We start from the raw sequence: 121,736 nt of genomic DNA, 5'->3' as shown, positions 1-121,736 counted from the left end.
TCCTGTCAAACAGACAACAAATGGTCAAAATCGGGAGCGTACTATCAAATCCAGTACCTGTCAATAGTGGTGTTCCCCAAGGCAGTGTTCTAGGACCAACTCTCTTCATACTCTACATAAACGACCTCTGTGATCATATTAAGAGCAATTGCGTTCTCTTCGCTGATGATGTAAAGCTGTTCAATACCACAGACAATACTGCTACCCTACAAAAAGATCTTGACTATGTATCAGAGTGGTCAAACAAATGGCAACTTCAAATCTCAACAAATAAATGCTCTGTCTTACATATTGGCAAAAAAATCAGAAAATAAAATACAAGCTGAATAGTCAAGATCTTGTTGATGACTCAAGCTCTGTAAAGGACCTTGGAATACTCACCTCTAATGATCTAAGTGCTAGAGCCCACTGCAACTACATAGCCAAAAAGGCATTAAGAGTTGTTAACCTAATCCTACGTAGCTTTTTCTCTGGTAATATCACACTACTAACCAGAGCATACAAAACATTTGCTAGACCAATACTCGAATACAGTTCATCAGTCTGGAACCCACACTACGTATCTGATATTAGCACAATTGAGAAAGTCCAGAAATATTTCACAAGAAGAGTTCTCCACTCCTCTACTCGTTGTAGAATACCTTATGCCACCAGACTTGAAATTCTAGAACTTGAAAACCTTGAATTACGCCGTCTTCGGTCTGACTTAAGCATGGTATATAAAATCATACATTGCAATGTCCTACCTGTCAATGAATACTTCAGCTTCAACCATAACACAAGAGCACACAATAGATACAAACTCAAAGTAAACCGCACCAAACTTGATTGCAGGAAATACGACTTCAGCAATAGAGTGGTCAATGTCTGGAATACTCTACCCGACTCTGTAGTTTCTTCCCAAACCCCAAAAACTTTAACCTTAGACTGTCTACTATTGACCTCACCCCTTTCCTAAGAGGTCTGTAGGGGCGTGCATAAAGCGCACCAACGTGCCTACCGTCCCTGTCCTATTGTTTCTCTTATTCTTTTATTTTTCTTATATGTACCCATTTCATGTATTCACAACTATGTATACACTTATACTTATTATCTTGTAAACAATTGGCAAATCAAATAAATAAATAAATAAAATAAAATAAACATAATACCAATATACAATGGATAAATCCCTAACAGGGATTCTTCCTATTTTTTTGAATACTTAAATGAAAGACCTGTGTTAAAGCAATTTCTGTCTGTAGAATATTCCTCTATGAGATAAGAAAAATATGGACTTATGAAAACGTTAGAACTACTAGCATTTCAGAGTCATTATGATATGCTCCAACTATTCAGTGGTTTGCAGGATTGATTAATACAGATCAGCTATGTATAATCAAATCGCTTCAGTTTACTGATGTCTGTATGTCTGTAAATATATGTCCAGTATGTTATTGTTTCCTTTTGTTTCTGTTTTTTTTCCTGCTTTTACCATTTTTTTATATTTAGTTTTTTTTTAAAAAAAACAAACCTAAATATAAAATTCACTTATTCCTACTAATTTCAAGGAATATTTTCAAGCAAGTTGTTGGGGGTTATAATAAGGATTGTAATAAGTAATAAGGCTTATTTTACATAATAACAAGAACGTTTTTACACAACTTGTCATTTGCATTGCATTTATGTGTTCTGTCTTTATGGATTTTCCAATAAAATGTAAAATGTATCAGCATTCTAGTATTGTTTTCTCACAGAAGCAAATGCCTTTTATTTTATTTTCAAAGCTTTGAGTAAATGTGAAGCCTTGGAATACTGCTGTATTCCTTAAAGTAGTTTCACACAGAAAAGGAGCATGATGTTTCCTTACAATACCAAACTGGATCAAAGAAATGGAACTTCACCATTTAAGTACAATGCACCACCACAATAGGAACATTAAAATTCCCTAGAATATGATTTTAGGCCTTATCATCACCATGTGGTAATTTAATAGTGTAATTAAGAATATATTATCAGAGACAAACCGTCTTCCTTATGTACTTATTTAAACCTAAAGATTTTCAGGGGTCACTACAAAGTATGCCCGAGCTTGGCAGCCATTATAAGGGTCCTTTTTTATGCTTATCCCTGAGGTAAAAGAATCATGCAGATTTTACTCTGCTAGTCATTGCCAACTATAGAGGGTTGCCGTTCTACTGTTGAGACTTCCTCTGGTTTCTGGCTGTGATTATATGCCCTGTTAGGCTCAAGAAAATGTCTGATTTGCATTGGTTACCAATTTCATTTGCAGCCACTTTTACAATCACATGCCAGGATGATCTAAAACAATTACTTTAAAAATTCAAAGTTTGTACAAAAGCAATACCAAGCAATTTGTCATAGATTCTTTTGTTTATATTGTCCAATACTTAAGAGTATTTTCAACAGTAGAAAAATACCCAAAATTTAGTAAAGAGGGACTTAAATGAAAGTTTCTCCTGGGTGAATTTTTAATGAGTTTCAAGAGTTTAATTATATCACCTCATCATTGCTTGCTTCAACGCTTCGATTGAAGCAAGCAATGGTTTTTTATTTTAAAAAAACCAAAATTAACTTCTATGATTAATGACAAGACATTATCGAAATTTATTGCTAACTGAAAATCTCTTATGGGCTTTTTGAATTAAAAAAATGAACTTGTGACTTCTGGTTTTGATTATTAGACAGGACAGATTATAGAAATGAATGAATAAATTCTTTATTGGCCTAGTGTGATTAGACACACAAGGAATTTGTCTTGGTGCATATGCTCTCAGTGTACATAAAAAGAAAAGATACATTCATCAAGAATCATAAGGTACAACACTTAATGATAGTCATAGGGTACAAATAATCAAATCATATTAGGAAACAGTAAATATAAATTGTAAGGATACAAGCAACAAAGTTACAGTCATACAGTCATAAGTGAGAGGAGATGGGTGATAGGAACGATGAGAAGATAGGAAAGATGAAAAGATAGTAATAGTAATAGTAATGCAGACTTAGTAAATAGTTGGACAGTGTTGAGGGAATTATTTGTTTAGCAGAGTGATGGCATTTGAGAAAAAACTGTTCTTGTGTCTAGTTGTTTTGGTGTGCAGTGCTCTATAGTTGTTGGGTTTTTTTGAAAATTTTATTTGGGTTTTCACAAAAAAAACATAATACAAATAAAACATCTTTTTTTGAAAATAGCATGGTCCCGGGTTACACTTCTTCATACAGACACAAACTCAATTTCATGCCCATTTTTGTGTTCTATTCCATATCTTATTACTGTTTTACATTTTCTATGTAGTTTTTCCCCTCTTTTAATTTTCTCAACTTTATTTTGACTATCTCATCCCAATTCAAATCATTATATTTATACTTTTGTCTGTCCTGTTTCAATTTCATATTATCTTTTCTCATTAAACAAATTTTCTCCTGTAGTTACTAATTGGAGTATGACACCTTTATATCTTTTAATTTTATCCATTCAACTCTTATTTAAGCTTCAGTGTATACCTTTAAGATTATAACATTCAATATAATGCATAACTTCCAATCGAATTCTGCTTGGTACATTCTTAAAATACACACTATATTCTTTTAAAAAGATTTTATATATATGTAAATAAAACACTCATTCCATTCCAATTCAATTCTATCATTAATATTCATTAAAATCTTAACATCTTTAACATTTCTTTTCAATTAAATATCATACTTCCTTGGGAACACTTATAAACTTTCCATAATTAATTCTTTTTTTTCCATATTTGTCTTCACTTATATTTTATAAATCATTAATAATAATTAAAATGTTCCCATCCTTTCCTAATTTAATTCTCTCATTCACTTTATTTCATTTATTTATTAGCAAACATTCTACTAGATTACGATAAATATTTTATCCATCATTTTAATCATTTTTTCTAAAATTATTTCTATTTGTAATATAACAATACTATCTTATGTACCTTTGCAGAATCCCTTTTACAATTAAGTTTTCACTCATTATCTCTAAACAGGCTTATACTTTCAATTCTTATACCTTTTCCCTGTTTCTCTATATCTTGTTTCTTTTCCTTTCCTTCTTCCCTCTCTTCTTCTCCTTCTCCTTTTTACCCCCTTGTCTCTCTATTTCTAATTCTCTCTTCTGTAATCCCCTCTTCTGTTGCTTTCTAATATTATACTTATTTTTCAAATTATTCTCTTTTTTTGGTTGTTTTTTCAAATCTTAAACTTTTCATTCTCTTTCCCCCCTTTCCTCCCCCCCCACATAAAATTACTTGTTCATTAAAGATGGCTTCTTCTTTGTCCCAATCTTCTTGTTCTGCGAGCATTTCTTGTTGTTTCTCATAGTTCCAGATCTCCATTTCTAAGAGTTGAAATATGAAGCCAAAAGAACATCTTCCTTCTTGTGCATCTTCTTTGTACTTTTTAAGTTCCATTTTCAGTTCTTCTAAAAGTGGTGCCATTTTAAACACTTTTAAACAACCACCTGATTGATTTTAGTCATTTAAATGCAATAGCCAAAAATCCAAAGATCACCAAGTAATCCAAATAATCCAAAGCTGTTTCTTCTTGCTTCTTTTTTCCACTTTCTCTTCCTGGGGTTCTACTATTTTGTTGCCAAGTTTCAGTTAAAATGTATCTTTTAGAAATCTTGTTGAGGTTTCACTGTAAATTCCTTTTAGTTCCAGGCAGTCTCTTCCATTTTTCCATCCTGTCCTTTTATTTTTTTCTCCTTTCCTGCTTTTAAAAGCTTTTAAGTATCCAGAAATCTTTATTATCCCTTTGACATTTTATTTTCAGCTTAAATGCCTGTTGATGTCAAAGTGGATTTTTTTTTTCATTTTCTTGCTTAAGTCTCTTAGCTGTCAGTATAGGGAAGGGAAGATAAAAAAAAAACCAAATCCTTTCCCTTCCCTCTCTCCTTCACTGCTTCAAAATCTTCTTTGGGAACAATGTTATTTTTTTATAGTTTAAATTCCAGGGTACCTTACGTTGTTGCTTTTGCAGTTTAACCCAGTCAACCAAGACTTTCTCTTCTTATCTTTCTCCTGCACATTCTTTTCCAGTCAAGTTCTTCTTTGAGGTGGCCATTTCTGATCACTGCTGCAACCACCTTTGGGAAAGGGAGTAATGGCCAGCTGAGGAGGAGAGATGCAGCTCTCCTCAACCCTGCTGACAGTCTCCCCCCTCTTCACCACCTCTACGGGGTGGCTTAGCACAATTGGTCAGCACAGACTTTTAAGCAAGAAGGAATTATCTTGCCTGGGACTAGTGCTTTTCTTGGCTTTTGTCTGTGAAACAGATCTTGCACTTCTTTTTCTGTGATCACCAGGGCTTGTGAACTCAATAGGTTGGGGTCAGTTGTGGGAGGTTTGGCTGTTGTTGGTGTGTCTGAGATGGCAATTGTGGAGATAGGTGACTGTTGTTTCCTTTCAAACCTGCAGTAAAACACATTCAGGTCATATGCCAGTTGTTGATTTCCTTGAGCCTGGAACAGAGGTTACCATAGTCGGTGATATTTTTAAGAATTTTCCACATGTTTGCTGGTTCATTTGTTGAGATCTGATTCCTAAACTTTTCAGAATAGCTTCTTTTTGCTGCTCTGATCTCCCTTGTTAGTACCTTTCTGGCCTGATTGTACAGCATTCTAACACCTTTTCTGTAGGCTTCCTCTTTGGAACGGTGTAGCTGCTTAAGTTTAGCTGTGAACCAGGATTTATTGTTCGCAAGTTCCTGGTTGGTACACATAGATCTTCACAGAAGCTGACTTATGATGTTACAGTATTTGTGAGTACATCTAAGTCTGCTGCTTAAGTAACTGCTTAAGTTGAGCTGTGAACCAAGGTTTATTGTTACTGTATATTCGCAAGTTTCTGGTCGGTACACATAGGTCTTCACAGAAGCTGACACATGAGGTTACAGTATTTATGAGTTCATCTAAGTCTGCAGAGGTATTTTCAAAAACATTCCAATCAGTGCAATCAAGGCAAGCCTGTAGCTTTAGCTTTGCCTCTTCAGTCCAAGTCCTCACTGATTTAATTGTTGGTTTCATGGTTTTAAGTCTTTGTAAGCAGGTATAAGGTGAATCATGCAGTGATCAGAGCGTCCCAAAGCTGCTTGTGATAAAGACTGATAAGCATCTTTTAGTGTTGTGTAGCAATGGTCTAACATATTCTTGCCTCTAGTGCAGGGGTGGGCAAACTTTTTGGCTCAGGGGCCTCATTGACTTTTAAAATTTGACAGACGGGCCGGGTCAGCATAAGATACGATACATATAAAAAAACTGCAAAATCTCCGCAAAATCAAGTCACTGTGCCTAATGTGTCACCTGGTGTCGAAATGCCTGTCATTACAAGTCAAAATCAAATGAATGCAATCATTCAATCATTCACATCAAACCTTAATTCTGTACCAATCTTCAGCGGGCCGGATTAAAAAGACCAACGGGCCGGATGTGGCCCGCGGGCCGTAGTTTGCCCACCCCTGCTCTAGTGGGACAATTGACATGCTGAAAATATTTTGGAAGCTCTTTCCTTAAGTTGCCTTTGTTGAAATATCCTTAAATGATGGGAAGGGAATCTGGGTATTTGGCTTCAGCCTCCATAATCTGGTCAGCTAGAATTCATAATGCCTGTTTACACAAGTTTGTGGAGGAACATACACAGCTATTAGGAGAAATGAGAAATTCTTGTGGAGAATAAAATGGTTTACAGTTGATAAGTAAAGACTTTAAGTTTTCATCACAGAATTTATATATTAAAGTTATATCCTGAGACCAGCTGTTGTTGATATATAAACATAAGCCTCCTCTCTGCTTTTTACCTGATGATTCTGCAATCCTATCTGCTCTTTGTATCTGAAACCTGGGATATGCATTCTGTTGTCATCATTTTCCTCATTTAGCCAGGTTTCAGTGAAGCAGATAGCTGCTGAGTTGTAAACATGAATTGCATCTATTTAAAAAGAGTATTCTGTCTGTTTTGAAGGCAGTCTTGATGTGATGCCTGTGTAGTATCTTACTGATTTTGTCTGTAATATCTCTTATGTCAGGCAAGACAGCTGTTCCATAGGTCTGTTCATCTTCTAGATCTCCATTATGTCTCAGTGTGTTTTTGTGGATCAGGCCTGTGATTTTGCTTTTGTGGAAGCCATTGGCTGTCAGTACTTTAGTCAGGGTGCATAGTTCAGTCTTCATGTGTGTCTTGTCTGCAAGGCGTTTGGTTCTGGCAATTAGTGCTTTGGCCACAGAGTTTATCTGTGCTGGGTGGTGGTGGGATTGGGCATTGAGGTAGCAGTTGGTGTGTGTTTCTTCTGGTATATGGTGTATCCTAGTGTGCCATCTGATTTTTTGTAGATTAGTACATCTAGGAATGGTAGTTGTTTGTTTCCATTTCCATGGTGAATTTGATTTTGGGGTGTGTGCTGTTTAGGTGTGTTAGGAAATTGTTTAGGATTTCTTTTCCATGGGGCCAAATCACAAATGTGTCATCGATGTATCTTAACCATAGTTTGGGTTTGTGGGTGGCATTGGCTAGGGCTCTGGATTCAAATTCTTCCATGAATTCTTCCAGGTTTGCAATGACAGGTGACAGTGTTGATCCCATAGGGGCTCCTTCAATTTGCTTGTATCTTTGTCCAAAAGGTTGGTGACCCCTGCTTTAAATGCTGCATTTTCTGGATTTATCCTGCAGTAAGGCATCTCAGACTACGCTTTCAGTGAAAGCTCTAATAAATACTCTTTATGGCATCTATAAGTTGGTCTAGTAGCCTGCTTTTTGCCTAAACTCTAGCAAATGTTAACTCTCCGTGGCCATGGCAAGTCATAACTGTGTATGGGTTATAATAGGACAGTCCTTTTTTTGATGTGACTAAATGCTATTAATTTGCCTAAATGACAGACTGCTGAAAAAAGGGTCACCAGATGGCTCAACCCAAACTTTGAAAGTTTTCCAAGACATGCTGAATCAGAGACCAATACAGTTGACCAAACCGTTCCACTATGTCTAAATTCTGTGCAACATTTTGCCAAACCAAAAGGAAAATGTTGCTATGCGGGAAGTAGATGTGTGGTTCTACTATGACGTATAGCATTTAGAAATCCAAGTAAGCAGAAACATATTTGGTATGCAAGAATGACCTCAAGAGACGGGGGAAGAATGTAGCAGCAGGAACGTGTATGTGGCAAATATTCAGTAATAGCCTTTCTTAGTTTATTGGACAATAATGGTGATGGAAAGAAATATACTTTCAGACTTGCAAGGGTTCTGTTAATGCAACCTTACAATAAAGTACTGCTAGTTCTTCTGGGTATGCTTCTTGTCTGGACTACCTTGCTAGGCTAACAGTAGTACATAAATATTAGTGATCCAGATTTTTTTTTTATGGTTTCTCTTCTTTCCCACACCTTTTCATTATGTCCATGTCAAATCCATTCATAGTTCCACATAACATATGCGATTTAAATGATTTTGGATATAATTTAGCAAAAGTAATGAAAAGGCATGACTTTTTGTATGGGTTTTTTAATGCTGAAAATGCAGTAGCAACATTGGATCAAGCATTTTGATATTTGAGTCTGTTTCCATCTTAGCCTAAAACATTAACAAAACATTATTTAATGTTCACACACCACAATGCAGTCCATAACTTCCCATGGCAATTATTTTACCATATCAAGTATGAGATCAAATGATGAACTATAAAAGAGCAACTGTTATCATTTCCAAAATCAACATTTGAGAACTTCTTAGGTATACTTTCATAACTTTATTGACTTCAAAACCATTGATTAGGAACTCGTGCATTATTTCTAGGTTACACATAAGGAAAGGTTATGCATGAAAGCAGCCATGAGACAGCATTGAACATGATGGTGCCCTTCCAGCTTTGTCTTTAAATTAGAAACAAGTCTAATTGCTCTGTTGGTTTCAAAAGCCTATAATTAGGCACCAACAGAGCCTGCCAAATAAAAAGACCATTTGACAAGATATATTCTCCTGGATTTTATACAGAAAATGTCTATCCAAAGCTCCTTTCTGCCATTTCTTCAGGATCTTTTTGTACTTAATTATCTCCGGTGTGCTTCTATTGCTGAGTTGTGTTGCAGGAACAAACACGATCAGTTTTAAAGATCTATTTGTGACACATCTAATATTAAATTGCAAATCCAAACTTTTAATTTAAAACAGTGTAGAAGTTACTGTACATTTTTACAATCATTGCAATATTACCAATGTCAATTTATTTCACCTGACATATTATCATGTTATACTTGTGTTTCCTATTGAGTTTCATATGCAATTACAAGTGCTGTACATTGCTTGGCACCAAGAAAATCACCAGGACTCCGTACTATGTTTCAACCCAACTGATGTGGATCTTCTAGGACCGTGATGGTGAACCTATGGCACGCGTGCCACAGGTGGCACGCAGAGCCATTTCTGTGGGCACGTGAGCCTCAGGCAAACTTACCTCACTTTGCATGTGCACACCTCCCAGCTGATTTTTCAGGCCATTTGAGGCCTTTTTCGGCCTCCCAGGGGCTTGAGGGAAGCCTCTGCAGCCTTTGGAGGCTGAAAAAAAGACCCATTTCATCACTTCCTGTATTTCCAGAAATACCGGAAGTGATGAAACAGGCCCATTTTTTTGGCCTACAAAGGCTGCAGAGGCTTCCCTCAAACCTCTAGGAGGCCAAAAAAGACCTCAAAACAGCCCAAAAAATCAGCTGGGAGGCACAGTGCAGGTAAGAGGGTGGTGGGGGAAGGGGGATCATGCGCGCATACGCAAGGAGCATGAGGGCCCCGCGCGCATTGCTTTCTAGGAACTGGCATGCAAGTGTGCCCACGAGCGCAGGCAAGCGCACAATTTTTGGCACAGGAGCCCAAAAAGGTTAGCCACCACTGTTCTAGGAAAATCTATTCATGGCATAGAAGCAGTGAGTTGGTCACAGAGGAAAATACTTTGGGAAAAATGTTTATGAAAATACTTACCATCAGTCTGAAATGAGAGGAAAGGAAGTGTATCCAGAAATATGGGATAGATTTCTTCCTGCCTCTCCCTTAACCTTCTTATTGTATGTGGTTGCATTTCAAGAGGTTACTATACACTATTGACTGAATTACTGAGTTGCTACTTCCCCAGCTGAATAATTGTCTGACTCTTTACTGTTTCCTGATCATGTTGTTCTTCTCAGCTCTTGTCTGGCACAGATAGACATAAACAAAAACTGAAATCCAGAATTGTTGAGGATTCTTGAGGATTAACAGAGCAGAAGCCTGAGCTGCACCAGGAAGAACCATCACAATCCTGAAAATTGAAATGTTTATGAAATAAAAATTTTCACGCTGGCAGTTCAGTGTTATGACAACTATAAATATTTAGATGTACTGTATTTGTGTTAATGATGGATTATTTCTACTATTAGATGAGTCACAGGAAACTTGGAGAGCAACATTCCTTCTGATTTTTGTTAGATTGTATATACAAGAGTTTTCTTTTCTCCTCAACTGGATTTCCAATGTCCATCTTGAGACAGTGATATTCAAGTGCATATCATATAATTAAACAGACTTTTAAACACTTTCCTTAATTTTGGTGAAAATAATTATACAATTTAGTAATAAACATGACAAACTGCAATAAAGCTTTCAAGCTGCATAACCATGAAAAGCTTCTTGTGAAGGATATTTTTTTTCAATTTCTGAATTTTTGTACACCAATTATATGAGATTTACTCAACAAATTATTCTTCGAGAACTCAAATTTCCATATACCTTCCTATGTTTTTATTATAATTTCTTGTGGCATCTAGGGTCAAGCTAATGAAATTTGGCAGATACTGAAAAAAATATTTTTCCAAAAATTACTTTTCATGTACTAAGACAATTGCATGGATTCAATAAAAGATAGCTCTTTTGGTCCCGCCCACCCATGGGACCAAGTCTGATCTGTCTCTTCCCAGTTTGACCAGAAACATTGCAAGCCATTTAGCTTCTGCTGATATTCCCATTCTACCAGCCAGTCCCACTGAAGGTGCCAGGAGGCTCACAGACTGTTGGCAGGAATGCAAGGACAGGAAGAGAACACTGAGATAAAGGGGTAGGGGAACCAGAGGGAAGTTCTCATGTAACGCAAGCAAGGTTCCTGGGAGTGTGAACTATTCAGTTGCTTAATTTATTTCTCAATAAGGATGAAACAATTAACATTTCTTAGCAATACTGGTTTGTGTGGGCCTATTACGGTTTACGTGTGCACAGGGTTCATTCCCTATGCACATAAGTCTACAGCTCAGAAGTAATATTGTTGAGATTGAAGAAATATTGCTGAGTCCTCCTATTGTTTGGATGGTCATTTCACATCTGCTGAGAAGTTTCTGTTTCCCCCACTTCCTACTTTGGGAAAGACTTGTAGATTTTGTAACAAACCAACCATACAAAGTCATCGCATCCTGCGATACCACGCTTCTCCTTAGACAGCCATAGTTTCTGTATTTTTGCTGTTTCTAATCTTAACCCTATCCATTCAGCTTTCAAAGTGAAGGATTTGTGCAGTTGAGAGCCATTTGTGGTTACTCAGATAACAGACTCCTCCCCTTCTATGACAGTTGCCTCCCTCCCTTACTAATTGTAAATCCAATGAATTATTTGGGATAGGGTTTTCAGATAAATGTTCAAAGTTAAGGCATTGCAATATTCCAGCTTCCCTACTTTGGGATTCAATGACTTGTAGATTTTGTAACAATAAAATATATCACAGAGGAATGCACCATAAAAGTCATTCAGTAATTATTTATCTGACGTATTTATATGCCACTGTTACTATTTCTTTTGAATTCTGTTGAAACTAAACTTGCTGGAACCATAGTTTTATAGTTTGTAATATTATCCAGCTTTGCAAACGTTCATGAATGAATTATGTGTTTTTGATTGCTGCTCACATGTTCCCTCTTGAAATTTTTGCTTTGTGGATTTATTTGAAGAAATGATTAACAAACAATACATCATTGGTTGTTAAACCTTCTCTAACATTTCACACAATTCTTCCTCAAAATTATCAATTGGGAAATTGTTTTCCTTATCAGTACCTTTTTTCACTGGTACCTTCAGGTCAAGATGGGGGGTGAAGGGAATTGTAATCTAATAGATCAAGAAGTCATTTAATGGAGGAAGGTTATCTCTGGTTTATTTTGTTACAATAAATGGAAATATTTACAGCAGAAATTTGCCAACTGGTTATACTTAACAATTTCTTTGAAATAATATTAAAAAACATTTTAAAAAGTGATTGAGATGTTTTTAGCATTTGGTGAGTGTCAACAATATAACCCCTAAGACTTGTTTTGGTATTAAATTAGGTTTCTTATCACTTCATCTCTTCTTAAGCATTATGGTGCTGGAGGAAATATAACTTTTTCCTCTGATTTGTATTGCAATTTAGTCAATATGGCCCCAAGATTAAACACTACTAATTTTGAGCAGAAGGACTGTCTTATTTGGAGATTAGAGGGCTGTTCCCCTTCATGGATTGTTATCTTATAGTGTACATTCCCTGAAGGACTATACATGATGAACAGCTCATAGCTGAGATCAGAATGCAATTCATTGGAGAAGGAATTGGCAACCCATTGCAACATTCTTTCAAGAAAACCAAATGAACATTCATAAGTAAAACATAACTATCAACATGATATTGGAAAATGAGTTTCTGAGATTGAAAGTGTCCATTGAAGTAATGGGGAAGAGCCTGGGGCAAATGGGAACAAGTGCTTGATGTGGCTAGATTAAAGCAAAGAGGATGTTTTGCTCCTGCATACTGACTGCAGGCAAAAGGAAAGTTGGATGCTGCAAAAATATGTATTTCATTGGTATAAGGAAAGTCAGAATCATAAATCAGGGCACACTAGAAGTTGTCAGAGCAGAAGCATCAAGACTGAGCTTTCACATTCTGGGAATCAGTGAACTAAAATGTACTGGAACATGTCACTTCAGATCAGAGGAGCATCAGATCTACTGTTGTCAGGAGAAATCAGAGCAGAAATGGAGGAGTCATTATTATTAAATAGCATCGTAATCAGGGCACAGATACAATCTGAAAAAGATAGAACAATTTCAATTCAAATCCAAGGCAAACTATTCTATAATTATAGTGATTCAAATCTATGCTCCTAGCTCAGGTGCAAAAGAAGCATAAGTTGGACAATTCTATGATGATCTGCAATAACTGGATGACAACCTCACTCCCCCCTGGAAGACGCCATACTAATTTTGAACACTGGTATGCTAAAGATAGAAACAAAGTAACATCTGGAATAACAGGAAAATTTGGCCCCTATGGGCAAAATAAAGCAGGAAACAGACTCATGTAATATTGCCAAGAAAACCCAATATTTGTGGCAAATACTTGGACAACGTTGGTTGGGCAATATCCAAATCAAGTTAGCCATCATACACCCTGCAAACAAACTGAAAAGCTCCTCAAAGAAAGACAGAACAGGTTCTGCATCTAGCTGCAGCTCAGATCATAAGCTGTTTGCAAAACTGATGATTTCAAAGACATCGTTTCAAATAAATAGCTACTGATGGACAATCCTGATACCCACTGGGCCACAAAAATATGAAAAGCCACGGAATGATTGAATCAAAAACAAAAAGGCTGCTGGCAGAAATAAGGCCCTTGAACCAATTTTACTAAAAAAAAGAGAGAGAGAGAAAAGTTTGGGGTGGTAAACTGAACTCTCAAGGAGATGTCAAATAACCTGCTGTTGTTTCTCCTGTAGTAAAATGTAAGAACAAAGTGAGGAGTGCCCATTGTTTATTTTGGCTTTCTTGAAGTTAATTCTTCCAAGGACACGACAGAGTTCCTTGGCTGGCACTATTACAGAAAAAACAAACCTTGCAAAAGAAGCTAGTCATAAGTTGGTTGAGAAGAACAATTTGTCTACAAACAGCACAGTGAACTGTCTTTGCCAATCTCCTTGCATAGGTGTGGGGAAGTCATAATGCCAATATGTTATGTAATGTCACACAAAAAGTTAATTTATTACTCAAATGTACTTGGAATTGTCCTGATGGTTCTCATCTAAGTACTTATCTTTTGTTGTGTTGTGGGGATTTTGCCTTTGTTTTACTGGAATATATACAATGGAGAAAAGATTTCTGATACGTCTAGAAATATATTTTTACTTTTTTAAAAAAAATTAAATTAATTAACAAATACTTTTAATATCTTCTTTATCTAAAAAAAGGCTCTGGGCACCACAAACATGTTCTTAGACAATACAAATGTTTGGTTGTAATTCAGTGTGTAGTCAGGAAATGTGATTATCTCCATTGAAAAAAAGAGATAGATGATAGATAGACAGATGATAGATAGATAGATAGACAGATGATAGATAGATAGGTATGATGATAGATAGATAGATAGATAGATAGATAGATAGATAGATAGATAGATAGATAGATAGATAGATAGATAAGAGAGAGAGGAGAGAGAAGGGGGAGAGAGGAAGAGAAAAGTGATAGAACAGTGTAACCACTTTCCTCCTCTTTATTTAATTGTTGGATTATGTTCAGTTTAGTTAATTATTATTTCTTCTTCCAAAGCATTATTTGTTAGTTCACCTGAATTCTCTTGAGCACTTTTTAATAAGTGTCCAGTAATATTGATACCGTGTTTCTCATAAAATAAGGCCGGGTCTTATTTTTTTTGAGCCCTGAAAAAATGGCTAGGACGTCTTTTCGGGGGTGACTTAATTTCTTCCGCCACGCACACCTCCACCTAGAGTGCCCCATGCGCACTCACCTCTCTATGAGGCTGCCACTGGAAGTTCCCCAAAGGTAGAGTCACCAGCCGCTTCTATCGGCCGGTAGAAGTGGCCTTGGGGCAAGCACCCACGCGCACTCACCTCACCACGAAGCTGTTTCTATCAGCTGATGGAAGCTCCCCAAAGGCAGAGTCACCAGCCGCTTTGGGGTGAGGCGTGGCTGCCCACAGGGTACTCCTGAGAGGAGTGCCCCACACACACTCTCCTCAAGGCCGTTTCTATCAGCCGATGGAAGCTCCCAAAAGGCAGAGTAACCAGCCGCTTCCATTGGCCGATAGAAACATCTTCGTGGCAAGGGGAGTGTGCATGGGAGAGTGGCTGCAAACTTTTCTTAGCAGAAGGGAAGCAAGCTGAGTTTCTCTCTCTCTCTCTCTCTCTCTCTCTCACACACACACACACACACACACACACACACACCACCCCTGCTAGCCCTTGTCCCTGCACCAGGTCAGCCAAGCCCTTCTGGCGAGGGAAGGTCTCAGCATCTGCAGGGGTTCCCACTGCCGCCCTCCCCCCCAGGCCAGACCTTTTCCGGGCACCTTGCCAAAGTCCCAGGGCAACCGACCTCTATTTACCTGCTGCCACCGCTGGTTGGTGGAGCAGGGCGCTAGGGAGGGAAGAGGAGAAAGCAGAGCTGCCACGTTGGGGAGCGGGCGCCAGGGAGGAAGAGGAGAAAGCAGGCTCGGCTACCCTTAGAAGGGAGATCGGGTGGGCTCCTCAAAGGAGGCGGGAGTGGTCCTTGTAGGAATGCAGCAGGGAAGCGGGGTGAGTGTGAAGGGTCACCACCACGGCACAGGAGGGCGGGAGGGAGCTGGAGTGAAGAAGGGCAGGAGAGAAGCTAAACCGTCCTGTCTATTGCTCTAGTGAGGGCCGAATATTGGATAGGCCTAATTTTAGTATGAACCTTGAGTCGTGGGGGGGAGCTGATCGGGGAAGGCACTCTGCACATGATCCGAGGCAATCCTGCCATGCTCACGGGTGGCATTGCTGACAGTTGGGGGGAGTCTGATAACTTCAGCGATGCCTTCTTTTCTCTCTCTCTCTCTCTCTCTCTGAGCGCCTGAAAGAGCGCCTGTCATTAACCAATTAACCAACGCCAGCCTCAGAATCCCTTATTTCGTCATAATTCGGGACGAGAGAGGAGCCGTAAAACCAGGGACTTGGCGACGAGGTGCAGGTTCTTTTTTTTTTTTTTTGATTGAGTTCAGTCACGAGACATTTCTTGATTTCATCGGACGTCGGAGGCATTCAGAAGAACTTTTGAAAAACTTGTGGGTCTAACTTTGAGAAGCAATAAGTTTGGTCCTCTCAAATGGCAGAGGTTAGGCATGGTCTTTGGAACCTCCCCTCTCTTTTAGCTGAGGGAGACCTGGGCGATTTTAGGCTAAAAGCTGCCCCAGAGAGATTGATCAGAGAATGGGTAAGAAAGCAAAACAAGAATACATTTGGGCTAAGGCGTTTTCTCCCATTCCCTCTGTCACAATCTCACAATTTTCATCCAGACACAGATACGCGTGTGCTTTATCTCCTGCCCTGCTGGTAGATTCAAAGACAACTAATGCAAGCTCCCCTCACAAGGCCGTTTCTATCGCCCGATGGAAGCTCCCCAAAGGCAGAGTCGGCAGCCGCTTCTACTGGCTGATAGAAGCAGCTGGTCACTCTGCCTTTGGGGAGCTTCTAACGGCCGATGTTCTATCGGTAGTAGATCAGGGTATTCTAGCCTAGGCTACCTGCATGGCGCTCCTAAAGGCAAGTTTTCTCCCCCCCTTCCCTTCCCATTTCTCTTCACCTCGTGTAGTTCTAACGAACGATGTGAGAAATGGTGGGGAAACGCATGGTTTAAATAGGCCTAAATTTTGGGGGCGGGGCTTAATTTCACCCCATGCCTAGAAATCATGCTGGGCCTTCCTATTGGTGGAGGCCGTATTGTTGGAGAAACACGGTATTAATAACCAGATAAATACACTGGTTGAATTCTGTTTTACTAAAAGAAGCTGAGGCACAGCTCCTTATACTCTTTATGCTCAACACAGATGGGTTATTTTAGAGAAAGACCAAAAAGTCAAAATGGCATCTACAAGGATGTGATTGAAGTCTCACAAATAAGTAATACTTTAATGGTATGAAAACTTATGACTAGGGTGAGTTCCCCACCAAACAGGAACTTGATAAGAGCTGGAAACACTCACCAGTCATGAAATATGGATGGACTACTGTGGGAGGAAAAGCTGAGTGCTTGGAATCCCAAACTAGAAGCCCTTCACACTGTAGTATTTTGAAACAATCCCAATTGTAACATCTATTTCTCATCATTTTGTTTGCAGAGGACAATGGACTTCAAGATTCCAGTTCTGGCCTTTGTGCATCAAGAATGAAAGGAAACTTGCAGAACTCCTGTTTTAAGATTTCTGAAGAATGGATGGAGAGCCCTTTACTTCCAATTTCTTTTCCTCTGGAAACTTCCCTTCTGAAATTGGCATTACCTTGGAACAAAAAACTACCTTTGCCTTTGTGCTTTTATTGCTTATTTTCCTTGGTGTTCTCATTGTCCGATGTTTTCGAATCCTCTTAGACCCTTACAGGACTACGCCAACTGCCATCTGGACAGATGGGCTGGAGGGGCTAGAAAAAGGACAATTTGATTATGTTTTAGCTTAGAGCCAGAAATGTACGCTACTTAGAAACATTTATTTTCTCATACAGGCAAAATAAGCTAAAATTGGATGAATAGATGGGAAACATGGTAAGCATTTGATGAAAAAAAATGCCTGAGTTTATCATGGCTAGATATTGCCCAGCTGGAAAAGATTGACGGACATAATTTCTGGTTTGTTTTTGAGTCAAACTATTTGATTTATAAGAACTTCAATTCATATCAGTGCCATGTAAGACTTCAATCCTGTTCACAAAATAAGCAACTTATCTGGTGGCATGATTTACTTTGAAATGAATGCTGATCAGTGGTGGGATTCAAAAATGTTTCCTACCATTTCTGTGGGCATGGCTTGGTGGGCATGGCATGGCTTGCTAGGCATGGCTTGATGAGCGTGGCAGGAGAAGGATGCTGTAAAATCTCCATTCCCTCCCTACTCCTGGGGGAAGATTACTGCAAAATCCCATTTTTTACCCACCCCACTAACCTGCTTTCCAGCTCTGTTCTCCTGTGCAAAGCAACAAAAGAAGACCCAGCCAATCAGCTGGGACTCAGGAGGCAGAGAATAGATGGGGGCAGGGCCAGTCAGAGGTGGTATTTGCCAGTTCTCCAAACTACTCAAAATTTCCACTACCGGTTCTACAGAACTGGTCAGAACCTGCTGAATACCACCTCTGATGCTGATCTGATCTGCAATCTATCTTTTGGCAGATTTCAGAATCTAGTCAACCTTGGCCGATCATACAAATGAAGGAGGGTTAGCTTCCAGAACCCCATGAAAGTCAAAGCTCCATTGCTAGACTGGATAATTGGGGGAAAAAATATCCCAGAAGAAACCAAGGTTAACTATAGGTAGCCCTCAAGTTACAGCCACAATTGAGCCCAAAATTTATGTTGCTAAGTGAAAGGTTTATTAAATGAGTTTTCACAATTTTTCTTGCCACAGTTGTTAGGTGAAGCATTGCATTTGTTAAGTTAGTAACATGGTTGTTAAGTGAATCTGACTTTCCCATTGACTTTGCTTGTCAGAAGGTTGAAAAAGATGAGGACGTGACCCTGGTGTCAGGTTTCCGGTGACACCGGGGACACTGCAACTGTCATAAATATGAACCCAGTTGCCAAGCATCTGAATTTTGATCACGTGATCAATGGGAATGCTGCAATGGTAGGAAGTGTGAAAAACGGTCATAAATCACTTTTTTCAGTGCCGTTGTAACTTTGAATGGTCACTAAATTAACTGCTGTAAGTCAAGGACTACCTGTACTTTTGCAATGGTGCCAAGAGAACTTAGAGACCCAGCAGAAGTCAGCATGAGGGGCTCAGGGTCTACGAAGGCTTTGCTCCAACCTCCTCACCTTCAGAACTGCTTCCTTACTTCTTCAGGAAGGATAAAACACCAGCAGCAGAAAAGAGCAATAGAAGTACTATGAGGCTCCAAGGGATAGCAGGAAGCCCTAGCAGGAAGTAGGCCCGGGCTGAGCATGCGCCTGTTTCTGGCAAGCTTTGATGCCAGCCTTGGCAACCCTATCAGCTTGATGGGACAACAATGCATCACCTGTTTTGCAACAAAAGGCTCACTTTGAAAGCTGCAGGTAAACAGATGCAAATATGGCATAAGCTTACAGTAAGCTGAAATTTATCTACCCACACTTGGAAACTGCAGATAATCAGATGCAAATACAACATAATCTACACTTGACAGGAAGCCAAGTTTTATTTTATTTTGGTTACCAAAAGGAATTGGGTCTCAGCTCCTTTTTATATAAACTTTTTGTACAGCTGCTCTTAAATAAATGCTCACATCGCCTGCGTCTGTTCCAACTCCTTGCGCTGTACTAACAGAAGACGTTGCTTGCACTGACATAGTAATGTGTGTAAATAATTATTGTTTTATGACCTATTTACATTAATGGTCATGTCAAGCCATCATGCGAAGTTAAACATTTTCTCTCCTTTCCCTGTTCTTTTCTTGTTATATAAAGATTTTTGTGTGTAAAAGAAACCAACAATGGAACCTGCTTTGATTTCTACTACAAACATGTTAGTCGTTAAAAGTCTGGACTCCTACTTTGCTGAGGCATTCAGAAATTTTGGGAGGTGGGAGGGAGATAGAGTCTGATTCTAAAGCAAGGAAATGATAACATTCAGAGTTCCAGCTATTGGGGTTTAGGATACAAAATGGAAAATAATTCACATCTAGTGTTTCCCAGCCTGAACATGTACACTACTACAATACTATTTTGGGAGCCTCAAAACTAGCAGCAGACAGTTGCAAATGAAACCGTCGTTCTTTGGGGAAAACCTGATAGAATTCAGCACTGATATTTGTATTGGCCTCTCCATCATACTGTCAATCTTTCAGAACAAGAATAATACTCATTTCATATGCTATAACAACCTTGGTTTGTTTTCAGAAAAGGGTGCATAAGTGTTGATTGGGAGCTGCCCAGAGTTCTATACAAGGGGAGTGGCTGTATAAATGATTTCAATAATTATATAAATAAATAAATATGTAACCATTCAGGGCTACTTCGAAAAGGGCCTGACACAATAGCCTCAGGTGAACTCTATGATGGGGATAGGCAAGTGTGCCTGGAAATTCACTGAGCCTATGAGAGTTACTCATGATGGCAGTGGTGGGATTCATTTTTTTTTACTATCGGTTCTGTGGGCATGGCTTCATGGACATGGCTTCCTGGGCATGGCAGGGGAAGGATACTGTAAAACCTCCATTCTCTCCTCACTCCTGGGGCAAGGTTACTGCAAAATCCCATTCCCTCCCCACCCCACTGACCTGTGCAGGGCAACAAAAGACTATCCAGCCAATCAGCTGGAACTTGGGAGGCAGAGAATAGATGGGGTGGGGCCAGTCAGAGGTGGTATTTGCTGGTTCTCCAAACTACTCAAAATTTCTGCTACTGGTTCTCCAGAACTGGTCAGAACCTGCTGAATACCACCTCTGCTTGATGGTGTTCTTGACTCACCAGAATGTGTAATGGTATATAGAAAAAAAGAGGAGCTAGCATCTATAAAGCAAGCGCAGTCTCTTTGTCTGCAAGAATACCCTGTATGTTTTTTATTTCTCTTAGAAGATATAAATGGTGGGTATCTACAGACCAATGCTTTCTTTGGACATACTGTATGCCTCACTTGTTCAAAAAAGAAAGACATTCTGTGAGCTTAAAGGGAACATCCTTGCTGCTTCAGTTTCTGGTAAACAAGTGCTTTACACGTGGCTATCTCCAAATAAGACTACATGCCACACCCATTCTGGTAATCATGAGGGTGTCCGGTACAACCTTCAAAAGTCTAGATATATTCCTTGACTCAAAAAATGCTGCCTATGTCTGCCCTTCCATACCAACTGCATAGCCAATGTACACAATATACTTTTGATAGATGGCACTTTTGGCTGGATGAGACATATCAGCTGAGGACACTGCCAATCTTTTTGGAGTCACATGTCCCTTGGGGATTTTTTGTAGTCAGAAATGTTTAATGATTCAGATGAGTTACAAGTTCCACAGTGCAGTGATGCCAGCCTTGTCATCTCATGTCCTGGATTATTTATCCTTCTGAGAGATAAGTAATAGGAGTCCCAGCCTTCCATCTGAATCTATTTGTTATTAGAAAATTTTAACAGCTCATTATGTTGGCTTTATATCCTTCTTCTAACTACTTTGATCCACCATCAAGAATAAACACCGTAGAGAATGCCAAGCAGCCGAACTTAATAAAAAATTAAGTAAGGGTAGAAATAACTGGAGTAAAGTTTGTTGTCTACATCCCTGTTCTTTGCAGCACAGATAGAATTATTAAAAGCTGACAATGTCAACAGCAGATCAGAGTTATTTACAACTGGACATAACACAACTGCAAAAGGCATGTTTTTTTGGCTTTCAGAAATAAGGCAAACAGAAAGATTATCTTGTATTGCTTTATTTTCAAATCAGGTCTCATCCAATTTGATCTATGATAATTCATTTTAGTTTTTTATAATTTTTTTTTTCCAAAAGAAGAGAATTTCAGATAAATTCTTTGGGTGAAGTTGGATATTCTCCAACTTAGTTAAGAGACAGTCTGGAGATATGGGTGAAAATTCTCTCTTTTGCTGCACAATTATCTCTGAAGCCTCATGACTTCTATATGTTACAATTAAAACCCAAGAGAAGATAGTATAGGGCAAATCTTCCTATTAATTTTCATCAGCAGTAGTGTTACCACTAATATTAATATTAATGTAAAATTGTGCCCTTGGGAAATGATTCAAGAATATATCTCCCTTCCTTTGAGAAATTTGCACAAATTATCTACCTAATATTTCTCTTATAAATTGTTTTCAGTGATGCTTAGTACCAAATAAATTTATTGTTGATGACAATATACTCATGGTAATACAGGTAGTCCTCAACGTACAACCATAATGGAACCTGTCCATCATGGCTGAAAGTCGCCATAGCAATTAAATGAGGTGCCAACACAATCATTTTGCTTAATGACTCCAATCTCTGCTTTCCCCATTGTAGTCACTAAGCTTCCAAGATAGTTGCCACATGGCCTCCACTATGTAAGGAGGTCAAGGGGCAGATTGGCTAGACTTCCTTCTCAAATGTAATCTCCAGAGATTGCACTGAAGGAGAGCTGTCTGTTTCATCCTTTTACCTCCCTAGAGGCCACATGACACCATCACCGAAGTAGGTGCCATTTTGGAGCCACTGCAATTCATTGCAACTGCTCCCAAAGTGGCACATGCTTTTGAGATGGCACCATGTGGCCTCTGCTGCATAGAAAGATTGCATGGTACTTTGCTTCCCAAAGATCTAACAAAAATGGTAAGTGACCAATCGGTGATGGCAGATGAAGAGGAGGATGTAGGACCCAGAGGATTGGGAAGCCAGCGCAAGACCTGCAAGAACCTAGCATGGGGGTAATAGGTAGTGGTGAGGACAGTGTTGCATCTCTGCAGTTGGTTGTAAAGGTGGATGGATTGCTAAGCACACATATTTTATTCACATGACTACGGGGGCCTTGCACTGACTATAACTTCAGGCAGGCTCATAAGTTCCTACATTTAACACCATTGTAATTTTAATTGCTGAAGTCAAGGACTACATGTAATTGTGCAAATGCAAATAACATACACATTTTGGGGTTATGTAAATAACCACTGAGAACCAGTTTGGTGCAACAGTTAAAGGTATTAAGCTAGAAATCAGGAGATTATGATTTCAGTGTCCCCCCCCCCCCCCGCGCTTAGGCACAAAGCCAGCTGGGTGGTCTTGGGCCAGTCACTCACTCTCTGCCCTAGAAAATGGGGAATGGAAAACCACTTCTGAAATCTTGCCAAGAAAAGTGCAGGGACTTGCCTTTTTTTTGTTTTTTGTTTTGTTTTTTAAAATTTTTATTGATTTTTAAGACAAACATAGACAAACAAAACATAAAAACATCAAGCCATCTTCCACATATATACATGCAGTGTGTCGGTTGGTTTACAAATTGTTTTGTGCTTCCATTTCCTAGTCTTCAATTACAATTACATTGTATATATTCTCATATTTTCAATCAAATATTAAATACATTAATATCATTGTTAATCAATCATTTGGCTATACTTTTATTCATTCATGTTTTACAAAATAATCCATATTTTACTTAATTTGTTTTATGACAGTTCATATTATCATCTCAAATCTATCCTACAATCAAAACTGCAGGGACTTGTCCAGGTGTCTATACTGACTCAATGCCATACACACAGAGACACTCCCCCCCCCCCCACCGGCCATGCCCAATCACTGTTATCTTTAACAGTTTCAGGATTCTGGAAGACACAGGAACAAAAGGGTAACTGATGCCGTACAGACTTGCCTCTCAAAAGTTATGTACCAGTGGATTTTTATAACCGGATTTTAAACAAGGCAGCCAATAAACAATGACTATCTGCGCAGAAGATTGTTACTATGAGCAACTGTACAAATTGAAAAGACAAATTGATACTTCTCTTTTCTGTATGTTGCAGTGCTTCACATTCAATGCTTTAAATGTGCTTCAAGCACAAAGGTGGAATAGTAGCCTCTGCCTGCAACTCTTTAAAGCTATTGTATCTGAACGGGCTGTACCTTATGGCATATAAACCTTTCAAATATATGATTCTATGTACTACTTTCTATGTAATAATCCTGTGTAGCAATCTTGTAGAGTACAGGATTGGAAATTGCCTACAACTGAATAATTATGAATAGAACAGTGTTCATTGATCTGTATATTACAATCATTCATGGATAGCTACTATACCATCAGTATTAAAACAGTAAACAGGGCTATAAAATCATGATATCCTCCCACTTATGTGATAGCTAATTACTGAATGTATGCTTATTCTGACATTATGGAAATACAATGCAATTAAATGTTCTTCTCTAGCTTCCTGTTCCCTTGTGGCATATGCTGATGCCACCTTTCACAGATGAGTCAGTATCACACATTTCAAAGAAAAGGAAGACCTTTGCCAAGACCCAAAGCCTAATTTGGGCTCCTAGCATTTTCCTTTCGAGAAGACACATGAACCGTAGGTGGCCAGGCTGTTTCTCACAGTACAACTAAAGGTTTGCAGATTGATATCACAGCTGAAATTTCTCTTACAATGTTCTTCAAGGAAACCCCCCCCATCCCCTGCCCCCCCCCCCATAATTTTTGTATCAGGTTGCAAAGCTTCCAACCAGGGAACAACAGGAAAACAAAGAACCTTTCTGGCATGATAAAGATCAGCCAGCGTCATGGGAGGATTCAGGTAATCTGCTTGTTGAGTGATACTGTTGCAATAGGTTTGGCATGATGGAAATGTTTGGCAGTTATTATTTTCTGTATGGTAATCCTCAGAGGTGGGAGTAAGCTTCTTTTGATCTCTCCTACTTGATTTATTAAATAGCAAATCCGTTGTCTGATTGCATCTTTAAAAAATATATATTTGTAGCTCGGGGTTGAAATGAGGGGTCCTTGATGCTCTCTGAGCTTGTTGTTTTCTTGCAGATGTTTCATTACCCTAACTAGGTAATATCATCAGTGCTAGGTTTTGAGGCCTTTCTGTCAAATGCTGTGTTCTGCAGTGGATAGTGGATGGTTGGACATATTGAAGCTCAGGTGCTCTTTGATTCTGGGGCTGAGGTTGAGGAGTTTGGTTTACGTTTGGTTTTCCTTTTTCCAGCTTGTTTCTAGGAAGTACTCATGATGGTGGTTGCCAGCCTCTCCATATACTCAAGAATTTCTTCTCAAAATTATTTTCTTTTCGGTGGGATTACTAAGGAATTTTTTCTTTCTTAAAATGAATAATTGACAGGAATACATGCAGTAGATTTTCTCTATGTGCCACTTTAGAAAAGACCTTTTAAAGAGATGGAAATCTTAATTAATATTTATAAACTCTGGCTCATATCAATTTGAAAAACAAATATCCAAAGGCATCTCATTTTCAGTTCCAAATAGTTGTAAAATTTGAGTCAACTCTCTTAATAAATCCTTAACATTTTAAAAATAGCAGCCAGGATCTTTTTCCCCCTCTCTTTCAAAATGCAGTAAAAATGAACATTCCAGGTATGCCATTGTGACAGCTTGCTGGTTAAGCCTGTAGAATTATATGCTATTAATTCTTATTGTTTTAAGCTGTTGAAATTTAAGCTTATTTTCTTCATTTTCTTCTGTTTTCTTTGAATTATACTTGGACTAAGAATGCAGGATGAAATGCAGTTTTAACTGTGGAACTCACTGGGTGATTGTCAGTCAATTACAATCTCTCAGTCATCTGACTGATTGACTGACTGACTAATAGACAAGTAAATATTCTTGCTGTTTTGTTGTTATGAGGTGTTACAACAAATAAAATTTTCTTACTCTGTTAGACTTATTTTGTTTTGTTGTCCTGCTATGACTGAATCTAAAATATTTTTTAAAGGATTTCTGGATCTCATAACCTCACAAAATTTAAATTTTGATTTGAAAGATTTCTATATATAGAGAGAGAGAGGGGAGGGAGGGAGGGAGGGAGAGAGGGAGGGAGGGAGAGAGAGAGAGAGAGAGAGAGAGAGAGAGAGAGAGAGAGAAAGCAGAGCTGATGAGTATGTCAAAAAACAAGGAATTGGTGTAGAGTTGTTCATTGGGACCTCTCCTGATAAGGAGAAGAAAGGAGATTGCCCACATATGATTTGGACAGCTGCTCCTCACAAGGAAATAACATGGCTAGGAATTTTCTGTGGGTTTCAGCATTGGGGTTCAATGGGGTTAGTCACCTTGCTCCAACTGCAATGGAGACTTTTAAAGGATACTAATTTCCCAAATCACACTTTTTAATCCTTTTGAAAATTGTTCAGTAACTACTTTTAAGTTATGGGAAACGTGAACAACTTAAACAAGTTTGAAAGCATCAGATAATAGTCTTCAATCCTGAATGAAAGAAATATTTAATTATAAATTTAAAAAATTAAAGAATCTGAAAAAACCAGCAACAATTAAATAAGATTTTGATCTTAGAAAGTTATAAATGGACTAAGGCTCCACATAAAATTGGAATATTGAAACTTTTACAATAATATTTTGCAATTACCGGTAATTATAAAGTAGAAAGAGCTTCTCATGAGAAAGAAATATTATTTTGTTTTTTACAAAGCACAACATAGATAAGCAATTTCATAATTTCTAAAACTAGACACTAAGAAGACTAAATATTTTAGGTAGAGAAAAGATATACAGGCATATAAGATGATGATTATGACAATAAAAACACTGAAGGAAATTTTTGAAGAATGGAATCAGAAAGTGGTAGTCACAATGTCAACAATGTCAGTAATGATGTCTACTCCTATGGATAGATTATGCCCATTGTAGAAATGAGAGCTGTGAAACAAAATTTATCTGTCAAGATAGAGATGAAAGTAGATTTACAATTGACAGCCCAAGAGAATGACTTAGAAAAGGACAAACCAAGAAAATAACCTGGATATTTTTTTCCCCATAGAATATACAAAAAAATCTTGGGACCCCCCCCAATTAAAAGAAATAAAATAGTACAATATTTGGATGTATTAAAAATTAAGACTTTTAAAAGTAAAAGGAAAGAATATAAAGTTGGTTTATTTGATAAAGGTTAAAACAAGATTTGTTACTTCTGGCAACTCTTTATGGACTTTCTGCTGACATCATGACTGAAAATATGTTTCACAGAGTTGTTTATAACACTTAAACAAGATGAGATATGGTATGAAGAAATAAATTTAATTTTATAGAGGGTGAGGAGTTACTAAATTTGTTTATACTTGTTGGAATGGGGGTTGAAAATAACTAAATCTTTTTTTTTTATTATAATCTCTCTTTTTTCTTTTCTATAATCTCTCTTTTTCTTTCCTTGTACTTTGGCTCCTTCTCTGTATTCTCTTTTCTTTATGTAAATTTAGTTTGTAGTGGATTTTACAATCATAATCAATATTCTTAATGAAGTTTAGGTTGACAATTGATCTCCTGAAATTCTTTTCATTAACTGCATGAGTGCATTCAAATAAAAACACACTGGGGAAAATTAAAATATACACCGAAATAAACTAATCTAGAGAAAAAACAATAATGGTTTTCTTTTTTAAAAAAAATCGCACATGAATCTAGTCTGGCATTTCATTTTCTCTAGGACATAAAATAACTATGTTTTAATAGGTCCATGATCGATTTCTGGTAAATATGTGTCTTTCTCTCTCTTCCTATTTTCATTTAAAAAGTGTAAAAGCATGTTTTCGTCCTGAGTTATGGTATCTGAGCCAACTGTGGCATTCAAATTTTGGAGGCAGCCCAGAGGTGGAACGTCTCTGGACCAATCAGTGCCTTATGCCCTTGTACTCCCACTGGCAGCCAAACTGCAAAGACAGATGAGTCCACTCATAGGTAGCCAAAACATTAAAATGATGCTTTACCAAGAGAGTTATAATTGCAATCCTTGTACATAACCTCAGTGTCCCTGACCTCTGATGCCTTATGCGAATAGTTTATATTTTATTTGAGAATATCTTTTTTTAAATATGAAAGAAACATCACTCTTTAACTTTTCAGAGCTGCTGTTTCCTAAAATTGTTAATTCATTGCAAAGTACATCTTATTCCTTCAAATGCCAGAATATGATCAGCATGAAATCAAGCTTCTCTTTGATTGGTAGAGCGTCTTCCATTAATGGAAATGAGAGAATTTACTTCCCTCCTTCCCCTCACATCCCCCTATGACTTCCAAATGTGATCTCAAGAGATCAGTAACTATTACACAAGAGTGGTTTTTCTATAAAGAATGTCAACAAAACCATTTATAATTGGAATTACATTACATCTATCATTGAAATTCTAAAAGCTATAAATTGAATCTTGGGATTAAGTGGCAATTTGAAATTTTTAGTAGTCTCTTGACATTCAGCTAATTCTTCAGCAGTAAATAGACTCTAGAATGTTTAGGTCATGACCACAAAGATGTGTACAAAATAGGTTGATTACTAGAATAATCTAGGATTAATAGCAATAGGGATCTATTGTGTTTGTTTGCCTAACAAAGATTCCTCAGTCACTTCAAAGCTTTTTTTTTTTTCTACAGCTGGCAGCAAGCAGCAAAAGTGCAAATATGTTTTTTCAAAATTTGCTTTGTGAATAATCAACATCCACATTATGATTAGGACACATTACTCCATAGGCTGACAAAGGCATGGTGGAGATTAGGAAACTATGTAAAATAACACCATTCTTTAATAAGAAAGCTATTTCCACTGGATCCTATTTCCAGCAACACAGATTGTCATATGATTGCATTAAAAAAAAAATAGCATTCTGGATCCCTTTAAGAATGCCTGCATTAATATAGTTTTGTTGCAGAAACATATTGACTTGATGATAGAATTCAACATAATTTGGCTCTCAGTATTTAGCCTCAGGTTTAATTTAGCCAACTTTAAAAAAAGCTAAGCAGGTTTTGATTTGGCTAGTACTTGGACAGGATACCATCAGTTGTTTAGACCAGCAGCCCCCAACCTTTTGAGCTTCAGAGATCAGTTCCGTGGAGAAAGGTTTTTCCATGGACCAAAGGGGATGTGGTTTCGCATGCTGTCTGCATCATGGGAATGTGGCTTTGCTTGCTTGGACAGCCTGGTTTCTGGCATGTGCCAGTCCCTGGACTGGGGAGTTGGGGACCCCTGATTTAGACCAATGGAAAGGTTTTTAAAAACATGCTGGAAAAAGCAACCACACCATTTTATTACCAATATAATTGCCTGGAAGTCACCAGAAATCAAGTTCAATGTGAAAGAGATTTGACTGTAGTTTATCCAAGCTAGCAGAATTACTTCATCTGGTTTAATCTTTTCAGCAATGCCCAGGAAACTTTTTCTTTATTAATGTTTTTCAAGTTGGTTTATTAGAAACCATTTCCAATTTAGTAGAGGACATTTTAAAAACAGCCGTAGCTATTTAAAAAGAACTGCAAAGATTCAGGTCTGCATTTGTGATTTTTTAAAAATCGGAATATGAATAGGCAATCTATGCAAAGCAGTCTTTATTCTGAACTAGGAAAGATATATTGGAAAAAATGGTTAAGAATATGCTTGCACAATAGCTAATCAAGAGTGAATTAAATCAGCACATACTGAATTAATGAAACTGCCTACAATATAGTGATAATAGAATCACTGACTACAAAGATAGACCAGTCAGTCGCTGTTCAGTTGCCAGTGGTTTTCTTAGCTTCAGTTTTCTTTCTTCACTTTGCCACTGAAGATTGTCAAAAGATTCATGAACTGGCAGAGACATGGGTAACAAGGTCAGCCAATGGGAGCTGAATTGGGGGCTGAGATTGGGAAGAAATCTGGGCGTGGCTTAGCTCCATGTTCAGCTTTGAAGAAACAAAACTTATCTGTGCTGTTTAAAGTGAAACTTCTCTCTGCTCTGAGCTCTGAAGCTGCTGTTTGTGTTTTGCTTGTGTTATGTTGGAAGAACCTACTTTGGTATTGTTCATTTACTTTTATGTTGTTATGTATATAGAGAAGTTAATAAATCCTGCTGAATCAGTCATCTGTGTATGCTTTCTGGATTTAAACTTCTGCTACAAAATCTAACAAAAATGCTAGCCACAGTTGACAATAAAACATGAAGAAATCTGTTCTCTACACAATGATTACTAAGCCGTAAGCCCAACACTACCAAGCAATTGCCTAGATCTACACTAAATCCACCTTGGCTGGGTGGGTAGTCCACATTGAGCCATAAACTGGCACACCATATTTAAGCTTATGAGCCATGGTGGCACAGTGGTTAACATGCAGTACTGCAGGCTATTTCTTTTGACTGCTGGCTTCCAGCAGTTCAGCAGTTTGATTCTTCCAGGATCATTAAAGTGAGGACCCAGATTGTTGGGGGCAATATGCTGATTCTGTAAACTGCTTAGAGAGGGCTGTAAAGCACTGTGAAGCAGTATATAAGTCTAAGTGCTATTGCTAAGTGCTAAGCTTAACACATTTTGTGAATTTAATCAATGAGGTTAGTCTAAAGTTTAGAATTCTTAGCTCTATTGGGCAAAGTAGTATTTATAGATGTATCTCCTCTTCCCACATTTTAACACACAAACCAGAAAAAAAAGTACATTTAGTTTTCTTATAATACATTATTTAGTCTTTAGAGGGTACAACTATATGTACCCTCTACCCATCATTTATGATAACCAGCACTGGTGGGATTCAAAATTCTTTACTACAGGTTCTATGGGCGTGGCTTGGTGGGTGTGGCGTGGCTTGGTGGGTGTGGCAGGGGAGGGTTATTGCAAAATCCCATTCCCTCCCGAGCCCACTAACTTGCTTTCCAGCTCTGTTCTCCTGTGCAAGGCACCAAAAGAAGACCCAGCTGATCAGCTGGGACTTGGGAAGCAGAGAATAGATGGGGGCAGGGCTAGTCAGAGGTGGTATTTTCCGGTTCTCCAAACTACTCAAACTTTCCGCTACTGGTTCTCCAGAACTGGTCAGAACCTGCTGAATACCAGGTCAGAGGATTCTTTTGGTAGCCTAACTCTTTATAATGGCCTAGTATATACTTCCTCCCATCTTAAAACAAGCACATGGTGTCTGCTTCCAGTTCTGGTTTAACTTGAAAGAATTTTCTCCAGTAGCAGCTGGGGCAACTGATCCAAATGCAATGGAGATGCTGCAGCAAAAACTATTCTAGTTTGAGGTGCTTCTGTGTATCCCTCTGCTGTTTGGAATGGATAACAGCTATTTCATTCCTTAGTCAACATTTGGAGCTCTGGGTGAGACATTTCTGTAAGTCCTGATTCTGTATACTAACACTTTTACCAGTTTTAACATGTTGATCAATTGTTATTGATCAAGATAATAATTCTGGGAGTACAGAGTTACCAGATCTGGGCTAGAAAAATCTGTATGGTTATTTCATGGCAACAAAGAATTAGTTCTTTTGTGCTTAATATATCTGGAAACTTTTTTTGAAAATGCTGTTTCTGGAGCAAATGTCTGTCATTCCTGAATATACTGAAACTACTTCATTTAGAATACCTAGCCAAGCTGGGAATTCTGCAACCCTGGGCAGAAACTCAATTGAATACAGAATAGAATAACAGGGTGAGAAGGGATCTTGGAAGTCTTCTAATCCAATCCCCTGTTCAAGGAGAGTCCCTATACCATTCTGTACAAATGGTACGACGCCTGGTTGTGCAAGAAGGGTCTATGCTGTATTGTCTATTTTAGATGTGATTTACTACTACTGTAGTAAAATATAGCTCCCAATTTAAATATTACTCTTATTATTGTATGCACTTTGACAAAATGGGCCCCCTAAAGTGCTCTTACAGGAACAAAGAAATCTGCCCGTTCTCTCAAAATAAGCTCTTATGAATCTCAGGTTTTTCCAATCCCACTGAATGAATTTCTCATCTATCACTTGCTAAATAGTAAGAAGAGACAATTATATTGCCAGCCACGAGGTTGTTAAAGAATACTTTAACAACCTCGCCGTGAGCTCCCGGGGACTGGAGAGAGAAGGAAGAAAACCCAAGAAGCGCCGGCCGGGAGGATCGCTGGGTGAGAGCGCTCCAACTTTCTCTCCCAATTCGGTCTCCTGTTGTGGGTCGCTCCGGAGGTTTCCTTCTGGTTCTAAGTCCCCGTGTGAATCTAGAGAAAGGCGATTCGGTAACCACGTTCTCCATCCCTTGAAGAAATTGAAGAGCTCCGAGGACAGTAATCCCTTCCTCACGATCTAAAAAGCCCTTAAATAAGAGTGGAGGGCACGCCATTTTAACTAGGACGAGCCCCTCAGACAAAGAAGACTCCTAATACTACCTCATCACCTCAAAACTTACAACTTTCTACCTCATCACATATACCAACGATTAGATAATCAATTTCTATAAAATATTTTATTAATGGTTTAATTGATTTATTGTTTTTTAACTGATTAGTGTGATTAGAGTGTTTAGTACAAATAGTATGATTACTGACTAGTTTAAAAGACCAAAATCCATGCAATTTAATTGAATAGTAAAATCTTTGATTTAGTGGATTTAAATGAACAGTGTGAGTAATGATCAGTGTAAATAATTGACTAGTGATTAGAGTAATTAATTGACCAGGCTGATTGTTGCTTAGAAATACTATCTGACTTGAAAGATTACTACAATAGATTGTTTGATATTGTTTGATGTAATATTGACTATATAGATTACCCTAAATTGTTCATTTAATTAATTCAATCAACGTACTATTTTACCAATATTACCATGCCAAAAAGAAAATCCTACCTCAAACCACAACTCAAAGAGAAGACAATCCCCACCAATGAACTACAAGACTCCTGCACCAATGAACTTCAAGACTCCTGCACATGCCTTAAATGCTGCAAAAATCTAATAGATAATAAATACTCCATCAAATGTTCTCTGTGTAAAAATACACCCACCATGACTGCTTGGGATTACCTGAGCAAATGATTCGATACCTAGAATCATCCAATGAGTTTCCATATTTCTGCAAATTATGCATATCCAAACTAGATCTGTCTAAAAGAGATGATACCGCCGAAACCATCAAAACATCCCCAAACATTGAAACCATTGAAACATCCTCAACCATTGAAACCATTAAAACATCCCTCAACACCATATTAGCATCCCTGGACGCCGTAAAGAAAGAATAACCAACCTTGAAAAAAAAGACACAACACAAAAACCTGAACATCAAATAGCCACAAACCACATCTCCACCCAACAACCACAATCCAATCCAAAACCCAATCCACAAATAAACGCAACCCAGACAAATATTGATATCCCAATCCTCATCAGAGAAGCTGTTGAGCGTGAACGGAAACGCCAAACGCCATCTTATTTGGACTAGAAGACAGCATTGTCAATGATGACATCACAACTGTCCGAAACATCATCAGAGATTACCAAGCATCAACCATCTCCGGCGATGAAATACTTGACATTTCCGCATTGACCGAGAGCTCAAAAATAGAGACGGCTCTGTGGCCCCACGCTTGTGCAGGATCATTTGCAAAAATGAATCAAGCAAACGTAAACTCATTACACTATAAACTCACTCGCCAAAACCAACACCAACCACAAAAACCTCGCGTTGCCGCCTGACTTAACCATACAGCAACGTGCCCGCTCCCGTGCACTCCGCATCGAACTCAAAACCCGTCTAGACAATGGAGAGAAGGACCTGTACATTGACTACCATGCTGACTGCATCAAAAGTAAGACACGCAACCCAATACCCAACTTTTACCCTCAACCACTACCCTACCTCAACCACCTACCACCACCCACCATCACCCAAAACTACCCACCATCACCCAAGACTAGGCACGCACGCCCCAACTACCTCAATCCCAACTGCTGCCGGACTTAAATGCAAACTACTCAATGCAAGAAGCCTCGTGAATAAAATACCTGAATTTCTCATCCTCTTAAATATGGCTAACTTCGACATTATATTTGTCTGTGAAACATGGCTCAATGCATCTCTCCCCGACTCCATTACCACAGTAAGAGACTATCATGTTTACCGATCAGATCGTGAAAATCGTCGAGGAGGTGGTGTTGCTATATTCTATAAAAATCCTTACATCTAAAAATATCCAAGTTACCCAGGAGCTTGCCCTTCCTGAAACCATCATCTGTGAACTATCCTTAAATATCACAATTCGATTCTTACTATGTTACAGAGCACCTGATTATGACATCGAACATGTAAACAAGCTAAATACACTACTAACATGGGCTACATCCTGCCCATACCCTTTTATCTTTCTTGGAGATTTCAATCTACCTCATATTGACTGGACCTAAATAATTGTACAACTGAAATCATACACACAACCTTCTTCAATGCTATTACAAATCTAGGTCTTGAACAACTAGTAACCAACAACACTAGACTGAACAACTGCCTCGATCTCATCTTCTGCAATAGTTTGAATTTAATTTACCGAATACAAACCAAAGAACCCTTTTCCAGTAGTGATCACAATATGATTGACTTTTGCCTCAACATACGTCCACACAAAAATCACCACAACGATGTCATCCCTAGTTGTAACTTCAAAAAAGGCAACTATGATCTTATAGATAACGATCTCTCATCCCTCGATTGGCAATCTCTATTCACTGGATGCAATACTGTTGAAGACCATTACAACATATTTTTACTTGAAGTCAAAAGAGTCATCAAACTATATGTTCCAACAACAACTCCAAAAACAAAACAAAAAAGCAGATTACCCATATCAATAAGGAAACTTCAATCCAAAAAGAGATCACTCTGGCGGAAAAACAAATCTGGTCACGTTGCTAATTTCAAAACCGATACAAAAATTTATGCCACCAGATAAAGACCGAATGCACCAATTACCACATTAAACAAGAGGAAAACCTTCTAAGCACCAATTCCACCCATGCTTTTTACAATTTTGTAAACAACAAACTAAAAGACTCAAGGTCCATCCCTCCCTTGATAGGACCTGATGGTAAAGACTGCAGCGACGACACCATTAAAGCCAACATCTTTAACACATTCTTCGGCTCAGTGTTTGTAAACAGTAATGGATCATGCCCAATGTTTCCTAGCCGTACCACAGACAACAATAATGATCTAATACATATCGATTTTACAGTAGACAACGTTGAAAAAGCACTACGCAACCTAAAACCATCTCTATCTATTGGACCGGATGGAATATGTGCCTACTTCTTAAGAAAACTATCCGCTGCCATAGCCAAACCTCTAAGCATAATCTTTGAAAAATCTTTCAGAACCAGCTCCTTGCCCAACCTATGGTTACAAGCCACAGTCATTCCCATCTTCAAAAGGGAGACCCAAGCCTAGTTGAAAATTACAGACCAATCTCCTTATGCTGCGTCACCTGTAAAGTCATGGAATCAATTATTAACCAATCCATCATCCTCCATTTAGAGACAAACAACCTACTCTCCAATAAACAATTTGGTTTCAGAAAAAACTATCCTGTAATCTGCAACTCTTACACTGCAAAAACATATGGACTACACAACTCGACCAGGGCAAAGCAATGAGACGCAATCTACATAGACTTCTGCAAAGCCTTTGATTCAGTGGTACACGACAAACTACTCCTAAAAATAAAATCTTATGGTATCTCTGGACAACTGAATAACTGGATAGAAGCATTCTGTCAAACAGACAACAAATGGTCAAAATTGGGAACGCCCTATCAAATCCAGTACCTGTCAATAGTGGTGTTCCCCAAGGCAGTGTTCTAGGACCAACTCTCTTCATAATCTACATAAACGACCTTTGTGACCATATCAAGAGCAATTGCGTTCTCTTCGCTGATGATGTAAAGCTGTTCAATACCACAGACAATACTACTACCCTTCAAAAAGATCTAGACTATGTATCTGAATGGTCTAACATATGGCAACTCCAAATCTCAACAAATAAATGCTCTGTCTTTCATATTGGTAAAAAAATCAGAAAATAAAATACAAGCTGAATAGTCAAGATCTTGTTGATGACCCAAGCTCTGTAAAGGACCTGGGAATACTCACCTCTAATGATCTAAGTGCTAGGGCTCACTGCAACTACATAGCCAAAAGGCATTAAGAGTTGTTAACCTAATCCTACGTTGCTTTTTCTCTGGTAATATCTCACTACTAACCAGAGCATACAAAACATTTGCTAGACCAATACTAGAATACAGTTCATCAGTCTGGAATCCTTATCACGTATGTGATATTAACACAATTGAGAAAGTCCAGAAGTATTTCACAAGAAGAGTTCTCCACTCTTCTACCCGTTATAGAATACCTTACGCCACCAGACTCGAAATTCTAAAACTAGAAAACCTCGAATTACGCCGTCTTCGGTCCGACTTAAGCATGGTATATAAAATCATACATTGCAATGTCCTACCTGTCAATGAATACTTCAGCTTTAACCATAACAACACAAGAGCACACAACAGATACAAACTCAAAGTAAACCGCACCAAACTTGATTGCAGGAAATACGACTTCAGCAATAGAGTGGTCAATGTCTGGAATACTCTACCCGACTCTGTAGTCTCTTCCCCAAACCCCAAAAACTTTAACCTTAGACTGTCTACTATTGACCTCACCCCTTTCCTAAGAGGTCTGTAGGGCGTGCATAAGCGCACCAACGTGCCTACCGTCCCTGTCCTATTGTTTCTTTTATTCTTTTATTTTTCTTATATGTACCCATTTCATATATTCACAACTATGTATACACTTGTACTTATTATCTTGTAAACAATTGACAAATCAAATAAATAAATAAATAAATAAATAAATACTAGTCGAAGGCCAATCACACCCTCCCCGCCTTCCATTCAACCCTAGTATACCATCACAAATATAGGTTTAATATTCAAGGATTCAAATGCAGACTTTTAAAATCTGAGTTCTTTTGTATGTATGGATGAATCTAGTCATTTGGAAAATAATCATATTTGCTAAGATTGTGAACTTAAAAAAAACCCAAAACCTGTTCCTGTGTTTTGAATAATCATCTGATATGCTACAAGTTAACACATGAAAACTTTTTTTTGCGGAAAGACTAGCATGGCAATAAATACTGTGAAAAGCATCCTTTTCCTAAGTATTTGTGCCTCAAAATGTTTGTGTTTAAAGCAGAGAGGCATTTGCGGTTTCCAAATGTGTATAATCTAATTACGAACAATGTTCAGTGCCTCCAATTGTCCAAGCACTTCCTACGTGAATGGAAGGCTTATTTCCACCCCCCTGTGACTTCATGCTGTGAGAGAAGCACAAATGGTAATGGATTTACTGTTAAAAACAGCATGTAAAATAAATAAATAAATAAATAAATAAAAGGGGACAGAAAGGCGTTTTCATAGAAGTCAAAAGGGGGAAACTATAAAACTAAGAGGAAAAATTCAATTATGGTTAAGCGATGAAAAAAAAAACCCATTAAAATGATCCCCTTTTATCTAAAAGATGAAGGATGTGATGCATTTCACTCATAACTGCCTGACATCACATAATAAATACTATCAGTACTTCTGGCACACAAATGCTAAGAACCCATTAATTGCTTTTTCATTAATTTAATGAAATACATACTCTCTCCTTTCTGCTCCCCCAATATAAAACCAAGCATACACATCATCTAGTCTCCCTGGACAGTTAAATCTAATTTGCAAACTTATGTTGAAACAGAGGGAGAATTTAGATCAAATCCATGTGAATTCAGATTGCAGAAATTTGGTAAAAACTATATTTAGGGGTAGCCTTATTAAATGTTTTCAGCAGAATCATAAGCAATTTCCTGAGCAGCAAAAGCAATAAAACATTGCAAAGGGATTTTGTCTCCCCTCTTCGATGTAATAAACTTTTATAGTATGATGTTTAAATTTTATTTCCTCTTTCAGCAAGATACATTGCATCTTGGTTCCTCATCTACAGTAGTGCTTTGTTTTCAGGCATTTGTCAGACATGGTGAGCTTTGAGTTATGAACAATTGAGCCCAAAAATTCCATGTCTAAGCAAAATAGGCATTAAATGAATTTTGCTCCATTTTATCACCCTTCTTGCCACAGCTGTTAAGTGAATCACTGCCGTTGTTAAATTAGTAACACAATTGTTAAGTGAATCTGGTTTCCCCATTGATTTTGCTGGTCAGAAGTTCACAAAAAGTGATCACATGACCCCAGGACCCTGCAACCATCATACTTACATGCCAGTTGTCTGAGTTTTGATCAGGTGACCATAGGGATGCTGCAACAGTTGTTAAGTGAGAAAAATAGTCATAAGTCACTTATTGCAGAGATATTTTAACTTTGAATGTTCACTAAAAGAATGGTTGTAAGTGGAGACTACCTGTATAGCAAAGCCATGCTCTGGCAGCTCCTTTTTGTAAGCTATGTCCTCACCACATTACTCCCACTTGATCCATAGCCCATGGATCTGCCTTAAAGGCTGAGGCTGCCTTAAATTGTTCTTAACGGTACCCATGTTATACTTTCCTTCTTATTCCAGCACAGATTTCGCCATGGGTATGGTTTGATACATTTCACCAACCCTCCTCCTAATGACAGGTGATCCCTATGGAATTTGGTCATTTTGGTATCTGTTAGCCACTTTAGAATGGGTATCCTAAATTCTTGGGTATTGTCTCATAGAACTATTTTGCTGTGGACATCAGCAATCCTTCATACAGGGACTCCTCGATTTGCAACTGTAATGGAGCTAAGTGACCAGTCATAAGTCAAGGATTACCTGTAATAGGCTGTCACCTTGCATCTTCTAAGTATCCTGAATAATCCCCAGCTAAGAGACATGGCTCAACCTAAACAACAGTGACAGGGGATCTGCATAGTAAAGCAGGGGAAATAAAGTCTGCCTCTCTTGTGCTGTTTAACTCTTCCTGTCCCTTTTAGTTGTTGTTTGGGCTGCTCTGGACTTTGTGTTAAGTGCTCTTCTGGAATAGTGCTAAACCTGTATTCAAAAAAAGCCCACCTGTCAGCTGATTTCTGAATGCATTCATACATTTGTGCCAAACAGAGCAGATTTTGACAGGTGTATAGATCTAGCATTTACCATCACTTTATCTCCACCCCAGAGCAACAGCATTTTTTTTCCTTATATGTATCCATGTATTCATAACTATGTTTTTACTTATACCTATTATCTTGTAAGCAATTGACAAAAAATAAATAAATAAAAATAAAATAAAAGACAAATAAAATAAATAAATAGAACTCTTCTTGGGCTTTACAGAACTCTCTAAGTGGTTTGCAGAGTCAGCATATTGCTTCCAATGATCTGGGTCCTCTTTTTACCTTGTTAACAAGAATGGGTGGTATATATTGGAGGCAGATTAAAGGCAAGGAAGAAAAGAATTCTCAGTCTTGTTTGAATGTTTCTCAGAGATCACCTACAAGACTCCTATCATTTGGATAACATTCCCTTACTGGATCTGAGAATATGTGCAGAGACCTTGGCTGAATTACTTATGAACTCAGCCTTTGCTTTCACTGCTAATTGAAGCTGGGATTTCATCCTGGGCCAGGAAGCTGTAAATACATTGTCCAGAAAAGGAGTGGTTCTGGCCAATTTAAGAGAAACTTAACCACTTGTAAAGATAGCTAGTGAGGATGTGGGCATTAATAACAATGAGCCAAATTGCTAACATGCTGTTCTTGGTAATTGGGAAAGTAATGCTAAGTTAACTCTAATCCCTACTCGATTAAATAAATAAACTAGATTTATTTCAACCAAGTTTGGATATTGCCAAATGGCAGATTGTAGTACTGATGTCTTGTCCTTGAAATTAATTTTTGAACCCAAAACTCATAAACCTCTCTCAATAGTACTGATATCTTATAGATATGTTTCCTGAATAAAATAATATTTGTCTCCTTTGCATTTCTGCTTTGGAAATCATGGCATTCTTTTAAATCTTGCAGCTGTTTAATATTTTCAATACCTGAGAGAGGTCATCTGGAGATTTGACCTCAGCCTGGCGTAGAGATGACAACAGAGGAGATGAGGTGGTGACTATCCCCACCCATTGCTTTGGTTTGGCAATGGACAGATATGGATGATTAATTGAGGCTTAATCCAGATAAAAGACAGGTAAGGCTAGTCAGTTAGTCATGTATTTATTTCTATGGAATCTCACTCCCTTAAAGGGTTGGATTTGTAATCTAAGGGCACTTATTGATTCAACACTGTCATTAAAGGCTTTAATAAGCTTGAGGTTTAACTGCAATCTTATCTGGATAAAGTTGGCTTAGCTGATGACATCATTACCCTATACTTGGATCCTTCCATTTAGACAATAGAACACACTGACTTTATAGATAATACAGACTTTCCCAATAGGCCAGAATAAGTCCATTCATTTATTGTGTGTGTTTGCGTAATGTTATCTGCTAGTTCCAAAGGAAGTTTGCAAAACACTTCTTCCCATATCCTTCAGATCCTATTCAGAGGTCTCAACTCAAGAACTCATGTCAATCAATGTGCTCCCAATCACAACATAGCACCATTAATGGTTCAGCTATTCGACGGGTAGGTAGTAACAGATAATAGGCACTGCTGATGTATGATGGCACTTTCTAATATCATATTGTCCGTAGATCATAGAGTTATGTAAAATTGGGCCTCTTTGCTCATAGAGCAAAGTGCTGATCATGGGACAGATCTTCAAGGCAGGGAGGAGAAGTGAGGAGTGATGCTGCCACATCTCCAGTCAAAAGCCATAGCATGCTCCATGGGTGCCTAAGTTTCCATTAAAATCTTTTCTGGAAGAGCACAAAAGAAAGTGAAGGCCACCTCCAACACAGTACTTAGAAGCAGCATATGCCTTTTTCTTCTGAAGCCCCCAGGAGGGCATTCATTGAAATCTTGATCAGAGCAAAGTTCCCCTTTGAGGCTTTGTGCAGGAATAATCTCTAGGGCACATAAAAAGTAGGGTAAAACTTTGGAATGGAAACAAATAAAGCAGTCTGCCCAAAATAGGTAGAACTGATGAACCATTTATTTTCTTTCTGCCTAGGAACCCAGCAGTTCTCTTGCTACAAATACACGCCAGAATTTCCATTCCTTGATGGAAGGGAAGGATTTTTTGTAAGCAGATATGAGAATGTCTAACAGCATAAGTCTGGTCTGAGTAACGATTAGTGAAGCAAGTTTTACAGCTCTGTAAAAAAATGAGATTTATTTAAAGAAATAAATGAGAGATAAAGCTTGACCCCTAATAACCATACCCTACCAGGAGGAAAGCCGAAGAACAAATATTCCATTCATAAGTCCCTAGAAAGAAGACAGAAGGAATTACCTGACACCAGCAATCTCTCTGAGTAGTAGCAGATAGAATCACAGACGAAGAGGGGCACTGTCCCTTATGAATGTAGGCTGGGTGATGCTAAGGAATGAGTTCCATCTGAATCACACTTCCACTCAATCCAATTCAGGGTGTCTCCACACTGAATGGAGACATTCGCTTTCACACAGAGGTCAGTTCTCTGTGGGTAAAAAACAGATGATCCACGCAACCCATTGCTGTGTTGGTCACTCCATTTTTACCCCACAAGGAGCATAGTCTGGAAAATATGCATCCAGAGATGGGATGCACTTTCGTTGACAAGACGTTCGCTGGTGGTGAGCGTGCATGTGCCACTTTGGGGCTGCAATGCAGCTTCAAAGAGGCAGCTAATCAACTCAGGCAGCTTCAGTGAATACAGCAGAACAACGTGGAACCAGGGCAGCTTGGGCGGGGGAAAGGTTAGTTATTCAGGGAAAGCATAACACAAGGGCAGGTGGGTGTGCCCAGCCATAGATCACAGCAAGGGGTTCGCCCGAACCTCGCCGACCGTCCAGCAGCCCACCACGGCATGCATCCAACTTAGCCATCCCAACCCAATAGGCATGTCAAATTTTTCAATTTTCAATTTCCAAACATTTAGGGATGCTCAAAAGTTGTGACATGCCTTGGGGTTTGTAAAGATATTTTGGTTACTTTAATATAATTTAGATGCGCTTGGTCAGTAACTACATAAATATAACTTTTTAAACATTTTGTTTGTTTCCATACAAAGTTCCATTATAATCCCCAAAGGGGGATAAAGTCACCACCACAATCTTTCCCTCCTACCTCACAGATATGAATGGAGAGGAGGGAGATCAGATGGCATCACTTCCTGTTCTCACTTACCCATTTATGAGCTCCTGCTGTGTAATATCCTGGAAAACTGGGTAACAGTGAATGTAGCATTGTTGTATTTCTTTCTATTTAAGCTACAGGTGTGGTGGAAAATAAAGATGGAAAACAAATCACCGGCCTACAAACAACCCCCCACCAACACACACACACACACACACACACACAAATTAGGTAATGTATCCAGCGGAAAGGATATCAGGGCCACTTACTACCTTTGATTTTTCAGGAACTTTGGGTGCAGGGAAGAGTCTTTTCCTATTTGAGAATAACGTTCAAAAATAATATCTTCCCTACTGTCAAAGAAATATACACTTAGAAGAATTCTTCCACTATGTGAATAATAATTTTTAAAAACCCCCCAATATAATTAACAGTTCAGTCTGTAAATTTAGGAAAGTCTGGCAGAAGAAGGTGACTATTGCAAATGCTTTAAGCAGGTTTGTTAAAACCACCAGCTACCCTAGATGTTCCTTCATTGATAGCAGCGGAAGGCTTCTTGGAAAAGGGAAATGACAAAATTGTAATGCAAACTCTGCCATTTTGAATTTACATTGTGATGTTACTCATAAGGAGTAACGTAAGAGGCTCAGCTGCATTGTAAAATCATGAAGCATGTTTCAGCTTATTGCAAACATCCCTAAGCATAGATTGTGTGTTTCTAATGGAATTATATGCTCAAGATTAACAGATTAACAGAATTGGAAGGGACCTTGTAGGTCATCTAGTCCACACACACCCCCCCGCTCAAGCAGGAGACCCTACACCATTTCTGATAGATGGCAGTCCAGTCTCTTCTTGAAAGCTTCCAGTGATGAAGCTCCCACAACTTCTGATGATGGGGTAGTAGTAGAATTTGTCCAGAGAAGAGGCAGGCCCAGTTACAACTGACTTTTTCATGTAGCTTGGCCATAGGGCAATGATTATATTTTAATCCAACTGTTCTTTACATTAAACCATGACTCTTTAATTATAAGGAAAGTTCAAGAAACAAGGCAGAGAATGATACCTCCACCTACCCAAAAAAAGTTTCTCAATTAAATATTGCTGTAATTTGGCAGCAAAATAGCTAAAGTGTGGTGGCATCAATTTGCACATTTTTGGAAACAGAGAAATGATGAAAGATGAAAATGGGGTCACTTTGCTTCTCGGGCCTATTGTTCTCATTTCTATCCTGGCCTTTTGGAATTGTGCAGCTGGAAATGGGATGTTGTGGGTTGCCATGATTTCTTTTCAGGTACAAGAAATCAAATAATGATACAGAACAGTACACAATGGTACACAGCATTGGCTTTTTAAAAATATTTCATTTAAATGTTCTATACTATTTTAATGTAGCTGTTTTAAGGCATCAGTTAAATATTATGAAAAAAGGAATGTTTTAAATTCTTGGTATAACTGTATTTTCTTTACTGAATGATATTGACTTCATTGAGAATAAGACACACGTTATAGTCATAAATGTCTCTGGCCACTGGGTGCCACTGTTCTTCCTTGCCAATCATTCTCTTACACTAGTAAAAGACCATCAGGAACATGGAAGGATCCCACTCCAAGAATCATTCAGAAGCTGGTTCATGTGGAACTGTCCTTTTGATTTATGTCTAAAGTTGTTAGCACAATGGTACATTTAGTGTTTTTCTCCTGTGTTTGTTCAGTATTTATCCAGTATCACTGTGTGATGCAAATACAACATCAGAGTAACATCTGAATTCTTCAGCATACAAAGCAGTGAAGTCTGATATGATTTTTCCTAAACGCAGGGCAGCTGCCTTACTACAACAATTCCTTCTGAAAGAAAGTTAGCACCCACTTAGAAGAATGAAGTATTCTAGGAAATATTAAAAAGGCAGAATATTACACTTCCCTGGATGAGAAAAGGAGAAACATGCTCTTGGAAAGCAGCCCCCATCTTTGTTAATAGACAAAAGGCTGGGCCAGCTTATCTACAAAACAAAAGACCTTCACCCTCAGGACATAATAGGATTAACTCTCTACCTATCTCACCCCATGGCACCTGGGAAGATTGCATCACTCAGCAAGATTCAACCAAGCCTGGGACTCAAGACAGCCTACAAAGTTACTTCTGCATGGCCCCAATGGGAGTCTGACAACCAATCAGAATACACGCCCTTGCCACGGGAACGAAGTCCAAGAGAGGGTATAAATCTCTCTCTCAAAAAAGAAATCAGGTATAAAAGACTTGCAAGTACAAATAATTATAATAAGCTTACTGAAATGTATTCAACAAAACTTTCACCAGTGATATTGTGAAACTAACTTTTAAAAGCTAATGCTGAATCTTAATTTCTACTTCAACTTTATGATAGAGAGCTTGTGTCTCTCTGCAGACCAAGTATAAGTCTTTCAGTTGTGTAATGCTCTCCTTCTCTCTCTCTCTCTCTCTCTCTCTGTGTGTGTCCCTCTCTCCCTCCTCCCCCCACTTAGAACTGAACTCAGATGGACATTTCTTCCATCATTTCCAAACAATAATGCTTATAGTTAGTGGTTTAGCTTTGCTTTTATCTTCTAGCATCCCTGCCTCCCAATTTGGTTCATCCATTTCAGGTCTAACTTGAAGTTGCAATCCCTCTGATACTCCCTAGCATTGATCTAAATGCCTGATACATAATGCTAAGCATGGCCTGTTTTACACATAATGCTAAGTGACATACCATGGTAAATAAACTTTTGCTTTGTTTTGTTTGCACATCCCACAAAACCAAAAATAAACCACATTATGGTTTAGTACAATAAGTAAGCCAAATATATCTGACTGGACTTGTGCTCAATTGTGCAGAAATGTAACATATTTTTTACCCCACAATTTTATTAAACCTAAATCCTATCTAATACTTGTTTCCCTTAGGAATGTTTTTCTCTATGTGTTTCATAACTCTCAAATTCCATTCCAGTGCCAGTGATGGGATTCTACTGGTTCGGCCCAGTTCAAACGAACCGGTAGTAAAAAAAACACAACCAGCTATTTCTTTCTTTTTCCTCCTGACTATCAGCTGTTCCGATGATCAGCTGTGCTGGGATCCCCCTCACTGTCTTACTGCTTCACCCAGGAGGCTTCCCTGAGGTTCAGGAGGCAAAAAAAGGGAGTGTGTGTGGGGGTTGCTGCACAGCCCCCGCACTCCGTTTTTTGCCTTCCTGGGCCTCAGCAGCTCCTAAACAAAACACCCCCAGGAGGCTTCCCTGAGGCCCAGGAGGTCAAAAATGGAGCGCAAGTGGGCAGGGAAGCCACGCCCACCCAGTCACATGGCCACGCCTACCTAGCCACTCCCACCTAGCCACGCCCACAGAACCGGTAGTAAAAATATTTGCATCCCATCCCTGTCCAGTGCCATTGTGAATCGCTCTGTAACTGAGATGGTCTCTAAATACTGCATCTAAAACATGGTTTTACAAACATGAGACATGCTACAGTACCAGGGCAATACATTTGCAGGCAAGCTTTGTAGCTCTGCATGGAATTTTTCCAGAGTACCATTTGTGACAGTATTTCATATTGTAAGCTTTTCATGCTGAGGAGTGGTTCCTGTAATAAGGTGTGATGAGCCTCCCACTAATCACATGATGCTGTAACGAGGGCTTGCAATGATGAGCAATTTGATGAGTATATTCCAAGGCCATATTCAGAAATGGCAACATATCACTGCTCTGTGACTGAAGGGACAATCTGTCCTCTTGTTCCGCTTCCCAGTCCCTCACTTCCCCTCCTAGCAGCATGCCTGAATGATTAGGAAAAGAATTTATTGTGCAGCGTTAGATATTTGGATGCCCATGTAAGTTTGCCAACAGGGACTGCTGGATGTATTTTAATGTATTCGTTGATATTTTTAACTGGTTTATGTCCTCCTTTTAAAATACTATTCCATTTTTAATACAAAACCTAGTAAACATAGTAAAATATTCGCAAATGTATGTGCAGAAAGAGTACAAAACAGGCAGAATGCTCAGGATTTCTATGGAGAACGTAAGCAGGTGTTTCTTTTCTTTTCCTCCTTCCCTCCCTCCCCCCTCTCTTTTTCTCTCTTTAAGACATAAACATGATAAAAACTAAGAAGTGGGATGAAACGCTCTTTCGTTGACTGGTTTGATAGGATAGCAAATAAGCACCGATTGACTGACAATTCTCTGTGCCCTGCCTTAGTAGAGAAATGAAGCAACGATTGGCTGATGCTTTTCTGCAAGATCAAGACTTGCAGATAACATGGATTCAAGGCATCTTAATGCTTGAAGAGATCTACAGTTATGCACAACGATTCAGATCAGTCAGTGCATTTTAAGCTAGTTTTAAATGGATCATGAAATAAACAAAAAAAACCCTAATAATCGGAAATAATCTTTACTTCTCATTCAGTATCCAGTTCCCAACCAAGAAATGCAGAAATATCCTTATTGTAGTGTAAAAAGGCAATGCCTTTATTAAACTCTTGAAGAAAACATCCTAGCTTTCAAGATGAGAAAGTAACAATATTAAAAACATTTATTGTAATTAATTATTTTATGTTTTCATATTTGTTCCTAAAGGGTTAAATTAATGGCAAGATGGCAGACAATGTTTCTAGAATCTACACTAATAAAACAGATGGTGGCACTTATCATTGATGATGTCACAGAGAATCTCACGTACATGTCACAGACACGGTCACCTCATCGATCATGTTCCATAAAACAAACACAAGAATATGATCATGCCTTACACCACAGTAAGAACTGTGTATTCATTATATGACAAGAATAATCCTTCAAAGGTATAGAGAATGGGGTAATGGTTTTCCATAAATTATTTTTTTTAAAAAAACAGTTTGGTGTAGTAGTGAAGGCACCAGTCTAGAAACTGGGAGACTGTGAGTTCCAGTCCCACTTTAGGCATGAAAATTGGCAGTATAAATTTGGGCCAGTTATTTTTTCTTGGTCCAACCTATTTCACAGGGTTGTTGTAAGGAAACTAGGAAGACATATTAGGTATATTTGCCACCTTATTTATAAAAAATAATATAGGCAGGATAAAAATAAATAAATATAAATAAATACACAGTCATCTATCTAGCAATCAACAATATGTCTAACAATTTTCAAGCCATAAGGAATGACTCTTGCACAAGTTTTCAGCATTCAGAAATTCAGATAATCTGATTAGGCACTTCACTGCCTTTTGTGCCACGTGAGATGTTGCTCCCACAACTTCATACATTAATCATTCTTTTTGGGCAGCTTGTGAGAGAAAAACATGTTTGTGCTGGCTTTATTGTTTGGTGCTTCCCTGTAACCGAAAACTTTAAAAATGTACGTGGGTGACTGGCTCTGAAAAGAGACATTTGTCAGGCATGCAGAGTGTTAATGAATTATAACATTTCAAGCTGGAGCCACAGGGCCACTTGGCTTTGCCTCACAAGCATTTTGGTGTCACTCAAATTGCTCATGTGACAGCATTCGACATGAAAGGAGACAATAGGCATTGTGGAATGCACATATTATAAAATAAAAGAGACACAGTGTGGGCAAACAAAGGCTGCTTCCTGGAACACTGTGTCACAAGATTCCCAGGGCTATAGCCTTCTTGTCTCGGTCACATGGCAGGTGCACAGGACTCAGTGTACGGCTCTCTGTAGGGGATGTACCATATCAGACTAATTCCTTGGTTCAACCTGGATGGGTTCTTGCCAGGCTGGGACTGATAGACATCAGAGCTCAGCTGAAAAGTTCCATTGTGTAGTTTTTCCCTGTTTATAAACCGGTAGGGAATGGGCTCCCTAGAAGAGCTCATCCCAAGGTAATGTATGCAAAACACCAAAATATATAGACACACCAGGATGTTTTCTCATGCCTAGTGAGCACCCTACAAAGGTAAAAGGACTGCCAGAAGAGATATACTTGGGAGGCAGAATCAGCACATAGCATGGAAGGAAGGAAGGAGCTGAATGTTTATGCACATATGTATATAAGAAGGGAATGGTGTTTTCTCTTTAGTTTTGCTGATATGAAGCTCAGGAAAAAGGCGACATGATGCATGTATAAAAGGAAGACAGCCTGCATATGGATAGTTAGACACACCTTATTTAAAAGAGTACATAGTAGAATTCCCTCTTCTTTGTACCAATTAAAGGGATGATGGAGCTCTATCCTCTTTTGCGTACAGCCCTGTCTCTCTTGTCTTTTTTAGGTCTTCTCTGTTTGTGGATGCAGAAAAAAGTGTTTGGATGGTGGGTTTCTCTTTTCACATTTGAGCTTTTAAGTACTACATTTTTATATTAGAGCTATTTCTTTAAAGTTGGCTAAATACGAAGAAAAAAAATCAAGTTATTGTTTTCTTTCAAACATTGTGACATTATTAACCTTTAAATATATTCCTTTTCATCCCCTTCACAGAAAGAAAGAGAGCATAATTTTTACTTTACTTTCTGCCAGATCTCCAATGAGTTGAGCACAGAAAGACAAGGTGTATTTAACCTTTCTTTTCAGCCACTTGAATCTATGACTGTGCTTTGCTACATAGTGGGAGTAATCAATGCAATTTAAGATTTTGGAATATCAAGAATAACATTGTTTTTAAAGGATTTGAATACATCCAGTGTTACAGTATTATTGTTTACATGTTGTTTTTGATTGGAGCTACCCAGAGTTGGTTATAGGATGACTATATAAATATTTTAAATACATAAAATAAATAAAAACTATACATAATTTTTGATCTATATGCCACATTTCTGTCCCACAACCAGTTACATAAGATTATGGGACAGCACAGTTAGCAATGTGTACAACTTGAAGCAATGGGAAAACTTTAGATTTTTTTTTAGCTAAAATAAGAAATGCATATCTAAAATATTTCTGGCATTAGGTTGTTTTGGCTATTCCAACATAAATTGTTGTTCAGTTTATAAAAGGTCCTTAAGACACCCATTTCTAAGACTATTAAATCACCAGTTGTAATTTTAATCTTTTCTTACTTTTTATTCCTTTTAAAACCTTTACATTTGCTTTTCTGTTTTATTGTAAACCACTCTGACATCTCAGAGTCTGCAAATGAATACATGGATGAATGAGTCTCTCTAATTGGCAGATTTTCCTGTGCATAAATCTTCTCAGCTGCACTGGGCCAGTCTCAGCTGAAAGACGACTGCAATCTTGCTCAGCTGAGATGTGACTGACTGTCACTGGTTTGGTGAGCTTTCATTTACACAGCCCTTGAATTTGAACAGGCCACCCTGTTTATAGAATGAGACAAGGAACCATTCAGACCAGGGGTGGGATTCTACTGGTTCTGACCGATTCGGGTGAACTGGATGTTAAATTTGCATCTGGTTTGCCAAACCAATATTTGAACCGACTAGCTGGCCCAGTCCATCCCTCCACTTCCAGGAGTCTCCTCGTAGCCCATTTTCGATACAGGTAAGTGCAGGGTCTGTGCAGAGAGGGAAAAATGGCCTTCTGGAACTCTGGAAATGGGCCTGTTTCCAGCTTCTGGAGGGCCTCCAGAGCCTGGGGGAGGCCATTTTAGCCCTCCCAGACGCCTAAGGGAAGCCTCTGAACCCTTGGGAAGGAGAAAAACGATCCTCCCGGAAGTTCCGATAGGCCACACCCACCATGGCCACGCCCACCCAGCAACTGGGCAGAGAACTGGTTGCTGAGATTTTTGATTCCCACCCCTGATTCAGACTTAAGTCTTGTATTTTAATGTTACTAAAATCTAAGACATTGCTCCTAATTAGATCACTTTCTTTTTTTTAAAAAAAAAAACAAGTTTTATTTTTCAAGACAAACAATACATAAATACACATAAACACAAAACATAAAAATATAAAAAATCTCTTTTCTGAAAGTTGCTTAATCCCGGGTTAAAACTCTTGGTACAGACACAAATTCAATTTCATATTCATTTTACATACCATTTCATATCTTCTTAACATTTTCAATTTTCTATATAACTTCTCCTCTCCTTTAAATTTTCTCAATTTTATTTTTTATTTTTTTTATCTCCTCTCAATTCATATCGTAATATTTATTATTCTTTGTCTGTTCTATTCCAGCCAATCATTTATTTTTCTTCTTTAAAAAAAAGAAGAAATACTTCTCCTGTACACTATATGGAGATGATGCCTTTATCTTTTTCCCTTATATTTATAGTACCTAATATAAAATACATAACATACATTGGGATTCTGTCTGGTACATTCTAAAATTATACTATATTATCAAAAATAATACAAATCTATTCATTAATATTGATATTCATTCATATCTTAGATGTTTAACTCATTACTTTTCAATTAAATCACATGCTTTTATGAGAGCCCTATTTTTCAAAATTATTTCCCCCCCCCCACATCACATATTATAGCTCAATATTTCATTGAAATGTTCCTCCTTCTTCTACTTCAAATCTCATTTCACAAAGGGTTTGCTAATATACCATCTTCTAATTATTAATATTAACAATCATTTATATCTTAAACATTTTATCCATTTCAATTGAATATCATGCCTTTGTGGGAACACTTATGCTTTCCACGATTATTACCCCCTTCCCCCACATCACAATCTTGAATCATATTTCATTACAGTACTCCCTTTTTCTTAACAAAAATTTCACTTGTTTATGTTAAATATTTTATCACATTTTAAACTACATATTATTTCTAATTTTCTATAATTACTTCTAAATATAGATATAAAAATGCAATCTTATGTACCTTTCTAGAATCCCATTAACAATAAGACTTATCCATTATCTCTGAAAAAACTTTTGCTTCTTAATATCTTGCTCCCCACCGTTAAGGCTTCTCATCCCTTCCTTTCTCCCTTGCTTCTTCTTCTCCTTGTCCTCTTTAACCCCTTGTCTCCCACCTCCCTTTTATTCTGCTTTCCCCCTTTCTGTTGTTTCTTAACATAATGTCCCTTTTTCACCTTATCTTCTCTTTTTGGGCTGTTTTTCCAGATCTTAAAGACCTCCGCTTTTTCCTTCTCCAATCAAAGTCCTTTTCTCATCAAAGATGGCTTCTTCTTCTTCTTTGTCCCCATTATCCTCATTCTGCTTCACATAAATATAAACTGCCATTTCTAAGTATTGGAAAATAGTGCCAAGTCCATCTTCCCCTCCTTGTTTTTCTCTTTCAAATTTTTTGATATATAAGTTCCAATTCATCCATAGATGATGCCATTGTGTAGAGAAAAAGCTTTTCCAAACAACCACCCAGATGATTTAATCAGAAGTAATTTCCAAAGGTTCCAAAATCACCAAACAATCCAAACAGACTGTTTCTTTTATATACCTTCTTCTTCTTGACTTTCTCTTTCTGGGGTTAAAGTAATCACAAATCCTTTTCAAATATATTTTTTGGAAGTTTTTAAACTCTTTGCAATTCTAAGCAATCTTCTCCTTATTTTCAAATTTTGCTCAGATTTTTTTTTCACTCTCTCTTCCCACTCACAGCCAAAAAGATTTTTTTTTCCCCGCTGTCACTTTAGGAAGGAGAGTCGAACAAAGAAAAAAAAACTTTTCCCTTTAAGGTATTCGCAGCTTGTAACTCTCGCAAGGAACAATAGATACTTAACAGCTTTCAAGGTTCCAAGTCACTTTCTCCCGTCTTGTCCCAGTTAGAAGCAACTTTCACTTTTCTTTCAGCTTTCTCCCTCCTGCACTTGCTTACCCGGCTGCAGCTTTCTTCGTGGCGGCCATTGCTGACCGCCGTTCCTCCGCCTCGGGAAAAGGGAGTTTAGCCGGCTGGGGAGGGGGTTTGCGGCACCCCCAAACCCCTTGCCGGATCCCCCCTATCTTCCGCTGCCTCTACAGGGCAGCTGTATCCCCCAGATCCAAATGGATCCTGGGAACCTTGACGGTGAACGCAGCAGGGATCGCACAGTGGCAAATCCCTGCCGCCGCCACAGGCTAGCAAACCGGAAGTCCTCATAATTAGATCACTTTCTACCATGATTTGGTCTGTTTTGGGTGGTTCTTAATAGAAAAAAGGAAAAGGAAAGTGGGTAGCTCAGAGAAAGAAACAAAAAGCAGAATAACAGAGTCGGAAGGGGCTTTGGATATCTTCACCCACCCCTCTGCTCAAGCAGGAGACCCTATCCCATTTCAAACAAACGGTGGTGCAGTTTCTTTTTAAAAGCCTCTAGCAATGAAGCACCCATAACTTCTGAAGGCAAACCTTTCCACTGGTTAATTATTTTCACTGTTAGGAATTTTCTCCTTAGTTCTAGGTTACTTCTATTCTTGATTAGTTTCCATCCATTGCTTCTTGCCCTGCCTTGCCCTGACTTCAGCCTCTCAAATATTGGAACACGACTATCATGTTGCCCAGAGTCCTCCTTTTCACTAGATTAGATATACTCAATTCCTGCAACCGTTCTTCATGTTTTAGCCTCCAGCTCCCTAATCATCTTTGTTGCTCCACTGTGCACTCTTTCCAGAGTCTCAGCATCTTTTTATATTGTGGTGACCAAAACAGTATTCCAAGTATGGTTTTACCAAGGCCTTAAAAAGTGTACTAACACTTCATGTGATCTTGATTCTATCCCTATGTTAATGCAATCTAGGACTGCTTTGTCGTTTTTGGTGGCTGCAGCACAGCGCTGGCACATATGTAAGTAAGTGACTGTCCATTTACAATTTAAAGATCCCTCTTCCTGTTGCTGCTATCGAGCTAAGTTTCAAAATTGTCAACTAGGTTAGTTAGAAACCTGTTCAATATCCCACTTGTGCAGAGTTTTTCTCCCAGTTGATGTCAGGGTAGTTAAAGTCCCTCATTACTACTGTGGTGTGTTTTCTACATATATGAAGTAATTAACAAAAATCCATTACTTGGTTGGATGGTCTGTAGTATACACATATGGCAATGTCATTCTTTTTTCCTTTTATATTACCTATATGTGTTGTAAGAGGCTTTTGTCCTTAGTTTTATGCATTTCTTAATAAAGGTGTAGTGATCTCTTTCATATAATACAACTCCACCTTCTGTTTTGTTCGGTCTGTTACTTTTGAACAGTTTGAATTTTTCCATCAGTACATTCCAAATATTAGGTACATTCCAAATATTACAAGATTTTAAATTGCTCACATTCTGCATCCATTGTCAAGCAAATGTGATAACCACTACAGGGCTAAAATATTCATGGAGCAGTATTTGTAGCATAAACTATTGGGTCAAAACTGGGGAAATGCAAGAGGGAGTTTTTTAAAAAAATATTTTAAATCTGTTTGTTGTACCTACATATATATGCTTTTTGATATTTTAAATACACACATGCATACTTTGTATACATCTTTGTGTACCTATAAACAATTGGCAATTCTTTCCTCATTCAGAGAGTTATGCAGGTATGTTATCAGGGGAATTGTCTGTCAGGGCACCAACAATGCAGCCCAGGGGTGAAATTCAAAATTTTCCCCTACCGGCTCTGTGGATGTGGATGTGGACATAGCTTGGTATACTTGGTATAATAGTAATAGCAACCGGGGCTATTTTTTACCAATTCAAATTGTCCCTACCACCTCTCCCGAGTTGGGCTAAGGTGGTTGAATTTCACCCCTGATTTGCAGCCTATCAGTTTTACAACTTAGACCAGGCAAGGAACTTGACTAGACGAGCTAATTCTACTTTATTGCATTAACAGAAACTTGCAAGTCTGAATGTACTTCTCCCCACCCACCTCTTTAGAGAGAGGATTTTTTCCCCCTGAGCCTCTTGCTCCAGCCACATTCTTGCTTTGTGCTAAGCTGCCTTTTATCTCACCATTCCCTCATTGCCCTGTCTTTCAAGGTCATTCCTCTACATTTGACAGGTTCTTGCTAAAAAATTCAAATCCAGACAGATTTTTCTTAAACCGGCTTAGAGTTTTACCACCATCAGCATGGGACAGGAGAATCTTAAGAATGCAGGGTGGAATGGGCCCTGTGTCTATCCATCTTTCTATTTCTGCAAGAAAAATTAGCTGTAATACATTTTTCATATTCTGGAAGATCAAGCCTATCATAGACACTTTCTCATATCTCTTTCAATGACTTCATTTTATTGGCAGCAGTATGGAAATGGTTCACTGTTGCTTTTTTAATGGGATGGTTTTTGATTTATTATTTTAGCCTACAGGCCTGATACTCCCTGAAGGTTTCTCACGCAAAGACTAACCAGGTCTGACCATGCTTAGTTTCTGAGCGTGGACAAGGTGAACTGGTTGCTTCTACCTCTGACTGAAAGGTAGGGGGGCTTTTTTAAAAAATCTGAGGAAAACAAATTGCTTTGAAATTAGGCTTCCAGGTTCAAATATTAGTATGAAAAAGAAGAGAACCAGTACGTCATAGCCATCATTTTATCTTTAAACAAAAAAAAACAAAAAATAGGCCTTGCCTAGAGATAAGAATTTTGGAACATGCTGTATTTACAGCCTTATTCTCTGGACCTCTTTAAAAGGCTGCTAACATATTCCTTTTTATGTCAAATATATGATGGAGCTCCTTTGAATAAAGAGTGCAATTGAAGCAAAAAAGCAGATTGGACTTTTCTTTAAGAAAATGGGAATGTAGAAATTTGATAAGTACAGAGAAATAATGTGATTGTAGTTACCTTTTCCTTCTTAACATGGGATGAAAATCACCTAATACCTAAAGAGATAAAAAGAATGTTATATTCTTCATCTATAGGTAAAGTTTAATTGCTGATATACACTTTTTCGTATCTACTATTATAATCACCATCATCATTATTATTTTTCTGTCAGTTGGAAATCTTAACCCGACAACACTGAATTTTACCCTGCACAATTTCAGTGACAATTGCTGGCGCTATTTATAGATATATAAATAGTATATTTATATGTAAGTATACTGTTTGTGTGACAAATCAGTACTAAATGAACTGGATTAAAGAAGCCTGGGCTTTTTGTAACAGGCAGGAAAGTGAGTGTGCTCATGGCACAAACCTATTCATATAAGCTACCTATTTAGCATCTTGGCATAATTCTAAGATCCTATGATCTGCATAGGAGTAGCCAAGAATGCTGGCAAATGCCATCAGAGTGGGGAGATGTTAATGATAATGAAGACAAGGCAGGAAAGAAGGCAACAACAGCTTTGCTTAAAGCACTCAAAATAGGTTTCCCAGAGAGACAGAACAGTGGGAGGAGGTTACTATTGCTTATTGCCCTTCTGGCACAATGTGAGCATATCAAAATAGAACCAGATTTCTGGAACGTGGATTTTCTTCATCAAACATGGCCCTTTGTTCAACTTGCTGTTTCATTTAATGTCTTGAAACAAAATCTACTATCATTTTAATTAGGTAGATTTTTTTTTAAAATCTGACAAACATAAAGCTGAAAAGAATGGTCAGGAGAGGGGGAAGAATGCTCTTGGAAAGGTTAGATGTAGAACCTTTGGCTACCATGTTAAAGTAAAACTTTTCACTGTCATCTCTGAAAATTTATGTTTTCCCATTAAGGATGTAGCCCCTTCCATCAATGAGGAATTGTATGGAGATTCTGTATATGATTTTGACAAACAGAGAGGGTTTCAAGACTACCCTTACAATTAAATAGAATGAGACAGTCACCGCTGGTAGATTTGAATTATCGTGAGAATTGTTAAGCCATTTCTTTGTTATCATTTTTCAGGGAGAATAATAATGGCTTATTATTAGGTAATTGAGCAACAGTTCAGTTATTTCAGGTAGCAAAATGTCTTTATTCATGGATACAGAATTTCCATTACCTTAAGGACAAAAACAAACTTTGTGTACAATATCAAGGCCACAATCGGAAAGTATCTGGGGCTAGACCCATTTCTATTTGATTGGTTGATTATGTGCCAGCAAGTTGTTGTCAACTTGTAGGGACACATAGATAGCCTTTTGTCCATGATAATCTCTCCCTAACCTGTTCTATCAGGTCTTCCAATGCCACTGAACTGAGTCTTGCTGCTCATCTTCCTCTTCTCTTTCCTTCCACCTTTCCCAGAATTAGAGTCTTCTCCATAAAGCTAGGTCATTGCATAATGTAACTGGTTTGAATAGGTATAAGTTCTATACCATATTTCCTACCAGATCACAGTCAATATGTGATATAATTCCATCTGATATAATTCCTGTATTCATAAGATAAAATTTTGCCTCTTTATATTCAGAGAAACTCTGATAGAAGGTCAGAAATTTTAAGAGGTGAAATGAAGGCTTCAACCTTCTGCAAGACTTCATTTTGTCTCTTGTACACCCTATCAGAATTAAAATGCAATCTAGAAAAAGAAGAAGAAATCAAATGCAGCCCCATGCAGCCCCATTTTGGGACCCAAAGATTCTAGGGATCTTGGATGTACAGAGGCAAATTGAAGTCTTTCTGGACAGGTTAGATAAATTATTTTTTGTTTTAACATTTAAAATTGGGCTAGGTAAAATATTTCTGAGCTATAAGCAGTATTACAGAGGTAATGAGTTGCCCATCGTCTAGATCAGCAGGTTTGGGAAACTAGTTTGAATACATTTTAAAGAAACTATAAGGCTTGGGAACATTTCCAGAAAGTCATTTTTTTCCTTGTAATCTTGATAAAAATTTGCCCTTTACCTTTGACTTTCTTCCAAGAACAATGCAGGCAATGCCTGGACCTCACACACGAAAACAACAAACATTTGCTATAGTAAGATACAACCAAAATGTTAAGTTAAACCTAAGAGACCGACAAAGGACTGGTTCCTACATGAGTTGTACAAACACCAAAAAGAGTCTCGGCAATTTATGAACTAATGGAGACTTCTTTCACCTCATGCTCTCCAGATATTGCATCACGGGTATGATAAACGAGAACATAGCAGGGCATGATTGTGTATCAATCTAAGATTTGGTCTGCTGTTTCGTATTGATACATATATCACCATTAACTGGGTTCAGTAGTGGGATTCAAAAAAAATTACTACCAGTTCTGTAGTAACTGGTGAGCGTGGCTTGGTGGGCGTGGCGGGGGAAGGATACTGTAAAATCTCCATTCCGTCCCCTCCCCACTCCTGGGGGAAGATTACTGCAAAATCCTATTCCCTCCCCTCCCCACTAACCTCCTTCCCAGCTCCATTCTCCTGTGCAGGGCAAAAAAATAAGACCCAGCCAATCAGCTGGGACTTGGGAGGCAGAGAATAGATGGGGCGGGGCCAGTCAGAGGTGGTATTTGCCTGTTCTCCGAACTACTCAAAATTTCCGCTACCAATTGTACAGAACTGGTCAGAACCTGATGAATACCACCTCTGACTGGGTTCCCATCTAATGTTAGGCCACTCACAAGCTTAAATAACCATAACACCTGCTTATAAAAGCACAAGTTGAAACTCACAGAGACTGCCGTCATACAGCATGCTGATTGAAAAACAAATAAGCCTTGTATTTGAGTGCAATCTTCTATGAATGTATCATTACCATCACATCCACATGCAATGCCTGGCTGCTCTAAAGAGAAGGATCAGTTGCTTGAATCAGAAAGGAGAGCAGGGAATTTCGAATCAGAGAACTAGCATAGCCTGGAAGTTCCTCCGTAGCCATGGCTATCCCATGACAGATGGAAAATTGCTCATAAAATTGAGCCTGCTACCTGTTCCTGAGGCCTTTATACTGCCAGTTGGTTTCCACTAACAGGAAAACTTTCCTAAAATTTAGACAAAGATTTCTAAGCTAAAGCTGTTCTTTCAAAAACTCTTTGAAATTGTTTTGTTTTCTGTGAAATTGAGTGTAGGGTTCTTTTGGTTTGTTTTTTTGCTGGGGTTTAGTTTTTTTTAGGGACAGTTTTTCAAATATAACTCCTTAATATTGTTTCCTCCAGAAGTAAAATACTGAATTCCTTCTTCTACATTATCCTAGATTTTTTTTGTGATAATGGGCTGTGATCATATCTGTATTGGAGGTTTCTGACCTGCAATAGATTAAGTAACCCGATCGCAGGGGATTTTTATTTTTTTTTTTGCTGTGAGGGGGTTAATAAAATATTTATTTTAGTGACCTGCAGTTTGGAATGAAAACCTGTAGGCAACATCCCACCAGAAAATATTTATTTACCCCCAAAAGTGTATAAGGTAGCTCCCTGCCACAAGAAGCTTAAAATAACATTTAAAAAAAACTTCTATTACATTTTGCAGGCTAAGTTTATTTTAAGCTTGAGGTATTCTAAGCAAATGTATTTTTTCTAAGCAATTTGTCACCATAAATAACAGAGGTGCAAAAAAAAATGTACAGTAGCTTAACTATGGCGTGTGAATTTGCTTACTGTTCCTGGCCCTTATGAAACAGGGCACTTCTCTGTTTCTCAGCTCACTGTTGCAAAATTGAGGGTGCTTTTCACACTCTTATGATTAAGTTTCACAACTTACCTTACATGTATATTATTTGTAGAAATAGAAACAGCCATGCAGACAAACATTTTTCTCTTGCAACTGTTGTTAACCTGGATGATCAATGCAATCTTAAAAAGTAAGTAGCGGTGCTCTGGTTTAGTCACAAATATTCCCTTTCTTTTTATTTAAAGAATTCAAGGTCTACTTTCCCCATATGGTCTTCCTGTAGATTTCTGGACTGCCATAAGTTGATGGTGGCTGGAATTTCTGAGAAAAGCAGTCTTGAGACATAGGAAGCTGCCTACTTACTGTATTTTTGGAAAACTGTTGTTGAGTTCTAAAATGACTCCAGAAATATATTATTTCAGGATGTGTAAATATAAGATTCCACTTCAGTGTAGGTTTTCAAAATTTCAATCAAGAGTTGATCTATAAATTTAGTCTGAATAGCTGAATCCCCTTTGAATTATAGCATTAAATTGTCCTAGAAAGCACCAGAATCTCATCAAATTTCTGAACTGCTTTTGAATCTCTATGAAGGCATATGATGAGATACAATTTATTCAGTGCCCTGAATCAATTCACAGAATTAATTTATGGAGCTGATTCAACTGAATCTCCTTCAAATTGAATTATCTCTTCAAAGTTTTGAGCATCCCAATTCCATATTCTGAAATTCTAGTCCAGCCTCATCTGTTATATGCTGAGTATAAGAACATTATTTTTCATGCAAGAACATTCAATTGCATGTATTCCAAATTGTACCATAATCTGCAGAAAAAGAAGACAATTCCACGGGTAAAACGTGTTTAGCATTGGAGTGGGTAGTAATGAGAAATTCACATCACACTTTAAGTAAGTGCTAGATGGCACCACTCAAATCATCTTGTTAATCTTAAGAACCTTATAAAACACATTAAAATGTGATTGCAGCACAGTGGATTTTTTTTTATAACAACATGGTCTTCCCAGACACTCTCATAATTTATTCTAAATGCCTTTGCTAAAATGGAGTGCTTCATCTATTAACATTCCTAGGTTGAGACAAAGATGGCCCTAATGTCTGTTTTTTAAAAGATATCCAATAAAGAGAAAGTTTTGCACAGAATTTCCCCTTTGTGTGTTGTCATTTCTCAACTGGACACAAATTATGCTGCTTTCATTCTCTATGCTAAGATTTCATTCCTTAGCATCTGGCAGGCACATGGAATTTGGTAGCTTTTTAGGTTTAAATATTGCATTATAAAATCATCTACTTTAGCTTTAGATTATTTCCATGAAATAGTAATGAAATTCTTTTTTTCTCCAGTTTCTAATTATTGGAAAATTAAAATGTATTTATTAATATACTGGTAAATATATCACGTTATATTGCATTGTGCATCTGACAGAACTCACAGTGCACATTTAGAGCATAGTAATGCATTGCCTGTTTGCTGTATTTATTTAAAACTATTTTACATATTCAATTTCTATAGCTGCCCATCTCAATCAATGACTTTTCACTGTTAGCAAGTTTTTGTTACTTGCTTTTAAGAATGTTATATGAAATGTGAACATTCAGACCTTACTATGTACAGGAAAGGTTTCAATGATGAACGGATACTGAGTTCCTTATTTATTCTTTTTATCAAGGGCATAGAGTCTCTTTTCATGTAACAATTTCCAGAGGGGAAACCTGTTATTCGTTAGAGCAGAAATAGCCATTGTGAAGTAAGTGAAAGAGTGTCTTGTGGGGCTGAAGTAACCTGTTAGTAATTTGGGGAGAGTGCCATATTTTTTCACAGATATGTGCCCAGGTATTTTTGGACAAAGAACTTGTGGTTTCTTCTTTTTCCTGTAACCATAATGAATCTCTTGGCAGAATTTCAAGGGCAGGACAACAGAGAGAAACTGATTCTTTTGGGGGGAAAACTAAAACAAAAGATTAGAGTTTGTCATTGTTAAGGATAAGGTTCTTTGGGGTAAAAAAAAAACAACAGTTTCCTTAGGAAATCCATTTTCAAGGCATTTCAATCCTGTTCTGAATAATGAAAGTAACTTCCATCATCTTAATGGAATTTCTCTGCCTATTAATCAATAGTTCTCTGCCCACCTTTTGTTGGATTTAAACTAAATCAATCTTCAATCAAAACCAGAGCATTTATTCCCTCCCCACACTTCTCCTTTACATTTTTGTCCCTATTATTAACCCTGTGAGGTAGTCCAGACAAGAAACACAACCAGAAGCCCTAGCTGTAACTTTATTATAAGATTGCATTTACAGATTCTTGCAAGATTGAAAAGATCTCCCCCCTCCTCTCTTTTTACTCTATAGGAAACTAGAGTCCCTTCTGAAATGTTTCCCACATCAACTTCTTTCTAACCACTCAGTGAGCTAAGATACTTTTTGCACACTGGTTTTCCTGACTATGGTTCTCCCTCCTGTCTCCCAAGGTGATTCCCATTATTTCACCTGGATCAGTGTTTTTTTTTTTTTCACATTCTTACAGTTCAGTTGTTGTTGTTTTTGTCAGATATCCATTTATGTGGCATACCTTTTAGAACATTTTGTATGATTATAACTTCTGAATTTTGTATGATGTTAGGATTGAAATTTGGAACTAACTGTTTTAGTTGAATATTAAAAATTGAATAAATGAGCGGCATGGTGGCCTTGTGGTGAAGATCCTCACCTCCCACTCAAAAGGCTGAGAATTCAATCCTAGACAGTGGCAGATGTTACTCTCCTAGGGCACAGAGAAAAAATATTACTGTGCACTCCACATGGAATCAAGGACGGCATCCGGCCAGTAAGCGCTTAGTCACTACAACTCTTGCCTGTATTAAGAGATCATAGAATCATATAAAAGTTATTAAAAATTAAATAAATGTCATAATTCTCTCAAATAAGCAAAAGCAAGCCCCGCTTTCCCCTTATATCTTATTTTCACAGAATCTAGAATGATTTGGATTACCAGTTACTAGAGTAGAAAGATTTGCTATATTTTGTACATCCAAAAAAATCCATGCAAAGAGCTTCTTGATAGAAACTCCATACACTTCTCTCTACCTATATGGTCACATTAATATAAAGCACTGTAGCAATACAATCTCCACATATTCAGAGTTTAATATCCACTGTTGCTTCTAATGCAGCCTCCAAACAAAATAGGCCCTTCAGGGTGGGTTTAATGTTTTGGAGTGAATGTACATGCTAAGCTGGGAGGTGTTTAAAAGTAACATGCATCATGCTTCATATTTCAAAATGTGATTCATCAACTCTGCTTGCTCATGTTGCTGAATGATACTCAGGTTGTATGCCCCCAAATTCTACCCTCACAACTTCATTGGATTCAGAAGAGTCCAAGCTGGGAAATATTGCTTTTGATACACCTGACAAATGCCAGGAATTGCTGGGAGGCAGTGCTGCCAAGAGGAAAGTTAGTCTCAAGAAAAACCTAGCAGATATCTGAGGCTGATGAAGCTGGTGAATGTGCAAAGCAGCTGGCAGCATCAGGCAATGAAAAGATAGCTCCAGGACCTTCTTCCAGCCTTAGAGCACATTACAGAACACCAAGCAGTGCAAAGCATTCCCACCCTTGATTGCCTAATCCTGCAATAGGTACTGTTACTATTCAAGAGCAACCCTCCATTGGAAACAACCATTCTGCTTGCCAGATCTCTGTGCATTTGTCTCCTGAACTCATTGCCTAAGAAAACTCTATCCTTTGGAACCCAAATTGGCTGACAACCTACATTTGGGCTCTTTGAATTGCGATCCAATTATCTTTGTGAGTTCCCAACTTGGATTCTTACTTTTGGGACCTTTGAGGCATGTTCCCTAGGAAATGGTGGGACTTGAACACACAGCTTGTTTGTTTTTGCTTGTAATTGCACTGATCTGAAGTAAAGTCTTGCAAATAAATTCTTTTATGTGCGAACAGGGTAACTGATGTGTCTCTTCAATTCCCTTTGATATATCCATACCGTCCAATGGGAAAGGTTCACAATCACAGTGGGATGGAAACCACATCACTCATGTGGCTGGGGTTACTTTTGTTTTTTAATCTTGGTACTGTATCCCTATTTAAGATTATTCCACTACAGCTTTCATCTGCTTCCCATCATTCTTTTTTTTTTAATCAAACTTGTAATCTTTCTTATTTTTCCATCATCACAGGGTAATCACACAGAGAGGAAATATAATATTAAATTATTCACAGTTTCATTTGACTCTCCTTTCCCCCCTTAGACATGGAAGTGACTGCCCATTCATTGATGGAAGACTGTTTCAGGGGAATCAAAAAGGGGGTTTCAAGGAATATAAAAAGGGGGCATGAGGTCCACATGTGGTTTTGGGCACAAGTTACCTGTTCATAACCTTAGAGTATAGACATCTGAAACATATGTTGTGTGAGTTGGTTTTCCATTAAGAACAATGCAAAAGAGCAATACAAACCCCTCCTCTGTATCACTGAGATCCTGAGTGATCCTCATATTTGGTTCTGCCTCCCGCTCTTCTCCCCATATTTATGGAATGGACAAATCACGTATAAAGCTAATCTTAAACTGTTAACCAAGACTTATTATGGTTTTTGTGCTTCTTGTGAATTCTTCTGCACCTTGTAAATGCCAAGTTGGCCACTGTTCTTCATTAGTCCATCAACTTGTGACAGCCATTTCCAAGCAAACTTTATAATAAATGGAATGACTATCTGCTAGATAAATTAAATTCTTTGTTTGAACTTGCTGTAATATTTGCATTCAATGTATTTATCTAGAAATGATTGAGGAGTGGTGTTTTTTTTTGGCATCAGATTGGATCCTATTGGCATCAATTTCCTTAAAATTACATTACTGTTTACAAAGCATTACTTTATACCTTTCATTTCATTCTGATATTTGTTTATCTCTTGCGTGAACCTCCTATTTTTTATGTATTGAAAAACTGTTTTTCTGGTTCTTCCCAGGCACTGTTTATTTTGTAAGGACAAAGGGGCATTGAACAAACGCTGGCACATAGGAGTGAATAATGTTGAACTACAGTTTATGAAACTCCTGGTCTCAGACTTACAACACAAAAATTAGACAATTTTCTTTGATTCTACCTTTCCCAACTCTTGCATTGGTAATATGCCCCCTCATGAAATCTTCTGAAGAACTTGAAAACTTACAATTTCTCGTCATTTTGTTTGAGTTCAATAAAGATATTATCCAGGTTGGGGGTTTTCTGCTGACAGATCAGCATGGCTACTATTTTTTTAAACATCTTCAATTGTTATATATAATGGGAAAAACTATGTTTTTCTGATCTCACAATCAAGTGTATATTTTGACTGTTAAAAATATGGAGAATTCCTAGGAACTTCTTGAGTTTCGCTTGTAACTATTAGATACAGTTAATACAGCACTTATCTTATATCTGCTTTGAAGAGCACACTTATAAAATGTAATAGCAAAACAATATTGTTGATAGTGCCTTGCTGAGTTTTCTTTCTCTATTTTGACACCATAAAAATATTTTGGATTTCAGTTCCAACAATCCAGGATCAAAAATATTTCACGTCTCTGACCAATCTTCTTATACATTTCATTAAAGGTGTGAATAATTTCTGTAATATTTGTGTCTTGGATATTTGATTTAATGTACTGACATTTATCATTTGACAGTATTTATAAATTTTGCAATGGAAGCACATAAACAAAGTGTAATCAAACATGTGCATGAAATTAAGGCTGCTCAGGATAACAGGTTGGATGACTTTGGACCAGTCATTCTCTCTCTCTCTCTCAGCCCAATCCACCTCAGAGGGTTGTTGTGGGAAAAATAGTAAGAGAAGATGTGTGGGGCATGTTTGCCACCTTGGGTTCATATTTCTAGATAATTCCATTGATTTCCCCATGTTTCTCATATTTATTTATATCCCACTTTTATTATTTTTTTATAAACTTGTCAAGGCAGCAAACATATTTTTTCTTCACAAATAGGAAGATTTCACTAAATCTTACCTGAAATTCAGCAAGTTTATAGAATCTGCTAGAGCAGGAGTGTCAAATTTGTGGCCCATGGGCCGGATTCATCACATGCTGGCCACACCCATGTCCAGTTTAATGAAGGGAGAAAAAGTCACGATACATCATGTGATGATGCTGTGATGACGCGAGTTTGATACCCCTGTGCTAGTGGTATCAAGAATTTTTGGGAGATTAGTTTGCTAGAGGACGTAGAGATCCCAGGTACTTTTTGGTACTCATTTGAAAGGAAGACAGTGTCTATAATTCTATAAAGTGCAAATGAGGAACCTATAGTCTTTCAGTTATGTATCATTTTAACTGTAATTTCAGTTAATTTGGCTAATGCTGGGGGATAGTAGAGCCCTCCAATATAGAATTTAGCAATATTTAAAAGACTAGAGATTCCATACTCCTATGCTGTATACATTTAGGATTCAACAGGACATATTTCTTAGAATAAGAAATTCTAAGTGGACTTCTGAAGCCACAAAGCCAGAGGTGGTATTCAGTAGGTTCTGACCAGTTCTGGAGACCCGATAGTGGAAATTTTGAGTAGTTTGGAGAACCAGCAAATACCACCTCTGACTGGAGATTTTACAGTATCTTTCCCCTGCCACGCCCACCAAACCACACCCACAGAACCAGTAGTAAAAACCCCCCCCCCCCCCCCCCCCCCCCCCCCCCCCCCCCCCCCCCCCCCCCCCCCCCCCCCCCCCCCCCAAAATTAAAAAAAAAATTAAATCCTACCACTGCACAAAGCCCATATTAATTGATATATTGCATAATAGGAAAGGGAAATAACTAAAATCAACAATTTGCTTAGCACACTAAGAAAACTGACACTTCAAACAATCATCAGTCTTGCTTTGAAAAAGGATTGTCAATTTTTCTGTCTTTAAACAGGCATTGCTAACAGATGCTCCTTGTTCTGACCCAGGCTTTGTCAAACTTAATACAACAAAAACTGAATTTTAAAGTAAAACCTTTTTTAATGCAATGCTGGGAATTACTTGCATTCCCAATCAAAACTCATTATACACAATTCCTTCAAATAAGAGCATGCTTTTCAGTGCTGTAGAATGCTGCCAGGAAATAGAAGTCCAATAAAGACTAGCAATAACCAACCCCAAAACCTAGAAAAAAAACCGACCAGGGTACAGAGCTTCATGAAGGACTCAGAGATTACTGAACTGCTTTGCTTCCTGCAAAGCTCTTCATCATTGAGGACTGATTTTTATCCCTTATGGAAGGGGCAATCACCTCCCAGCCTTACTCCCGAGTCACCCCTTCTGCTTCAGCTGCTCTCGCCTTCTAGCAGCTCTGCGTACACATGCACTGGGAACAGGCTCCCCAGGGTCCTCTGCTTCACTGCTGCCAGACTCCAAAAGCTCCAAAGGCAGCACTCCACTCTCAGATGGTCCTGGCCCCATCCCTGCATTGGATGCAGGACCCTCATCCAAGTCCTCGCCAGATTCCCTGACTGGTTCCCTTTCGTCTTCACTGTCCGATACCTCTGCCATCCACACCAGCTGCTGGTGAACCACCACACTTCTGTCACACATTATTTGACTCTGGATAATACAGTCAGAATCTTGGCCTCTCTCATAAATCTGTTTTGAAAAATATCAAGCCACCCATGCAGCTTGTATTTATCTAATCAAACACCATTCAAGCCTATGATCCTGCTGAGATTTAACAGGGAGACTGTAATCTCTGTGTACCTCATCTCAGATGAAAACTACCAAATTCAGTTGGCCTTTTTCCAGGTAACTCTGTTTCACACTGCAGCCTTAGGCATGTGAGAGCAATCTGAAAAGCTTTTGATAAATTTCTGGGTATGCTATTCAGCTCTTCTATTCTTCAGGCAGTCTCTATGCTCAGAGCACCGGGACAATCTAATTTACAGCTATAGTTCACCTGAGAGTAGAGTATTGAGGTATTGATGTAGTTATATTTGATTATGTGCCACAAAGTGCATGTCAACATCCACCCATCATGCTATAGGTCATCCTTCTTCCCCTCTTTACTTCCATTCTTCTCAGCATTGCCATAATAATGTGTCCTAAATATGATAATGTGAACCCAATAATTTGTGCCTTAACGGAAATCTTTGGACTGATTTATTATGTTTATTTGTTTGTTTTCTTGTTAGAAATAGGGAGTTGCCATTGCTAAACCAGGCAGACAAACAATCAGGATTAAGTGTCTGCAAATCAGGGGTGAAATTGGGAGAGGTGATAGGGATGATTTCAATCAGTAAAAAATCACCCCTGGTTGCTATTACTATTATACCAAGTATCCCAAGCCACGCCCACAGAGCCGGTAGGGGAAAAAATTGAATTTCACCCCTGCTGCAAACGCCAAATCACCACAACCATATGCCATGTACATTAGCAGCCACTGTACTCCAACAGAAATGTTTTGAGAAAAGTGCATCCTTTAGTTTTACTAATACTGGGATTGCATTATTGCTTATGAAAATGTATGGGATTTTTTTTTTCTCCCCAAAGTGTTTTATCATTATGGCTATCTGCTTAAATTAATTGGTTCTAGCATTTATTGTTCAATAAGAGTAAAAAAATATTTTAACTCAAAATCAAGCATGTGTATTTTTGAATCAACTCTTTTACTAATAATACATGGATTTTAAAAAATCAATTTTAGCCAAGGCAACACAAGAAATTTTAAAAATTTGGTGGTTGCAAAATTTAATTCTTATGAGTTTATTTTATCCACAGTCTCTCTAAATAAAGGTAAACATCCCTGCATTTTCAGGTCTCAAACTTGTTTCTCTATTTTGAGTAAATTACCTCAAAGAAAACAAAATGTCCTTTGTGGATTAATAAAAGATGGTTCTGTGTTAAAAGTTGGATTATTACTTGAGTGATCTCCAAACCCAACATTTAAGGGATTTCCACCAGTTTCTTTAAAGCATAATCAAAAAGTAATTTCTTGAACAGACTTGCCTTTGCTCTGCACTTTATCGTGTAGGACTTGAAATTGTGCAGTTCTGTATAATTTAAGATTCATCACAGATACTATTCTTATTCATGCAAGGTCCAAAGCACGTTTTCTGGATCATTTTTGGAGTGTACACAGCCTTAATAATTTTGTGATGATACTTTGGCATGAACAGAGACAAAGCATGAAAAAAAATAATCATCATGTTGGTTTCTTGCAGGCAAAAGTAAATGAAGCTTGCTAAATATGTGCCTTGCCAAGAAATAAGGCACAACACTAATGTTCTTGCCAATAAATAAGGCACAACACTAAAGTGCAAAGGAACAGCACAATCTAACAGAACAGTCTGAAATTGCACATAATTCTTTCCTTCACCTCCCAAAGAATAATAAACGCTTTTGGAAGAAGACTGAAAATTCCAGGAAAGCAGGAAATCAAACAGACAGTTGGTATCATATATTTATTTTTTTATTATTTGTTAAATAATGAATGCTTTTAAAGAAAAATTTAACTGTTCTAAAATTTAGGGGGGGAAAGTGTTTTCTCCCAATAGGGTTAAACAAATTTGAAATAATATAGGAAATCCTTTTAATATAAATTATGACAGTTTATAGAGATTAGGGAAAAACAGAAGCATGACAACTGCAGAGAACACACAAGTTAGAGTGCAAATGGACAATAAGATTATTATAACAGTAAAGGAATTCACTTTCCTAGGCTTTAGGAACATGAAGTCCTTTACTCCATTGACCAAAGTGGTGACTACAGCCCAGAGGTGGTATTCAGCAGGTTCTGACCAGTTCTGGAGAACCGGTAGTGGACATTTTGAGTAGTTCGGAGAACCGGCAAATACCACCTCTGGCTGGATATTTTACAATATCCTTCCTCTGCCACATCCACCAAGCCACGCCCACAGAACCAGTAATAAAAAATTTTTGAATCCCACTACTGATACAGCCCTGAGAACAGAAAGTGTATAGCACTTGGAACAATTGCAGTGTCTGGCATAAATAACATCTGGAAGAGTAAAGACATCAGTCTCATAACCAAATGCAACTTAGTTAATGCAGCAATTTTTTCCAATTGCTACTTATGGATGCAAAACTTGGACTCTGAAAAAGGCAAATAGCAGAAAGATGGATGCAAACTGGGGTGCTGGAGGTGACTATTATGCATTCCATGGACTGCAAAAATAACAAACAAATATATTCTAGACCGAAACTCACCAAACACATCACCTGAAGCCAAGATCACCAACAGAGACTGTCATACTTTGGTCATGTTTTGAGAGCTGACTCACTCAAAAAATCAATCATGCTGGGAGTGATTAGAGGACAAAGGAGAAGGGCCACTCCACTGGCTGGACACTATAAAATATGACATTGAGATGACCATGGCAAATCTGAAGGAGACAGTGTAAGACAGAGGGGCATGGAGAGTGCTGTTCCATAGAGTGGCCGAGGGTCAAATAGGACTGAATGGCTGATGACGGTTACCAAATAGTAGTTGATGTACAGCAAACTCTCACTGACCTAGCAAAAGTGTGAACTATGCTTTGAAACATCCTTAAATACTTCAGTGAAAACTGAAACTGATTATCCAAGGGCACAATGGAATTCAGCTCTGAGGAAGATTTGATATGAAAAATGCATCCATGAGAAAACATTGAGTGAACAAAACTGAGCAGGACTGTGTACTACAGTCCACTGCATGGCTCCCAACCTATGAGGGGGATTGGAATGTGACCCTCTCCCAGTCTTGGGCTACCTTACAAGGCTGTAATAATAACATAAGCAAATCTTTGTGCCATCTTAAGTTCCTCACATGGAAGACAGATACAACTGTAATAAGCTGAGAGAGTAGAATGTACACATTTTTATTCTAAATGTTTTCCTTTTCCAGCTCTCTTTTCCACTACTTTTTACAAATAGGTGAGGAAGATACAGAGATTTTACTCCAGACAAGCAAGAGGGAAATTCTAGACAGTAACACTGGTTTTTGTTTGTTTGATATGTCAGTCAGTCAGCCAAGCAGCCAGCCTGTCACCAGCCAAGCCAACAGTCCAGGGCATTTGTTTTATTTATTGCTTAGTAAGACAGGGTGCCAGGCTGATACCAGTGGCTGACTGAGTCAGCAACTGCCACAAATTACAGAATAGCTATGAGAGGGAACAAAGAAAAGTTCAGGATTTTGGCAACAGGAAAGCTGTCTCTCTATTTCCAATTTGGAAGGTGAAGCTAAACAGATGCAAAATTGTTCCTTTCTCTGCCTTTTCTTTTCAAGAGAGTATTCATATGGCACGAGCAAAATGCATTCAAGGCTCCTAAGGAAAGTAGTTAGTTATTCTGGTTACTTTATTTAGAACCTCCTCACATTACTATGGAAATAGAGGAATTACTAGAAAGTGAAGAACTGAGCTTTTTGCTGGGTTAATCTATTTAACATGACCAAATGATGTGGACTGATAGATTGGCTGAAGTTTTGCGAAATGAAGAGATCAAAATTTTCGGAGATTCTAAAATTCAAATTGATAAGTCCTTGAAACCTACTAGATCAGACTACTTCTAAAGGTATAGGGCAGTGATCCCCAACCTTTTTTATGCCGCGGCCTGGTACCGGCATCAGCTGGGCGCCCGTGACCCGGTGCCGGCATCAACTGGGTGCCGCCATCTTTTTTGCGAAAAAAGTGCTTCCGGTGACCTCACCGGAAGCACTTTCATCAAAAAGATGGCAGCGCCAGTGCTTCGGTGAGCTTTTGGTGAAATGGCTTTCTACCCGGAAAAGCTCACTGGAAGCTTCAGCGCCGCCATCTTTTGATGAAAAGTGCTTCGGTGAGCTTTCTACCGGAAAAGCTCACCAGCAGCACTTTTTATCAAAAAGATGGTGGCGCCAGCAACCACGGCCCGGTAAGACTTGTTCCGCGGACCGGTACCGGTCCACGGACCGGCGGTTGGGGACCCCTGGTATAGGGGGAAAAGGAAGTCTGTTCATTGATGTGGCAATACCTGAAGTTAGTCAGATTAATGAAATGTTTTTCAAGAGAGAAAATAACAAAATATTGAGATTTACAAATTATGGGGGGAAATCAGTACTAATACCTACTGAAATTTGAATTTTGGTGTACTGTCATATTTTAAACTATGTATCAAACTCCCTTAATTTTGGGGGAAAAATCCTATTTAGAACAGCTTACATTATATGGCATTACCATCATAACTCTTAGGTCCTTGACTGTGACCTGAATCATGTAGACAACAGTGTAGTCAACACTAATGGACCCAGCCCATTAGATTGTGATATTCATTTAGGCAATTATAAGATGCATTTATACTCCCTTTTAATGCATTACATACATATCAATTAGCAGTTACATATTCTGTAAAAATGGTTCAGATATTTTATAGGAGAATGTTTTGGACATGGATGTAACTAAGTGAAAGATGTGGAAGTGTAAAACCTCCAATTTATTCCTAGACACCATTCTTGTCTCTGTTTATTCTTTCTTAGCCCTCTCAATGCATTTCAGTCATCATCGTGATTTCCATCCTTTTTCTACTCAGCAATTATATTCGTTCCATTGTAGAATCATATCACAATGGCCAGCTGAGCATCTTAATGTAACATTTGCTCTCTGTGTTCATCCACAATTCACTCGTGCAATGGAAAATATATGCTGAAATTCATTCTGATGATCTACCCTTACATTATGCTAAAATGCCTCTTAGTCCCATTGCAATTGCATGACAATGTGCCTGAGTCTTGTCTGTTCCCCCTAGTAATTTTATGACTAACATTGAAAGAGGTAATGACAAGGGTTTAAATAAGCAGGTGGAATTTTTTACTCAAAGGAGTCCTACAGGATGGTAAGCATAGGAAGCCAACCTGAATCCAAGGCAAGCATTGGGAGCCAGCATGAATCCAAGAAAGTTATCTATTCTTTCCCGGCACAAGACACAACTGATACAACTAAACAGTGCTTTCTTTGAGGAAAGCAAGAATTAGACAGCATCTAAAGCACAAAACCTCAATGTTCTTATTCAAAGGTTTTTCACATGGAGAAGTCATTGTCCTCCTTTGATTCCCAAACAATGTGAAAAAGAAGGAAGGAAGGAAGGAAGGAAGGAAGGAAGGAAGGAAGGAAGGAAGGAAGGAAGGAAAGAAAGAAAGAAAGAAAGAAAGAAAGAAAGAAAGAAAGAAAGAAAGAAAGAAAGAAAGAAAGAAAGAAAGAAAGAAAGAAAGAAAGAAAGAAAGAAAGAAAGAAAGATTCTTCATTTTTGGACAACCTATTCAGACTTATGCTGCAGTACTATTTATGCTTATGTAAGTAAGACACTTACTTCCCAAAGGGCACGTCTATGGTTTCATAGTTTAGGAGTTTCAGATCTGAGCTGCAATCCAGATAATCAGTAGACAGTAGCAAAGAGAGGCAGAAAAAGTATATCACTGCTATTTAATGATTGTCTGGACTTTATGGTTCAGATCTGATAGCATTATTGCAGTTAGTGGAATTTCTTCTTCCTGCTATCAGAGAAGTGAATGCATTAAATTAAATGGTAATTCAATTGCATCAGTAGTTTAACAAGGACTGATGAAAACAATCCATTCTCTCACACAGAAATCTGGCAGAAAGCAAACATTTCTTCTAAAGAATTTATGAGACATACAAAATGATGTAAAATCATTTGAAAACAGGTGGGGAGGGACAAAGCCTGAGGCTTTTAAGTTGATGAATGACAAGCACTTATCTAGAAAGATTTATGAAATTAGTAAACTCGTCATAAAACAGGGCTTACAATGGATTTTATTTTTATTTTTTGCCCTGGAATATAGAGTTTTCTCAGTGAAGTTGACTATTGCTTAAAGATCCATTGTAGTTGATTTATATCTCATTACATAAGACAATTTCTTTCTTTCTCACTTTTCTGATTTTTCTCCATTCCCACATGCAACAGAGATCGTGAGAGGATTCCACGCAAAAGAGACTAACCATTTGGCTGTGGGGAAATGTAGGAGTATCTCTTGAAGACATAGGTGCCCTAAGTCCAGTTCAAGGGCAGTTAGTGCTTCATAGTCAAGGAGGACCTCCCAAACAATCCCAAAAGCTTTAACATCTGTACCAGTGGGGTGCGAAAGGGAGGGCAGCATTTCAACTTTTTCTGAAACAAGTGAAAGATTATGGATATAACACTGCCAAACACACTTTTGATCTTCACAAGAACTCTATGCAGTGGATTTGACTGAGCATCAGTTAACTCATAAAATGTCACCATATGATGAATGAGGATTTGCATTGGGTCCCTCTGATTAAAGTGACTGCAACTAACAAATAAGCAACAAAAGCCCACTTTGCTAACTTTTGCTATTTTCTGGATATTGCAATATAAAATAGGCCTGTTAACTCTGGTGGGTTTTTTTAAAAAAAACCCAGTAAATAAGCAAGTAAATATTAAATTTACTTAATATTTCTCTAATGTTATTAATATTTATTTAAATCTATCTACTGGGATCTTTGGATTAAAACAAACAGTGACCTTTCTTCTTTCACACATTGGAGGCCTGCTCTATTTTCCTTTCCCTTAAAAGAAATTTGGAGCGAAATTGGACTCAAAAATAGGAAAAAATTGGGAAACCAAGTTAAACGCTGAGAGAGGAATGGCTGCTGCAGCAGAGAAGTGGCCGGTGATCAGAGAAGTGTGAATATGTTTACAGCTCCCAACACTGAAACAGAGCTGGCCACACCCAGCAGGTCATCTACAGTAACTGTCTCTAAAGTGTTAGATGAGAATTGTTGCAAATTTTATACATCCTGAACCAAGGATAGGATAGAATTGACTCAAAGACAGAAAGACTACTTTTATGTCAGAACATTTAAGGCCTTTCCTTAACTTAGCTCCAGGACTTTCACATTTAAGTTGGCAACTAATGGCAATATTTTCATAGTGAGTCAAGATGTTGTGCTTCGTCAACAATTTGGTCAACATTCTTGTCAGGTGATTCCAGTGGTGGGATTCAAATAATTTAACAACCGGTTCTCTGCCCTAATGATTTCTTCCAACAACCAGTTCACCACACTGCTCAGAAAGTTAACAACTGGTTCTCCTGAAGTGGTGCAAACTGGCTGAATCCCACCACTGGGTGATTCCTAGGGCTGGATTCAACCTGGCACATTTTAAACATTTTAGACTAGCATAGTCCTTGATCTCAAATCCCAGAGCATTGTCTCTAAGGGTAATTCTGTTTTGGGGTAGTAGAGTCTAGTTTTCAAACCAGTTCTCCCATTGTCTCTATGAACTAAACCTTCACTTGGGGATCTGACTCACTCTGAATTGCAACTGACCTGTGCAGAAGGGAGGAGAGTTCATGGTAAAGTGGGAGAAAGAACTCTTTCATAGCGCAACTCTGCTACTATCCACCTATCTTTTTGGTTGTACTTCAATTGATGTGGTAAAGGAGATATCCCTCTTCTAAAATACTATACTATTAAATCTCTGTCCAAGAGGAGGCTGATCACGAGCTGATGTCAGCTGATCATTCTGAACATGCCAACTCAAAATATTTGATAAATGAAAGTGAATATATATGTCTCAGGATAATGTTGCAGGATCCAATCTGGGTCAGTCATCGGAACCAGAAGTTTAGTCTTCTGAGCTTTCGGACTAGTGCTGGAGCCCATCCTCAGGGAACTTCTCTCTAGCAGAGTGTGTGCTTTGGGCTATTCTGGATTTATATGCAGTCTATTATATATTTATATGTTCTGATTTATATGCAGTCTGTTGTAGCTTTTTAGATGTTGATTGGGGTGTTGATGGCTGCTGATTAAGTCATTTGCTGTTGTTTCCCTATTCAAAATATTTGCACCAAACTACAGTGAATTTTGAAAGATGGCTAAACCCTCTGGGGTAGACATCTACTAAAACTTGCCTTCTTCCTCAACCCCAGCCCTAGAGCACATTAAGGAGAATTATTGATAGTTCTTGTCAGTTAGTGATGTTTGATGGGAAGGAAGAGAAACAGGAGAAATTCAACAATCCTGGTAATCATCATGCACATTCTTTTGGCAGAATTGAGTTTTCCACTGGATATCTACTTATATCAGTAGAGTTTTCTGTCCGTTCAAGAATTCATGGATAGCTATGTTGAGAAGAGCTTTTAATGATGACTTTGTTTTATTCATGTATTAGGAATTGAAATGAAGCTATTGTCAGGAACCAAATAGATAGTTTATCATTGTTAGGGCACAATTCATGGTATCAGCCCTTTGAGATAAACCAAGTGGGGACTAATGGAACTCTACTATTGCCGGATATATTAGCAGAATCTTGGAAGTAAAGATTCTCTCACCACTATTTTTTATACATCAAAGAGTATCAAGGAGCGTAATCTTGGGGTTCTTTCTCACTCCCTCATATCTTTCAGGGCTAAGCTGGTGTTTCCACAACAGCTGTTGAATACATTCTTCAAAGCCATACCACTCTTCAAAGCCATACCACTTGTACATTTCAAGTAATCTCTTTTGATTCTCTTCAAATGCCACAGTTACTACATTAATCACATTGTTGGCACTGAAGATGCCAACTGACCGAGTATCTCACTGGCATGGAAACTAAACCCTCCATAGCAAGCCCAGTTATATATTCTCAGACTTTTGGGGTCTAATTAGTTGAAATTAAAATATAGAAACACAATAGAATTGATTTTTAAAAAATCCATTTGTGTTGGGAAATTCTTGCCCAGTATCAAGTTTGTTCTATTTTAAAGATGACCATTACATTTTATAGTTTCTTTGATGGTGTGCTTGTCAGGCAAAAGGAAATAAGTTGGATATAATAAAAAGAGATTAAGCTACTATGGAAAAGATTGCCCTCCACTTGATTTGTTTGTTTTGGCTACAATTGCACAGAATATTTCAACAGCTAAGACAAAGGTTAAGCACAAGTAGCAGTAATTGATAATGGTAAACCACTTCTAACCATAGGAATAAAAGTATTTTATTGTCTGCTTGCGACAGCTGATCACAGGGAAGTGGAGTGTTTTATGATAACATTTATCACGTTATTTTGTAAAGATAATCAGATCTGAGAAGCAGCTTTAAATGTTTAGAAATCCTGTTCAATTAATGTTTAAAGCAGCTAAGGAAACTAAACAGAGAATATCCCACAATTGAAACATTTTTTTCTACAATATATTCTCTAAAGTGCAATTGTGCCTATGTGAGGCAGCTTAAATTCATCACGGGGAAGACCTTTTCATTGGGAAAATGATGTAGTTCTTTTTATCAAGGCAAAGAGATGTGATTTGCCTTAATGAAACATTGCACTGCCTTCTAGGCACGCCATCATCTTCTACCAAATGTCCTCTGGGCTCTTTCCTTCATTTGCAAATGTTGGACAAGGAAAGCTTTCCAAGGAAAGCTCCAAAACACGGCACGATGGAAGCTTTTTTAAGTGCTTGCAGTCATCTATAGCATCTTCAATACTTGGAAAGTGGAAAGGATTTCCAGAGAATTCTAAAATGAGTGTTGCTCTCCTCCAAGCATCCTACAGCATTGGCAAAAGCCAAAATGGTGACTTTTTTCACCCTTAGAATTGCCAAAGGAAAATGAGCAGGATTTGGGGAAGCAGAGCAAAGAGAAGCACTGTAAAGCATCAAGACTATTTCTCTTTATTCTTAAAGGTCAGCAAGCTGTGTTGCTTCCTGAAGAAGCTTTGAGGGATGATTCACACAAACTTTGCGACCTCCTTCAGGTGTTATTATTATTTCAGGCCTAATGAAACCACAGTCTATGCTATTTTGAACAAAATAAAGAGAAAAGAAGAAGAATTAAAGAAATATGCAGAGAAGGTAAGTATTTCTCAACAAATTAAGCTTTTATAACAACCTTTAAAAGTAAGAGAAATGGAAATGATGAATTTTGTGAAACAAAAAAAAAAATGAGTTTGAAAGAAGCGGCTAGCATATGCATTTCAGAAAGAGAAAGAAAAGAATATTGAAATTTATATTGGAAATGTGAACAACAAGAAGGGACATTTTTATCATGCTTGAGGGTCATGGAAAAAAATCTAGATTATTGTCTCAAACACACACAATAATTCAGAGGATTTTTAAGATTAATATAAAATTGAGACTAATTAATATAATTTTTTTCTTTTAGGTCTGAAGGACAAATATTTAAAAAATCATATGTGCATGATAACTGCAGCAAGATTAGTATTCTTTCCATCTGTGCACACAGATGGAAAAATTCGGCCTTGCTCACAATGGAGAAACAATTGGTGAAGATGATGGAACTTGCTGAGATGGCTAAATTGATTTCTTTGATCAGAGAAAAGTCAATAGTTGCATACATTGCTGACTGGAAATTCCTTATGGACTTTTTGTGTAATACAGAAAAAATGAACTTAAGATTTATGGTTTTGATGATTCCACAGGATAGGTTATAGAAAAGAGAGAGTTGTGTTGTAACCATAGAATAAAAAGTAAAGTTGTGATTGTACATATGACTGCTGTAAAGAAGATTGGAAACTACTTCTTTGCAGTTTTTTTTCTTTTCTATTTTTCTTCCAGGTTGCTACATCGAGTCTGCTGCATTGAGCCAACTCTTCTATGCTACAGGGCAGTATTAAAGCAGATATAAACAATGGGTTTCAGTTCAGAAGAGGACATTCATTCTCTATCATATCCCGAGAGGGAAATGAGAGAAATAATGAGATGCAATTTGATGTGATGAGATTGGTGACACTACTTAGCCTGCTTGTGAAAGGCAATTGGACATTAAACCAAAGGAGACCAAAAGCCTAGATTATTTCAATCCTGCTAAATAATTTATGTGATGATAGCCCACTTATAAATTATAACTCATCATCATCATCATCAATATCATCAACATCCTAATGTTTTTCCTGCGGGTGCTGGGTCTACTTTTCAGATCAACAACTGCCATCTTGTGCAATCAAACACACCATCTGGATCCAACTGGACATTTTTCATGTCCACATTTATTGTAGCTTGCCATCTTTGCTTTGACTTCCACATGGGCACTCGCTATCTATATTAAAATGGAAGGCAATGTAGGCAACGATGTGGGTTCTGCTCATAGAACATGGCCATACCACTGTAGGTATTTCTCCCACATTTTTTCTGATATTGACATGGTGCCCATTTGCTTATGAAGTGTGTCATAGCTGACATGGTCAAGGAGGCAAACCCCTAACAACCAACAAAGCGTGTGCATCTCCGTGGCATGTAAAATGGCTAGCACAATGTAGTTTCTGGGTGCACCATTATAAAATATAATATGTATCATTATAAAATATAAATGATGTAATGAAAAAAAGGATTGTTAAAAACTGATTTGACTTCCTTCAAGTCAAGCTTAACTTCTGGTGACATGATATTCTTTCACTAGTATGGATGAAGTTTGCCTTTGTCCAGACTTTTTAAAACTTTATTGTCCAGCTTATCCACTTCTGACCCTGCCTAACTTAGGTGTAAGCTAAGATAGGACTTACTAATTCCAAGATCAGTTGCATTAATTGCTGCAACTGCATAAAACTGCCTGATAGTTCTCCAAAATTCCAGAGTTGAAATCTGTAATAACAAAACTATAGCAATAAAACAGGTTTGTCTACTGAGAATAGAAACTATTACAATTGATGCAGATGTTTTACACTGGTAAAAGGATCAAGTAGTAGCAGTAATAAATAAGAGTCTTGACAGAAAGCAATAATACACAAGATAACATTGGACTGTGTGAGTCATTGGCTTTATCTGAAATAAGACAGCTTCATAGGATTATATAGCCTTAAGAGCCACTTCTTATTGTGGATGAATATGTGTTTCCCAGGCTTCATTAAAGAAAAGTGGCTGATATTTGCCTCTGAGGTCACATGTTTTTAAAAGCCTTTTTACTATCTCAGCAAAGTTTAGAGAGAAGGTATGTTCACTTGGGAGTCTGAAGAGTAAATCTCACTGTTCAAAATATTTTTAATTGCCCAAAATAGAATTTTTATAATACTTCTCTCCAGCAAGGCTACAAGCTCACCATCATTAGAAAATAATTAAGCTGTAAATATAAAGTAAGATGCTACCATGTCTTCCATAGGAAAAAAAATGAAAATTCAAAGTCTGTTTTTCATTACTGAAAAGTATAAGTATCACTTAAGTATAACTTAAGTGAATAAATAAATGCATGAAAATTGCTGGTCCCCCTTTGTCCTATTGCTCTACCCACTGCAACTATTCTCCAAACTTAAGTTCTTTTGACCTCAATAGGGTATCTTCTCCTGGGATAGAGGGATCATAATCCAGAATAAAAGGGGAAATTCAACAATCAGTAATAAAAAGAATGATGTCCTTGGAATAAATCAATATTAAAACACTATCCAGAGTAGTGGGTCATTATAATGGCAAAGATTAGGCTCACATATACCAAGTATCTGCTCCAGAAATGGCTTTGGCAATCACTCTTTCCATTAGAAAAGGCCATTTTAAACTCGTATTCTGACTTCAATGGTTGTTGATTGGATTTAAACCCAAAGATCTAATTTTGCCAATTCTAGCTACTTTTAGGGAGATGCTGTATGTCCAATTCTTCATGACATTGGGTGAGAAAGGAAAAGTGAACTTCTTTGAACTTGCTTCAATAGTTGACCCTTTAAGGAAAGATGATGTTGTGGAAGTAGGCATCATCTTTTGGTAAGGAATGTCTTATAGGTAGCAGCTATGATGTCTCTATTCTGTGCATGATAAAATATGTTTTTGCATTTCAAAATAAAAGATACTGACAGTATTCTTTTCTCTTCTAACCAAAAAGAAGATATGGATTTGGGGAGCAAGGGGCATACAGGGTGCATGATAAGCCAATCCTTGCTATTTATTCCAGTTTTTTTAAAGATTTATTAGACAGACCAGCTGCTTTGGCTTTCAATAGGTAGCGCTTAGTATTTTGCCCTACTTTCAGTACATTATTTCATGGAATTTGGTGCAGGTGTGGGTTAAAAATCAGTGAAAATCTAAAACATGACAACATTTAGAAGGCAGCATTTGAGACAATGTATGGTGTAATTGGGGTTAAGTCTGTGCAATAATAAACTTCCTAACAGTGAGCATAATCAAAAACGTCATCAAAAAAGCACAACAAAGAATGTTTTTTCTGCACCAACTCAGAAAGCTCAAACTGCCCAAGGAACTGCTGATACAGTTCTACAGAGCAATTATTGAGTCTATCATCTGCACCTCTATAACTATCTGATTTGGTTCTACAACCTAACAGGACAGTCAAAGACTTCAGAGAATAATTCGGACTGCAGAAAAAAACAATTATTACCAACCTGCCTTCAATCAAGGACCTGTATACTGCATGAGTCAAAAAGAGGGCTGTGAAAATAGTTACAGGCCCCTCACATCCCAGACATAAACTGTTTCAACTCCTTCCCCCAAAACAACGCAATAGAGCGTTGCACACCAGAACAACTAGACACAAGAACAGTTTTTTCCTGAAAGCCATCACTCTGCTAAACAAATAATTCCCTCAACACTGTTCAACTATTACAAAGTCTGCACTACTATTACTGTTAATCTTCTCATCACTCCTTATCACCCATCCCCTCCCACTTGTGACTGTATAACTGTAACTTTGTTGCTTGTATCCTTATGATTTATATTGACTGTTTCCTAATATGATTTGATTGCTTATTGTACCCTATGACTATCATTAAGTGTGGTACCTTATGATTCTTGACTCTTGACGAATATATCTTTTCTTTTATGTATACTGAGACCATTTTCACCAAGACAAACTCCTTGTGTGTTCAACCACACTATTCTATTCTATTCTATTCTATTCTATTCTATTCTATTCTATTCTATTCTATTCTATTCTATTCTATTTGTATGTAAATTAACCAGTGGAACAGCTTGCCATCAGAAGTTGTAGGTACGGGAGGTTTTTAAGAAGAGAGTGGACAGTCACTTGTCTGAAATGGCATAGGGTCTCCTGCTTGAGCAGGGGCTGGTGGACTAGAAGACCTCCAAGGTCCCTTCCAGCACTATTCGGATTGATTGATCTCAACTAACTATAGCTCAAGACATGAATTACTGAAAAAATATTGTTTGCAGAGATGTCAGATGATATAAAATTCCTCTTTGTGTCACTTAATTTGAGTGGGTTGTTTCCATTCATATATGGTGATTATCACTCACTGTAATCACTGTAATCTTTGGCCATGCATCAAAGAAAAGTACAATAAGAATATTATGCTATGCTTCATAACTCAGACATACCAAGATAAAAGTCAGATTATCTTAAAGTGCTTTGAACCAAAACATTTGTAATTCTACACTGTTGCCACTCAAGGATTGCAAACCACAAGATCCTTTAAAAAAACAACTGGTAAAAATTAGCTGAGTTAAGTGGACATCAATTAATTTTGGGATATAGCAGTACAGTTTTAGTTCAGTCTCATCAAAATGCTGCAAAGCAATTCTATTAAATAGCAATCCCCATTTTATTAAAGTTTGTAGTTTATTCACAATGACAAGAAGAACTCTTGGGCATTATATTATTTCTTACAGGACTCTTAAGAAAGATTCCAGATTTAAGTTGTATCTAACCACTTTTTAATTGCATAACTTATAAACATAGTATCTCATTGTTGTTGTTGGTTTTTTTCTGCCTCCTCCCCACCTCCTAAATCTTTTCTTCCTTTTCTGTTTCAGTGTAGTACTATACTGAGTATCTTGGGAATATCATAAATGTCATTTATGAGGTTCTTTTGTATTTTATACTGCTCAGTCTTAAGTAGATCAAAATGATCACCACAATTACTCATACTACTTTATTGTAGGAGATATTTGATAAATACTTATTATCTTATCCTACTATTCCATACTTTGCTCCACTTCTACTGATATTCATTTCATTATTGCATGTGCATGTTTGAAAGACTTCAAGCATAGTGGTAAATTATGAGCAATCACTATTTTGGGGGAAAGAAAAAAAATGGGTCTGCTTATAGCAGCAATAATTGCTGTAGAACAATAATTGTTAATGCTAAAATGTAAATAAGCATCTTTCTGAAGGGAGAGAAAGTTGTATTTTTAGAAATGTAGATGGAAATGTCAGGGGAAAAATCCCCACAGGACACAGGACACAAATTATATCAAACAGCAACAATAGAAGCTTTCCAAAAATGCAATATCCATTTCAACTTAGCATGTGGCCTTTTTTGAAATTCACAGTTGACACTAATGTTCCACAATGGAATTCCCTACTAAATTAATTCAGAACAATAGGATTTCCCATTCCCCACCTAAGGATTTCCTGATTGTCTGGTAATTATATTGTAGCCATAAATGCAGAAATAGGGATAGCTGCGTTTTGGAGTTAAATACTATATGCAGCTTTTAGACATCTTGACTCCAATGTTTACTGTGTATGTAAATAGACATAGACAAAGGGTGGTGACCTTTGTTTTGTTCAGGTGGGATCCAAAGGAAATGAAGCATAGCACTATTTTTCCCCACTATGTGTTATTAAATCTTCACAGCTATGAGTTTTTCTCTTTCTTTCACCATCACCCCTATACATTTTCTTCTTTGAAAAGTCATTTTTCCAGAGCTGCCAATATTTTAACTCCAGCATGCTAAGGTGGATTTCAACCAGGAAGGCTTCTCTTGATAAAGGGACGCAGGAAAAAAAATCCATGTGGTTAACATTTTAAGTGCTGAATATATCTGCTCACTCTGAGATTAGTTGCTCCAGTGTAGAAGAAAGTAGCCAACTATCTACTATCAATAGGTTATAATTGAAACTAGATAGTAAAAGTAACAGGGTTGCTTGATCATTTCTAACTGAAAATTAACCAAGAACTCCCACTCCTCCATTTGAATGCATTCTGTTTTATTTTCTGCACTACATACACATACAGGTAGTTCTTGCTTAATAATAGTAATTTGGTTTGGAATTTCCACCACTAAGTGATGTGCTCGTAAAGCATGATGCCACATTAGTGCATTAGTGACTGTGGGGACACCACAACCATTGTGAGTACAAGGACTGGTGATAACTGCCACTTGTTTAGCTCTGTTTTAAGTCTGAACAATCGCTAAACAATGGATTAATGGTTATTAAGCATGGACTACCAGCATAGGAGATGAGTTAAGTTGCAGAAGCCCTGCTTTTAAGGGGTCAGTACTACCAAATATTTGTCTTTCATCTTTTTATCAGGTGTGCATGGCCATGTAATAAATGTTTTTTAATATGCAACCTTTGGAGGGGCAATTGTGAAGAACCATTAGAGAAAGGAGCAACTTCCCCACTCAGATAAGCCTATGTTTCTATGAAGAGACATTGCATTTGGGACACAAACTAAGCCAGACAAAGAGATTATGAATGTATATAGCCTGTGTCTGGCTAAAACCAGACAAAATATGTCCTTTCTCATTTCTGAAAGACTTTCTTTGTGTGAAAGAGCAAAGGGGATCCTATATATCTGCAGAATAGTTTTCTTCCCAAAGGAAGAAGAGTTAATATATCTATGAAGTGATAAAGCCAGTAGTTCTGTAATATGTAATCTAATTTCATTCAATTTCTGAAGTTACACAGTTCACATGATATTTAGAAATGAAAAGAAACAGCTTTATCAAGATTGATCCATCTAATTTAACACGATCTGACTTGGAGAAGCTAAGCCCCTAGGGGTCACTATAGCTATATATGTCAGAGCTTGGCCATCTAGTCTTAGGCTGTGGGGCGAATTCTACAATGCATCTAGATATCAAAGCTTTTCTTTCACCAGTTAGCCTTGAAGTTTGAGAGGGTTCTTGGATGAACAAAGCTCTCATTAAATCATGACCTTGAAGCAAGGCAGCTCAGAGGTTGCTGCGGTTCAGATGAGGCCTTCTGGGCTAATGAGGCCCATTGCTCTTAGAGAGAGCTATGCCCAAGGACAAACTGGAAAGAACAATCATCCAATAGCAATGTGGTCTGGCAGGTATGTTGACATGAAGGTAAAACAGACAAACAGGTGCCAATAGCCAGAAAACCAGTCAGGATTAACTGGATCAACAAAGAAAAGAGTCTCTGATGCCAAGTTATGTGTCTATCACTGTAGGAAGAAAACAGAAAATAATCTCTATTTAGACTGGGTCTGTTTCCTTTTTCTCTTATGTAAATTAGTGGCTTTTCCCTGTATTTTGGCTTGGGGCCAGTTGCCCCCAAGAGCAATCACGGCTACTCAGATATTAGACCATCAGAGGTATTAATAAATTATGAGCAAAAAAAAAGAAAGTCCCCATCTTCCAGAAAAGCATGGAGATTAATAGTAGTGGATCTCTCTTGATTTATATTCCCAACTAAGAATAAATATTAAGTAGAAGCATCATATTTTGTTTAATTACATAGAAAATTGAAAAAAATGGAATTTGATTTCCTGATGTTAGAATTCACTATGGACAAAGCTATGATCTCAGAGAGAACTATGGACCTTTCTATCTAAGGATTCTGAGCTACTTTGAAATGCCTTCCAAATCTTTGCATTTTCATGATAACACTGTTGAAGAGTTGGACTGATTTATAGCTCTCTTGTTTTCAGGATAATTGAAACTACTGCCAAACAAAAATTTCACCACAGGAGAGGGATGATGCTTGAAGTTTTAATTGGAAGGAACTGAACCTGTTGTTATACCAGTAGGATCCCACCCCTGATTGGGTCCCTCCCTCCCCTCTCTCTATGCAGGACCTTTAGCAGTTCAGGGTAGAACAATAATTTTCACCTCTTTTTTTCAGCATTACAAGTGAAGAGAAAGATTGCCTTCAAATTGTTTCTGAGAATGAGAGATGAAAATGGTAGCAGAGTGACAGTGCCCGCAAAAGAAATTTAATGTCCTTGTAACAACAAACAGTATGAATAGCTTGTAGATCAAAAACAGTAGAATGCAAACAGGGTCTATATAATTTTCAGGCAGTAAACAAAATAGTTTAATCATCAAGTGTTCCTTCACTTCTTTCCTCTGTCTTTAAAAGATCTGCCAGGTGAGTCCTTTAATGATATTCCACCTTATTTAGTCTTTTCTATTAGGTCAGTTTACTGAAGTAAATAATTATATTATAAACCTGTAGCATTGCACTACAATTCCTAATTAGCACTATAACTCCAATGCAGCTGAATTATTGGATTCAACACATCAACATCAAGGATTGGGCAGATGGCAATAATGATCTCTTATCACTTCTGTGTTACCTTTTCCCTGATTTAAGAGCTTCCAAACTCCCAAATGACTCTGGGAAACTTGCAATATAATCACAAACTTCAGAACATCACTATGCGACTCTTATCATATATATGGAAGCACTGTGCCACACTTTCATATATATGAAAGTACTCTGATGAAATGTATTTACTCTTCATATTACTCTAAGTCAATTCTGTGTAGTGGTTAAGTTGGTACTGGCCTACAAAGTGGGAGATTGTGAATTCTATTCTCACTTAGACACCAGAGATGGTTGATTGATTTTGAGACAGTCATTCTCTTCAGCTTAACCATCTCAAATAGAAGAGGAATGTATCTGCCTTAACTTGTTAAAATAAATGAGATATAAATCTAAGAAAGAAAAGCACATCACAGGTAATTTTCCTGTTAGGCTAGTACAATTTGGTCAAGCTCAAGAAGAAATCACATTACTGTTCCATGATGAGCTGTTTTCATTAATGATGTTTCATGCTTTTCAAATTTCATGCTTTTTTCTTTGATGATTCAAATACAGTAACCCCAAAAAGAATTTGTATATCATATTAAAACTGGGGCACATTTCTTTCATCTCTTTAGAATAAAAGCATGAAATCTGCAAACATTTTTCATGAACAAACTGTGCTTTTTGAATTGCAGCAAAGGATTGGTAGAATGTCCAGATGATAAACAGGCACTAGACAGCTCAATCTCTGTTCAATTCTGTGTTTGTCCAGAGATGTACTAATCTTGACTAGAATGTCTACTCAGAAAAATGTTCCTTTTCATCCATTATTTATGCTCTTTTGCCCCCTTAAAGGAAAGAGAAGCCAACACTTAAATGGTGATATAGGCTGCACTTGGAAGTCTTTGTACAAACAATCATAGAAGTCTAAAATATGTATATATATATTTCTGTTAACGAGAATCTACCCCTCCCTTCCCACCTCCACCCATCTAATAAAATAAATTTATATTCATGCTCAGAATTGTTTTACAGCTTTGGATTATCATCAGAGACATAAATGTTTAAGCTTTTTAAAAAGTGTCTTGATTACATAAATTAAAGAATGCACAGGTTCCAAAAACTGCCATATTTAAACTTCTCTTCGTAAAGCCCTATGGAATTAGATCCAATAGCAATGTTAATGTTCCTTATTTCAATACTGTTTATGGAAGCTTATGATTCCAGATCCCACAGTTTTGTTTTCAAATATTATTTCAAATGTTTAGCTACAAGGGTACATAATACAGTATTTATTGAAAGTCACTCATATGTTGTGCTGGAAATGGGTAAAAAGCAAACCAAGGATCCTTCATTTCATTTTTTAATCATAAACATGCCTTAAACATAAAGCAGTCCTTAACCTAGCACCTATTTAACTATATGCAGAGCACATCATGAGAAAGGTGGGACTAGATGAATTACATGTTGGAATTAAGATTGCCGGGAGAAATATCAACAACCTCAGATATGCAGATGATACCACTCTAATGGCAGAAAGTGAAGAGGAGCTAAAGAGCCTCTTGATGCGGGTGAAGGAGGAGAGTACAAAGTTGGCTTGAAACTCAACATTAAGAAAACTAAGATCATGGCATCCAGCCCTTTCAATTCCTGGCAAATAGATGGGGAAGAAATGGAGGTAGTGACAGATTTTATTTTCCTGGGCTCCAAGATCACCGCAGATGGGGGCTACAGCCAAGAAATTAAAAGATGCTTGCTCCTGGGGAGGAAAGCTATGGCAAAACTAGACAGCATACTAAAAAGCAGAGACATCACCCTGCCAACAAAAGTGCGTATAGTCAAGGCTATGGTTTTCCCAGTTGCAATGTATGGCTGTAAAAGTTAGACCATAAAGAAGGCTGAGCCTCAAAGAACGGAGGCCTTTGAGCTATGGTGCTGGAGAAGACTCCTGCAAGTCCCTTGGACTGCAAGGCAATCAAACCGGTCAGTCCTAGAGGAGATCAACCCTGACTGCTCTTTAGAAGGCCAGATCCTGTAGATGAAACTCAAATACTTTGGCCACCTAATGAGAAGGAAGGACTCACTGGAGAAGAGCCTAATGCTGGGAACGATTGAGGGTAAAAGAAGAATGGGACGACAGAGAATACAGTGGCTGGATAGAGTCACTGAAGCAGTTGGCATGAGCTTAAATGGATTCTGGGGGATGGTAGAGGACAGGAAGGCCTTGAGGAATGTTGTCCATGGGGTCGCAATGGGTCGGACCCGACTTCACAACTAACCACAACAACCTAGCACCCTCCAGATTTTTTTACTTCAATTTTCATATACCTCCATCTTTGTTCATACTGGGAACTCTGGAAGTTGTAGTCAATATGTCTGAAAGATTTAGGGTCAGAGAGACTGATTTAAGATTAAATGAAGAAATATGTCCTTTTCAGTGTCATATTTCAAGAGGACTAAAGAAAAGGGGTCTTATTCCTCTTATACCATCACTCATGTCTGAAAAGACTTTGTCCTTTGGTAAATAAATACACAAAATACTAATCAACAATTCAGTTACATGAATATTGCACGTGCTATCATCTAAAATGCATTCAAATATATCTTTGTGATTACAGTGAGCCTAACGTTTTTGGTGGGCAAAAAAGGAACAAGTGCCAAGAAAAAGGGTCAAAACAAATGAATGGAATGGAATGGAATTTTATAGAATTTAAACTTAAAATCAGAAGAAAGGATTATACCAAATATGTAACTTAATTAAAGCACTTTTCATGGCAATCATATGTATTCCCACCCCACCCCAAACAGTTTTATGCTAATTTGAAAGAGCGATCTTGGGCCTTGTTAAACTGTTGCCTTTTTTTGAAGAAGCAATTTGGATTTATCTTATCGCTTACCTCATGGTATCCATTGATGATGGAATGTGTCTTACTGGTACCAATGTCTTACTGGTACTTTGGTTGACACTGGAATGGTAGTGGAGAAGAATCCAGATCATGTATTAAATGTTCTCTTCATTCCTGCTCTTTTATTCAGATAAATCCCCAATTAACCTAGAATTTCTCAATTCAAAATTAAGACCTGACATTTGCAATAACACCATCACTGTGCGGATTAGCTTACAGCTTTGTATCTACTTCTAAAGTTCAAAGTTTTTCCTGGGAATCAGTTCGGTTCTTTTGAACTTCATCACCTGGCATCCAAACTCAGTCCAAATATTTTAGCCAAGTCTATACAGATTTCTTGACAATCCCATAATAGTTTGCTGTCGTCTTCTTGGATTTGGATTCTTTTCCTAGGTGGGTTGATTTTTCTCATGTCCAAGGAGCCCAATTTATCCTTATTGTCCACTATGCATTATCTCCTTCCTCTTTCATTCAGGCTGGCATGAGCTTATCAAAAGTTCATATCAACATCAATCTCAGATTCATGGAAACTGTTGAGCTCTTACATCATGTCAGGGTAGCCATACTCTGGGAGGGGTCTGTTACTGAATTTAGATAATGATTTACTTTTGCCCCCAATTGGACAGGATCATAGTTCAAAGTGGGGTAATAATTCATGAGTACCCGGTATTTATCTCTGACTTCATAACTATGTAAATGATCTCTACACTATCCTGGAAAAAAATGTTTGTGAGGAATTGAAGTTTTATGATATGAATCATCAGCTGGATGCTGGCACCATCAGATAATATTGTTGTGTTAAACCCTGAAAAGAAATCCTGAAAATTGCACAGACCAGCTAGGGAAAGCCTCACAGTATGAATTAAGAAAAAAAAATGGAGTGGTGTTGCTAAACATAACATATCCTTAGTAAAATGTGTTGCAGCTGCACATGGCTTAGAATTCAAATGGACTCACGAAAGTGCCAATGAGATTCCTTAAAATAATCTTTATGCTAGTGTGTCTCCTATGACTCTTTCTTTGAAATCACTGCCAGCTGACCTCAAATCTTGTACCCAATTGGATTCAACAGCTAGTTTTGCATCTCAGCTTCTAAATTATTCTGTGAACTAATCAGCCAAAATGTTAAAATAGATCTGTGTATAAAATACATCTATTTAACTTTTCAGTGGTGCTACGTAGATTGCCTGGCCTAATTTTTAAGGCATTATTTGTTCAAGGCAGGTTACTTACAATATTTCAGGCCAAGCATAATATATTTGTTCTGAATGAAAATAAATTATGTTTTAGAAACATGGTGAGCTTGTTTTGTGCTCTTGTGGAAGAGCATTACTTTTGGCAAATGGCATTACTTTTTTTTCTAAATAATGGTTCAAAGTAATAAAGGAAAATTAATAATATCAAATATTCTTATATTTCTTTCAAATGTTGTTTATTATAGTAATTTTATTAGGGCTTACAAGCATAAAGAGTAATACAATTTAAAACAAATATAAAAGAAAAAGAGAAGTGTAGAAAGATAGAAAAAAATAAGAAAACATTATATATAAAAGATGATACCCCCCGAGCAAACATTTACAAACTTCAGTAACTTAACCTCTTCTCTAGTATTTCAATTAAAAGAACTTCTTTCCATATCCCATTCCCAATTAATAATTAAGTTGTAAAAAAACATCATTCAGCAGAAGTGTATTACGAGAAATAGTTCCTGATTTACAACAGTTCATTTAATTTATGACAGTTTTTCACACTTACCATTGCAGCATGCCCTTGGTCAACATTTGAATGATTGGCAACTGGTTCATATATATGATGGTTGCAGTGTCTTGAGGTCATGTAATCACTTTTGGCAAGCAAAATCAAAGGGGAAGCTAGATTCACTTAACAACTATGTTAGCAACTTAAAAACTGCAATTATCCACTTGACAGCTATGACAAGAAAGGTCGTAAAATGGGACAAAATTCACTTAACAAATGTTTCCTTTAGTAGTATACATTTTTGGGCTCAACTGTGGTCACAGGTCAAGGATATCTTTATTCCAACTATTCTATTCAAACTTCAAATAAACATTCTTATCCCATATTTTCTAATCAGTCAAACTTTTCCACATACTGTATAATTTCTTATAATAAATTTCAATACTTCAATACTTTAAATACTTCCTTGATATCAGGGGTGGGCTTCAAAAAAATTAACTGGTTCTCTGCCCAGTTGCTGGGTGGGCGTGGACATGGTGGGTGTGGCCTCGTCAGCTTCCTGCACCACAGTGGCAGGGGACGTTTTCACCCTCCCCGAACTCTGGAGGCTTTCTTTGAGCCTCTGGGAGGGCGAAAATGACCTCCCTGGGCTCCGGAGGCTCTGGGAGTCCTATTTTTCGCTCTCCCTGAGCCTCCGTGCAGGCCCTGCACTTATCTGGGATCCAAAATGGGCCGCATGGGGACTCCTGAGAGGGTAGAGGAGGGTGGACTGGGCCAGCCAGGGATGGGATTTGCCAGTTCACTGAACCAGCCATAAAATTAAGAACCGGTTCGACCAAACTGGGGCAAACCAGCAGCAACTCACCCCTGCTTGATATCATCATGATATACCAACCATGATAGTTCCAAAATATAATTTTGGTACCATTTCTAGTTGAGATCAGTGAAATGCAGTTAACCAATCTCTTATTTTGTCTTTAATGAGTAAGGTGCATCCTTTATTTTTCATATTCATGTAAAAATAAATCAGTGTGTATCTTGAGTAAAGAGTTTTTATCTCATTTAAGTGTAATGAACTCTTCCCTTAGGATGAACTCTCCTTTTAAAAAAAAATATATTAAAATACAGCTCTAGAGGAATGCCTAATTGCTCATAGCAAGGAGAAATGAAATGGAAGATTAAGTCTAAAGGGAGGGAGGAGAACATATAAAGAAAATACCCCTCCTGTCTCTGCTGTGAGGAATTTGGCAACTCAGGGAAGAAAAGTATACCCAAGTATAGACATTCCACATGTGTCCCAAAAGGTACTGTTGGTTTATTTAATTTAATTACACACTCTTCCTAATCTAAAATAATAAAACCATAGATTTTTATTTGCTGTACAATCAACTTTTCTCCAAGTAAATAGATGGCTGGAAAGCACATGAAGCATTCAGTTGAAAAGCAAACATTTTAAGAGTAAAACCAGCAAAACAGGAAATTGTCTGACAATTTCAAGTTTTGCTGTCAGTTTTTCTGTATATAAAATAGCAGGAAGAAAGGGTGTTGCAACTATATAAACTTTTCCACAGAATCCATTTAGAGAAAAGTGAACATAAACCAAGCCAAGGTATAATGGAATATATTATTACTTTCATACTTCACATTATATTTTATAAAGATCTGTGGTTCTTTTTAAAAATGCACATCTCCCAGATTTTATTTTTATATTGCTCTATAGTTCTCTGGTATTGTGGGTTCACTGTGCACACTGCATGAGCTTTGTTTATTTACTCCCGATATTTGGTGCCAATAAGTCGCAAAATTCATTTTCATAGCTTGTGTTTCTATATTCTAATTGCATCTTGTCCTTTCTAAGTCATTGGGTGTGACATATTGGCATCACAGTGACCTCTGAACTCAGCAACACTGAGAAATTATGATTTGCTCAAGGCGTATCTTCATAAGAAAACAGTTATGTGAACTTCAGCCTCCCAAGTCCAAGTGCAATATTCACAGCTACTATTAGGATGGTTGGCCAGAGGCATAACACTAAACTGTGTGCTAATTAAAATAGGCTTTACTCTGATAAATATAGCTATGTATACCTGGCAGCAATTGTTAATTGCATTTCCTAGAGGCTAAACAAAAATGAGAACACAAGCACTGAGTAATTAAAGATGACATACTGGTTATTTATTTCTTATCAAATATTTATTATGAGTCACTTTCTAATTAAAAATATCCAAAGTGATATAAAATAACCAAAGGAACAGTTCCTGAAAAGACAGGGAAAATGAGAGTGATTTTATTTGGTACCTACGTATGATGAACAAAAAATGATTCTATAAGATCAATCCAAAGTTCATGTGTTAACACTAATAGTAGTTTGTATCTCCCTCACTTCAGAAGACTGTAGTATTGAGTAAGTAAACATAAAAAAAACTTATATGGGTAGATCTCAATTTATGACCACAACTGAGCCCAACATTTCTGTTGTTAAGTGGGACTTTTGTTGAGTTTTGCCCTATTTTACCATCTTTCTTGCCGCAATTATTAAATGAATCACTGCAGTTGATAAGTTAGTAACTCAGTTGTTAAGTGAATCTGGCTTCCCCATTGACTTTGCTTGTCAGAAGATTGCAAAAGGTGATCACATGACCTGGGACACAGCAATGGTCATAAGTATGAACCAGTTGCCAAGTGCCTGGATTTTGATCACGTGGTCATGGGGATGCTGCTTAGGGTGTCTCAAATTTTTCCACTTTCAATTTTCAAACATTAGTGCTCAAAAGTTGTGACATACCTTGAGGATCGTAAAGATATTTTGGTTACTTTAATACAATTTAGATGTGATTACATAAATATCATAACTTTTTAACATTCTGGTTGTTTCATTTGCTGAAAAGGTTATAAGTGTGAAAAATGGTCATAAGTCACTTTTTTCAGTGCCGTTGTGACTTGGAATGATTACTAAGCAAACTGTTATAAGTCAAAGATTCCCTGTACTCATAGAAACTATGCATTCAATTCTTTACAGCATAATTCTATCTATCTATTCTATAGCAAATGTGCTTAATTTCTAGAGAAATGCTTTACAGTTTTGTAGAGTTTTGTAGTCTTCTTACATTAAAAAAGAAAGAAATGACTGCATACAAAGGCAATAATTTTGGTCATCAAACTTAGACACTAAAATGTTAAATTTGTGCTGGTAGAGCAATCAGGGTTTATAATTGGCTATATATCTTCCAAAGATTTTACACTTACATTGAATGTAAGACTAAAGCCATATTAGAACACTCTTCTGTGTATGTAATTTAAAACAAGATGAAGGAAATTCAAGAGCATACATGCTGGCCCATTCCTCTAACCAGACTCTTGATGCAATCAAGGTTCCTGCTCATAAATATAATCCACAAGTCCTCAAGTTTCAACCATTTGTTCAGCAACTGTTCAATGTTACAATGACTGAATGAGACTTATAAGCAGTCTTTGAAATTCTTGTTGTTGAAGCACTCCTGGGGTCATGTGAACAAAATCAGCTCATATGACCAGTCACAGAAGCAAGGGGCGCAGTGGTTAGAATGTAGTAATGCAGGCTAATTCTGCCAACTGCCAGCAGTTCGATCCTGCTAGCTCAAGGTTGACTCAGCCTTCCATCCTTACAAGGTCGGTAAAATGATGATCCAGACTGTTGGAGGCAATATGCTGATTCTGTAAACTTCTTAGAGAGGACTGTAAAGCACTGTGAAATGGAATATAAGTCTAAGTGCTGAGTGCTATTGCTATGTCATGATCACATGTTCACTGTTGCCAAACTTCTCTGCCAGCTAGCCATAAGCAAAGCCAATGGGGAACCCAGCAGGAAAGGTCATAAGCCACTCAAGTCTCCCCTGCTCCCTTTCTTTGCTTGCCTCCACTTGTGTCCTCCTTCCCCCTTCCATCATTTTCACCCACCAGCATCCTCCTTCCTTTGCCTGCCCCCTGTGCTCATATATATTCACACACACATACACACATCCCATGCCCTCTTTCCCCAGCCTCCCTGCACTCATACACACCCTTGGGTGTATCCTGTCCCCTTTCTCTAGCCAACCTGTGTTTGCATATGTACACTCTGCACCCTCTTTTTTTGACCTCCCTGAATTTGTGCCATACTGTAACACTCACACACACACACACACATGCAACTTGCACATGGCCTGCACTGGGGTCCTGGGGTCTCCCCCACTTTCCTGCAGCATCTCCCCTCTTTTTACCTGGACTCCCTTTGCTTCTCACTTAGCAATCTGCATGTCTTGGGATTATGATGACAACTGGGACTGCCTGGATTGCCATTGCTAAGCGATGCAGTCACAGTGACTTTGCACTTTATGACCACATTGCTTAGCATTGTTTGCAGCATGACTACTATTGTGAGACAACCCAGGAGCACAACACAGCACACAGAGGCATTGTCTTTTAACAGTGGTTAATATACAAGACTGCTATATACATAAATATACATGTTAGGCACATATCAGGTAAGCAATAATTCTTCATTACTCTGCACAGAGAACTACAGTAGAAATAGAACACGAGGAGAGTGAGACACCCTCACATGGCCTGGCTTATATAGACAGCTTCTTAAAGCAGCAGTACCCTGCTGACTCATCCTCAGTTCATCATCTTGGCTTACAGATGTTCAGCTATTAAGTCTTCATTACCTCAACATTAACAATGACAATCCTGGTCCCAATTGCTATTGTAACTTAACATCTACCTGTACATAGAACTAGCAGGCTTCCTATTGACAGAACTGGTTCCAACATGTGCACTGCGTGGGAGAGGGGGAAGATGTACTGAAACCAATGAACACGGCACTGATTTCTCCATAGAGTATCAACTTTATATCGAGAAAAAAGATTCTAGATAAGGTTTAGATAAGGTATATTTGAGGGATGGAGATATCCTCATTCTTTAAAAGTCTACTTCTTAAATATTTTCTGTAATACAGGTAGTCTTCAATTTACAATAGTTCATTTAGTGATCATTTGAAGTTACAACAGCACTGAAAAAAGGGACATGACAATTTTTTACATTTACAACCATTGAATGGTCACATGATCAAAATTCAGATGCTTGGCAACTGACTCATATTTGTGATGGTTGCAGGATCCTGGGGTCATTTGATCACTTTTTTGCGACCTTCTGACAAGCAAAGTCAATGGGGAAGCCAGATTCACTTAACAACCATGTTACCAACTTAATAACTGCAGTGATTCACTTAACAATTGTGTCGAGAAAGGTCGTAAAATGGGGCAAAACTCATTTAACAACATAAATTTTGGGCTCCATTGTGGTTATAAGTCACCATGGTATGAATGTGAAATAAAGAGCCGGTCTGGTATAGTGATTAAGGCATCAGGCTAGAAATGGAGACTGTGAGTTCTTGGACACAAAGCCTGCTGGGTGCTATTACTCTCAACCTTATGAAGGAGACAACGATAAACCACTTCTGAAGGAAAAGAAATGCCAGGAATATAGAAACAGAGATTGAAGATTCTGAAGATTTCAATGAAGTTTCCCAGTTCTGTGCTACAAAGCCAAATGACTGAAACCGTACCAATCATTTTATTACACTTGCAAAAATAAATTTTGTAAAAATGTTGTGAAATAAACAGTAGCACTTTGTTTCAGAGATGAGAGTGCCTTATTGTTGCCTTCCGAAGACTATTCCTGTCACTAAATCAAAAAGTAAGATAACAAGAAACCACTTACTTTCATTTGGCCCAAACCCTGAAATGCTTTCTAATCTTTTAGTCGCTTTAATTTATTTCGAAACACATGCTAGGCATGTGTCTGGGTCCTTTCTTGAATTAGTCTCTACAAAGCTTGAAAGTAAAAAATGAAAAGCTTATAACTCCATGGCATGTTTTCCCAGACCCTAAAAATAAGGAAGCGAGGAAATGTCTACTATTGACCTCACCCCTTTCCTAAGAGGTCTGTAGGGGGCGTGCATAAGCGCACCAACGTGCCTACCGTCCCTGTCCTATTGTTTCTCTTATTCTTTTATTTTTCTTATATGTACCCATTTCATGTATTCATAACTATGTATACACTTATACTTATTATCTTGTAAACAATTGGCAAATCAAATAAATAAATAAATAAAATAAATACTGGGTGAAAATGGGACTGGGTGGAAGATCCAATCTCTTAATGAAATTAAATTAACAATTGTGGATCTTAATGGGAGGCATAGGAAGATTGCTTTGGTCTTAAGAAACTGCTGGAATTATGTGTGGAGTGTTGCTTTAACTCACCAGCATCTGGGGAAGAAGCAGTTCAACAGGTCTGCCGCAGCCTTATAGAAAGAAGGCAGGATAGCAGTCAGTGGAAATGTTTATAGACAAAGAAGAATTCTCATGTGGCATGTTGGTATGGGGAATAAGAGATATTTTGCTGTATTTAAAAAAGGACATAAACAAGAAGGATCACCACTGATCCTTAGTAACAAAAACATTTTTCAGTGATCTGTTGATGAAACTGTTCTCTTTTATACATTTGGTATCTATTTTCTTTGTTTGTCTGCTTCTCTTTTCCGTAAAAAGAATAGAAATATTCATCAGGCCAAGGAATAGTTAACAGCAGAATGTTACTCTGCCTGCATATGAAATAGATAATAGCATTGGAATAAGAGCACAAAGACAATTATGAACCTCCCAATACAATTCAGTAAAGTAGTTTCTGAGCTGGATTTTATAGCATGATTGCTGTATAAATGGGTATGAAATTTGTTAGGAATCGGTAAGCATTTTTTTTCCCAAAGTAGAATGGAAAACACTATAGAGATTGCAAATGAATTGGAGAGGGGGGAGATGTAACTGACAAATTAAACTATCCAGTTTGATTCAGTCTTGAATGCTTCTGAAAAAAAAGACTCAATAATCACTGGTTGTGCTGATAACTGTATGATTATTATCGAATAATCCCAGTTATTCACACTGTTATGAACTAACAAAAAACCATTTAATAAAACTTATTAACGTTATGTTAAGCAGGCTTGAAATCCTGCACTTTGGATTGGCCCTTGGATAGCGAACTGGGATTGGTCCTCACGGAGCAACCTGATTGGCTATTAGTTTAACATCTTTCAATAGGCAAAAGTTAAGCATGTGGACACAGGTCATTGGTTAACAGGTCAGTAGCTAGCTCTATAAAAGGGCTACTGCTGCCCAAGGGTTTTGGCTCTCTGTTTCTGATCCTTAATAAAGAGTTGAAGTTCACTAAGTCACTGACTCATCTCAGTTACTTGCACCCATGCCCAGAATATAACACTGGTGACGAGGATGGGATGCAAGAAACGATAGAGCTGACTTAACACTAAAGAGCGCCAAACAGAGCACGTGGCTGAACACGCACCAACGACGGCAACATGGCCAGCGGTGCTATACCACCCGCTCCAGTTGACCCGGCAAACGAAGACTGGGACTCATATATGGATCGGTTCCAGATGTTTTTGGAGACCAATAACTTAAAGGACGCGACAACCGGCAAGAAACGAGCAATATTCCTGACCCATTGCGGGCCAGCCATATTTAAAATGGCGAAATCACTTGCAAAACCGGCTGAAGTAAAATCAATGGACTGGGACGCCCTCGCTCCTATACTAAAGGCCCACTATGCACCCGCAGTGCCCACACTTGTCCGAAGACATGAATTTTACCAGAGGGACCAACGGAAAAGCGAAAGTCTCGCAGACTACATCGCTGACCTCCGGAATTTGGGAGGCCTCTGTGGGTTTTCCAACCTCGAAGAAGCTTTGCGAGACCGCATAGTTCTGGGATTAGATGACCAGATGGTGCAAAGCAAGATCATGGCCAAAGGGGACATCGATCTTGCCGATGCCATCGCAGACGCTACTGCAGCAGAAGCAACCAGGAAGTCGGCCGCTCGAATGCGCCGCACCAACGCACCGCTCCGTCAACTCGCGAATGACACCTCGCCTCGCCCCGAGAGGCACTCAACAACAGCGCATCATGAAGACCTGGAATCCTCATCAGAAAGTGATGAGGAAGAGGTCAACCGACTCTGGTCCGAACAAGACCAACAAAACCAATGATTCCCGCGACAATGCGCGGGTTGTGGGGGAAACCACCCACAATCCGATTGCAAATTCCTCGATGCACTCTGCCGTTCCTGTGGAAAAAGAGGCCACATTGCAAAGGTCTGCAGAAGCAAGCGAGGGTCCAGTCCCAAGCGCAGGGAGAATAACTGCAGCCAGTCTTCGGGATTCGCACCCGCGAATCGGAACCACCCGAACCACCAATGGAACAACCACTCCTACAGAAATAAAGCATCTGCCTCTTCAACGAGACGGGAAGAGGCACACCAAACCATTACCATCGGCCACGCTACATCCTTAGATGCAAGGAAGATCCGAGTGAAGGTCGCCATCGAGAACCAACCTTGCGTGATGGAAGTCGACTCGGGGTCATCCCTCTCAATGGTTTCCTGGAAAACCTTCAAGCAACTAATCCCGGCCATCCGTCGACAGGACCTCAGCCCCCAAAGGATCATACTCAAGGATTACCAGGGCAACAGAATCCTGGTCGTCGGTTCCAGCCAAGTCCAAGTCTCCTTCAAGAACCGTGTCGCATCACTACCGCTGACTGTCGTCGATCGTGATCGGCCTAGCTTATTAGGCCTACAATGGTTCGCCCCGCTCGGGATCGAGGTAGCCGGCGTCCACCGAGCTGAGAGCAACGACTGGGAGGAGTCTCTCATCCAAGAATTCCAGGACGTTTTTTCAGACGGACTAGGCAAGTACAAGGGGAGCCCAATATCGTTTAACCTCAACCCTGAAGTAGCTCCCATCCGCCTTAAGCCTCGTCGGGTGCCTTTTGCACTAAAACCAAAGATCGACGAGCAACTCGATAAATTAATAGCCCAGGGTGTTTTAGAACCAACCGACCACGCCCGTTGGGAAACCCCAATTGTAACACCCATTAAACCAGATGGATCGTTAAGAATTTGTGGGGATTATCGGGCCACTTTGAACCACGCACTTCAGCAAAGTGCTTACCCGGTACCGGTGGTTCAACACCTTCTCCACTCCCTGGGTGGTGGGAAGATATTCGCTAAATTAGATTTGGCACAAGCGTACCAACAGTTGCCTGTTGATGCGGAAACTGCGGAAGCACAAACTATCGTTACGCATAGAGGCGCTTTTAAGTTCAATAGACTCCAATTCAGAGTGAGCATAGCTCCGGGAATTTTTCAAAGTTTAATGGAGAGACTCTTACAAGGCATAAAAGGAGTCGTACCATATTTTGATGATGTGTTAATCGCCGCCCCTAATAGAGACATCTTAGAAAAGCATCTCAAAATGGTTCTAAAGAAATTTAAAGACGCTGGCCTGAAGGTTAAAAAAAATAAATGTCAACTGTGTACCGAGAGGGTGGAGTTCCTGGGATACCTTCTCGATAGTCAAGGAATCCACCCCACTGATAACAAGCTAAAAGCGATTAAAAACGCCCCAACGCCCAAGAATAGAATAGAACAGACCTCCAAGCCTTTCTGGGGCTCATTAACTTCTACAACATTTTCTTGCCCCAGAAGGCGACTGTAGCGGAGCCCTTACACAGACTTCTTGATAAAAGAGCTACCTGGGTCTGGGGACGTCGAGAGGAACGCGCCTTCCAACAAGTGAAAGACTTGCTAACCTCCGACGCTGTTTTGATGCAGTATAACGAGACTTTACCTTTAACTATTACTTGCGACGCTTCACCGTTTGGAGTGGGAGCAATCTTAAGCCATGTACTTCCAAACGGAAACAAAGCACCTATTGTGTTTTTCTCACGAACATTATCAAAGGCCGAAAGGAACTATAGCCAACTCGATAAGGAGGCCCTTGCTGTTGTGTCTGCTGTGAAGCGTTTTCACGAGTACGTGTATGGACGAGCATTTACGATAGTTACAGATCACAAACCATTGCTTGGTATTATAGCGGGAGACAAGCCAACCCCCTATATATTATCGCCAAGAATGACTCGATGGTCTAAGTTCCTAGCTGCCTACAATTACGTGTTGCAACATCGCCCAGGGAAAGCCATTCCCCACGCTGATGCGTTGAGTTGTTCTCCACTTCCGGAAGCCGTCGACGACCCAGCTCCAACCCTCACGACGCTCCAAATCGAAACGCTGCACTTGCCGCCACTAACAGCGAGAGACATCACGATCGAGACAAAACTGGACCCTGTCCTGGCACGAGTCCTCAGCTGGGTCGAATGAGGATGGCCAGCCGACCAAATCCACGACGATTTTGCACCATTCAAGAATCGGCAGACAGAGCTTTTCTCCCAGAGAGGTTGCGTTCTCTGGGGGGATAGAGTAGTCGTCCCAGAGAGGCTACAACAGACTGTTTTAAAAGTATTACACGAGGGACATCCGGGCATCGTGCGCATGAAGGCGCTCGCACGAAGCTACGCATGGTGGCCGGGCATTGATAAGCAGATTGCAGCCTGGGTAACCACGTGCCAGAAGTGCCAAGACGTTAGCAATGCCCCACCTAAAGCGACGCCAACCGAGTGGGAAACCCCTCGGGGTCCGTTGTCCCGTATCCACGTTGATTTTGCAGGACCCACCAAAGGACACACGTTTTTATTAACAGTTGACGCCTATTCAAACTGGCTAGAAATCCAAAAGATGAAGACAACCACAACAGAGTCAGTCATTAATAAACTGAATAAATTATTCGCAACACATGGGTTACCAGACGTTTTAGTTTCTGATAACGGGCCCCAGTTCCTGGCCCTAGCTTTTGAACAGTATCTAGTGGACCGGGGCATCCGCCACGCGCTCACCTCGCCAGCGCACCCTGCGGCTAACGGAAGGGCGGAGCGAATGGTACAGTTCGTCAAGAAAACCATACATAAAATGGACTATGGGGACATCGACGACAAGCTCAACCGAATACTCCTGCTCCAACACATCACCCCACACAACATCACGAATAAGATGCCTGCCGAACTGCTAATGGGGCAGAGACTTCGCTCTCACCTCGACCGCCTCCATCCCTCTTATTCACCAGAAAAACCCTTTGGATCCAGTGGGAAGTGCCGCGAATTCAAGGTAGGCGACTTGGTGTTCGCTAAAAACTTTTCAGGCGACCCATTATGGGTCCCTGCAACTATTACCCAACCCACCGGCCCCAGATCCTACCACCTACAGACTAATGACGGGAGACTTTGGAAACGCCATATAGATCAACTTCGATCCAGAATGGCACCCACCTCCCGTGACTTCCATAATTCCCAAACTAAGGGGGGAGGAGATATCGAGGAGGCCGAAAACAGGATAGATGACGCCGTAATCACGGAGACCCAGCAACCTAACCGAAGAAACGTGCAACCTGAAGAAGAATCAGGGAGCGGGGTGATATCTCCGCCCAGAAATAGCATGAGGGAGGCAAGCCCACGGGACCCGGAAGTAAGCCTAGGAGACTGGGATAACAACAAGTCCTTGTTAACACCGAGTCCTCCCGCGCGGAAATGGAACTAGCCGCACCAGAAACCCTTGATAGCGTTCCAACGGAATCGGACTGCAGACAAAAACCGGTGGAACTGCGAAAATCAAACAGGCAGGTGAAACGACCTGCATATTTACACGAATATGTTACCGCACCCCTCAAACGGAACCTAGGGGGGAGGGGTGTTATGAACTAACAAAAAACCATTTAATAAAACTTATTAACATTATGTTAAGCAGGCTTGAAATCCTGCACTTTGGATTGGCCCTTGGATAGCGAACTGGGATTGGTCCTCACGGAGCAACCTGATTGGCTATTAGTTTATCATCTTTCATTGGGCAAAAGTTAAGCATGTGGACACAGGTCATTGGTTAACAGGTCAGTAGCTAGCTCTATAAAAGGGCTACTGCTGCCCAAGGGTTTTGGCTCTCTGTTTCTGATCCTTAATAAAGAGTTGAAGTTCACTAAGTCACTGACTCGTCTCAGTTACTTGCACCCATGCCCAGAATATAACATACACATAAGAACAGTTTTCAGATGTTTGAATTAAAATAACAGTTTAGAAGAAAGATAGATGTACATTTTAAAAACTAGCCGGGTTTATTTTTTATTGGGATGTGTGATATTTCATGCAGAATGGGATTAACTTGTTGAGGGATACATGCATTCTCAGAACACACTTGACCATATGAAAAGCAAATATTCCAATTATCTGTAAGAGGCCTCTGTTACATATCAAGCAGGATCATCTATCTGGCTTCTTATTTCTGATTATGCAGTGAAGCAGCTGACAATCTGAAGTGACAAAGAAGATAATGATTGGAACTTGGAAAAGTGTTGGCAGGCCTGGTCTCTAACAAGCTCTAGATGGGCAGCTCTCTTAAGTTTGCTATTTAAAAACAAAAAACAAAAGCCTACAGCCAGGAATTTGTCTCTCGAATAGCTACAACCTTTGATCTCACCTCCCTTCCCCCAGCATCTCTGAAAAACACATTTATGATAAGGGTAGCAAAGGAAAAGTTTTGAAATTAATCGAAGCATCTGTTTTTGTTCCTTCAGGGACTTAGAGGTGTATGATAGCGGACATAAATCATCATAAAGATTGGCTGTGTTGACGCAGTAACAAAGAGACTGCATTATTTCCCACTTTAAATATTGTAAAACAATAGTTGCGAGACAGGTAACCCAGGTACATTTTTGTCAAGCTTCAGAATTACAGCACAAATTATCACCAGATTACTAACGTACTTCCTGCCACTGGAGTCCCACTATCTAAATGATTACTACAAGCAATATAAGATAATGGTAATGCCCCTGGTTCTTTCTTAAGTTACACACCCATTAAGGGTTGATTGTTGTGCAATTATTTGAATAAGCCTGGTTAATGCTTTCAGGATGGACAATGCCCCTATTCTGTCCAAAGCCTGAGCAAAATGGCAGCTTTCAATGAAATCTTACTTTTTAATCCTTAAAAGAAAAAAAACAGCAGGTCTTCAGGCAGCTATTTTGAGTAACAAAACAAAAAAAGAACAACACTGGTGCTGGTACTATATCTCTGCCACGATGCCTTGCAGTCCTCAAAGGCCCATGACTAAATAAGTACCCACAGTGTGGTCTTCTTTCACCCCTTTCCCCAACTAAAGAACTTTTTACATTCTTGATTTATATAAACAAGTGGTATGCAGTATGAATTGACCGGAGCATTATAACAACGCTTGCCTTCACCTTTGTAAAAACTAGTTTGTTTTAAAAGGTTTGAGTACAGCCTAAAAGGCTGCATCAGGTCTTCAGTGGTTGGTCTACTAAAATATGTTATTGCATAATTATGTGTTTATCTTAAATGTGATGGGAGAATTACCTTGTGTTAGAAGCGTTGCATTCTAAGTAAATGAAAAAAAGCAAGGCAAACTTGTGTTGAATCTATCGTGGCCACAGTCAGCTTTATTTAGACAAGAAAAATAAACAAACAAGGTCTTAAGACGCATTTTGTTCACAGCAGACAGAGATTGTTTAGAGAGGAAGAAGTACTACCCAGGTCTAAACCTTTATGAAGAGAGCACATGAGCTAGCCAAGAATGGTCAAATCAATTTAATTACTGACTTCTCAAGTGCATAGCAGGTTCAGGGAGAAGCCAGTAACTGCTGTATATGTTACTTCATTCTCTGTTGGAGATCTAACTCATTATGAGACTTCAGCAAAGTGAGATCATGTATGGTATTATATTTGCTACTGCATAGATTATAAAATCAAAGAGACAAGGGCAAACTGTTTTTGAAATTAGCACTTAGACTTATATATCACTTCACAGTGCTTTACAGCCCACTCTAAGTAGTTTACAGAGGCAGCATATTGCCTCCAACCATCTGGGTCCTCATTTCATTGACCCTGGAAGGATGAAAGGTTGACTCAATCTTATGAGGTCCATACATATGATGAATTGAGCTTTAGTTCATAATTTTAGTATAAACATAAATGTTTCTTTCAGTATAAAAAGTTGCCACCAAATTCCTCCTGATTTTCCTCAGAGCTTACTTGATTCAAAAGGTAAAGACCCAATACTAGCAATAGCACTTATATACTGTTCCATAGTGAACTCTCTGTGTGGTTTACCGTATCAACCTATTGCCCCCATCAATCTGGGTCCTCATTTTGCTGACCTTGGAAGGATGGAAGACTTAGTCAACCTTGAGCCAGTCAGGATTGAACTGCTGGCAGTCAGCAGAATTAGTCTGCAATACTACATTTTAACCACTGCACCAAGAAAACATCAGGAATTAGTCTAAGCAGTTGCTTGAAGGCCAAAAGGACCATAACTATTGAAGTTTGTATACCCTGGGTTGTGGCTTATGATTTATGTACAGCCCTTCAGATTCAAAGGCAAAAAAGTTGTTTGGTTTACTAATGCTGCAGCAAATACTGAGAAACTTAACTGAATTTGAAAATCAGTTCAAAACATTTATTGGGCCTGATTTATAAGCTAATGGTGAAATATGATTCAGAATCTGAACAATCAGAGACTGATTAAATTGATGCAGAATTTGAATACAGGTAGCCTTTGACTTATAACAGTTCATTTAGTGACTGTTCAAAGTTATGACACTGAAAAACATGATTTATGACTGTTTTTCACACTTACAACAAAAGCAGCATCCCCATGGTCACTTGATCAAAATTCAGCTGTTTGGCAACTGGCTCAAATTTATGACAGTTGCAGTGTCCCAAGGTTGCATGATTTCCTTTTGTGACGTTTTGGCAAGCAAAGTCAATGGGGAAGCCTGATCCATTTAACAACCATGCTACTAACTGAATAACTGCAGTGATTCACTTAACAATTGGGAAAAATAAGGTCATAAAATGAGGCAAAATTCACTTAACAAATGTCTCATTTTACAACAGAAATTTTGGGCTCAATTGTGGTCATAAGCCGAGAACTACTTCTACAGTGATAGAGATGCAACAATGAACATTTCAATGGAAGAATAATGTGAAATTTACTGTGAATATAATTGTTGAAAAAATGGTAAATCTTATTGTTGATGCAGAAGAACCTCTGGTCATGTTCCATAACTTTGGTGATGTTTTCTAATGTTTCATCTTCAGGAATTTCTGGGTCAGGTTCATGTTTGATCGCCACCATGTTCATGACCAGATTCAAAAATGTTATGAATTTTTTGGTTGGAATCCGATTTGGTCGTGGTCAGAAGCATTCATGACCAAAGGTTCTACTGTATATCATTTCAATCTTGAATGCTAAAATGGATAAATCTTTCTCTAAAAATGGCTGGAAATGTAACAACTGCAAGATCACTTTTTTCATATTTGATGGCAATGTTGTAATGTCAACAGTTCTGGAAAATAGTTCATACTAGAATAAAATACATTTTAAAAGTTGAATTCCATCTCAATCTGTCACATTTTTATTTTATCCAGCCATATATTCCCTCTAAGTACTGTATATGGAACTAGCTTTGCATATGCTGACTTCTGCAGGATATATGCTTCTTACTAAAAAAGTAAGTAAATCTGACATAGAACTTAATACAAAGTGGAAACCAATCACGAACTATAGCTTAACACATGAATTTATACCTCATTGAGATTTTAAGTTTTTGAGGTATAGAATTTATACCTAAATTCTATTTTATGGAACATTTAAAGAAGAACAGAGTATCAGTTTTGACCCAATCCACTGTACCTTATGGTTTTATGTGGTTTTATACACACACACACACAAACAGCAGGGATTTTTAATCATATACAGAGATGTTTTACATTTAATCCATAATTTACTAATATTATACTAGAAATCTACAATCTTGACATTATTTAGATCCCTTGTTTTTCCTGTTTTATAGTCTCTCTTTGTGTTCCATACTACAGAACAAAATAAAAGTAATGTTAGAAGTTTAGTATGGTACTTTTGAATCATTTGCCACTAATAACGAACTTGAGCAATGTCCAGTATTTTTATTATGTACATAATATTTGGAATGATAATATTCCAATGCCTGGCTTGGTGGAACTCAAAGAATTTTGACTATTAAATGTAGTCACAAAATGACACAACCATCCACCCCAACAGCAACAAATCAGCTATCTTGAGGAGTATTCTATAGGACCTGAATTTGAATGTATAAAAAAAATGTATTGTGTTGTGGAAGGTAGGTATGATTTGCACAGAGAGAAATTGTGAAGATCCATAAATGTTACTTCCAGTGATGGGATTCAAAAATTTTTACTACCGGTTCTGTGGGCATGGCTTGGTGGGCGTGGCAGGGGATAGAGACTGTAAAATCTCCATTCCCACCCCACTCCAGGGGAAGGATACTGCAAAATCCCATTCCCTCCCCACCCCACTAACCTGCTTTCCAGCTCCGTTCTCCTGTGCAGGGCAACAAAAGAAGACCCAGCTGATTAGCTGAGACTTGGGAGGCAGAGAATAGATAGGGGTGGGGCCAGTCAGAGGTGGTTTTCCGAACTACTCAAAATTTCCACTACCGGTTTTTTCAGAACTGGTCAGAACCTGCTGAATACCATCTCTGGTTACTTCATCCCAAAGTGCAGTGCTCTGCATCTATAAAAACTGATTTTTTAAAGCTTGATTGATAGCTGTTGCTAGCATATTTGTTTTGTAACTGAATGTGCTGCATTATTTATATTAGTGCTTTCAGATCATTTGAATTTGCATTATCTTTGAACAGTCTCAAGGAGCAGTTTATTTGAAGCAGTTGCTACCATAGTAATATATGTTATTATTCTTTTTTGTGGAATAAAGGGGTTCAGTTTGCTGTGAATTTCTTCATTTTAAGGATTAGTAGGGTCTATAAAAATGAAGACTATCCTATAACAGGAGTTTTGGAGATATATCATTATGTTTTCCCATGAACAACTTTTCTCTTTGCTGTTCTTATTCTATCAAAAATAGCAGGTGCACAATAAACAAATAGCTCACCTGAAATAACCTTCCTTGTTTATACTTAGAAATAGAAATCTGTATTCCCAACTGAAAGGCAGGGCATCATTTGTTGTTACTCTGTTCTACGACACCACTGTATTTAATTTCTGAATCTCAGCTGCAGAGTTTATGAGATTTTGATACATTCCTGTAAATGTGTTATTGCTGAATATCAAGGGACTATTTTGACTTCTTTTGTTAAAAAAGTAGTCCTATCATATTTCTATGAACAGAAGTCTCATTGACTTCACTCTTCAAAAAATACTTTGGAGTGTGAATAAAATTAAACTAGATTTTCATAATAGACTGGGTATTCCTGGCATGTTAGTCCTGTACAATCATGTTAGTATTGTAGATACCAATTCAGGCTTGGGAGGTCATCAGATACATTATTTTCTCTTTCCCTTTCTCTTTCCCATTATTTATGACCCTCTCTTTATCTTTGATGGGAGAGTTTGGGAGGCAATGACTGCACTCAAGCCAACACAGGAATTGCATACTTGTACTGTATTTAGCTCTCAAGCCAGCTGATTTATCTGCAGAAATGTTTTTAATGGCATATTTCATATTGGAAGGTAATCCCCCATATTCCTTTGATTTTGTAGCTGACATGACAAAGTTCTAAAATAGCATGGAGAGATAAAGTCTATGGACAGAATTGGTATCTGGGTCTGTCACAAGGTTGGTTTCTGTGTTTGAATCATTTTAAGAAAAAGGATGATTTCCCAAACCTTATTACCTAATAAAATAGGCCCTGGTACATATTTCAGGAACCTAAGTAGATAAAAGCTAATTGATATGATAGGTGGCTCCTTCTTTCTGCTGTCTAACATACTTGCATTCATTCATGACTTAAAGGAATGTATATAGGAAGTCCTTGAATTATGGCCACAACTGAGCCCAAAATTTCTGTTGCTAAGCAAGGCATTTGTTAAGTGAAGTTTGCCCCATTTAATGACTTTTCTTGCCAGTGAAACACTGCAGTTGTTAAATTAGTGACCTCTGGTTTTCCCCATTGACTTTGCTTGTCAGAAGATTGCAAAAGGTGATCACGTGACCCCAGGACACTGCAACCGTCAAAAATATGAGCCAGTTACCGTCTGAATTTTGATCATGTGAAAATGGGGTTGCTGCAAATAAGTCACTTTTTTCAGTGATGTAACTTTGAACAGTCACTAAATGAACTGTTGTAAGCTGAGGACTACTTGTATTACCTTGGCTAAGTTCTCCATGTCTGAAGCAGCTAATCAGTGCTAAATCACAGTACTGTACTGTAAGCCAATTGCCAAAGGAAATGCAGGATGAGAAACGTAATTTAATAAAGGAAGGTACCTACTTGTCCTTATCTTATGTAAACTGCAATATAAACAGATATCAGTACTACCAAACAGATAAAAAATGAAAAAGAAATTTAAAGAGGTGAAAGGAATATCTAGTAGCCCAAGTAGCTCCCGTGTTAAAGACAATTAGGACTAAGAAAAATGTGTTTTTTCAAGGGTGACCCGAAGAATGGGAGACAGATAATAACAGATACAAAAATCTGACCTTGTTAGTGTTAATTATCAAAGCTACCAGTAAATCTCTTTCCAGCCTCTTACTGTTTACTCACCAGCAGGACAATCCATAAAATTAAGAGAGTAAATAGTGTATAAACAAATACATCTCCAAGGACACCTGATAGCCAGAGGTCATTTTCATAGTACTGCTCTGCAAGGACTAAGCTGAACGTATTGTTCTAAGGCACTTTTCATTTTGACATTGCAAAGCATCTTGGGTTCATGCTGAGTTGTTTTGACCATCCCCAGCACGGGCCACCAGAGGATCAACAAAATGTCACCATGGGTGTAATGCATCTGGTGAGGATTAGAGTAGATTGAGTGAAAGTTCTAAGAGACAGCAAGGGTAATTTTGTAGGTTCCTGAGGTCAATGTAGATATTGGGCAGGAAATCTGAGAGTGGTGTTAATATATGTTTTGGCTTGCCACTTTCTGTAAAAATAAAATAGTAGAGCCTTTTATAATTTTGTAAGTTACCAATTTATATAGATCTTATATAGATGAAGCTATAGAAACCCACTTGCTGATTTCCTGCTTGTTATGCTACTGAGATGGAGGGGGAGAGAGAGGGAGGGAGGGGTGGAGGGATGATAGTAGATAGAGATAGATAGATAGATAGATAGATAGATAGATAGATAGATAGATAGATAGATAGATAGATAGATAGATAGATAGATAGATATGTATGCATACATATCTATATACCTACATACCTACATACCAGTGGTAGGATTCAAATTTTTTTACTACTGGTTCTGTGGGCATGGCTTGGTGGATGTGGCTTGGTGAGCATGACATTACTTGGTGGGGTGTGGCTTGGTGGGCATGGCAAGGGAAAAATACTGTAAAATCTCCATTCCCTCCCCACTCCTGGGGGAAGGTTACCTACCACCGGTCCTCCAAACTACACAAAATTTCCGCTACCGGTTCTCCAGAATACCATCTCTGCTACCTCCCTACCTACCTACCTACCGACAAACATACATACATACATACATACATACATACATACATACATACATACATACATAATAGATGCAGACCACATTATATTCTTGTAGACTTTCATAGGGCTAATTAAATTAAAACAATAAAAATAACTAAAAGCATATACTTTTAAAATGTTTTCCCTCAGAATGACAGGGTACCTTCGCATTTCAGTTTGCCAAAGTTCTTCTTAAAAAGTTCCAGCTGTACCTCTGGAAATTGTCCTGCATTTTCTGTCCTTCCTTTATCTCACTCTCGATGAGTGAAAATGTTTAGATTTTAAAAGGATCTTCTGTTTCTCAAGAGAGAATCTGCTCCTTCTGTTTATCCTCTACCTGTAGTCCTGGTTCTCTGTTTTTGACAAAGACATTCAGTAAATCCACAGTGACGTTACAAGCAAAGAATTAGAGTTTTGGTGGTGTAATTAAGTGGAAGGGGCAGATGAATCCTTAAACAAATATCATGTTTTGATACAAATGTCTTCAGTAAAAACTGAAAAGAAAAAAAAATGTTAAAAAATACAGAAGCAGAATTGTTACAGAACAGAAGAGCTTTTTCAGACTTTTCTAAGCTGTATCAGCTGCAAGGAAAGAATGTCATTGTGTGTTCTTGATTGTCTATTATTCTCCCGGGACACAGTTTGACTGAACCACCTCCTAAAAACAGAAACACACTTTGTGCATTGACAGAGTAAAGAGAATAAAAATAAGTCTCCTAAAGGTATAATTCAAGGCTCATCAGTAAAAGTAGAGCTGGTATTTATACAGTATTTTAAAAATGCTGTAGATTTATTTGCTTTAGGCACCTGAAAATCTTTCAGAGAGAAAGCTTTATCATATTCTGGTCACAAAAATCTGAACCACCACAAGAGGACAGCAAAGAGAGTTTTCTGTATGTGTTTTGCTACAATCCAATGGAAATTCAATTTTGTGTGTCCCAGATTCTTAATGCAGATAATGGTAGTAAAAACATTCTGCATTCTTAGCCATTCCCCCTCCCTGCCTTCACAAAAAAAAGAACAGCAAAAATCAGCACTTCTTTGTCATTTTCATGACAGTGAAGGAGGGGCTCTTTTGTAGGGCATCCTCCAACCTTTATAGAAAATCTAAAATCTATCTAGAATGCAGAAACCCTGACCCAGATCTAAGCCTCTATCCTTTGCTGAAGTTAAAATTTCCACTTGTACATTACATTAAAGCCTTGATAGAATTTAGCACTTTACAGTATGTTTATAAGGATAATTCCTTGTAATATATGAGTGACTTCAGGTAAGCTAACTTTTATAGCCTGCTTATTTGTTTTATTTCCTTCATTTTTATCCTCTCTTTTCTCAAAGATGTGAATAGGACTGCAGAAGGTGATTCTGCAGCTTATCCCACGATTAACAAGGTAAAAGTTAGTAGCTGTGTCAAACTCATTTCCTACACTACTCCGATTATTACACAGATATATACCAAAACATGGAAACAGTCATATACTGCTTCTTTCAAAACTGTACTGGAAAAAAAAATCCAGTATCCAGCTGCAGCACTAAAAGAATTATCCAGGTCTACATAATTTGTTCTCTTTCCTAAAACTGATATAGAGGCATTTCACTATACCTTCAAATTTGTTGTAGACTCCTCAAATAAAGTAAGGTTAAAATTATGTTGAGCACATCCATTTCTTGTTTGAAATCGACCAGGGGTGGGATTCAAATTTTTTAGCAACCGGTTCTGTGTGTATGGCTTAGTTGGTGAGCGTGGCTAGGTGGTCATGTGACTGGCTGGGTGTGGCCAACTCAACATCACTCACATCGAGGCACACATCTCCTTGCCTGGCCTCTCATGACTGTGGGGATGCTACAAACAGTCGTAAGTGTGAAAAATGGTCATAAGTCACTTTTTTCAGTGCCATTGTAACTTTGAATGGTCACTCGACACAAGCAAAGTACCAGCAAAGGAGGGAAAAAAACCTCCAGAGAAGTTCCTGAGACAGGAAGTCTAGTCCTGCCAAGAATGTAATAAGGGTTAACGGAGAGGCAGTTTCTGTAAGCAACACCAGAATGTTTTCTTCCTGCCTTCCTTGCAGGATTAGGCCAGTAATTTCTTCTAACAACCAGTTCTCTGAACTGCTTAAAATGTTAACAACCAGTTCTAGCGAAAAGGTGCGAACCTGTAGAATCCCACCCCTGAATTCGACCCTTTCAATTCTACCCTGTATTCAGTTATCATTAACTGGGTAAAGAGATGGTGCCTCCAGTGGTCAAATAAATGTATTGTCAAGAAGGTATTTCAGGAGAACCTTCTGGATAGAGCAGTGATGAGGTTTTTAAGTATGATATATGTTCTCTGACCCAAATATTGCATTACATTTACAAAGTAGACTTTTCACATGACCCCATGGATATGGCTATCTAATGTTCTGCCAAACTCTAACCCTCTGGGAACAGATTTTTATGGTTTCCTTAATTATGTCTTTCTTGAGAGCATAACATCCTTGGCTAAATTAGACTGTACAGAATTAAGTAAAGACTAAATACTAATGAAAGAATGCTTAATTATTTCCATTAAACAAGAAAAGTCACTTTTCTGAGGCCTGAATGAGAAACAAATGTTGACTTACAAGCTTATGAGAATATATAAGGCTTATATTTGCACAGGTATATAATTATACAGCAATTTTGTACAATAATTTTCAAACAGGAAGCAAAGCCTATCACTGAGATTTTATATCACTGTGTTGTTGAAGGTTTCTGAGTCAGTAGACAAGCAATAGATACTGCGGTATAGGCAAATTTCAGATTTATTTATATATCTACTTCATATATGAAGCTCACAGATACTGTAACATCGTATGTCGGCTTCTGCGAAGACTTATGTGTATCAACAAGGAACCTGCAAATATATAGTAACAATAAACCTTGGTTCACAACTAAACTTAAGCAGCTATGTCATTCCAAAGAGGAAGCCTACAGAAAAGGTGACAGAATGCTATACAACCAGGCCAGAAACATATTAACAAGAGAGATCAGAACAGCAAAAAGAAGCTACTCTGAAAAGTTAAGGAATCAGTTCTGAACAAATGAACCAGCAACATGTGGAAAACTCTTAAAAACATCACTGGCTTCAGCAAACCTCCTTCCCAGGCAGAAGGAAATCAACAACTGGTAGATGACTTGAATGTGTTTTACTGCAGGTTTGAAAGCCACCTAACTCCACAGCCACCTAACTCCACAACCCACATCTCAACACACCAACAACAGCCAAGCCTCCTACAACTGGCCCCAATCCATTGGGTTCACAACCTCTGGTGATCACAGAAAAAGAAGTGCAAGATCTATTACACAGACAAAAGCCAGGAAAAGCACCAAGGCCAGACAAGATAACTCCTTCTTGCTTAAAAGTCTGTGCTGACCAATTGGCCCCCATCTTCACCCAAATCTTCAATAGATCACTAGAGATGTGCTCTGTTCCTTCTTGGTTCAAACGCTCTACTATCATCCCAGTGCCAAAGAAGCCCTCCATCAAGGAACTGAATGACTACAGACCAGTTGTTCTAACATCTGTAGTTATGAAAATCTTTGAAAGGCTTGTACTGTCCCACCTGAAAACCATCACAGATCCGCTGTTAGATACCATGCAGTTTGCATACCGAGCAAATAGATTGACAGATGATGCTGTTAACATGGCTCTGCATTACATCCTACAACACCTTGAATCTCCAAATGCCTACGCAAGGGTCCTCCTTGCAGACTTCAGTTCAGCATTCAATACTATCATTCCAGACACTCTTCTAAGTAAATTAAACCAACTAGCAATACCTGAACACACTTGTAAGTGGATCATAAGCTTCCTAACAGAAAGGAAGCAGCAGATGAAGATAGGCAGAATCACATCCGATGCCTGTACAATCAGCATAGGGGCCCCCAAAGGCTGTGTGCTTTCTCCACTTCTCCTCCCTATATACCAATGATTGCATCTCAAATGATCCATTAAAATACTGAAGTTTGCTGATGACACAACAGTGATTGGTCTCATTCGAGACAATGACGAATCCGCATACAGACAGGAGGTTATACAACTTGCCTCGTGGTGTTACTGGAACAATCTGGAACTGAACACACTCAAAACTGTAGAAATGTGGTGGACTTTAGGCGAAACCCTCCCATACTACAACCTCTTACAATACTAGACAACACCGTATCAACAGTAGAGACCTTCAAATTTATAGGTTCTACTATATCACATGACCTAAAATGGACACCTAACATCAAAAATGTCATCAAAAAAGCACAACAAAGAATGTTCTTTCTGCTCAGAAAGCTCAAACTGCCCAAGGAACTGCTGATACAGTTCTACAGTAGAATTATTGAGTCTATCATCTGCACCTCTATAACTGTCTGGTTTGGTTCTGCAATGCAACAGGACAGACACAGACTTCAGAGAGTAATTAGGACTGAAGAAAAAACAATTACTACCCACCTGCCTTCAATCGAGGACCTATATTCTGCACAAGTCAAAAAGAGGGCTGTGAAAATATTTACAGACCCCTCACATCCTGGACATAAACTGTTTCAGCTCCTTCCCTCAAAACGACGCTATATAGAGCATTGCACACTAGAACAATTTTTTTCCTGAAAGCCATCACTCTGCTAAACAAATAATTCCCTCAACCCTGTTCAACTATTACAAAGTCTGCATTACTATTACTGTTAATCTTGTCATCACTCCTTATCCCCCATCCCCTCCCACTTGTGACTGTATGACTGTAACTTTGTCACTTGTATACTTACGATTTATATTGACTGTTTCCTAGTGTGATTTGATTGCTTATTGTACCCTATGATTATCATTAAGTGTCGTACCTTATGATTCTCGACTCTTGATGAATGCATCTTTTCTTTTATGTATACTGAGAGTATTTACACCAAGACAAATTCTTTATCTTGAATCCAATCACAAATAGTTGTAATAGTTGAACAGGGTTGAGGGAATTATTTGTTTAGCAGAGTGATGGCTTTCAGGAAAAAAATTGTTCTAGTGTGCAATGCTCTATAGCGTCGTTTTGAGGGAAGGAGCTGAAACAGTTTATGTCCGGGATGTGAGGGGTCTGTAAATATTTTCACAGCCCTCTTTTTGGCCAATAAAGTATTCTATTCTATTCTATTCTATTCTATTCTATTCTATTCTATATAGCAACCCATCTCACCAAAAAAGCAGCTCTGGGAAGCATACAACAAAGCTAAAATAATAAATATCTGAAACACTATTCTTTATGAATTATTAAAAAGATTAAAACTATAAAAACAGAGCTAAAACAAAGAAAGACTTGTTTCTTCTTTGGCTGGGATGTCAGAAAGGAAAGGCTACATGAAACATATTTATTTAAATATAAATGAGATAAGTTCAAACAGCTACTCCAGTGAGGTTAATAGTAGATGTATTTATATATGTTTCTCTGTTCTCTCTCCTGACCTTTCCCGTTTTTGAAAAAAAGAAGTATTGGCATCTCATATGAAGATTAAAAACTGAACCTTTCCCAAGATCTGGATTCTATTTCACAGAAAATACTTTAAAGTGGAAGCACAAATGCTACTGTGTAAAAGACTAACACCACCAATATGATTTACATGCTTGTATTTACAGATTTATGTAAGGATGACTAATTTCATTCATATTAATCACATCACATTCAGTGGTGGGATTCAAAAATTTTACTACTGGTTCTGTGGGTGTGGCTTGGTGGACATGGCAGGGGAAGGATACTGTAAAATCTCCAATCAGAGTTGGTATTGCCAGTTCTCCAAACTACTCAAAATTTCTGCTACTGGTTCTCCAGAACTGGTCAGAACCTGCTGAATACATCTGATCACATTTCAGAGCTATTTCTATTTTCATGGGAAGTGGATGGAAGTTTTGGGTGCAAATTAGACTTCTTCACATACTTCATTTCTGTGTGAAAATATGGACAAATTTGTTCTGTTCATAGAACAATGAAAAGCCAGGATCCAAATGTATTAGTGAAGCACTGTTATTTCTTTCGCAACTAGTAGGAATGGCATGGTTAAGCCTATTGGTTACCTGTATGCATTTTATTTCCTTGAGAGAGAGAAAGAGGAGGAAGGAGGGCAAAGAGAGAAGATAAATAGCAATTGAAACACTTCGACTTGGTCTACTCTGCAGAGAGAAACAAGCTCTCTATAGTAAAGTTGAAGTAGAAATTAAGATTCAGCATTAGCTTTTAAAAGATAGTTTCACAATATCACTGGTGAAAGTTTTGTCTGAATACATTTCAGTAAGGTTATGGTTATTTGTACTTGCAAGTCTTTTATACCTGATTTTTGTTGTTATTGATGATCTTTAAAATAAGAATATCAGGTATATTTTGTGCTGTACAATTATGGCAGTAAATTGTGGAGAGTTTTTATTTATTTGTTTTAAATTAATGTTTGTTTTTCAGTTTGGCACAAGAGAATATGGAATGGCACAATTAAGAGATTCAGTAAAACATTTTAATCAATTTAGCAATTTGATTCAGAGTTCTGTGTATAGCTGAACTGAATGCTTCCCAAGTTGACTGAACAATTTAATTTTTTTTCAAAAATGATCATAAAATACTAATATGTACATTTTTTCAATTGATTTCAATAGCTAAATATAAACAGTTTAATTTTCTGAATTACTGAACAAGCCAGATAGAACCTGTTTAATTTTCAAAAAACATTTTAGAAATTCACATCCAGTTAAGGCTGATTTGTATATCGCTAAAATCAAAGTCTCACTCCTGATGATAAAGAAAAAAAATGGAAGGATTAATTACATCTGAGGGTTTTTTATTATTAATTTTCTGTCTCTCCAGCAAGTTCTTCACAATTCTCCACCAAATCTTAGGAACAGACATAATGAAGGATTTTCTCCCATAAAGCTTTCTAAGATCACAAAGTGTGGTAGCCAGGGAGGTTGCAGAGAGCTGGATAGATGTTCAATGGAAAAAGCAATAACCATTTCCTCCATAACCTCAGAATGGTAACACACTGTCAGGGAAAAAAATCAGAACTTTTTTGAAGTGGAAAAAGTTGCCTTTTATGGACCAGTCAAGAAGGACAGTACTTAGTAACATCTTTCCATTCAGTCAAAGAGGCTAGGCCGATGTATGCTTTTGTATGGGGTTCAAGTTCGAACAAACAAGTAAAAAACAAAAGCCTTTGGAATCAACTGTTTTATGCTCCAAATACAGGATTTGAATCTTCAGATTGTTAGTCTCCATTCCATTGTACAGCTGGCCAACAGAATCCTCAGATCATACATAATCTAATGTTCACCATATTTGGTTGCTTAAGGCAAGTATTCTACTTACTTGACTTTCCTGCTTATGTAGGCATACTTCTTTCTATAGAAGGGTTATAGGAGGAAATAAAAATGACTATCCCATCAAACTATTTGGAGGTGTGCTTGATTGCATTGGGTTTAGTATTGGGAGACCTACCACTTAGACTGAGTTTCAATTCAGTGTACTTGAGACACATAAATGCACAGCTCCTGGAAATTGGAAGGGTCCTGTTTTTCTTCTAGCACAGCTATATTTTGAATGAAAAAATACTAAATTGTGTTAAGTCTCACAAACCATATTTTGCAGAATGGTTTCCTTTTAAAATTATGACTTCATAACATATTTAATGTTTTCCTTTATTATGTTTTAATCATTATACTATTATTTATTATTGCCTTAAGCATTTTTAATGTTAAAAATAAGAAAACAATTTTAATAACTAATGAATGAATAATAATTTCTTCTGGCAACCTTCATATCATTTTTCTATTGGCAGCTCTTCTATTCATACCCCAGAGTCAATATTCTACAATGTTTTCTACATTGCAGGATCTCTTTGCCTGTGCTCTTTGCCCTCATAAACCTAAGTCAAGGCTATAACAATAAGTTGCCAAATTTTGAAGAAATGGGAGGGTTGGAATCAGGTGGAGTCGTGATTTCCTGTGGCAATCTTCAAAGGCCACAAGTTCACAAATCAGTTATTATCTTTTCATTTTCTGAAAACTGTTTTGAAAAAGTATTGATCAATACCAAAAAAAATGTATTGATTTTCGCCTCATTCTTCTAAAAAAAAATTGAAAGGCTTGTTTGGAAAAACAACCATGGGTTTTTAAGCAATCATCTTTCGCAGAAAACAACAAAATATCATTTTCTATATGGATTTTTCCCCCAGGAAGGAAGTTGGGTCAACTGCATAGTCTCCTGGTTCTACAACATTGTTTCTATATGGCAGCTGAGCCTGTTGATTCTCAGCTCAGTTGCAGTTAAACAAGAACTTCTTCTGCATTGCTAAAACTCTGTTTGGAATACTGTACCTATTTTTATATACTTCACTTAAACAGGGACAGAGGAAAACTACTAGTTGATAAGAAATATGAAAATTATGACAATAGTTTAGATGAACTGGACATGTTTAGCTAATAAAAGAGAAAGTATAATGGCAGTATACAAAGATATTAAAGACTGTCTCCCTCAGCTTGTCAAAATCAAGGATAGGAGCCAACAGGTTGAAATTAAAATTGAATGCATGGCATGCATAAAAAGGCAGGATTTTTACTGGACAATGATGGCTGCCAAGTGGTATTTTTTTCACTTCTCCCATGGACACCTTTGTTCCAGCGTCATCTTTCTTTTTAAGAATTAAGGAACCAGAAGACTCTAACTTGTAGTCCCACCTCAGCCATGAAAGCCAGCTGGGTGACTTTGGATGAGTCACTCTTCTCTCAGCCCAATTCACCTCACAGGGTTGTTGTTGCAGGGAAAATTGGAGAAGCAAGGAGTATTAGATATGCTCGCTGCCTTGAGTTATTTATACAAATAATAAAGGCAAGGTAAAAAAAAAAAACCCAAGGGGTGGATATAATATGGAAATGGGTGCAAAAAAAAGGCCAAAACATTAATAGGCAATGACTTGTGGGAAGGAACATAAAGGGAGTTGCAGGTCACATTCTCATAGATAGGTTCTCTGCTGGATACCATCCAGTTTTGACTTTAATAGATCTTCATGGTGGCAGTCTCAGTTTAAAATGTACTGTAGTTTTTTAAATGTCATTATAAGGCCAGCATATCTTCACTCTGTTTAAAGGAAGATAAGGAATAAGTCAGGCTATTGAAACTGGAAGGCCTAGCTAAACAGTGAGCATCTGCGGGTTACTAGAAGAGTTGATTTGTATTATGATACTAAAAGACCAATGTGTCCCACTTGGACCAATGCACACTATATTTTGCTCTTTTGGTTACTTATAGTTAGTTATTAAAGTCAAAAAATCACACTCTCTGAAAGCTCTCAGAGAAAACGAGTGGGTGGATGGATAGGGGAGAAATTCAACAAAAGAAAAGCAATGCTTCTTGATGAAATCTAAGGCTGCGTCCTGTGTCTCTGGAGAACTTCTTGACTCAGGATGTTTACAGTTGACAAAACTCTCACACTCTTTCTTCCTGTGACTCTTATTTCCTATTGAACAAAAAAATGGAAATACAACTATTCTTCTCTCTTTCTCTCCATTGCCCTTAAGTTGACAGTTGTTTTGGTCTGCTTTTTGTGTATAAGTAGGCGTACACTTACAACAGTTCATTTGAAGTTACAACGGCAGTGAAAAAAGTGACTTATGACCATTTTTCACACTTGCGACTGTTTCAGCAACCCCATGGTCACATGATCAAAATTCAGGAGCTTGGCAACTGATTCAGAGTTATGTGATCACCTTTAGTGACCTTCTGACAAGCAAAGTCAATGTGGAAGTAGATGCACTTAACAACTGTGTTACCAACTTAACAACAAGAAAGGTTGTAAAATGAGGTAAAATTCACTTAACAAATATCCTGCTTAGCAACATGGGCTCAAGCATAGTTGTCACTTGAGGACTACCTGTATGAAGAAAATAGGGAAGGCCAAGTCCAAGGATTTTCTCTTTATTTCCTATTGTTTGGAAACAATAGGAAATTGGCTTTATTTTCGGCAGGCTGTTAGGGATCTAGCAACAATGGAAGTGATTAGCTTTCCTCAGAGAATAGGGAGATTTACATGCACTAGTAGGGACGTATATTTGCCCCTCATAGAAATTGATCCTATTCCACTGTGTTTTGTGGAGTAGGCTTCCTAATAAGTATCAAAATTGCAAAAGCTGGGTTTTTGTATGTTTATAATGCAATCCCATGTAATGTGCACATAGGTAAGCATGCATGGAATTGTTTAAGTTATGAATTAACTGTAGCAAATTTATCTGTTTTAGGAGTACATATTCCAAGCCTCTGCAGAAAGAGACAAGTTGTTTTCATTATCATGCATTCACTGACTTTTTCCAATCATATTATAATTATAAACCTATTTACCTTCTTGTATTTGAGAAGACATGGCCATGCTTTAATTCAGGGGTCAGGGAACTTTTTTACCTTTTACCCCCAAAAAATTTATAAACGCCGACGTTACCCCTTGATTTGAAAGGAAGGAAATCATACACTATTTGAATTCAAAATGTTATTGGATATATTTAAAATTACTTTGAAAGCTTCAACTTACTTGAAAACTTCAGGTTTTGGAGAAATGATGTTGCTTCATCTTGGATACGAGATCATCAATATTGGGACATTTTGATGTCAGAGCAATATGGATACAGTCTTCCGGGTCCAATCGATTTCTTTTCTTTGTTTTTATGTTCGTAAGAGTGGAAAATCCTTGTTCGCAAGGTAGGTTGTTGCAAAAGGCAGCAACTTTTTGAATGCTTCCTCATGTGCAATTTTGAAGGCCTTTGCAGGTGTTGACATCCAAAATTTGACAGATCTGCTTTGTTTTCAAATGTAATCTGTGCTTCATTATTGCATCAAAGCTCAAGAAGTGACTCTGCCAACCCTTGAGGCTCTTCTGGTACAACACAAATTTCACATTTAAAGGTGTCTACAATCCAACTGACAGCATGTGAATCAAGATCTGGAAAGTAATCAGAGAACCGCTCTTTGAGTTTGGTAAGATGCCTTATAACTGTATCCTTGATGTCTTCAAAAGTAATATTTTCACAATCTTCCAAGAACAAAGCTAACTTTGAAAAGGTAGCTATCTTTTTCTGTTCAACTTTTTGTCTCCAATATAAAAGCTTTGATCCAAATGCAGAAATCTTTTCTCTGGCTGAAATTATATTTATGTTTTTCCTTGCAATTCTTTGTTCAATACATTAACATGCTCAAACATATCTGCTAAATATGCAAGATGTGCAACCCACAAGGGGTTTGTAAACTTCTCTGCAAGAACATGCTTTTGCTCAACCATAAAACTTTCAAGTTCAGTTTTGAGAGCCCACACTCGGTTCAGAACATTTCCACGTGAGAGCCACCTCACTTCTGTATGATAAAGTAGGTCTGTATATTCAGCATCACCAGCTTTACATAATTCACGAAATAATCGCGTGTTTAGTGCATGTCCTTTGACAACATTGACAATCTTGATAACATCATGCATGACGGCCTCTAATGTAGGTTCCAAATGTTTCACAAGCAGTGCCTGGTGATGGATAATACAGTGGTTTACTTCAACTTTTGGATTTCTCTCTCACAAAAGCCGCAAAACCATTAACATGACCCAACATAGCTGGAGCTCCATCAACAGACACAGCAAGGCAGTCTTCCCACTTTAAATTGACGTCATTAAAGTATTCATTAACTTTATTGAAGATATCAGTTCCACGAGATCGCAAGTCGAGAGGAGAACAAAACAACAATTCCTCTTCAATTAAATGTAAACCTTTGTAGCGGACATATACCATCAGCTGAGAATTACTACTAACATCCGTAGTCTCATCTAGCTGAATAGCGAAGTATTTACTCTCTTTTACTGAGGAAATAACTTGTTGCCTCACATTTTTTGCTAAAATAGAAACTCTTTCTTTAACAACTCTTGCAGACAAGGGCACAGAATTTAGTTTCTTGGCTTCATTCTGACCACACATAATCTCTGCCATTTTCAAAGCTGCTGGTTTAACCAAATCCTCACCAATAGTATAAGGTTTTTGTTTGGGCAATCAACCAGGCCACTTCAAAGCTAGCCTTGGATGCTGAACATTGATTGAATGTACCTCTAAAGTTGCTGTCCAATCTTTGTCTTTTGACAGACATTTCCAAATTGACAAAATATTCCCGTGGTTTTGAAGCCAGATGTGGGTGCAAATTATCCAAGTGTTTCTTCAATTGACTCTTTTTGAAAGATTCTGCAGTCAGTACTTTCAAACAAACAACACACTGTGGTTTCATTATTCCTTTGTCGTCAATTTGGGTAAACCCATAATCAAGGAATTCTTCCTGGTATATTCTTTTTCTAATTGATGTCATCTGAAGGGTGAAAAAGACATTGATTGGAAAAGTTGTAACCCTGACTACCAGGCTGTGTACCGAATTAGCAGGGTATATCATCAGTATCAATGGCTGCCAGGCTCTGTACCGAACTAGCAGGATGCACCAAATTTAATAAAGATGTGCACTATTTTTGCTGGAACACATTGCACACCAGCCATGGGGTGGTATATAGTGAGTAGTTAGGTGTCCAACGTGCCTAGCAAGTTGCATTATATTTTTGCTATCTCACAGAGGATTTTATCATCATCATTATCAATGGCTGCCAGAGTGGTGTTGGCAATGATGTGCTTGCTAGAGACAGCCAAGGCAGAGTTGGGGGCTTTTTTTGTAAGTGGTGCGCAAAAGGAACAAACCAGGCTTAAGGTCATGTAGTTAGAGCTAGAGTGGGTAGCCATTGCTCGTACCTTGACAGGACAGAACGCTGGAAGACTTGACAGACAGAAGATGGACCCTCAGTAGCAGTGCAGCAGCAGTACAGGAGATGGACCTCAGTAGCAGTGCAGCGGCAGTACAGGAGATGGACCCTGATGGGTGGTGCAAGACACAGAAATTTGGCATTCGTTGTAGCTGTGTTAAGCACCAGTTTTCTGAGCCCGCGAGCCTAGAGCCCAGAAAACAATGCCAGCCACCACCACACCACCACCTCCTCCTCCTCCTCCCGAGTGGACTGAAAGCAGCTGGGGCTGAGGAAACGAAGCCAAGCAGAGCTGAAGCCACCTCGGCTCGCGTTGTTTTCTGAGCCCGCGACCCTAGAGCCCAGAAAACAACGCCAGCCACCACCACACCACCACCTCCTCCTCCTCCCGAGTGGACTGAAAGCAGCTGGGGCTGAGGAAACGGCTGCGGAGCTGAAGCCACCTCGGCTCGCGTTGTTTTCTGAGCTCGCGAGCCTAGAGCCCAGAAAACAACGCCAGCCACCACCACACCACCACCTCCTCCTCCTCCTCCCGAGTGGACTGAAAGCAGCTGGGACTGAGGAAACGGCCAGCGGAGCTGAAGCCACCTCGGCTCGCGTGTTTTCTGAGCTCACGAGCCTAGAGCCCAGAAAACAACGCCAGCCACCACCACACC

The 121,736-nt window shown here is 38.2% G+C and overlaps 1 protein-coding gene and 3 long non-coding RNA genes across 6 annotated transcripts; 3 read left to right on the top strand and 1 right to left on the bottom strand.

Annotated features, from left to right (window-relative positions):
* The first annotated feature begins 17,168 nt into the window (after nucleotides 1-17,168).
* Nucleotides 17,169-19,542, top strand: CTXN3 (cortexin 3). Its single transcript, XM_087957994.1, has one exon. The coding sequence runs from the start codon at nucleotides 17,237-17,239 to the stop codon at nucleotides 17,477-17,479; it is 243 nt and encodes an 80-aa protein (XP_087814120.1). The 5' UTR covers nucleotides 17,169-17,236; the 3' UTR covers nucleotides 17,480-19,542.
* A 28,401-nt stretch (nucleotides 19,543-47,943) lies between these two features.
* On the bottom strand, nucleotides 47,944-108,859 carry LOC148132497 (uncharacterized). 2 transcript variants are annotated; one of them, XR_015748101.1, is made up of 3 exons: nucleotides 108,455-108,859; nucleotides 54,316-54,353; nucleotides 47,944-48,954 (listed from the first exon to the last, which is right to left on the bottom strand). It is a non-coding gene; the product is annotated as an uncharacterized LOC148132497 (long non-coding RNA). The 2 variants fall into 2 exon arrangements; XR_015748100.1 differs by lacking the exon at nucleotides 108,455-108,859 and adding an exon at nucleotides 58,087-58,622.
* Nucleotides 54,343-63,761, top strand: LOC148132498 (uncharacterized). The gene is made up of 4 exons (XR_015748102.1): nucleotides 54,343-56,085; nucleotides 58,109-58,186; nucleotides 60,368-60,513; nucleotides 63,003-63,761. It is a non-coding gene; the product is annotated as an uncharacterized LOC148132498 (long non-coding RNA).
* On the top strand, nucleotides 65,367-78,510 carry LOC113416164 (uncharacterized). 2 transcript variants are annotated; one of them, XR_015748099.1, is made up of 5 exons: nucleotides 65,367-65,813; nucleotides 67,229-67,453; nucleotides 72,592-72,701; nucleotides 75,682-75,849; nucleotides 76,160-78,510. It is a non-coding gene; the product is annotated as an uncharacterized LOC113416164 (long non-coding RNA). The 2 variants fall into 2 exon arrangements; XR_015748098.1 differs by having other exon boundaries at nucleotides 72,563-72,701.
* Nucleotides 108,860-121,736: the final 12,877 nt, after the last annotated feature.

The sequence above is a fragment of the Notechis scutatus genome, chromosome 2 (genome assembly GCF_049901735.1).
Source record: "Notechis scutatus isolate UNSWTSFEM ecotype Mainland chromosome 2, rNotScu1.2, whole genome shotgun sequence".
Taxonomy (NCBI): Eukaryota; Metazoa; Chordata; class Lepidosauria; order Squamata; family Elapidae; genus Notechis; species Notechis scutatus.
This window is presented reverse-complemented; position numbering and strand designations above follow the sequence as displayed.

What these genes read in the sequence shown, in the direction of transcription:
- CTXN3 (XM_087957994.1), top strand. Translation starts at nt 17,237, where the DNA reads ATGGATGGAGAGCCCTTTACTTCCAATTTCTTTTCCTCTGGAAACTTC.